The sequence below is a fragment of the Eupeodes corollae genome, chromosome 3 (genome assembly GCF_945859685.1).
Source record: "Eupeodes corollae chromosome 3, idEupCoro1.1, whole genome shotgun sequence".
NCBI classification, from domain to species: domain Eukaryota; kingdom Metazoa; phylum Arthropoda; class Insecta; order Diptera; family Syrphidae; genus Eupeodes; species Eupeodes corollae.
In genome coordinates this window covers 136,714,754-136,858,932 of record NC_079149.1, presented here as the reverse complement: position 1 = coordinate 136,858,932, position 144,179 = coordinate 136,714,754, and the positions used below count along the sequence as shown (strand labels likewise).

The window sequence follows — 144,179 nt, the reverse complement described above, 5'->3', positions numbered from 1 at the left end:
TTAATAAAAGTTCCTGAACATTGATTTGCGACTCAAATACCTTTTAAAAATTAAACGTACATTGGCTTCAATCTATTTTTTTCTTATAGGAAATATTGTCTTCAATATTCGATAAAATTTTGAGAATAATCGGATTGACGGTTTTTTTTTACAAAACAAAAATAAAAACCTAAGAAAAAAATTCTGAAACTTGATAAACATTTACTTTTGACTCAAATATCTTTTCAAAATTAAAAATATTGGCTTTAAACTTATTTTATCTCACATAAAATATTGTTTCCGGTATTCAATATTTTTTTAACAAGAATAGGTACAACAGTACGTTTTTTATAAAAAATAAAATCTACAAAAAATAGCACTCAAATTTGGTAAAAATTGACGTTCGGTTTTCGATATCTCGTCAACAATAATAAAAGTTATTGACTTCAAATAATTTTATATTTTTTTGTACAAAAAATAAAAACTTTTAAGAAATGCTACTAAAATTGGTAAAAATTGGTTTTCGACTAAAAATCTCGTTAACAAAACTAGATTTTGAAATAAAACGATTTCATTATATGCAAAATATTGTTGGTATAGGACAATTTATTAACACAACACGAAACACAAACTTTTAAGTAAGACAAATCGACAGACGGGATGGGAAGCCATCAGTGTGGGTCGCATCCTTTCCTATTTTTTCAATTAGATTTGTACGAGGGTATGTTTTTGAACTTTGGACTAAACAGTTTTAAATATACAATGTTGCATACAATTAAACCAATTTAATACAAATTTTCTTCCATTTTAGCCATTTTTGACTCAAACAAACTTAAATGTAACAAATACAATACAAAACACTCTTAAAACGGATCTTCAAATTTCAGTCTGGGAATTTTAAAGTCATTGTCGTCGTGCAAAAATGAATAATTAATGGTTTAATCAGGTTTCATTGTTGAAGATTTGCTGTTATTTTTAAAAATACTAACACTTAATTTATTTAAACAGTTTCATTGTTTGTAAAAATTAAAAATACGTGTCAAATCTTATCGAACTAAATTAAGTTTTGACTTAAAATTTTTTGCTACCCTTTTATAGATTTAATTCTTATATTATTTTGACTGTACCTTCTGTTAGATTAAAACTATTTAATCAAAAAATGCAACTACTTTCACTTTAAAAATGTTATTAATTTGTATTTTTAGTAATTCTAAAATTTCTAACAGACTAACACTAATTTTATAAGAATTATAGAATTTGTTTTAAACCAAAAAGTACCAAATTGATAATTTTACGTTTGTGTCTCTTGTAAATAAATTATCGTTTTGATAAACAGTAACATTTTAAAAATATTTAATCAAGTAATATCCACATAAATGTCTTCATTTGCCTTCGAACTTTAATCGGCGCACGTCATCTATGAATTATAACCTCAGAATCCCAACATCTTCTATGGCTATGGGTAATTGTTATAATTCGTCATTTGAATTTTTATATAATAATTTCCACCATCAGAGGACGCCCCATGTCGCAAGTTGTTTGTTGACACTATCCGACTTCAAATCTGACTATACCGAATGTTGCGTGTATGCATCATCATCTCGTTCCGCCGCGGCGCTCCGCCTCGCAGCCTGACACTCTGACTCTATCTCTCCCTAGACTCAAGCCTTTCCCCAGAGACCTAGCTTTAGCTCCATCAGCCCTATCCCAAGCTGTATAACAATACAATAATTGAAGTGTGTGAGGCGATTATTAATGTTGCTGGGGCTTGGGACTTGTGTTAAGCGCGAACATGCGCTTTGCCAGATAATGCGACTAATTTGTTAACACGACGCGTTGCGGCGGCGCGGCATTGCGATTTGACGCTCGCACTATTTTTGCATATTATACTCGATTAGCGGTGACGTCGCCTATGCTATGTCGCCAAATGAGCTCACGCAGTGGGTGACACCGACGACATGCCGAAACTCTTGGGGGGATCGTTTCTGTCGTCAGTTTGATTAGCTTTGTTGGCAGATATCTGTGTTGTCTTCTTCTTATTCCGCGTAGTCGTCGTAGCCGTAGTTCATTCCATATCTAGACGAAGATGCACAAACAGCCGCATGCATCTGACATGCACTGTTCACGTTAGTAATGCGCAGCGCAACCGTGGCTGGAGTTGTAAGCATCAGAGTTGTTGTAGAGCTGTAGAGCTGCAGAGCAGATCCGTGGGAAATGACGTGTGCCCGCGAGCGTGTGCCGACCAATTTGACTCTTTGCCAACAAGAAGTAAACGAAGGTAATAATTCAAAAATCGTTGATGCTCTAGCAGGCGGCTCCTTATGGGAATCTGTTCGGGATCCATTCGGCCGGCCCGGCCGGTCTGGTGAAATATTTTATTTTACTGCCCCTTATAAATAACTCTGTTCCTTTGAACTGTCTGGATGCTGGGCCAGCTTCAGCTTTGATTCTGGTGAGCCCAAGCGGGCGATGGTGGTGGTGATGAGCGGGGTATAGTTCGGAACCCGATGCGCCTCTGCGCATTCGTGTCTCCGTTTCGCATTCGGTTTCAGTCGTCTTCCTCATTTTGACCTCTCTTCGATCTTCGCTGCTGCTGCTGGTGCTGCTGAGGCTGCTAAAGCTGCTAAGGTTGCTGAAGCTGCCGGCGCGGTATGGAAGGTTGGCCATTCATTTGGTTGGCTGCTGCCTAGTGGACCCGCGCATAGACAGCGACTTCGTTGCGAGCGTAACCAGTAATAAACTTACTTCAAGTAACCATATTGCACTCGCCAATCTGATGTTGCAGCTCCGCGCTGCTCAGCACAGGCACAGGCAGAGGCACAGGCGCAGCACACCATCCACGGCCGGCCGGTCGACTCGAGATGGTCGGTAGAAATCGCCTGAGGGTGAAATCGTCGCACGTAGAAGAATTTCAAGTTTTCAGCCAGTGTTGGAGTTTTATTTGGTGTTCTTCGCCGGCCGGATTGTTGCAACATGATGATGACGACGACGACGGAATCTAGGTGGTGGTGGCTTAGTTGTGCGTCGTCCTCGTTGTTTGGCATTGTTGTTGTTTCTGTAATGTTGAATCACTTCAACTTCACAACAAACCTCGAGATGGGGTATGCAGTAAATGTGCGATGTGAACGGAAAATTATATTTAAAGTACCGTGAGAGTTTTTTAGGAATAAATTACGTGACTTTATTCGCAGTCCGCGTCCGCCATCGTCGCGTCCGTCGCGTCGCTCGTTGGTTGTTGCAGTCAGATACAGAAATTGCAATCTTTTTCTTGTTTTGACTCTGTTATTGTGGCATCAGGAATAAGTTGTGATTAGGTTCTTCTCCTCAACTTCAATGCGCTTGAATCCCCATCCAACGACGACTAATATACAATTCAACGTAATGTATAATGTTTTTGTTTTATAATGATTTTACCTTTAATAGAACGACTAACGTATTTCCACCTGAAGTAGTACGGTGAAATTCATGTAATTATTCTTTCTTTTTGATTCTCTCTGTGAAATGTCCTTAGGTGTTAAGTTTATGTTGGGATAAAAGCTAGAGCTTTATAATATGTTGTGGATGAAAGTCCTTTTACTGATGTGCTAATTCAATTAACACTTTGCCAGAAATCTATCCACCTCTAATAATATCAATCTAACATTAAAGGGGAGATTACACTATTAACATTATTCAATTAAAGTGATTGATGTCGAAGTCAATTACAGAGATGAAACACACAAGGGAATGCGGGTTGGTTAAGGGTAAATCACAACGGATATTGTTGAAGGCATATCAATTTAAACTGTCATAAGTGGTGTGCACTTAATGAGTTTTTGAATTTGAGTCTTTTCAAATTCAGAAGACAAAATTTAAATAATTTTGTAAACTGCTGATTAAGGCACTTTACTTCCATATTTTACAAAAGTGAAAATCACAAAATGGATATTTTTACTTTTTGTCATGCATATTAGTTATGAGCTTTTGAAATTTCATGGTATTAATGTGTCCGTTCCCTAGGGTTAGGTTTGTTAGCTTTGCTTTTTTTACGAATTGTCACGTGAAAAAATGCCTTAACGTAATTAGATAATGTTAAGATTTTTAATTAAAATAATTAGTACTTTTCTATTAACAACAGATTAAATTTTTGAAATATCTAATAAATATTTAGAAAAATGAAAAGAGTAAAATGTTAATAACTCTTTAGTAAATTATTTAAATCGTTGATTTGATTTTTGGGATACACATTATTAACATTTGTTTTCTTTAATATGAAAATGACTCGATAATATTCTTTGACGTTGGAATATGATCGAGTAGATTTTAATGAGCTTTCAGAAAGTCCACACATAATAAAAAAAATGTCATAAGAAGTTCCCAAAAGGCTTGTTTCTGATAATTTACGTGCTTCTTAAAAATTTTATAAAAAGTACAGCTTTTAGAGAATTTGACATTTCTGAAAACGGCCATATACTTTTTTCCATTTTATATAGATTTTGTTCTAGAATCGTATATTTTCACAGTAAGATTGTTTGCCGATTCAATTTTCAATCCGTAAAAAATATGTATTGTAATTGTTGTTTTTATAGAAGCATATAACTTTTAATTGGCAACACTATTTTAACATGCCGCCATTTTGTCAGCTGTGAAGTGATTTTTATTTGGGTTGATTTGACATTTCTAAATAAATAAATTCACGCTTAAACAACGTTTCAAAATTCTTCAAATTTATTTGTAAGACATGGTTTTATTCAAAATATGTATCTGAGAAATCAATAAAAAAGTGGAGTGTTCGGAGTTACATATGATAATCCTCAAGTTAATGTTGATACGTTTCATCCACAAAAACAGGACTGTTTGGAATGTTTTATGGCTGAAACACAAACACTTTTTAACTTCGTCTGCATTACGATGGTCCTGCGTCGAGGTTGTTTTGAATGACATTTCTTTAATAACCAATGGGAATCCCTCCAAAAGCAAATGTATTTTTTGTTGACTTTTTTTTACAGCTGGGGAGCTGTCAGACAAATAGCAAATATTCGGCAAATTTGAACTAGAGCTTCCGTTTGGAGTCACATTACGTTCTTTTCCTAACGATTGTCAAACGAAACGTGAAGTCAAAGCTTAATTGTGATAGCATGCATTGAATTCCTAACTCTGAACTAGTAAACGTCAGGCGAAGCTGAAGCTGAAGCGTATTTGTGATTTAGCCATTATGAGTTGCTGGGGTAATTGATTCGTAATTTTTTAAAGACGATGCTGGCCAAAACGTTAGCCAATGGTGCCAGCCTTAGGGCAATGATTACCAACCATGATGTGCATGAGCTATGGTTTTAACTAGACGGTGCAGCATGTCACAGCTCGTGCCACAATTTATTTACTAAAGAAAACGTTTAATAACAGTATAGTTTCGTGTTACGGGCGGCCTTCAAGATCGTGCGATGTAACACCGCTTGCATTTTTTTCTGTGGGGATATCGAAAAATTGAAATGCCAGAAGATTATGTTTCAAAGTTCTATATCTCTAGCGAAAACACCATTTAAATAACAATGAATTAATTTCCAGCAACTGTCAGATTTATTAAACAAAGACAATTGACAATTTTAATTATTTTTTGACAAATCGCAGACAATGATTGTAAGTTCCTGCGATTATAATGCATTTGGGATATTCTTTTTTTTACAGATGTTACAATATTGTAAAATCTGACAACGGGTCTGTTGACCACTGCTCGTCACTTCAAATATGATCCGAAATCAAGGTACTCCATAAAAATTGTTTTACTTTTGGGTGTGATTATTCTTTTTACCAAAATCAATATCTTGCTAACCTGTTGTAACTCATGTTGAATGAATTCCATCTTGTTTATAACCGTACCACTTCATTAAACATAAAAGAAAAACTTTTACAACTTCATGGTACCATTTGCGTGGGTATGTAATCTTAATTTGAATGCGCACTTCTCGAAATTAGATAGTAAGCAATCAACATGCTGCACGCAGGAACACACAGTCAAATGTTGGACTTTGAGAACTTTTTCTAACCCCGAACCCAAATCCTATGGCTTATCAGTTCTTCTCTTTTTTTTAAAAATAAATAAAATAACATGTTACTGCGTAGCTGCATACAAATACCCAGCAAAACAAAAACAGGAAAAACCGTCATTAATCACACCCTTTTATCGTTTTCGAATAAATTACAAACGGAACTATGAAAAATCTCCCTCGTATCTCTCCAAACAAAAATTACCCATAGGTTGATGATGCAAGCGAATCGAGCTCCTCATAGTCTTATAGCCTACTATACCCGGCTCACAACAAGCACCCAACACCATTTCCTCACACCTCATTCCTCAAATATAACCATGGACATATAGAGATAGAGAGATGAGCGCGCTCGTTGCCAAAGGATTACCTGCATCCGTAATGCTAACCACCAACCTTTAGATTCCTCCTGATATCGAAATGGTAATTGACTTCTACATAAGTAAGAAATAAAACGAAACGGAGGAACTGCAAGGTGGTGAGATGCATATATGCAGATGCGTAGTTATGGGAGTGCGTCCAATGCCATAAGACACCAGCGATGAGCGACCAGCATCATCGAAGGAGTCCACGACAATTAAGTTTTTAATGTGATTGAAAAGTCGGACCTCCACGGCAGTTGGTGATACTGATTCATCGTTTAGATAAAACAGGTGACACTTTCCACAACACCATCACCATCACCTCGACCACTGTCTGTTGCAGTGTTTCTACTGCATCCACATTGACGACGACGCGACGCACGCAGGCAGCATCCCGCTCCCAATCCCATATTCAAAAGTGTGTGGCAGCACCAAATGTCAACTATTAATTCTCACGTCTCGGTCGAAGTCGAACGGCCATCCGTGTGGGCTAATTAGGAATACGGCCTACGAAAGTGTTTAGTCGTAAGTTATGGCCAAATAGTTGCCTCAATTTGGAATTGTTTCCCTTTTATTCGGTCGGGCTTGTGGCCTGATGGTGGTCGTGGTGGTCATCTCATCTCAATAAAGTCGTTTCCAGCGCCTCAAGCCTCTCCATCCAGTACATCTGTCTGTTTGTCTTTCTGTCCATCCGTCGGTTGGTCGGTCGGTTGAAGCAGCAATGTATGTCGTCGTCATTGGGCAATGGGCAGGTCAAATTTGCTGTCATCCTTTGAGTGTTGTCAACCATGAAGGGAAGACGAAGACGAAAACGGCCGAGACATGAGACTATACAACCACGGAAGACCGACGACCGAACTGACCGACGCGACCCATCGTCATCGATGCATAAGAATTGTGTTGATCTGTATCAGGAGACAAATTTAGTTGTTTGGCCATCAGGGGACTTAATCGACAAATCAATTTGGGGACGTGATAATGAAATTAATTGAGGGATGCTCTTACTCGTAGGCAGTTTGTGTCTGTTTTATCTCTCAACTTGTGTCGTCGTCATCGTTGTTGTTGATGTTGTTTTCATCGTCTTCATGGTTTTGGGTTTATCAACAGAGAGTGCATTGCAGTTGGATGGATGTCCCAAAACACATCATCATCATCATCATTGCGACAACCGACCAAACGACCAATCGACCGAATATGGTCGGTGGGACAAACGACTACGACGCGACGACGCAATAACGACGAACGGAACGATGAGACCACCACCTTTGAGCGGTTTAATTCGTTTTGGTTTTGTCGAAAACGAGATACTCACATAAAAAACGAAAACATATTGAAGCTTCTTCGCGCCTTCACTTTGACAATGGGGTTTTATTTTCCGTGGGTGAGTGCAACGGATCAAATTTCAGTTTCTATACACGAGTACAGCCATTATACAAAAAAGAGTGAAGTGTCTTCAGGTTCACACATGCATCTTTGATGCGCTTGAATTACAGGAATAATATTTTCCAAGCATCACAATGTCACTTTAATATAACTTGAAACTGTCAAAGTGACGTTTAAGATGTCACTTTTCCTTTAGAAATATTCAATTTACCAAAAGCTTCACATCTAAAAACGATACAAATTTTGTATAGAAAAAGTAACAATGAGCATTCCCTGAGTACCGCTATTTGTTCTTGAAACCTAAACAGTATTAAGGCTGGATCTTTTAGGTTTTTTTTCGAAAGTTCTAAACAATTAACTCTTTACCTTGAAATATAAGACAGTGACTCAACATTTTACATGATATAAATAAATATTATATTTATTTCGTTTAGTTACTAAATAAAAACGAAGCTTTAAATAATTTTAAACGAATTATTCATCTTACAATCTTTTGACATTTCTCTTGAGACAAAATCGAAAAATAACTACTTTATATTTTATTTTCAGAATTTTATTAATTCTGAGTTTTTCATGTTGATTACGGAATTCTAAAAATTTCACTACCGGCAAGTCAATTCGTATCGCTGACCTTTCGCGTTAGTTGTAAATCTCAATTATGCAATTCGCGGGATGAACTACTTTATCGATACCTAGGACTACCTTATCATTTTTGAACTTGAATATAGACGCTGTCAGTTTCTGACATCTTAACGTAATATAATTCAATAAATGAAGAAAATTAAAACAAAACACTGCGAAAAAGTAAAATAATTTGAACTAATTGAAAGATGGATTCATTGCCAGATATTAGAAATTTTTTGGAGTGTGAAAATGTTGCGAAGTGTCGGTGGTGCAGGGAATGTTTCGACATTCGTTCAACTTTCTTTCGACGGATTTGATAATTGCAAAATTTGATAAAATTATTTCTAAACGTCACTTTATCTCATTCACCAAATTCTGTAAGAGGGATATCTTAAGACATTTTAAATTAATAGACCCGTTCCGTTAATGTAAGTTTGTTTGATTTGTTTTTTTTTTTTTCAGGAACTGTCACTATTAAGACGTGTCCAGGTGCTCTTTTCTTATTTTGAAATACATAGAAATAAATGAAAATAAAATACTTGCACACTTTAAGCGTAGGAAATAAAACAGTGGAGTTAAAGCTAGCGGAGAAATGGAGACTAGAATTTTCAACTTATTCAAAGTTATGATGTCTTTTTCTCAAAATTTGTTTCTTAGTTCTCAATATTTCAATCTTTAGTATATATTGATATTTCATCATATATACCTAACTTTTTTTACACGCCTCGAGTTATTACCTCTTTTCTTAAAGTTCACATAGTAATTCCGTCAAATAGAATACCAGAGATGTTGGTTTTTACAAATGGCTGTCATTAACCATCGTTTTCCTATCAAACTAGAGACAGTTATGCCTACTTGTAGGAGGTTTGCCAAATACAGCTCTTTGGTAATGATTCATGTTGCAAGACATCAGGTTCACTTATATGTATCCATCAAAAAAGTTAAACACCTCTTCGGAAGCTTGACGCACATGCATATAGGTAGGTAAGGTAGGTAGGTAGGTTGTTTGTATCCTTTCTACTTAAGAAAACGCAAATGGGCTTTTAATGCCCTCAACTTAAAGGAAATAAGTAGATATATGGGAAACATCCTATGCAACGTCCCCGTGCTTCGTCGTCGTTGAGTCGTCATCATTATGAGAATCCTTGAATATATCTGTCAGATCTTTTGGTTAAGAAAATATACAAACAAAAGACCCAGCGATGCGAAAGGGTCAGGTTTTTGTTTTATTTTTTAGAATATTGTGTTGTTATTGTTTAACCCAGAAAAGACTCTATAAGGAAAGTGAAGCATATACATATATAAATGCTCGAACCTCAGCATAGCATTCCAGACCCACAACACACCTATAATTAAGGCAGTTGCAAACTTTTCAGCGTGGGCTGAGCCTATTTTGAACATTTTGTAAGAACTTTATGATCCAGCGATTACATTTTGTGCCTTCGCATCATCATTTTGGTGAAATTATAGCCCTTGGCTATTTGGGTTTAAAACAGTCGCGCACCAGCACAGGTATATAGCCCTCGCTCTACTGATGTTTATACAAGTATACGTCCTCTTCATATCTACTAACCGACGACGCATGGACGATTGACGCGACGGGGTAGGGTAAGCCAAAAGGCCTTTAAACGAATACCTGAATACCGAATCGCCCCCGACAAGCTCCGCGAGCGCATTAAGAGGCGCGTCCGTCCCCGCTTCTATACTGCTCATTTAGACAATTTAAATCTTTTATTTTTGTTGCTTTTGTTTTTGTTTTAGTGCTTAATGCAGGCTTTCTGGTTGAGCAGCGTTTGGCTTTTCGCGTTTGCATTCGCGTTCTTCGAAATCGCCCCCAATTTCGACTGAGGCCATATAACGCATTTAAAAGGTCATTTGCTCTCGACTTGTATCGCCAGTGGCATTTTTCGGAATCGACAGTGAACAATTTTGTTGCCGTGCGGCTGCGGCTGTGGCTGTGGCGGCGGTGGTGGCAGCGGTTTGGTGCTCCTACACCCATATTGTCTCTGAAGTAGCGTTGAATATTGCTGAAGGCTCCACGCCGCCGTAACCGCCGCCGTAGCAGCACACAACAGCAACGTGTAATTAAAACGAAACAATCTTGTTCTTTATGGGAAATCGCGCAACGCAGAATTAGGCAATTCAGCAATTCGGGGTGGATTCCACTTTCAGAGTGTTTATTTCTTTCTCACATAGTAACATGCAACATTGTGAATAAACTTAGGTAATATACCAATGCCAGATGCACGTTTTATGACAAATGCCATTCAATCGTGTTTGGCAGGTGAAGAGGACAAAGATGTCAGAGCGGCGGCGGCGTCAATAGCTGCGCTGGGCCACCATCAAATGTTGATGTGGTAAATGGAATCGCAGAAATTTGCGTTCACGCTATACAATGTGGTGGTAGGTAAATTGTTTTGGGCCAACCAACATGCAATCCCCATACAGTCGTGTATCGGCATCGCCATTCTCCGCCGTCACTTAGCGACTCCCCAGCCCAGCGCCGACAAACAGAAACAGCACCGGCATAATTACCCAGAATCACTCTGGCTCCCATCAGCCATCAACCATCAACCATCACCATCAACAGACCCGCGAGTAGGCAATCAAAGGCAATCTCTCTCTCTTTTTGTATGGACATAAAAGTGTGGGAACCTTTGGTCGGCGGTGGTAGTGTCCGTTCCGTTGCCACTACCGCTCCAAACCGACCAGAACCGAACCGAAGGAGTCAGGAAATTAACTTAACGTTTTACTCCAATAATGCACCACCATTCACCATTATCCACCACCAACCATCACTGCTCTGTCGCTGTTGCTGTCGCTTTGCTGTGCTGTGCTGTGGCTGTGTCGATTGGGGGAAGGCGCTCAATTACAGAAAATCAATCCCGGACTTTGATTGTGCACACACAAATTGTTGGATTCCCGGAGGGCTTAAAGCTATACATAAATGCATGGGCGGAATGCGCCTCTGGAATGCTATGCTTTGCTGGAGATGGGGCTGGAGCAGGGGCACACTAGACACATCTGGAGCTGAAGAGCTGTAGCTGTAGCTGGAGCTTAAACAGAGCTGCAGTTATGGGGCCAATCATCACCGACCGTTTTGTGCTGCACGAAATCAGTTGGTTGTTGAATTTGGGTGCATTTTTGTGGAATCATTATCGCATGTAATGAATGCATGCTTGCCGTTGCATAAATAACATTGCAACTTTCAATTCAGTTATTATATTACATCGGTCGTGAATAAGTTTGCGAGTATGGGTTTAATAATAACGTCCATGTCCAGGGGCTTGTAAAAGAGCCAATGGGATTCTGCTGCAAATAAGATGCAGTCTTTTCTGACACAAAATGCACTCACGATGGATGATATACCGCGCCTTCTGTTTCCATTTTGAGAATTCATATACGAAAAATAAAATAATAAAATTGCACTAGAGTTTTTAATCTGCCCTAATCACCAATCTTCCCAAACTGAAAGCGTAAAGAAGATTTACCGGAAATGAGGTTTAAAAATGTCCACAGAATTCTTCAGAAAGCAATTGCTGAGATTCAATACTTGATTTTGTTTCTTAATTTTAAAAGGAAAACCTGGCAACATCAACTAATTTTCTTTTCAAAATATGTTTAAATCCTTGTTTAAAAACATGTAGATATTTTCTTTTCGAACCCGGCGTAAAAAAAAACAGAAATAATTACAAAATCTACTTTTATCATCTATCAGATTATGCAAACGTCAAATTTAAATTTAGAATCAATGCCCCAACATCCAATAATACCTCCAAAATTCTAATCATTTGCTGATTAGTTTATTATGAATCCCCTTTTATTATGACTAGAGCATCTGAACACGTCTAAAATGTGACAATTCTTAAAAAAAAGCCGACACAAAAGGTACGAGTAAATCACTGAAAGTTAAATTAGCCTATTTTCTACATTTGGTACATTAAGTCAATGACATTATTAATTCTTGAGATATGCCAGTCGAAGATCATTTTTAATAATTTTTTAAAAGAATTTGTTAAGGTTGTCAAATTTTTAAAGCTATCATTTTGATTCTTCTGAAAAGTATACCAGATGTCAAAAGGTTATTCTTTGATGACAAATATTTTTATTTTCATTTTTGTGGACCGATTTCAATAACTGTAAACTGGAAGTTAATAAAACCCTAATTACATTGAATTAATGTAGTTTCAAATTTATTAAAATCTTTGTTTGAAACTATAATTTTTTAAGGAGCCAGGACTATTAAAAGATAAGTGAGTGCAAATTTCAATTTAACACACGTTCACACCATTGGAACGTCAAACTTGAAAAAAGACTTACATTTTAAAGTTAAAGCTCATTCAAAATTTTAATTCTTATTCTATTTTATTATAATCGGCGCATTGAACAAATCCAAAAAGTGACAGTTCGTAAATCATGGGAACAAAATTATAAATTTGAAATGTCAAAAACTTACAAGTCATAGGGATACAGGAAATCACTTAAAGTGAAAGCAGCAATTTTGTAACTTTGTCTTAAGTAACATTTAAAAAGAAAAGTAAATTATAAAAATAACTGTTTTAAGCTTTGTAATTTACTAATAAAGCTCGAATTGATTAAGTTTAAAAGATGAATCTCTTTAACACTTACTATGTGGCATTTTTACCAAGTCGTAATAAGGTTTACACGATCATACTTAAAATTCCATGGAAAACGAAATAAAGCCCCGTAGACACACCCTTAAAACACTCAAAGTGAAATAGAGAACAATATAAAAACCTTCTCGCGCTAAGGGATCTTAAAAAAATGCATTGAATACCGAAAAACTGTCTTCACTTTCATCTACGGCAAGGGGAGTCATAGATCAGCAATTTATAGCCACTTACGGTTTCCACACCTGTGCAATTAATTTCCCATTTGACCACGAACAAAGGACCTACTATATGTATACCCATGAAGCGCATGGGAGTAGCCAGGTTTTGTTCACCTAAACGTTGTGACCATTCCGCTATTGTTTTTCCTTTTATCCAGAAAACTGAACATATCCTATTCCCAGTCCCATTCCTCAGTGCTCCAAAGCAAAAACACCGAAATCCACCAGACTTAAAGGTGTCTTTGCACAGAACCCATTTATTTCGATTTCTTGACGCAGTGATATAATTTATTTCCAACAATATATCAATCTGCACACGTTTAAGGTGTAACTATTGTTATATTGTCTTTGATGCGTGTACCTGCATCATGCAACTTTTTACGAGTATTACCATCAGCTGAATGCGCGCCTTCCTCCTAAGACAGTAGATTCGGCTTGAAAAGGAAAAGGCCAATTCGTTCCAAACAATTTTCGTCGTCCGTCGTCGTTGTAGTTGTCGTATGGGCCAACAAAATAAAGACATTCACATCAATAGGGAACAAGTGCGACAAAGGTACCTGCCACGCTGCTGCTCAATATGAGAATCAGTATCTTTCAACATCTATACCATACGAGCATTTGTCGCTATTTTGTGGGATTGAAAAGTGTAAATTTTTTGGCCATGTCACTTCTTTGTCAGGTTTCAGGTCAGCTCTTTCTTTCTCTTTGTTTGCTCCTTTTGCCGCCCATCAAACAAAACGCATTCCCAATTCTCAATTCCCAGCTCTAATAGGCTGGGAAATCGGAAAATTATGAGAGGGAAGCAGCAGCAGCAGCATCAGCAGCGCTGTGGTGCATAACGAAACGGCTTTCTTCAAAGAATCTATAGAGACTATATCAAGAGTGCAAGAGGTGAGCTGTCACAAACCTACAATGGTGTCACAATGGCTATTTGTGATGTGCATGAGGTTTGATTTCACGCACCATTCTTAAGCGTTATTGCTTATTTTCCAGAGTCGGTCATCATTTGGTGTATCAATCGAACTCTGATGTGATGTGATATGAAAAAGATCTTTCCGGAAATTGGCCTAATTCCAAATCTATACGAGCATCATCGTTAGTTAGGTAAATCATAGCTTTCTCCACACTTACCTTTTTACTTCCCACCAGTTTTGGGAAGACACCCACGCTTAGTGCGCATACATTTTGTTTATAGCTCCCGATCAGGCAGCCAGTTTGGTGAAGCTGCTGGTAACCAGCATAATGACTTGTAGAATTGACATAAATTCCGTTTTTGGAAAATGCCCATAGCCCAAAGAATCGTAAAAAAAGGCCATACCACCTCCATAGAGTTCGGAAACTGGTTTGCCCGCGGCTTGGCGCGGCGGTGGCTGCTTGTGCTGCTGTCCCACTAATTGGCAGATTGCTATTTCCATCACTGCGCCCGCGCCACACTGCTGCTGCTGATGCTGCTGCTGATCAAAATCATCAGAGTTTATGACGTTTATCCATAATTATCTTCCAATTAATCAGTTAGCCAAGTTACGACCAAGACTTAGACCATAAGACCAAGAGGTTCTGTCTTGGTCCGATATACGAATACCGCCATCAAACCGCAATCGTATCGTAATGTCGAATCAAGAAAACAACACAACAACCATAACTGCCGCGACAACAGCTGCTCCTGCTGTCAAGGCAATTAAGCAAAATCGAAACAGTGGGACAAATGTGAACTTAATAGAAAAATTATTTATTGATTCTCTACTTTAAATGGACACCAGTAACAGTTGCTTATGGTATGGTGAATTGGTGCCATAATTCAACATAGGCGTCGTGATTGGGTTTTGGTTTTGGTTATTATTGTTTTTGTTGTTGTTTTTTATTTTTGTGGTTTACACCACGCATTTTAAATTGGGATTATGCTGAAATATTTTTATCTTTAAGCAGACATCAGACATTGGTCTCTGTGTTTTTATATATTTTTAACAACGCCAACACACTTCACGAGGCTTTTATCGCTGATCCACCATAAGAATTTTTGACAACTTCCTGCATGTAAATGCATAGGTTTTTATCACAAAATGTCACTTTGATGGTTTTTTGATGAGTATTAGACAAAAATGGAATTTGGTTAGACTTGCTTTTTGATTGCTTTGACATAGATAATAATTTATGGATACCTAATGCTTGTTAACTTTAAAAATATATAAATGTACACATGTGGAAAAAGGTTAACACTTGCTGAAGATCTTAGTCATATTGCAACTGGTTACTTCAAGATTTTTAAATATTTCATTACTGAATTTACTGCAAACCTTGAATTTGAAAATAATAAGTTGTTTTAATTAATAGTTACACAACATTCAACTTAAAACAAATGGGAAGAAGCGTTCGAACCTTTTTTGATGAATTGTTCATATCTTCTGTTGCAATTTTCTTAGACGCATATTTCTTTATTTTTAATTTAAGTAATTGATTATTTTTTAGTTCACAAACGGAATAAAACGTTGACAAATTTTAGAACTTATTGTAGATTATTTTGTTACTCGATCTTATCTATCAATTGATTAATAATTTTACATTATGCCTTCCAGTTGATAATTTTTACCCCATTGCGAATACTTACGTAAATGAAACTTTGAATAAGTTCTTCTTTTAAGTTGGACATAAAACTTTCTATTTATTTTGAATGAGGCTTTTTGTTTCTTGTCTGTGAAAGAAAGGAACATTTAAGTGGTTTTTCATAAAACAACACAAAACACACATTTTATAACAATAAAACGCAAATTAAGCGAAGAAGTTGAAGATGAATTTTCAAAAAGTCAAACATTGGAAATTAATTAAAAAAAAGTATAACTACTTTGGATATCCTATCGTGAAAAAAATAATTAGGTCTTTTTTGAAATTATAATGATTGCTGAACTGTGTAAACTTTACTTCTTAGGTTGAAATACGATAAAAACAGTACAGTGCAGCCCATCCTAACACTGTTGGCACATATTGGAATACCAATCGCTACTTGTAAACTGTTGGTAATGCAAGACGCTGTGAGGGGGGCAGGCACCAGGTGGAAAAACATCACCACGTGTCAGGTCAAAAAAAAACATCTGGCCAACACTATATTTAAAAAGTTCAAGGTGCTTGCTATCTCTAAGCAGATCGCATATAAGCTCGATAATAGGTGTCATAACCGGACACTGTTTAATAGGAAAACACGCCACGCGACTAGGCGTATTCTCAAATGACTTTTTCAGAAGCTGTATGGACGAGGAAGAGGGGCAAACTACTCTTCATCTTCTATGTAAATGCCCTGCTCTGGCTCGAAAATGCAAGAATTACCTAGGAGAATTCTTCTTTCTTTAATAATCAGCCTCTCACGTTTAGTAAGGGACTCAAACTGGTTTCATTTATCTTAAGAGAAAGCCTCAAGTGGTATCACAATAGGTCATTAAACTGGCCTAAGTGCGTCCGTTTCCATCTTGGACAGCCACTTTAATCTAACGTAACCTAACCCAACCTAACCTAGGTTGAAATAATAAATACTTAAAAACAAAAGTACGTATACGCCCGAGTGTTCATTAGTTTATATTTTTAAATTCAATAAGATCATTACTCTCGTTTGTCAATTTACCGTGTTTTTATTAAGTGATTTGAAAAATATCTTTAAGTTTTCCTTCTAGTGAAATTTAAATCAGTCAAAAATTCAATTGTTAATACAAAATTCAACATTTTTCATATGTATTCAAAATATCATATATCTGAGTAGGCTGGGTTAATATTGTAATGCTTTCATATACATATGTATGTATTTGATTAAAAATATGTTAATTTCAATTTAAAGTGTTTTCCATTAAACACTATTAATATTTGTACTTTTTTTTATTCTTATTTCACAAAAACTAGGATTTTTCTGACTAGAAAATGTTTATAAAAGAAGTTTTCATAACGATTTTTAGGTGTCTTTTAATTTAAAACTGATTGTTACTCTTTCAAATAAATGTAATTGAATAAATCTTACCAAAACTTAAGTGTAAGATTTCAAATTCCAATTCAGATATGTATAAGAAAGGAAGAAACGTAATAATATAAAAATAAATGCAATAATGATTTTTTATTAAAAAAAAAAAGGATTGCTAAATAAATTAAATTTAATATTTTTTCTTCCTTTTCTATTTTTAACGACATGAATTAAAAATACAAAACCAAACAACAATTTTGAATCAAAACTTACTGTAAGTTTTTAATGATAGCAATAATTGAAAAATTAAAATGGAATCTATTGAATACGGTAACAAGTCAATAATATTATTTCAGCTATGGGATTTTAAAACAAATAATATTTTTCACAGATTTTTGCCTAAAATGATATGAAAGTTTTTTAAATTTGTAAACATCGAGTTTCATATTTTAATAAAACTAAAACGTACAAAGAGCGAAAGTTCTTGATTTTTTAATTTTTCAAAGAGTTTCCGATGTTTGAGTTTCCTTAAGCTGGTGTTGCATTCAATTGCTTAACTTTTTTGGAGAGTATTAAAAACTAAGCATTTAAAATTATTGGTGCCAGTAACAACATTAATTTATTTACGTCAAATAGACAATTGCCTTCCTTCAGTCTAAAAATCCCACCGTAAGACTCAGGCCTTCAAATATGCACATCTGTATACCCTTGAGTAAACCTAAACAAGTAACAGAAATTTGTTCTTAAGTCGAACTTTGCGAATGTGGAATGCTCTACCTCATTCAATGTCCTCTGTCAAAACCAAAATGTACTGCTACCTTCATTCAAAACCGATTTTGCTTTTCAAAAGCTTGCATTCTGTTTTTAATGAATAATTTTAATGTAGTCTTGAGTTTTTACGTAGCTTAAAGCAAAATGATTGATTTTTCGCTCATCAGGAAAATAAAATAAAAAAAATTTCCTCCTGGCTAAAAGAGCCTATCTCCTAAAAATGATCAAACTTAACACTTTAGATTTTCTCGTACTTTATCAAATTTGATAAACATTTCAAATCCATACAAAAGGCTTACCATATTAAAAGAAAAACACTAAAAATAAAAAGCATTGTAATTAATGCTTAAAATAGCATCGCTGGATACCTAAGACAAAAAGCAGAAATTAAAAAAAAAATATAAAAATAGGAACATTTACGGCAAATTACTTGACAAAGTTCTATTCTCTAAAACTCAGTTTATTTAAAAATTAGAACTCAATTGAGCTCTTATTCATTTCTTTATCAAGTTTCCAAGCGTAAGGACTCTGATTCAATCTCGATAAAAGATAAAACTTCGGTCTATTATACCTTCAATTATGGGGTCTAGAATATTTGAACTCGGTTGAGCTAAGTATTTAGTTCCTCCAAATACCTAATTTTTAGAATTGTTCCAGTTTTAGACCACAAGGACATTTTATGTGTTATAATAAAACATTTTTAGAAAAAACATAAACATGGACGGTTTGGCAAAAAGTCACAAATAGGAGCTTCACAATGTATAACGTAGTTGACGCTGAGAGTTTCATAAAGTGTAAAATTAACACAAGCATTTGTTAATTTTGACAATTTTTGAGATTGCACGTCTCGATACCAATTTTGTTTGATCTTTACTCGAGTAAAGATGTTCAGAGCAACATGAATATGTGTACATTTACCAAAAACACATTTTTTATTTCGAAAAAAGTGAAAATATCTAAACAAAATTCTAAAATAAATGTCCGCTTCAACGAAAACTGAAAGATTTTTTTAAATTCTATTCGTAAATGTCAGAATTGCGAGTCAGAACTATATATGGGGTGCAATAAAAATAACAAAAACAAGTTAGAATTTAGTTTCATTCAAATTAGAGTAAAATTTGTAGAACTCATAAATGAATTTAAACAGTGTACTACAAACATAGATGTGAAGACTGAAGAAATACTCGAGTTCTAAATATTTTTAAAATGGTTTTCAATGGATAAACCGAGAATTACTAGATCAAGCTTTTATTTTAATTTAGAACTTCTTCAATAAATTGGCCGTTAAAGATCCAAACATAATTTATATTTGTATTTCTTTAATTTATTTCCTAAGATTTGGTTCTAAAATCCAACTGGTCTTTACCTTTATTTTATTATCTTTTGGCAACGTGAACGGAAACGAGTTATCAGATTTGATTCCATTCATGAATAAAGAATTATCAATCCAATAAATCAATCGCAGTTACCAATGGAATGCTACAAATTCCTAATAATTAAAATTCGAGATAAAGTATCTGTCTATTTTTTTTCTTCTATACATCTCTTTCTAAATTATGGTCTTTCGAAAATATGTGTGTTTCTCAAGTTCAATTATTGGACGAGTTCCAAAAAATTTTTTATATAAAAATACGACCAAAGGTAAACAGAAGGTAAGGCATTTTATCGTAGAATTCAATAGTCCCCAAAAGCAATTCAATATTTATACGATATTCTTTCCTGCCGATGAATACTATTATAAAAATGATAACAAAACAAAAACATTATAAAACTTGTGTGAAAACCCCAAATATCAAAGTGAAATGTATTGAAACTAATGAACCTTAGAATTTGAATCGTTGGTGTTTTAGTATACTAAATATAGAATTAACTAAATTCATATAAAGAACTTAAAAGCAACTACAATGCACCTTAAGGTTCTACTAATAATCTTAAATATAGTTACTTATGCCATTTAACTCTTGTTTTATTAGAAAATAAAAATATATAATAATAAAAAACAAAAACTATAAACATATACTTGTTAAAAAAGAATAAAACAAAAATTTATATTATACAGCCATTCCCATATCAGCATTATAAAAGACACCCCAGATAAAAAAGTGGCTGAGGAAATTGCAATAAAATTTACTCAATCGAACTACTGTTAACTCAATAAGCACTTGAGGCTTCAATATAATTATGAATTCCGCCGAAGTCGCTTTGATCATCCCCGTCATCAAAATTATACATGTGGTTAATCAAAACCCAGATAAGAACCATATATACCTTCATTTATAGACGACTCCGACGAACAGACGTACGGACCGAACGGTGGGACGATTAGAACGACGACCACGAACACTGCCTCAGCAAGTTTTTATGATCATTCCTATAAATAAGCGAGTAAATACTAGAAAAACAGACTATCTTCCATAGGGTAACCCAACAAATGACAGTCTTTTGGAAGAGCAAGCTGTTGTCGTAGCCATCCATCTCAATATCACCTTTCCCATAGGTACGAGTATATACTCGTGATAATTAAAACGTCTGTCAAACTCGTACGCATGCCATCACTGCCACAATGTGAGGACATTTGTTGTTTGCCCTCATTAGTTGCGAACGTGTCTATTCTTTTAGAAATCAGCAAGACATCTTGATGAATGCATTGCAAAGAACAAAAAAAGGAAGAAACTAAGGAGTCTATACAGGACAGCAACCCTGCCCTGCCGAGACGAATTACCACCCTCGTTGCGGAGAGAATCCTTTCAATGCAACACCAGCATATTTGGTAAAGGAACAAAGGCTCATCCTGGTCTTGTTGTCATTTGTTTGTATACATAAAAACATTAGAAATCTGCATGCATTTTAGTTTTTAGTTTCTAGTTTTTGGCATCAGCTACCAAGGGCACACTTTGTCTCACTTACCTGTCCTGCCTAATGCTGGCTAGAGAACATGGGCTATAGAGGTATTTTTAGGGTATGTTTATGTTGATATGTATCCTGATAAGGATATAGACTCTTAATTGTTTGGTAAAACACAAATTGCACTCACCTCCTGCTGTGAAATGGCATTTGACCCATGGGTGGTATATAATGGTTGTGATGCTGGCTGGTCCACCATCAAAATCATGACATCACGTCCGGACAGATAGATCCCATTAGAATTTTCAAAAAAAGGGACAATACTCGCTCCTGGAAAACCTACAGCACGCATTGTTCGTCTTTCCGCCTTCAAACTATTCGAGATTCAAATTGGTAAGCCACACTGTGGGTGCAGCAGTTTCTTCCTCTTTTCTTTTTTGTTGATATTTGTATGTATACAAGAAATATTTAGGAGTGACACTACTGCTGTGAAAATCATTGAAGAATCCTCCTGGATTTGCATAAAAATGCAAACAAAAATCAAACTTACCAATGCATAGCGCACTTAAGAACAATGGGTGTGTCTGCAGCATATATCTACGAAGCTGAAGCAGGCAACCCTTTTAAACCTTTAAAAATAAAACAGTCAAATTGATAACAAAAGATAACTAAGATTTGTTTTTGGGTTTAGGATTTAATACCTTCATATTTTGGTAGACCAAATTTATAGACATCTATATCAATTTGTAAAAACAAAATCAGTGTTGTGTTTAAGTAAAATCTAATTTTAAAAAGTAGTTAATCAAAAGGGAGACAGATAACTGTACTACAAAATTTGTTTGATGTCAAAATTCTGGACGATTCATATCTATGTGTTCTTTTATATTTTGAAACACAAAACAAAGTTTTTCGTAAAAAGTCCATATTATAAAAATTATGTGAATAAATCTAACAAGAAAAAGGGGCAGGGCAACCACCCACACTGATAATTTCCCATCACGTCTGTCAATTTTTTTAACTTAAAACTTTAACAAAATATTCAAAATAATATTTTGTGTAAGATAAATATTTTGATGTCAAATATTTCTTTGTTCTACTAATACTTGAGTAGAAACGCTTTTCCAATAATTTGCTATTTTTGTAAGTTCTGGGTTTTCTTAAAAAATTAGTCAGTTGAATTTTTCTAAAAAATCATATAAAAATATTTTAAATGTGATGAACTAGTTTAAATTCGAGATCTATTTTTGTTAACGAGGTTTTAAGTCGATCAATTGTTACCAATTAAATAACATTTCTTGAAAGTTTGTATTTCTTATATAAGGACATGTATTGATTTGATTTCTCTAAGACTGTTGGATTTTTATAAAACTGAACTGAATGTTGAAAACTTTATTTTCTATATGATGAAATTAGTTTAAAGCCGATATTTTAAATTTTTAAGAAATGTTAGAGTTGAAAATCAATTTGTAACAACTTTTAGTCATGTTTTGTTTTAGGTTTTTTATTCTTGAAAGAAAATTGTCAATTTGATTTTTCAAAACATTATCAGATGTCAAAAACTTTATTCTTGGTTGCATAAAATTATTTTGGAGGTGAAATTATTTTTGGTAGTAAAATATTCCAGGTGACAATTATTTTTCAGTTTTTTTGATTTATAAAAAAACATACGCACGCACAGACATCTCTCTAAAAATATTTTATTTAGATTATAGGGACCTTGAGACGTCGAAAAATTTCAAAATTTCGTTTTTTTAAGTATACCCATTTAAAAATGTTATTTTTTTTTAGGTTAAAGTTAAACACTACATAGTAACATAGTTCTTAAGAAAATTGTTTGATTATTGTTTTTTTAATTATATAATTTTCTTAGATGTAATTTTAATCACTTTAGTATATCACTTGCTTTTCGGAAACTCTCATTAGTTATGAGATTTATGAGTCTTCATTTGACTATAGGTACATAAAGTTTTGAAAAAAAAATGTATTTTTTGGTTTCATAGTTTAATAGTTATTTTTTTAGGATGATTCAGAATCTGAGTTATGATATTTGCTATATTCTCAATTTTAAAAACACCTATTGTCAACATTGTTTTTATATTTTTTTTAATCTATCTTTTAAAAATTTATGATGTGATAACCTTGTTAAGATGAATTCATCTGTAGTACACAGGAATACTAACAACTAATGAGGATATTTTAGTATATGATACTGAAAATATCTAAACATAATACTGAAGACAGCGATTATGGGTTTAGAAAATCATCATTTATTTATTTGAAAAACAAACCTACTTCATGTATTTGCACAGTCTAAAAATTTTTTTATCGAATTTCTAAAAGTTATATCTAGTCTATTTTGAAGTCGGATTCGAATAAGGTCCTCAAAACCATAGGAAAAATTTAATTTGTTGACCAGTGTTATTATATTAATTCAAAACACTTCCTATAAAACTAGGTAAGTATTTCTTAGAACCAAACAAAACGAAATATTTGTATGTTATTTTCAAAAACAAATCAGAGTAGAAAATTAAAGACCTATCCTATCTACATTACCTTTATGTACCGTAATTTTGTATTTATGTATATTTCTTTATTACCTACGTTTGACCTTGTAGAGTTATTATTCCTTTATCTAATTTATGTGCTTTGTCATCGACTAAGCAATTTTGTGGAGGGACCAAATAAAGCGAAACGAAATCGTTACTATACACAAGAGTACATAATATACAGACAAAAGAGTAAGTAATTATTTGACGAAATATATAAACATTATGTTTTTAGCATTAAGAAGAATATATAAAAAATAATCATTGAAAAATGTAAGCTAATTTGTTCATATCAGCAATTTAAAAAATCAAAATTCAGCCAGAATATTTGGGTTTTTCATTTATTATCGATTCTGAATCCTTTATTACGATTCGGTATTTTAGTCGTTAAAAATTATATTAATATGTCCTATAATGTATAAGTTTCATGTTTTATTAATATTAATTAGAACTGCTTTTGGGACAAAAAATCAGGTTTGTTAAATAAGAACTATGTTTTTCGTTATTTAAAAAAGCAAACTTAATAAACACTTAGCTGCATGGCTTTTGGTTTTGAATTACAGTTTCGGCAAACAAAATTGCAGCCTCAAGATTTTTCTCAATACAAATATTTATTTTCAAAATCCTAGAAGTTGAAATTTTGTGAGAAAACGGCACTACACATTGTTAAGTTTTAATTTTGTTTTTGTTGTAAACTAAACAGTGTCAAGATTCAATACTATAGACCATTTTAAAGGATTTCCACAAACAGTCAAGAAAAATAAGATATATGAAAAAATTCTGAAAGAACTTCACTTAAATAATGTTTACACTTCCGAAAAAATACCTTAAGTAAGGTGTGGAGATAAGAAATAATTGTACGGTTTAATTGTAGATTTAAACCCAAAACTAATACCAAAACTTACAGGTCTATTACCTATAGACCTATTGTCTATGGAAAAACTGTCGAAAACATTTTGTTGTAATATTTGGGTGGAGAAATTTGTAATTTGGATTTTTCTTGTAAAAACTAAGTTTATTTATTTATTTATTGAATTTGTTAAACAAACTAACGTTAGAACTTAAGATTGATATTACATTTATTCTTAGATTGATATATTTATAATGCTTTAAGCAATTTGCAAAAAAAAAGGCTAGACTGAAGTGTTGACAAAATTTACTTTAAATGTTTTACTTTTAAAATCATCGCTTACGGAATAAACCGAAAAGTAATACTTGGTGCAAACTGAAATCAAATGGTTGAGGGGATTGTTTTTGCCATAATACATCTACTTGATATAGGATGTAAGGAAACTTGGGTTCTAATACTTGAACGGCTATAAATAAATTTTAATTGTTCCAATTGATTAATTTTAAAATAAAGCACAGCTGAATGTGCCCTCTGTGTTTAGAAAGCGGTGGGAGATTTATGAGCGTGAGCCTATGATTGTAGGGTCGATGTTCGAGCCTATTGGACCATGGGAAGAAACGGAGGCAGAAGCCCATGAATATTCTTTGTACTCCTTCTGTTTATATGGACTGAATAAAAGGAAGCCCATATTATGCAGCTACTCGTATATTCCAATATTGGTCTTAAAAATGATATATAAAGAAGTTTAAGAATAGAAGGGTCGCGAAAACTATGTGAAAACCGTATTTTAAATCCGAGTGTCTTTTTTGCTTTTTTAATAATATAGTCATATAGTTCTAGGTCAGAAAAAGTAGAGAGTTTAGTCAAATAAGAAGATTCTAATTGATATAATAATTGAAAGTCAAAACATTTTGTTTGTGTGTATAACACATTGATTTACATTCGTCTATGTTTAGTAAAAGCTTACTTATAAAGCACCATTCGCGAAAACTATTTAGATCATCTTGTAGGAGTAAACAGTCGTCAAGTAAAACAATACGTTTGAAAATTTGAATGTCACCAGTGTAAAATGAAACAGATAAGTGTTTTATAATAGAAGGTAAGTCATTAACGTACAAAATAACCAGTAAATGTCCTAAGTGGCTACCTTGTGGTACGCCAGAGTTGGTATAAAAATATGATGACCGCTCATTCCTAAACCTAGGCTGTATGATCTATTATATAAGTACGACGAAATCCAACTAACAAATTTATCGTCGAAGCCTTGGGATTTAAGTTTGGAAGTTAATGTTTTATGGCACAATTTATCAAATGCCTTACTGAAGTCTGTAAAGACTCAGTCAATTGTTTCCGTTTTTCAAACGAATCTAAACAAAAAGAAATGAAATGAAAGAGGTTAGTAACTGTTGACTTATTTTGAACAAAACCATGTTGATTGTCACAAATTATAGACTTTCAATTAAACAATATGACTTAACAAATAATGGAGTCCAATAACTTAGGGATGATGGACAGTTTTGCAATGGGACGAACATTTTGTATTTCATTTTTACTATCCTTTTTATGTATCGGTGTTATAAACGAAATGTTCCAAATTTCACGAAGATTTGAGCCATTCGTTTAAAAGAATATGAAGAGAATAGGATAAATAGGATGCGCATTTTTTCAAAATATAAGAGGGTTCACGATCTGGACCAGGGCTATAACAAATGTCTTTGTAAAAACTTAGTCTTAAAATGTTAGCTTAAAGAAAAAGCTGCCAATATGACCAAAGGTTTATTTATTTATTGAAGTAACTTACAAACTAAATTTATAAATTCCTTAACTAAGGCATCAGGGTAACCATACCATGTGATGCCGTTTTTAATTTACTAAGGCTTAAGGAAAAAATTATTTACATTTTTACATTGTTTATCATTGAAAAGATAACAATTATAGCAACTTAACTAATTAAATTTCATCAAACTTCTGGTGAGCAGATATGGCAGCTTTAATTCGACAGATAGTTTTGACATTTGATGGATCTAAGATTTTTGCCAGAGAGATCTGAAACAAAAAACGTATTTATCATTTTTAGAGGAGTTCCATGTTTAAAAAAGAAATGCTTTAAAAATAACTTTTTAATTTCTCAATTTTCTTCTAGTTAACCTAACTATATTTTAGAATGAACCACATATCATGGATATCGTTGAGAGTGTGGATTAGTTCTAAATACTTACTGGAGCCTCGGAAAAATTTTGTGAATGAAGAGACCCCAAACTTGGTGATGATACTTTGTTAGGTATTGAAACATTTGATTTATGTGAAATATGCACCGTGATCGGAAGTAAAAACAAAAATAATATGATCCACAATGTGATGAATATTTATATAATATTTAATATTTTCTAAGTCTTAGTTAAGTTAAATTTTTAACAATTTTGTTTAATTCCTAGGGTCGCGTTCGATGAGAAAAAACTAAACAGTGGTGATGACCTTTAGCTACACATCTTTTTTGTTTAATTTATCAAAGAAACATTTCTTTCAAAATAAAATTAAATACTACGTGTATTTAGAGATCCAACTTATGTCAAGCTTAAATTTCTCCAGTTAAAACAAAATCAGTTTAAGAGGTTTCTTATACTGAAAATTTAGTTTCGAGATTAAAGAAAGATAAAAAGTTTTAGAATTTGTTTAACTATAAAAAATTTCTTTGTTTAGCTACTTAATTTTTGTCTTAGTTAAATTTTATTATTTAAATAATGAAATTACTTTCAATAAACAGCTGATTATTGATTTAAACAAAATCGTTTTACAGTGACATTATTTTAAATGATCGTTATAATCCTCATGTCTAAAAAATCCAATGATTGTTTTCAATGATAAGTTAAAGATTATGAAGTGGACAGAAAAGCTGAATGAGTCAAAATAATGTTTTAGCTTGTATACTGCCAAAAAAGGGCGCAGATTCATTTTTATCGCAATCGCACTTGCGTACTTTACTTTTCCGAGTCAACTCGAACAAAATTTAAAATGTTATTCAATAAAATTGACGACTGTCAAGTTAGTACTGCATTTTTCGAAATTTAAAAAAACTGAGTATGCAGTTAATTATAGCTTTTTTGTTGTAAATTAGTCGTGGAAAAAAGTGACGATTTAAAAAAAAAAGTGGTATGTAGTGCTAGGTTGATATCAAGATAGCACTACCAAGTACGCAATTAGTTGACAATTACTCGTATTTGTTGTAAATTAGTTGTGGAAAGAAAAAATTCCAAAAACTTCCACAACTCATTTTAAACAAAAAAGATACAATTAATTGCATCGTTACATTTTCAAATACCCTTGTTTTATGCCAGGACTCAGGAAGTTAAGTTAACACTACATGCCCCCTTTAAAAAAAATCTACGTAAAAATAAAAAATTGGAAAAGCTACAGTTAATTGCATACTCAATTTTTTAAATTCCGAAAAAAATTAGTGCTAACTTGACAGTAGTATAAAATTGTGAAGTTATATTTATTTAACATCTGAAAGCAAAGAGATGTTTATGAATTTAAGAAATTTAATTTTTCTTAAACGAAATGTAAGAGATATGTTGGTTTAAATATATATAAATTAAATGAATTTAGTTTTATTGTGAAATACAAATGTGCCCCCAAATAGTGACTGATGGCCCAAAAGAAATACGAAAAGTCCTGCATTGCATTTTAGTTCGCAGTAACGTTTGTAATGAAAAATGTACACAATGTAATAGTAGGTATACCAGCAAACAAAGATTAATTAACTAATTATTAATTTAAAATAGATTTTGTTAACCATGGTTATTATTATTTATTATTATTATTTAAAAAACCGCAAATTCCCGAAAATATCAAAACTCAAACTTTTTCCACTGTCTCAATTTCTTATTCAACGGTCAGAAAAAAGTTTAAAAAATGTAGTTTCTTCCACTTATTTTTGTAACTGAAAACTATTAATTTTTGTTCATATATTATTCATTTTCTAACTTCATGTATTGTGTCTTTATTTGTGGTTAAAAATATTAGTATTTTAATAAGAACAATCGTAAAAGAAATTCAGTATTTTTCGACGCCTTGGTAACAAATCACTGAACATCTTTAAACTCTGGTGATAACCGGGAACTTTTGTCAGCTGGTCAAAGACATTGTTTTAAGTTTCTGCTTTTATTATTATGAAATGTTTCTGAACTTTTTTTGATATATTTTAGGTGTTTTACATCGAAGCCAAATTTTTAACTTAAACTTATAACTTCAAAAATTAATTCAAATAATGTCTACTTCTATGAAATGTATATTTTAACGTCTTATTAAGTCTCTTTAGTTATAACAATGCATTTCTAAGTACTCTATTGTTTTGCTGACTTTATCAGCTAGGTTATTGGATTCCCAACTCGCCTAATACTAAAACAGTCCGCAAAAATATCTTCATATCATTTAACCGAAGTGCTCGATTATAGAGAAGTAGAGTTTTATAGATACTTTTTCTCTTGGGTATGTACGAGTATATCTTCAAACTCAACGAAAAATAAAAATCATAAAACTCAAGAATCAAATAACATTGTGTTATCAGAGAATATATTTGTTTTATATGATTACACACCTTCACCGCGCGGGCGGGCGGATTGCCTTTACTGTCTCAGACTCTCAGGTCTGACGATCAAAAAACATAGCTTCCGCTGCCGTCCGTCCATGCGTTTTCGTCGTCGTCAGCGTAGTCATATCTCGTACGCTAGTATCTACAACCTTAAAAGTTTAAACAAATTAAACAAAGAACTACATAGGTATTTTCCGTTATTTTTGCATTTGATTTGCTTTTTTTATTATATTTTCTGACATTCATCTGATGTTTTTGTACCTGCAAATGTTTCGTTGCCGTTTCAAACGGTAAAGGTAAACATTAATACACAAGACAAGAGACAAGAGGTACTTCAATTAAACGGGATGGGAGCCATAATTATTATAATGATAATATAATAATAATAATAATTTACTACAATTTTCTTTCTTTTTCTCTTTAGTATATTTACTTACGAGCTAAATATTGGGCTTAATAATTTGTTACTACTTAAAAATCTAAAGGTTTTCTAGTTCTAGCTAAATCAGTCTTGGCGAGCTGTGTGTGTGTGGAGGGGGGGAGTGATCCGCCCGCCGTTAGTTAAGGTACTAATTAATATAATAATTATAATTTATAATAAACAAGTTGCTATAAATCTAAAACAGCTATAATCGCATATAATACTCGTTATAAAAACTTTGGCATAGTTGGGTGTCGAATTATTTTTGTTGTTGTCGCTACAATTCAGGTGGAAGAGCTCGGGGGCGTCTCTTAACGTTCCATAGCGCCTGGCTGAGTCTGAGGTTGCAGTTGATGCAGAGGCTAACGGCGAACTCGTTGGCATTGGCATATTGATGAACCAAACAACAGGAACAATGAGGTCACTGGAAGCTTTGGTTTCGAATTTGAAGCCGTCACTGTCTTCCGTGTTTAATGGGAAGACCACCGCGTCGGGGGTTTATCTCTTCATGATTTCATCGATTGTGAAGCCCAGCGCCCTCTTTGGCGGGCTAATGGTGGTCTTCTGGGAGAGGTCAAGCACCGGCGAGGGAACTTTGGTGTCCACTTGGATTTGGGTTTCTTGCTCGGGCATGCTGTGGCTTTGCATGTGAGTCTTAAGGTTGGCTCTTTGGTTGAAGGTGCGGTTGCAAATGGGGCACTTGTGGGGTGCCTCTTCGAGGTGGGTGACTTTGTGGACGGCGAGGGTGCGAGATTGGCAGAATCCCTTGCCGCAGTCGGTGCACTTGAAGGGTTTCTCTTTGGAATGGATGTACCGGTGATCGCGAAGATGGTCTTGGCGGCGGAATGCCTTGCCACAGATGTCGCACGAGTAGGGCCTCTCGTCGGTGTGAGTGCGCTCATGGATGAGCAGGTTGTAGGACTTGGTGAAGTGACGGTTGCAGTATTTGCAAATGAACTGCTTCTTTGGTCTGGTTCCGTTGGGCCCGGCGATTTTCATTGGGGGCATGCCTCCCATCACTCGGGCGGCTGGGTGCATTCGCTGCATGTCCGGGTAGGGTCTGATGTGTAGGTGCTGGTGCTGGTACAGAGCAGCGCTGCGAATCCATTGGTTCATGAGCAAAGCCTGGTGTTGGGCAGCTTCCATGCTGACCCCACTCGAAGCCTGATGGTTGTACACCATGGAAGGGTAATTCTGGTGTTGGTGTGGTTGCTGCTGATGCTGGTGTTGTTGGTGTTGGTGTTGGGCTTGCTGCATTTGAGCTTGCAACCACAAACGGTGCTGCTGCTCCTGCTGATGGGCCTCGATGTTCTGCTGATGCAGCGGCACTGGAACGCTATGATAGTGCATGGGGTGCTGTGCCGACTGCATCTGCGGTTGTGAATGTTGCTGGTGTTGGAGCTGCTGCTGATGATGATGATGATGGTGGTGTCGCATTTGTTCCATCTCGTATAGCGGACTGTGTTGGATCTTTCGAATGCGATCTTCCGTCGGCGTATGGGGTGGCGTTAAAATCGGTGAAATACTCGAGGAGCGTTCTTCTTTGATTGTGATATACTCCGGGGAGAAATCTATAGAACAAAGGGGGGAGAACTTTTGTTAGTCACTTGTCACTTGTTAAAACTGTTTCTTTTAGAACTTACCTTGATCTCGAATGTGGATTTCGTCGACTGTGATGTTGCTAATTGGTGAGGCAGATGCAGATGACATAATTAATTTTTTGATGCGTGTTTGACGGGATTGATTTTTGTTTTTTCGAATTCACGTAAAACACTGATTTTCTTGTTTCTTCACTTTTCACTTCAAAATGTTTGTGCGTATTTATTTTTTAAATTTATTTTTCTTTCTCTTGTAACAAACGTTCCCAACGAACTCAGATGCACAACTGAAAATGTATTCCAAAAATGATGGCAGAACAACCCTCGAACGAAAACAGAGCGGAGCGTATACAAACGACGTACGACGCTACGACAAAAAAGTATCTATCTGTGGTTTTGGTTTGGTTAAACGTTAAAGTATCTCTGAAGTAGAATTCTCCTCGCACTCTTCGTCGTTGTCGGATACCGTGACTTGTGAATATGGACTAAATGAAAACGTGTCTTGCCGCTGTCGTATCTTGCTCAGTAATAACTACTTATCGGCAGTTGCGGACCCGTTTAAAGGCACTCAGCTCACGGTGGTGGGGGTTGTTGGTGTGCCTTGGCGAGAGTGTGTGCGAGGGCTAGCGAACGGCTTTCAGTAAAGATGGTGACTGGGATCCGCCTACCTGAGTGCAAACAATGAGACGATTCGAGCTGGGATTGGCCAGCGCTGCCTGCTGGATGGTAAGTCAGTGGAAACTGTTGGGCTCCTGGATCGACAACTGAACCGGGTGGCTGAGGCTGATGGTGGCAACGCATATAATACCTACTCGTATCGTCTCTCGTACACACGCTTGGGTTACATCAGCTCAGCATCAGCGTCGTGTGATGACGATGAGAGGCCAGAACCAGACAGACAAAATGTGTGTGTGGTGAGTTTTATAGGGGTTGACTTGATGGTTGACGTTTGCTGACGATGATAACAACGACGACGAAGAAGATGCGCGTTTTGTTTTTACCCTGGATGTGCCTATCCTGGGACCTGGAAGTTTTAGCTGCTGCTTTTGCTTCTTCAACCCTCTTTTTTTTTAAATACATACCTTACCTATGTATGTATGAGGTACAGGCTTTGCGGTTAGATGCGAGGATACCTATAGCGATGATTGTTTTTTGTTTGTTTTATGTTATCCTTGTTAATTCCACGTGTCGCTTCTTAGGAAGACTTCAAAATTGCTGCTGACGTCTTGTTGTTTTATGTGTGTTGCTCACTTTTCCATTTTCTAAAGGGGATGAATTGAATAGCTATAGGTTAGGTTAGCTAGGTTACCTTGATAGGTAGTCGTATCTATAGTTAGGTCCTTTTTGCATTTCTTTTTTCAATTGGGTGTTTTCTATTTTATAAAGCAAACATCTGGTTATAGAGGGTTTGATAATATAAATGTCTGATTTATCCTCTCTTTACTAGGAAAGCAGGTGGTAATGGTATAGTTAATTATAAGGATAGTACCTATACTAATTGTTCAATGTCTATATATACCCTTATGTATGACACAATAAAATAGAAATATTGTGATTCTTTTTATCCTTTGATTGGTAATGTGTTCATTTTTAATTAAGGTCTGTCGCCAGAATATTTAATAATCAAAAAGGTAGTTAAGGCAGGACACGCCGGGAGCTTAACAAAATTATAACTTTCTAAGGACTGAAAATAAATTATTAATCAATCGATCGACATTTCCAAAAAATGCTTATAACGAAATTATTTTGTTTAATAATGCTAAATGCATTAACCTTAACATTTTATTTTTGTCCAGTATCGAAAATTTATATGAGGCTATACAGTAATCAAATTTTATTTGGGGCGTTTACCGATAGATAAATTAGGTACCTATACTATCTAAAACTGTTAAATTTGGTGGCAAGTTCAATTCTTATATTTTGATCATATCTACTTTTAAAATTTGAAGAATATTTGATAATATTTCCAAATTTAATAGAAAATACGAAACATTCATTACATTCAACAATTTATTAGTACAATTACTTAGAGCATGTTGCTATTTTCAGGAATGAATTTGAATTTTTTGTCAGAATAAATTTAAAGAAATGTCCATTCTCAATTTCGCTAAAAACTCAGCTAAAAGGAAATAACTATAGAAACTAATTAAGCTTCTGCAAACATATTTCTCAATTCTTTTAGATTATTCAAAATGTTGGATCTTAGTAAAAACAGATTTTTGGATATCATGTTTAGAGGACATTTTTGCGTTGCTCTGATATTTTTGTTTTGAAATCTTTTGAGACAAAAATTCCACTCAATATTTGGAAGTAGCGTGAAAATAAAGCTTAACATATTTTGTTGATATTTCTCTCAACTAAAAATATTATCCCTATGACGGCTTAACCTGGAACCAATACCTCGCTTTTTTAGCTTCAATAATTTTGAAAAACATTAACAATTCTGAAAATTTAAGAAAACAGCAATATTCATTCTTCAAGTTATTCAAAACAAAAAATGTGCAGATAAGTGGTTTTCAAAACTCCTTAACTTATTTAATTGTTCTCCTGAATCTTGAAGGCAAATTTTATACAATACCAAAAAATGTGAGAAATTGAGAAATTTTACTAATGTGCATATATGTATATTTCCGTAAATATCTGATTTTTTATTAACTTTAATATAATTACTCACAGACTTGGAAAAAATGATTAAAAAAGATAAACTACAATTACTTGTAATTTAAATCTCTATGAACTTTTTCAATTATTTTAAAATATAAATGAATAATTTTAATTACTAATTACATGTTATTCAAAAGCATAAATTAGTTGCAAATTTAATAACATAAATGTAGGTAATTGTCAGCAAAAGTAATGAAGTAAAAAGTAGCAACGATAACATCTATCCAGTATAATCATTACACAAAAATGTAATTGAATATTATTTTTGTTGTGATTTTACAAAATAATTTATGTTCTTTTATGTTTGTTGCTTTAAAATAATAAATAAATAAGGATATCAATTGACTTGACTTTAATTCAAAAGTGCTCTCCCTTAAGAACTTAAATTAACTCACTACGATTTTCAATTACACGTTATAATAACAAGTGCATTTTTTAATTACAATTACTAGTAATCGAAGTTTATATTTTTCATTTACAATAATTACAACTAATTAAAATAAACCGATTTCTTGTAATCGAAATGAATGAATAATCATTATTTTTGAACTCTACTTGCTCAAAGAAAAAAAAAAGACGGAGAAAAACTTTGAAAAATATTAAAAGACTTGTCAATGAAAGTCAAAAGTCGGATGTCAATATACGAATTTCAACTTTTGAAGTTTAAAAGGTTGTATAACAAATAACCTAAATACCAAATGGTATTTTATTACTAACTTTCATAAAGTTAGTAATAAGAACTCATTACTAACTTTATGAAAGTCTATGAACAATAAATTATCAATTATTTTTTACTATTTGATAAACTTAAAAATAGTTAAAGTAAATTCGCGGTTGTGTGCATATTCAAACGAATTTTTGAATACCCAAGCATTTTGAGCAGATTTTGTTTCAATTTTCAGTTCAATGATTTTTTAAGAAATAATGTTAAATTCATTGAAATGGTTTTTGTGACATTTTTAAATTGTAGCAATAAAGCAGTTCAAAAATATTGCCCTTTGCAGGTAACAAGCGAATAGCCCAAAAAAAACTACAGTAATAAAAATTTAGAAACATTTTATATACTTACCTACCGAATTAGGACATTTTTTAACGACACAAGTTCCCAATACTTGACACCATAAAGAACCAACCAAAAAATTCTGAAAAAAAACTGCTAGGTATTTGAAATATTTATTTCGCTTTGTCTTTATATTTAAAATAGTCCACATTTTTATTATGGACGACTACGAAGGCGGCGGTACATGCCCTAGAGTAATAAACCTCGAAACTTCTTAAGTGTAACATTTTCTTTATTTTTTAAATTTTCAGCGAAAAAATTGGTGGATGTGCCTTAAAAAAATTTGAATCTCATTTTTTCATATGCGCTGTTTTATATTTGATTTTATTGCAGTCACAACCTTGGCTAATTGTTCGTTCCAATTTTTATGGTAAATGGTTCAGTTTTTATGGTTTCTTTTTAATTTGACAGCTAAAAATTGAAAGACTCATTGGAAGGCATATAATAAAGCTATTTTTTTGCCTTGGTTTATTGTACTTATATTTATATATTTAAACGTTTCATTCCATTGGAATCAGTCGCATAAACTTGCTTATAGAAGATTTGTATCTAAATATTTAACAATTGAATAGCTTTACTAAAAATACAAAATGTCTTCTTTTCAGAAATGGTTTATGAACAGACATCTGAACATGTCTAAAAAAGTGGCAGGTGGATATACGGAAAAAAACAAAACAAACAAACCTAAATCTAAAAAATAGAACTTTTATTTCGATATGTCAGAAGCTACGAATGTATCTAGTAAATAACTAAAAGTTAAGGAAACTAATAAATAGTGCGCCATTCTTTTTAAATCAAAATATTTAGTAATTTTAATAATTTGACAAGTCAAACGGATAACCCATTCTTTCTAGTAATTTTGATTGTTGTTGATTGAATCCTAGTGAAAGTAAATCAAAGAATTTATTTTTATGAAATTTTAGAGACAATTTAAAAAAAATATATACAAGAACAGAATAGAATATTTATTTAGTCCTTTGTAGCTGTTGACAAAAAAAAAAAAACACAGATAAAAAGAGTGCAACAACGTCTGCTGGGTCAGCTACTATTGAATAAAACCCCAAAGTACGTCATCGATGGTAAATTTTTTACGGTAATACATTTTATCAATTAAACTGCCTTTTAAATTAATAACATAAAAATATTCCATAAAACTCACCTCAAATTTTTATAATGTTCTTTTTTTACAAAGTTGCTATTTTGCAGTTAAAATGCGCATTGCAAATTCTGATTAAACTGCGTAATGCTTTTTTTAATTTAATATTTTTTATTAATAAAGAAGGTGAGGCAGGTTTCGAATATAAAATATTGTGTGTTAACTTTAATTTGCCGCCTTTTATGACGGCTGATCAAGCTTTAAAGATAATATCATTGGCAAGCACACCCCTTTCACATTCCCATACATATAATATCTAGAGATTGCCGCAGTCTAATAAAAGTAAACAAAAATAAAAACAAGCAAAACAAGACTGATTGCAGATCCAATTTTGATAGTCTTATTGTGTGTTACTGATCAAAGTGTTAATAAGATACAAGCCGCCATAATTAGGGAGGCCCAGCCTGCAGATGGGTTGGTTGGTTTGGGTTGGATTGGAGGCTTCTTATCAGCAGTGTGTCAAACAAGTAACCGTAAAAAGTAGTTTTACCCGCGTAAATGGAAGTACTAATTAATGTCATCATGACATCTTCAAAAGCGCCGCCGCCATCTTTGCGTATCGGAATGTCAAAGATATTCGGAACTTTTTCCGAGCGCGATAAAATCTTTTGAAGTTGTTTTTTTTTCGCAACTTTGGTTCGATGTCAATATATGGAAAATCTTCACTTCACTCTTTTCTGCCAACGCGTGGAAATAAACACCAGAAGGAGATTATGGAAGGAAAGTACCTACATTCCTTGCGGGATTTCGGGAATATTTCCTTCAGGTAATCCCTTGCAGATGCGCAAACGCACGCCACACGGGATTTTTCATATACTCATGTGATGTGATTCCAGCATCATTGAAAATGAAAATCTAAATAAATTCTTGAAAAACCAATCACATTTTGATGGTGTTGAAATAACAAATTTTTAATAATAAACATCTTACGCCATTTGGTTGCGCAGGTTTTCTATATAGGTACACTTGTGCCATCATCACCTCAAGATCTCACATGTGGTGAAAAGTTGACTCGGGAATTCAATTCTTATCTTTTATCCATTATATCCATACATACGAGTAGTATGCAGAATTCAAGTGGAAACGGGTGTGGGAAATGTGTTAAGTGTTTTCTTTGCGGGTGTTTTTTGTTATTTCTTCATTCGTTAAGTAGCAAATAGAGGCGGCAATTTTCACCTGATTGAATAACAACCTTAAAAACAAATCTCATGATGGTTTTTGGGAAAATCTGGTGTCTCATGCACCAGGGTTTGTTTGTTTCACACCATGGACGGCTTTAATCTCGAACAGATTTAGACTTTGTGTGGTTAGGAAAATTAGGATGTTTTTCGAACTGATTTATTTGAGCAACTTTAGTGATTCGTTTAGAAAAATACAGTTTTTTTCATATAATTTTGAAGAGAACGTTATCAATCAGGTCTGATTACAAATTTACATTTTTCAAACATTTACTTTCGAAATAGTTTAATAAAGCAAGATTTTATTTTTCAGTTTATTTTTCAACACTAAAATCTCAAACCCACTGCAATAATGATAAACAGTAATTTAAAACGCATTGAGAACTATAATTTCAAGGTCGTATTTTTAGTCGATTTTCAAGGCTAGAAGTGCGAGTACCATTGAAGTAACTGGTGTGAATATAATTCCAGTGTTTTGAATCTGGTGAAAGGTTTCAAAATTATTTTCAACTAGCAATTGAAATAATTCAGGCTCGTGATGTGTTACTAGATCGCTAAAAACTATTTTATAGCATCTTACGACCTCTTGAATTTTTTTTTTAAGTTGAACTAACCAAATGGCTACTTTAACATTAAGTAATTTTCTGAATCCAAAAAACTTTTAAGTTTGTGACATTTCAAATAGGAATTTGACAAGTTTAGGTTTGTTTCCTTTGTTATTTTTCGCGAACTGTCATTACTTTTAGAAGTGTTCGAATGCAAAGGTGGTTAGAAAAAAGAAATGTAATTTAATAGTCATTAAAGAATTCATATTTTGGGATAGCTGTAGAAGATTTTAAAATATTCAGAAAATTGTTAACAATACAAAAAATACATCTATCTAACATTTAATGACTTTTTTGAGGAGGAATTCCTATTTGATCAACATTTTAAATTCGGTGTATTTATTAATCGTTGATAACTTAGTTTTTAATGCCACACTGATTTTTGTTCATTTTCATTATTAAAATATTGTTATTCAAAAATAGTTTACTTGAATTTGATGTGATTTAATTTTGTGTTGTATTGTTAATATTAATAATGGCTTCAAGTTCTTTTAAGGACACAAGTGAAAAGAAGAAAGTGGCAATCATTAAAGCAACTAATTAATTTTACAATATTAAATAAATTATTTATCGATTTTATATCCAACAAATTATAATTAACAGATGGTAACCCATGAACCGAAATTTTTGACAGAAGAGAGCTTTCAAATGGTTACTTATTGAAATCCATAATACTCGAACTAAGAGTGAAAGATAAATATTCTGTGTTTCCAGTACGACAAAGAAAAGTTCTAAGCCATACGCAATAGTTTGTTAATAATGTTGGACCAATACCTAATTGTACAGCTGCCCAGAAGTTGGCAGGGTTAAATTCAACATTTCCGGAATAAAATCGATTTTTATCATTTAAAAGGACACTTTTGCCTACATTTGCAAGTTAATTCCTAGTTTAAAGTTATAAAACTGGCTAAATCATATAAAGGTGGAGGGCTGTTGAGAAGTGTACAATTTTCGCTTCTGTTTGATTTTTTCAAGTAGCAAAGATAAATATTTCAGAAAATGTTTCAAAACCAGTAATTTTAAAGTCAACTTAATTTCCTATTTTTAAATAATAATTAATTATTTTACATCAGAAAGCCCATAATAACAACAGATACAAGCTTCAACCTTCAAGACATTCCTAATCACACTAAATCAAATGTATCTATAATAACCAAAATAAAATTATTCTACCATATCAACTGATATGGGAAATCTAAATAATTGTTCCCTATCCCGCCACGAAGAGAGGTTTTGAGAGTCTCGTCATTAAGAGAGTTTGAGGCAAAAGAAAACAAAAATAAACAAAATTAAATCGGTGGGCGTCACCTTACTAATGATATCAGATTAGGCAAGGCACCCATTAACTTTTTTTATACTGCGCATACAGCAAGCCGTTTATTATCTTCATTTTTTTATAATATTAATCCATAAAAATGGCAATTTCCCAGAAATGATTGTCACCGCCATGATGACAATAAATAACCACCAGTTCCTCATACACACATAGCAAAGGTGTTTCTCAGACCAAACACCCTAAAAATTTGGAGTAAGATTAATAAAATAAAAAAACATCAAAGGTCGACGACGGCAACGACAACGACGACAACTCGAGAACGGTCATGAAGACGGTATACAAGCACCAATAGAAATTCATCCCTTTTCGAATTTAAATTCAAACATCAAAACCGTAACCCTTTTATGGTAAACCTAATATGGGCTTGATGGGCATATCTTCTTCAACTTCAACTGTATTAATCCTTTTGTCAGGTAAAATGTGTGTTTTGTAAACAAATCAGAACAAATTCACCACAAACGAGTGAGCCCTCCAATTTTTTGAGTGTATCCATAGATGAAAGGATTAATATAATGATTTCCCAAAATGGTTAACCCTTCTTCAAAATATCCTCAATACAAGCATTCAAAAGATGGAAGATACTATCGGTATCGCTCACAAAATTTCCATCGCTAACCCAGAAATTCTCTTATGCTGACTCAAAAAGGGTGTGCGTATCAAATCAAGCAGGAATTTGCAAGGATAATAAAAATGACCATAAATAGGTACGTCAATATTTGCAAAAGTTGTTTCGACAACAAAATAAAATAATAAAAATCAAAAAAAAAAAGATTAACCATCTTGCTGTTGCTTTGCTCTTCAAGGTTATTGCAGTTCCAGAGAATTCGATAAAATCTTCTCACATCAAATTCAGATGAGGACGAAATTTGAATAATGCCAAAATATGACGAAAGGATGCAAATTTTAGAGGATAAACCTGCAAATTTTATTTCAGGCAGCAATTGCACCCATTGTTTTGATACTACTGGCCTAAAGGGGTGTGCCGTTGACAATGGTAATTGGCAAAATATTTCCTCAAAATTTGATTGTCCTTAAATATTTGTTTTTATTGTACCAGCTACCTGGTTATATACAAAGGTGGTGGGTACCTGATTGAAAATTTCTCTCTGATGCAAATTTCTTCATAAGACCTTTTTTGTTTTTAAGAATATATCCTGCAAAAATCTTGAAATACCTGAATTTAGCGATGTTTACTTGTAAAATTATTGAAATAGTCGCTATTACACCCTTTGATTTGAAAGTATCTAGTGTTTGGCGTAGAGTATTTGCAATCCAAACACCCCTTTTATATGGTCGCAATAAAATTAATAAAATAAATGTACATATACATAAGTTGCCGTTGTTTTTGGGCGAGGCCGTTTCTGCCTTTTTGACAAATATTTACTAGTTCGACTACGTGAATTTCTTTGTGAAAGGTTTTTGTATAGTTTGTAATTTTGCAAAATATCTGCGCATTTCCTTAAATGAAACGTGACATTTATGTGACCTTCATGTACATTAAAGTGTAAGTGTTATTTGGTATATTTTACGTGATAATGACTTAACTCTTTCAAGGACTTTAAAGGGTTCATTTTAAGACTTTCTTCCTTGAAAATGGAAAATAAAGGAGAAAATACATAAAACATTTTAAAAATCTTCTTTTCTATAACTTTGAATGTACCTTCCAAAAAGTTATTGAAAAAGAAATGTTGGAAGCAGAATTACAGTCTCATTGATATTTGAAAAAAATCAAAATTCTGATATTTAAACAACTATTACTATTAAAATATTCATCTAAAACTAATTTTTTTCAACGAGGACCTAAATTGTAGAAACAAAAATGTATCAATTTGACTTATGATCTTTGTCTAAAAAGTAAAATAAAAAATAATTTAGCGTCTTAGTCTGGATCAAAAGCTTATTTCCACTGTTAATCTTGAAGCATTTTCGAATCTAACCTAAAGAAGATTAAGTCTTGGAGCAAACACAAGCTTCGTCTGCAAAATAATTAAATAATGTTCGCCTAGTTAAGTATCTGTCAAAATCTTTTGTGTTTGAGTTTTTGGAATTGCTTTTGCAGAAATTTTACTAAACGTAATGAATTTCGAATGCACCCAAATTGCATTATGGTTCATGAAGAAGGTTATTGTGCATTCACTTGATCAGTTTCGAGTGCATTTAAATGAGTTTGCTTAATCGTATTGTATTAGGGCCTTAAAAGCCAATGAACAGTAATTTGTATGACTCTTTAAAGTGCTGTACGTGTCGTGTCATTTTGGTTATTGAACTGATCCAAAATTCAGCTCCTGAATATTCCTGAAATATTTAATCAATAATTAAATTTAATCATTCTTTTTCTTTCTTTTAACTATTTGAATATTATTAATGGATTATTTTAAGCTTTAATCTTTAAAATCTACTACATTTTTATTTCAATATTTATTTTCTCATTTTTAAAACACAACTCCTTTAAATATCCTTTAATGATACTTTATAAATTTGTTGAAGACAACAAGCAACAAAGAGAATTTCTTAATTACTAAATTGTTCTTAAAGCCTAGTACACAGCTGAAGTGAAACGAATTTTTTCGGCGGTCTCCAAGTCCAGAGCAAAATGAAAACGAAACCCACACCGGAAAAATATATGTGGAGAGTTCTGTCAGCTGTCTAAAACAATTGACAAGTTCTGACAGTCAGCTGCTGGTAAACAAAAGTGGAAAAGAATTCTATTTATTAACACTTTGTTGAGCAGTTAGTACGAGTACATAGCCTATGCTCCAACTTCCAAATAGCTTCCACTGGCTTCGACCAATTAAGCCAATTTTGTTTTTTCCTCCGAAGAGAAATCAATTTTTTTTCAGTTTATTTTTTGGAAATTGAAGTTCCCTGCTAGTCTTTATCACTTCTTGCACATCACCAATAACATCTTCAACATCCTGAGTTTTCGATTCAGAAATGTATTGTTGGAACACATTAGACAAATCCATTTCATTTTAAAATTTAAATCAAATATAAATCAAATTCAAAATTGAGAATTGTACTAAGAAATCTAGTACCTACAGCTATCCACTAAAATGACACATTTCGTCGTTCAGCAGCGTACTGAAAAACAAAAAGTACAACGAAATTTTTCGTTTATGATTTCGTCATGTCATTTTTGTTTCGCATCAGCAGCGTACTAGGCTTAAAACTGGGAACAAATATGTACATATGTATATGTTTGTAATTTTTTCATCATGTTCTTATCGAGAATTAAGTTCCTAAGAAGTTTACCAAAAAATTTCGAAAACCATTATCTGCAAATTTTGAAAGAACACATTTAATATATTTTTTTCCACATTTTGCATTAATGCTAGCGATTCTTAAATTGGTAATTTCACGTCATTTGAAGTTGATATTAATATTATTATTCATAGTATTGGTTCATTCTTTTCCAAGCCAACAATTTGAATCACTACTTCAATTCATCGAGCTATCGTGAGTACACACAAAATTCAAAAACTTTCCACAAAAACTATGAAAGTTTAGGTTCATTTGTTTTCATTGCATTTAGTTTTTGCTAAGCAAATGAATTTCCAGAACATAAAACAAAAGTTGGTTATGATTACAGAGCCTAAAGGGTTAAGAAGGAAGGCTTTACATGTGTATTGAAATGTTGGACTTAGGGAATAGAACATTTTTTGAAAACAATTCAGAAGTTTGATAATCAACATTGTTTTGAGCTTTTTTTCCAGGTTTTTGAAGTTTGATAATATGTCATGCTCCCATTTCTAGGGAATCATGCCTTTCATTTTAATATATAAAATAACAAGAAAAATCATAAGAAATTCAAAATTTCGTTCAAAAATACAAATTTCGAAGAAAATTTTGTTCCCAAAAACCCCCATTATTTCTATACAGCAATATATTCTTGAATCTATGAATGAATGATACGAAAATGTTTGTTTAATTTTTTTATTCTCAACTTCAAAAATAAATAAGGTTGGGGTCGAAATACTGAATGGATCATAAAACTGTATTTAAAATACTTTATGTCAAATTTTATCAGCTTTTTATTTAATTCTGGTACAAAATTTGTTTAATTTTTCAAAAACAATAATAAATTAAATAAGGTGTGCTTTTTATTTTGCAAGAACTTAAAGAACAGAACTATCAGAAACACAATTTCTAAGGATACAGTATTTTGTGATTAGAAATTTGGGGATATTATATTATAATTTACAAAATTTTGGTAAACAGTACCTATTATTAGTTTTCAGTGTTTTGAAATGCAGAATTCTAAAGATACAGAATTATAACGAAACAGCGTTACAGAGTATCATACAGAATTCGACATGCGCTCAAATACAATTAATAAATTTTACAGAAAACGACATTGACAAATTGGTGCTCAAAATTCTCTCCAAAGCCTAATATGCAAATCAAAAAAGAAAACAAATAAAAAAACCTAATCTCCACAATTTTAATCTTTTCAAAAACTTCTGAAATCTGAGGAATAGTTTTTGAGTTGAAAAGATAAATTAATTCGTTTTTTAAAGCTTGTGAATTTTTTCCAATGCAAATAGTGCTATTAAACGCATTTCTTCGGCAAAATAGAATGTCTATTTTTTATTTTCAACATTAAAGTTAAATGTCCCAATTTCGTGCGTTAGCTGCGTGTTGCCTGGGGTGGAATTGGCTAAGCTAATTGTTAATACACGACAATTAAAATGATCGAAATTTATCTAAATAAGGTGATAGTCAAATTGATACCTAAGAAGCTGTCACAAAAATATGTGATAGTCGTTTTCAAACAAATATGTTTATTGCGAAATGCTTACACAAACGAATTGAAAATTTTCTTAGCTCACTTTGTTTCTTTAAAAAAAAACACATTCCTGTGACTGATAAAGTTTACAACATTCGAAAAACGCAAGAAAAGTAAGAATTTTATTCAAAATCAGTCAATTTGAAATTTTTATTTAGATATTTGATAAGAATTTATTTTAAATTGCACCAAGACAACAACTAATTTTGACAATTTGCATCTAAAATTATTCAATCGAATTTAATTGAGTTCAATCGTCTTACCAAGCTGGAATGAAATAAAATCACCTTAGCGGATCCACCCCTTAATACAAAATTAATTAGGTAAACTACTTTTATTACACATATTTTTCAAGTCATAATAATTCCATTTAGAAGAAATTTCCTAGGTAGTCCTTTTTAAAATTATAATATCAAAATAATTGTTTTTATTGACTTCGAAAACAAAATTAATACACAAGTATTTTTAATTGAAAGAAAAGAGAAATATATTTACTTTTACATTCTGTTCTATTTACGTTTTTATTTTTATTGAATTTCATAAAATTTCAATTAATAATGTTTACAATTTAAATTAATAATTTTGAATTTAATATATTTCTTATCAAATCAAGATGAAAAATTCAGTCATTTTATTTATAATTCTCTAACTTCTCAAACACTCGCAGTTCTCCGTGAAGATTTACTAATTTCCAGAAATTTTTCGAGACCTAATTTCTAATAATAATGAAAATCACCAGCAAGTCTTTGGGTGGGAAATATTTTTATAGCACACACAAAATTTCAAACATAAGTGGTTTATTTTTTTAAATGTTTTACATTTTTTATTTTTCTGAGGTCTTCAATTACACATCAGATTAGGAAGCCATTTGAAGTCCCCTCCTTGTTTTCATTTAGTGCATCGTTTATCTGTCAGCAATGATTCTATTTTCATATACATATACGAGTATGTGGCGTTATGATGGTAAGATTCAATAAACAGCGTCCTTATCCTTAAAGATACTGGTACTTATTTTTCCCAGAACATTATTGGTGTGTTTGGTTTCACGTCCCGTCCAGAATCAGAATCAGATCCAGAACCAGATCCAGAGGCATCGTACATAGGTCCTTGAAGAAAAATGTGCTGTGCGTGTGATGCAGACGCAGGCTTCGTAGGCTTGCCTTGACCGTCAACACTTGTTGCCATTATGTAAATTTATTCGAGTGCGCCAATTTGTCTCTCACATTACTCCGCTCCGTCTTTAAGTACAGAGAGCTATAGAAACCGATCTCGTTTGGGCCGCTCTGTCTCCTGTGAATGTAGTGTAAACAAATTTCAAGGGCTTAGTCGGAACGGAACGCCTCGACACGGCGAGGTGCGGTGGTGGTGTATACGTACAGATTTATGAGATTACGAGGTCGGATATTTTTACAAAATATCCAAACCACTCCTATTACGTTATTTATGGGCAGCTAAATGTTTGGTATTTCGCTAGCCATATAGCCAAGGACCAGGGCCATCATCTATACGAGTTGTAGATTCAAATTTGTGACCACTTCTTGTTTGAGTGTCCAATTTCATTTGTGTCACCCTCAATCGTGTTTCGTAGGCGTCTTCCGAAAATGCAATTTAAGAATAGTTTTTTTTAATTTTCTGATGTTACGAGTGGACATATTATTATGGAGACACTTGAACTATCACACTTGCTTAAGTGGCGCTGAGGGACTCTACTCTAGGCTATATAGGCAGGCTTACGCTTAAGCGTTCTTTGGATCGGGTGCGTTTCGTTTTTGTTTCGTGTGTTTTGTTTTATTTGAATTTATTTTATATTTTCTTATTTGTTTGGTTATGTTTGGCCATATGTTGATTTGTGTTCTACATAATATCCAAAATAGTGGGATGCAAGTGTTTAAGGTATTAAATCATTGAATTTATGGGTGTGCGCCGTCATGTCTGTTGGGCAGTTTTTCACACTTTGCGCCATATATTCCCATCATAAGTTAACCGGACACCACTTGGTATCGGTTTAGAAGAATAATTGTTTACTTCGAAGTCTAAAATTGGATGTAAGTTCGTAGAAATTTTATTATGTCAGATCGAAGGAATTTTAGGAAAAAATACCTAATTCATTGAAAATTTAAGTTGAATTATTAAGACTGGTTAAAGATCGTCAAACATTTGTACGATTTTGAATTTCATAAACGAGAGTACTGGAGGTAGAAAAAAGGAAACCATTATTTAGGTTGCTTGCAAAACATTAAACTATTGAAAATCGATTCGATGAAACAATGCGAAAATTAAAATGATTTGAAAATAATCCAATATTTAGACAGCTGTCACTTTTAAAACCAACTGTCTTCTGACATTCGACAATTTAAAATTACGTCACTACATAAAATAGAAGAATACAATGAACTGAAATTGTTAAAATTTACAACAGAAATCATTGAATAGTTCGCAGCTTAGCCAGAAATGTTTACTGACCGCGTTGTTTCTGGAAGAAGGGATAACAATTGGCAATCAAGATCTTGTTCTTAAAAAACTTCTAACATTCTGTAGTCGATTCAATACCGAGGTTAATCTACCAAGAATTTTTGAAAAGTCGTTTTTTTGATTTTTGTAAACGACGACCGACCAAAAATTGATTTAAAATTATGTTATTAAAAGTATTGAAAAATTACATATTCATGATTTTCTGGTATTCAAAACATTAAATGAGTTTATTTCAATTCTGCAATTATAAGCTGGCCGGACTCATAACTCAGTCAGTTTTTAACAGATTTATTTTTGTCATATTGCATAACTAATTTGTTGCTAATAATTACCTGAATATTGTAAAGAAAAAATATATTGGATTTGCCTGACACAATGTAAGTGTGTGAAAATTATGAAGAATTGTTCAGATAAATAAAGTAAATTCTTGATTACCTCTTTTAGATTAAGCAAAGATGCTTTTTATATGTTCTAATATAAATAGAACCTTTTATTAAACCTTCATCGATTCCTTCAAAGCAAAAACTTGCTGCAACCCCCCGATTCCTAGCAGAAGCAAGCTATAAAAGATCAATTCACAGAAATAAAAAATGTGATTTGAATTCGTTCAAAAAATGGAACAAACCGAAATACAGAACATCCATTTGCATCTTCGAAAATCCAATTCACGATAAAGAACTGTGGGACACGCAGATATGGTCATTTATTGTAAAATCGATACACACCCGCGATTCTTAAATAAGTCACTTCGTTTAATTATGGGAAACAGTCACTGATGTGTTAAATAAAATGTGTCTTCTGTAATATGAACAAGAATCATATTTTTTGTAGTTAAGGGTTGTATGTATATTCGTGAAGTTATCGAAGACACACATCCGGAACTTTGCAATTTGGTAGTGTAAAATTTCATAAAAAGGGTTTTTCTCACTGGTCCTGCCTCTTGCGAGGAAATGTCTAATTCTTTAAGATTAACTCTTTTTATATACAGTGCTTCCAAATTAAACTTTCGGATTTGGCGTAAAATGTTGGTCCCTTTCATTCCTGACTCTACTCGCACTCAGGTAGAAGGTTTGAGAGTTGTAAGGCACTAGGCCCTGTGTACCTATCAGCTGTCTTACCTCCTTATTTATTTTGTATAACATAAAATTGTTTTTAATCCGTTTGGTTGAATTTCAGAAGACTTAAAAAATGATACCCTGAGAACATAAATTTCGGCAATTCTTTAAAACAAAAGCGTTTGGCAGAAAATTTTAAACAACCCATCTTTTTTTGGGCTTAGAATTTTACTAAATATTTATTATTGAAAATTTTATTATTTAATAGATTTTGGAATGGGTACAAAATTCCTTTTTATTACAAGGGGTGCATCTGAACACGTCTAAACAGTGACACTTCGTGCTAAAACAAAGAATAAAGCAAACAAACCTTGAAATGTCAGGAATTCAAAATTCTTAAAGATTTACTAAATTCTTGTAAGTAAAAGTTAATATTTTGTGATCTCAGCTTTCATAGAATATATGGAGATAGTAAGATGATAATATCATTTAAAATATTGCTCTAAAGTTCCTATTTGCGTGGCCTTTTACGCATAGAGTGTGATGCAGATCGAAAAATAGTCTCACTAATTTGTAACTATACTTTCGCTTATATTACTCTCTATAAGACTTAAAACTAAATGAAACCCAGTTTATTACTTTTCTTCCGTAATAAGGTCCTTGACAGTTTAGTCAATTTAAATTTATATGAAGGTTTTGTTGCCAATATAAGACAATATACCATATCCTTCTAAAGCTACCGCCCATGGAAATATTTATAGATTTTATTTTTATGGTAGTTGGCTGCTGTTGCGTACGACAGTTTTTATTTTTTTATGATCACCGCGCTAAATAACTCGTGTACAGGACGCGAAAAACATTAGCTGAACATAGGTATACGAAGAAAGAATTGCTATATTACCTTTTCAAAACTTCTATATAGACTTTGACTTCGAACTATGTTTCTAAAGGTTTACGATCTTCTTTGTTGAGCTGGATATCTTCAGCTTATGTTTATAAGAACTTCATTATATATATTTAAAACAGAGAATAAACACACGCGACCTTTAGCGTCTTTAAAATATTCTTAACAAACATCAGAAAAAAAAGAAGAATATATTCCGAAATTATAGGTAAATGTTTATGACAAGGAATTCCGTTGAAGGCGAATCCATCATACCTCATCATGGAATTGCTTTATGAGCTAATTGTAAGAAGTGTCAGAAAGAATGTAGCGCACGTTCTATAGGGTACCATCATCAGTACCACGACAGCTCAGATGCTCAGAATGTTGGTGTATTTTTGCTGGTTCAAATAATTTTCAAGGACATCAAAATATTTGGAAATAATTCTCTTATCTTTCAGTTTTGACTTCTACTTTTTGTAATAAGAAAAAACAATATAATATTGGATCCGAAATTGACGGCGGAGTGCTCTTATAATACACAGATTAGTATACGCAGTTAAATTTTCAATCGATTTGTAATTAAATCTCAAGTGTTTATTCTACCCTTTATTCCAGGAGTGAATCTTTTATTTTTCACATCTTTGAGATTGTTTGAAACTACGGATATGGATTTTAAATCAAAAAATGAACTGATTTGTGAATCAAAGTAGAAACAAATCTTTAACCCTTGTTGTTGCGTCCAAATTCGTTTGGATTTTGTAGCTCAGAAAAGAGGTCTGAAAAGAGTTTGAGCATATCGAGCTTGCTTTGAACAAATCGTGTTCTAACTTCTCCTGAACATTTAGCTGTCACTATTTGACATCTGTCAATTTACTTATCATTTCCTTCTATAGAAACAAGAAATAAGAAAAACTAATTATAATAAAAGAAGCATTACATTTATTTTTCAATTTCAACTGTCAAATACTTGTGTTCAGCATTCATCTCGGTCTGTTCAGTTATTTTACTCTGAACTCATAATACTCTGAACACATTCAGAACACATTCAGCACACAAATAAAAACACAAATTTGAAGCTCCGAACGTTCAGAGGTAAAAAAGAAACAAAATTTTATATTTGACAGTTCAAGCTCTGGACTGAACTAAAAAAGAAAATATCCTAATCTATTTTGTAATGATCATTTTTAATTGAATTTTGATATATTGTCACTTCCAATGACCTAAAGTTAAACTGTAAAATCTTTTTGAATTTTTACATCTGAGGCAGAAAGATCAGAGCATGTACCATGGAATTAAGTGCTCTGCAGACTCGGAAGACATCACTTCATATATGAATCTCCCAGCATCTCCTATACGCCCTAAATCACCCCCTTAAGTTGTTAAATTTAAAACATAATCTGGGCCTGTGAAATTGCCTCAATTTGTAAAGTGAGTTACTCTGCTATCAGTGTTAATTAAAAGGGGCAGTCATCATCACGCTGATAGATTGTGTGTATTTTGTGTTTGCGGTGGGCGTTTTTTTTTTCGTTAACAGAAAAATTCTCATGGGACTTGAATTCTCAGTGATTCTAATTAAGAGACTTTGATATTGCTCCCAAGAGCCCTTCACATTTGCACCCGATAAGAAGCAATCCAAACTAAGTACGTTTCTCCATAATTCTACATTCCCCCCAATATCTACGCTGCCGTTACCGAGTTATATAAATTTTTAAGATAAAAATAAATGAGTGCACGTTCTGTATATCCGCTAATTTTTAATAATTTCTTATTCAACTATGGAAATTGAATACAATGCCTGATGGCTTTTGGAAGATTTGGTTCACACTCAAGACGCAACACTCAGAGAAAGACAACCATCATGTAGCAACATCGAGCTATCTCAAAAAACAGAATCATATCATCACACCGAATAATTGATGGCGGCTTTTGTCAGTCCATCACCTATCTTTAGGTATACGTCGCGTCTTGCCTCGTCTCGAGGCTTGGAGCTGAGGCTGAGGCTCAGACTCGAAGTCAGAGTGATAAATGACGGACTTTGTGTCATTAACTGGTGAATTATAAATGTGTAGATACAACACGGTTAAATCGATACGCTCATTGTGCGTGATCACTTTTTGTGTTTAGATATAAGTTTTGTATCTTTTTGTATGGTTATGTTTTCAGTGTGTGTTGTGTATAGTGTAGGTCGCTTTTGTTCTTCGCGACCCTACATGTTGACAAGGTGTTGGTGGTGGATGCGCAGCTTAGCCTAGCTCTGGAGGAACAATATCGGTACGTGTCTTGAATATTCTAGAGGAGAGATCTATTGAAATCGAAACATCAAACATCCGAGAGTATAACTGATTGATGAATTGTTGTTGAATTTCTGTTTTTATTTTCGAGGAGCAAAAGATATAGATCGCCTTCGACAGGTCTAGTAATTTTCGTTTAAACTCTTCAAGCGAAACATGCTATAGTAATATGTTTTTTTTTTAGTATTGTTTGCGCTTAGTAGCAACCTTAGGACATGCATTCCTACCGTAATTGGAAAAAAATAAATATCTAGAACTTATAGCTACATGATGATTGAGCGGAATCTGAAAAAAGGATGTTTTTGTTCTTTGTATACCTTTGACCACAACTTCGAAGTGTTTTGTTTCTTTTTTCTGAGCAAACATTTTAGTTCATCGCAATGAAGAGAATTTTGTTTTGTTCATTAATCTTATTTTGAACAAGAATAATAATATAACAACTTGTAATACAAATTAGTTTCTGTTGAAATATCATTATCAAGTGGCTTCGAAACTTCACGGCTAAACACTGAGAGAAATAAATTATTTTACTATAAATCATGTTCAGCTTAAGAAACCATCATAGGTACTTAACTCATATTGTTTTTGAGATTAAAAGACCATCGATTTAAGAGGTTAAGTATATTGTAGTCAATGCATAGAAACGTTTCACACCAATTGATAAAATATACTATCATTATCACTTATTTGTTACCAATTATTAGTTAATAAGTATTTTATTTTATAACCTTCGTATTTCCATTACAAAATTCCTTGCAAATTATTCAATGTTTTAAAATATCACATAACAAAGTTTGAAATAAAATATAATGGGGCATATTAATAGATGTTTGCTAAACTCTTGCTAAGTTGTTACTAAGCAAGTCCAGAGTTAAGGCTATTTATAAATAAATTTAAACCTAAGTTAAGGGCTAAGCCTGTGATTTAACTATAAACATAGAAAATGCTGTGTTTAAGTGGCTATTATCACAGCCGTCCAGAAAAATGTCTGTCCAGAAAAATGTTTTCCTGCCGTTCGCGTTTTATATTTACCTTGTTGTTTATGTAAAATATGATAGAACGTTGTTAGTTGTTTTTTTGATTTTTTATTAAATAATTTTGTTGGACTTACTTTTTTGGTCATCTTATTTGAGAAATGACAGCATATAATACAAAAAAATTGAAAATGTAACAGTATTTTTTTCTTTGACCTGTCATTTGATGTATAATTGTAGTAGAATACAACCTTAGCCTGGGGTTTTACTAAACACAGTAGAAAAATTGACTATATATAAGAACTGTGTTTGTTTAAAAAACAAGCCTTAAATTAAAGATGAAGAAATCACTACTTTAGTAATTCTCTATGAATTCGAATTCGAAAAATAGGTAGCTTCTTACTTATTTACTATAGATTAAAGAAACGATGAAACATACCTACATATATCACAAAATAAAAAAAATGCCAATATGTTTTAAAGATAATTTATATTACTAGTAAAAAAATAAAAATCTTATGTCCCTTTAAGTTTTTGAAATACATATAGTAATGTTACAAAGATCTAGTTAATAAAGAAATTCTTATTCGAAACCAATACCAAAAATTATCTATACAAATTATTTTTCACGACTTTGAAATAGGTTTCAAGGTTTTCAAAACTTTATATGGATCAAAAGAATACTATAGAAAATAATGGAGTGAAAAAGAACTATCAAAAATAACGAAAAGATTTAAACCATAGAAGATAAGATGTGTAGTTCCCAAAATCGTCATACTCGTATACTTTATATTTTATCTTGTGTTTAAAATTAGCCTTGTAGTCTTTTTTGTCTTAATTTTAAGGGTGATTCATAAAGCCAGTTACGAAATCTGAAAAATAAAATTATGTACAAAAATATTGTTTGTCGATTACAAAATAAAACCTAATTTTTGTATCATTCAATTTCGTCGAAATATTCAAATTTGTTCGCAAATGTTTGATATAAAATTTAATTTAAATTATTTCAACAAATAAAACTGTTCATAACTATTCATCACAATCTTAGTTTTTTACAGTTAGACATTTGAAAATGCATTATGCTGAAAATTGAATTGTGAAACATTTTGGTTTGCAGTATTTCGCTTTACTCTTTCAGCGTCACTTGTAGAAAGTAGATACTAAAATGCATTGGAACTATTAGACAGTTCTAGATTAATTTGAAAATACATACAAAGTTCCAATCATGAAAATTGATTTGCATGTTTTTAAAACCCAGAAAAACTATTTTTTTGTGTTTCTAAATATGGATCTCAAATACCCAAGTTAAAAAAGTTTCCCTTCAAAAATAGATTAAAGCTAAAACGTATAGTTTTTAATTTTCTAAATATCTTAGAGAAAATAAAGTATTTAATTTCGAAAGATTTAAAAAAACCTATTTTTGTTATACAACTAAAAAAATCTAGGTGTCAGAGTACCTTGAAAGTTGAAACTTACAAACAATAACGAAAAATTTTTGATTTTAAACAGTGGTTACACATATCCATAAGAAATGTATACAATATTATTCTTTTATAGGTTTTATAATTTTTTATTTTAATACCCGAAAAAAATAAAAAAAAAAATATTTAAAAACTCTAAACTATGAGGAATAATAAACCCAAAAGAACTTTTTTACAAAACGAAATCTATTAATGTAGTTTCAAAAAACCGTAATGTGTTATTAACTTCCCATAGGAGATTATTGTAATGGGTCCCATTTGTCAAATTGAAATGTTGACGTTTCTCGACGTTTCAAGGCCCCTAGAGTCGAAAAAAAATTTTTTAGAAAGATGTCTGTGCGTGCGTGTATACGTTCGCAACGGTTTTTCGATGTCAATAGCTCAAGAACCAGAAGAGATATCGACTTCAAATAAATTTATACAGATACTAAGCAAGAAAGATCCAGAAAGGGTTCTCAAGAAAATTGCGTGGGCGGTTTTTTTTACCATAGCAGTTTAAAAGAAAGGTGATCATCTTGGTTAACCTATAAATATCTTACGAACCAAAAAACGAATTAAATTGTATATTATAAATTGTAACGTGATACAAGTATATTTTTTGAACAAAATCCAGATAACGTTTTTTTTTCTAAATCAAAAAGCTGAAAAAAAATGTGTAAAATGTTATCTCCAAAGCAATTGTATGCAAGGAAAAATTAAGTTTTTAACTTCTGGTAAAATTTTGGGAAAAATCGAATTGACAGTTTTTTTTATAAAAAATAGAAACCTAAAAAATCATTACTCAAAGTTTGTAAAAATTTTCTTACGACTCAATAAGCTTTTGAAATTTAAAAATATTGTCTACCAACTCTTTTTATTTTACAGAAAATATTGTCTTCGATATTCAGTAGTGTTTCTTATAAAAATCCAACAATCCGTTTTTTTATAACAAAAAATAAAATCTACAAAAAATAGTACGCAAATTTGGTAAAAATTGATGTTCAGTTCTTAATATCTCTCAAATTAATTTCATTTATATAATTTGTAAAAATTTAAGAAATCCTAATAATGTGGTAAAAAAATTTGTACAGTAAAAATGTATTTAACAAAACCAGATTTTCAAACTTAACTGTTTCCTTATATGAAAAATATTGTTGGTAATTTTAAAATTTGTAAGAATGATTCAACTAACAACTTTTTAAACCCAACACGAAAAAATAAAACTTTTAAGCAAGACAAATAGACATACGGGATGGGAAGTTATCAGTGTGGTTCGCATCCATCCTGTTTTTTTAAATTGTTTTAAAAAATATATCGTTACTAATGAATTTAGGCTACGAATTTAAACTTGCTTGTGAGAAGTAGGATTTTGAAAAAATAAATTCAATATTTTTTAAAATCCATCAAAAAATAAAAGGTAAGATTGCTTTAAATCCGGTGGTTCAGAGTTTTTGGTTACTTGTTTATGATGTTGAGCTAATTAATAGTCCAAGTTTCCAACTTCGAGCGACGAACACAACATGGCTAAGAAACAGAATTTGTTTGAATACAATTACGTTCTACGGTGTTAAGTCATATGTCATACACCTATGTCTGTAGATCCGACGGTTTTTAGAATGCAGTTGATCCAAAAGTTAGCTTAAATACGTTTTTAAAAGTAATCAACGAGCTATACTAAAACAAAAAAATAGTGCATTTGTTATAAAATATACCATAACGCTGGAGTGCGAAGATTTGGCAAAAAAAGGAAGAAACTGATATTAAATAACGGCTTATACATTCACAGATTGAAAAACATAGACAACACTTACATTATTGAAATATAAATTTTCTGAGACCCAGAATTTCATTAAATAACTCTATTTTTCAATTAAATCAAAAACAGCAGAAAAGTTATTTAAAACGAAACATTTTATTCCAAATTGTCAACACTATTTTTTTTCAGTTGTAAATGTCCTTGTCAATTATTGATCAAATTTAAAAAGCCAAATCTAAAAATATATTTCATTTTTGAGATAATTGGAGACAAATAAATCAACTTGAAATTTTGTTTGTTCTTGTCTTCGGGCAAACAAGTCCGTTTCCTTATATCCGGTAGATTAATTTTTTTAAGGTGTTTAAAATGTTGGTCTTATAAAAACACAGGTTTTTAACTTCAAGGTCTGAAAGCAACATGTCAAAAAGTCGATAATTCTACGAAAATCGTTAGTTTTTCTTTAGGTATTACCGATTTTTATCCTGGTTAGCTACTTTCTTCACCATAAATGCAGTCTACGATTATAAGCTAACTGAACTTTCTACATTTTTAAACCAATCTCATCTATGTACCTATAATTTCTGAAATATATAATAACGAAAATATGAATAATAAATTAAAATACAAAGAATTAAAAAAAGAAGACTATTTGGAATGCTTTGTAATTGGTATAAATGTTTCACAACTATTTATGCTAAATTTTGAATACAATGTTGAGCCTTAAGAAAAGACAATTGAAAATCATCGTTTAAAGTTACTTCATGAAAGCTAAACTCTGATGGCTTAAATCCAAACTAAAACTCAATTAAAGGCAACATTTTTCTTTAAGTACAACTTTCAAAGTTAAAAATCATTTAAGATTACAAATATTTACATACACGAATTCAAAACTATAACTTATTCAATGTACCAACATTCTTCATTATTTGTTAATGCTTTCACTTAGTTACCCTCATTTTGTTTTTCTATATTTATTTCTCTCAAAATATAATTTAATAAAAGAAAAAACAAACAAAACATATTCCATACATTTCCTGAACAGATTAAAGTGGAAAATATAACAAAACGAACGAAAACGATTTGCATCAGAAAATCCTTTAAGTTTATCACAAAAGTCAAATCAAAATGTTAAAACACAGCCCGTGGTGTTGAAAGAAAGAACCCTTTGAAAACGGGTAACCTTGTTAAATGGTATTCCTGCTGAGGGTACTATAGTGCTGGCTTGCGTTCACAGTTGTTCACAGTGGTGGCATAGTGCACAGCACACAGTAAGGACATCGGTGGTAGGTATCCTTATCCTTCCTCCATCTCCATTTCCCATCTCCATCATCAGGACCTGCAGAAGAGAATATAAATGAAAAGTTGATGGGATTTTTTGCTCATCTTCGCCATCCCCATCATTTCAAAAGTTCTTTATTTTGAGTTTTTATAGGTGGGTGGAAAAGCGTAGATCCTTTTCGGATGTTATGGATGTTCCTGGTTTCCCATTTGCATACTAATTTCAAATTGTTTCCTCCTCCTTGTGTTTGAGTTGAGTTGTTTTTTCATATACTTGCAAACTCGTACTTTCCTCTCGTTTTGTTGTTATGTTTTCTTTGAAGTCTTGAAAATTCAATTTCCCAGATATTTTACTTGCAGCTATGGAACGCATAGTAAATTCTCGTTTTGTATAGATTAACAGATTGAAATATAATTTAGTTACACCGACCGATTGTCGATTTGTCACATCAACGACCGATTTCATGGACCATCACTCCGATGATGATGTGATGACAATATTTTGTTTCACCATGTATAATTGGACAAATCGTTTCCACATCGTTATGGGTATGTTCTGGTGTGCCATCATCATAGAGGACAACTATTAACCTCGAAAACCATCATCCATAGCATGTCCTGTCCGTCATCCTTATCCTCATCCTCATTATTTGCCTTGACGAATTTGCGCTTTGGTAAACTCGTATATTAATAGTTTGGCGAGAATCCCCCAAAAAGAAGTGCAATAATTTGTGACCTTTATGCCTTTGGTGCACCTCCTGCTGAGACCTTTAATGGCTTCCATTGGACAACAATGTGCTACCTGCAGAGCATTCCGAAAACTCATAATTCCCGCATGTACTCGTATACTCGCAGGAAGTTAGTCGCGCTTCGATGTTTACATGCTGCGAAAGGAACTTAATGACATCGAAAATAGCGCAGTCGGCTTGAAAGTGTATGTACATAGGTCCTTGACTGTCCTGTCATATAAGAGCTAGAGGAATAGGTATAGGAGTATATACATATATTGCTTTCTGTGTCATTAATGACGGAAATTTAGAAATACAGAAGGTACAATAATTGAAGGACCATAATGCTATAAAGTCATTCCTTTTGAAGTTTTGTTTTAGCTAAATAGCCGAATATGCGTGCATTGAGGATTTTTCATTTTTCCAGTGTTTTTCATTTTAAAATGTCCTTTTTTAAGAAAACGAAGACTGCTGTTTTTATTGCTTAACGTTTATAGATATTATATTCTATACTCCTTCGCCCTCCCGTTTTCATACACTTACGAATTTCTGTTTCTCTTGGTATTTAATAAATTTTATGATAATTAGGGGCAATAATTTCTAGAGGGACAACAATATCTTTTTAATTTCATGCAGCAATATATTTTTGTAGCCGTGTCGTAGTCGTCAGCGAAATCCAACACAGGTTTTTAAAGGAAAAATAAAGTCGTTTTATGATTATCCACGGTCGCGTGGAAGAAGCCGTTTCAGAGTTTCAAAGAAGGGCGTGTGCAGTGCACCCAGTAATAGTGCATAGTAAGTTCGTAGACAAGTTCGTCAAACTATCTACCGGCAGCGGGATATGTTTACTTTTCGAATGAGGCCACCGCGTTTTAATTCTCAGAAAGTGTTGCAACAATTGCAATTTGTTTATTTTTTCTCTGTCACTCTGTGTTTATAGACTTCTCAAGGTTAAAAACAAATTCCAATCATTCCTCGTTGGTATTGCAAGAGTGAGTACCTAACCCATAATCATTTATACTTTTGAAATAGATATTTTTCAAAACATTTTCCATATCAGCTTGAAGACAAAGTGTTGTGTGAAGCTTGTTGAAAATCAATCAATTGGTGGTGTTCATAAGTCTACACATAGTTGGATACAATTGTCATTGCTAATCAGTGTCAGGTTTCGAGTGGGCTTTGTAGGTTGTCGGATAGAAGTGGCCACTTTGCTACTTCATGTCTATGAATGTCTTATCTGCTCATGACTTCTGTGGTTTACAAATCACTATATAGGCAAGGCACTCGAGATTTGCAAAACGAAAACATGAAAACATATGAAAACATGACCATCTCGAGGGCTTGTTTAATTAAATTGTCAAGTGCTCGAGTTCTAATTAGAGCTTAAGTTTGATTAAGGAATGTGCTTCCCTATATTATAGCAGTATAGAATTTTCTTTGTCACAAAAACGTATCGTCAATAAAATGATGTAACTCGTAAATCGTAATCCCTGAAACAGATGGAAGCAGAGCAACAGAGGAGCAGATAAGTCGTTATAGCGAGCACCGATTTATTTTACTTTCCACACATATGACATAGGACCTTTGTTTGGTATATTGACTTTGCTGTGAATCAGCAATGTGTCCTTCTGGCGCAGCTCGGCCCCAGGAAGTCGCCACTACACTACCTCTGCAGAATCTACTCCAATCTGTTGTAGGAAATCGATTGTCCTTTTGATGGACAGAGCAAACAAAAACAAGCTAAGTTCGTCCTTCGTTGGCATCGTCATCGTTATCGTTGACATTAAACGTCAACATATAAACAGCTGTAGGATAAATTAACTCAGATTAAATGCAAACATCGTAACATCGTTTATTATGCAATAATCCGGAATGTTGCTGTGATCATACGAAATTCGCATTCGTTCGGTGTCCATTGTGTGTGAGCGCGCCCTTAAAATATATAAAACAGAATCATTGGGCAAATATAGCACTTCAAAAATCAATACCAATTCCTGGTTTTTATTCGAGCGTTCTTCGTCGTCGTTGTTGGTCGTGGCCTTAATCAATGGCACGAGCATCATATGTGATATATTATGAAGGATTTTTAAGAGGGGCGGTTAGGTGTTGATTTTTCACACTATTTATTCTTAATTACCAGAGGTTATAACATAAGGTTGTGCAGCAGAAAAATACTTATAGGGTATTAAAATCTTAATATGGTCTTGACTCCCCCACTTACCTATACCTAACCTATATTAATTGGGACGAAGATATAGTTTGTTGCACAATTTGAAGCAACAATGAGATGTGATTTTATTTTTTATTTACCAGAACATATGTAGCAGGTATTAAAACTTTTATTTTATTACTTTTATGAGACTTAAAGGGGGATTTTTGCTAACGCATTTGTAGTTTATCACGTACATAAGTATTTGTTATTACGAATTGAGTCAATTTGTAAAAGAAAATAATTACTGTACAATATTTATTGAAGTTTATGTCAAAAATAAATAATTTTAAATGTTTACAAAAGTCTTTTGTGAAATGATTAATCAATTTCCGGTTTCGTGTTTTTTGTATCATAAATTTAATATTTTTAAATGCTTTTTTATCATAAATTGTCGCGAACGTGTTCTTGAATTATTAAATAAAAATTATTCTTTAAGCTTCAAAAGAAACTTAGTGAAAGCTCAACTGTTGGATAATTAAGACTCAAGTTTAACTTCTTCTCGAAAGAAAGAAAAACACAAATTCTTATCGTTTTCAATGCGACAAAAACTTGTACAAAGTGCTTGAAAAATCATTTTCTAATTTTGTACAGATTTAAAAATAAATATTTGTGTTTTTTTGTAATCCAATCTCAATTAAACTAGCATTAGGTCAGTTTATATTTCTCATAAGTTCTGATGTTCTTATAGTCGTTTTCTTGACAGACTTTAAAATTATATTCTTTAGATTGTTGTTCTTAGCTCTACGCTTAATCGGTATAAAACTTGATAAATCGTGTCTTAATCTTGGCATGAATTGAGTTTTAAGAACAATTTTGTGAAGAAATTGGGCGTTAAAAATTGGTAAATTGATTGGTAAATTCAGTCGTAGACCATTTCTGTTAAACAAACAAAATACAGGGGATTTTTCAAGAGATTAATTGAAATTGTTTTTAAAAGTCGCCTCTTTAAAAATGCTAAGCCAACTAAATTAAATAAATTGTATGATGATTTTGCAAAAATCGTTATTTTAAAAACTATTTAAAAATGTTTCACATTTTACTTCGTTTCTGGAAATTGCCATTTGTAATAAGTCTTCAATTTACTATAAAAGAAGGTTTGAGAAACCTTGATTCGTTACAAAAACAAAAACTACTTTGAAACCATTTAGACTTTTTCTGTTGGAAACAGTATTAGCATACGTGGTTCAGTGTTTCATTAGGCCTATGTAAAACAGGTGAAATTTAAAAATGTATGATAGTCTGGGAAAGATAAGGTCAAAGGTCCAAATAATTAATTCATGAAATTTTATCATTCTAACTTAAGCAACAGGTTATTTTTTTGTAAAATGGCATTTTTAGGGGAGGTGCATTTAAAACACACAGAAATATTTGCGTACCCAAAACATATAGATTGTAGTGCTCAGCCTAATAAAACTTAAACCAGAGAAATAAAGTATCCTTGAAATAGTTAGAACCCTTTTTAAAAATTATTGTTATGAATACTACCTTTTCGAAAATTTTATGATTTAAAATTTATCAAAATTCAAATATTCATTTATTGCAAGCAAACATTATAAATTTTTCAAAAGCTTTTATGAATTTTTAAGCGTTGGCTTAGCCGTTACCTCGACTGGTGACTTTAAAATATTTAAGTATACAATTGAACAATTGGTATAAAATTAAAAAAAGGGAAAAAAGGTATGATTTGATTGTATAAATATGTGCATGTGATGTATGTATATTCCGTTATTATAAGCATTCTGTAGTGGTAGCTAGGTCTGACAAATTTGACAAGGTTCGCCCAATCTGATCTATTTAAAATTTCAATCTTTTCCTGTACTGAAACGGATGGTTTACCAAAGTATACTTTTCTTTGCTGGTTAAAAATTGTACACACATTGTTGAAATGAAAGCAATCTTCTTTAGCTCCCAAGTTACGTAAATAAATTGCAAAATTGGTCAAAGTTTCCGTTGAATGGTTTTCCATATAAATATAGAAGTTCGTACATTGATTTAAAAATTAGGGAAATATCTTTTTGGGAAAAAGAATCTTGGAAGTAGTTCTTGTCACACAAGTTATAATTAAGCTGGCTATAGAGTAATCAACTCTCCGATTGACGGGCATTTTCAACTTTTTCAATCATATGATTTCGATTAAATTCTTTAGTTCCACATAAGTTACTAAGTTCTGCTTAATGGTTTGCACAGAACCCAAAGTTTGACATAAATTAACTTAAGTGAAACTTATTTTATGGGGAAGATATAGTAGGGCATAAAACCTTAAGTTTCACTTGGGAGATAATGTTGTGTGATGACATTATTCAGTAAATTGTTGTGCCAAAAAAAGTAGTTCTTTGTTCAAACTAAAACAAAATAATAACAATGAATTTGGAATTGGCCTATTGCTGGAAGATGATGTGGAGGTTCTTGAATTGATTGACGTCAGGTTTACGATAGGAATGAGTACATTTTTAGTTTCGATGAATTGGCCTTCTACAAAAGATTTTGTTTGACTAAAAAGATGACTATCCATGTATTAGAACAAATCGAGAAGGATCTAGAACGGCCTTAACCGTCTTCTAGAAATAATTCAATTCCACCCATAGACCAGCTATTGGTAGCATTTTGGAGGGATGTTTCAACTGTTTTAAGAGTTGCCAGATGAATTGCAAAGCTCTATAGGAAATATATATTAAAATTACATCTACATCATCAGAAGTTTCACAGGTTAAAAGGGATTTTTTTGATATAGCATCTTTTCCTTCTTTAATTAGTGCTGTTGACTGAACATATTGTAAAATTCAGTCTCCAGGTATGATAAAATATGGTTTGAGAATTTATTATTAAAATTTGTATTATTTAGGATTAAGGTTTTCCAAATCCTTAAGGATACTACACGTCTCACACTTTCTGAACAAATCACTTTTGATTTTTTTAAGAAATTCCGTCTTTATTTCTTAACTTCCTGCTCATCAGATATGTTTTCATGAATTCTCGTTAATTTTGGATGTATCGGATTTCTCAATTAACTGGGTTTGTATTTTTCCCAATCCATAATTGCTTCATTACCCTGTATAATAAAGTTAATAAAAAGCAACAAAATATTCTTCTTACAAAGTTTGTACTGGTTCCGGGTTCATTTTCGAACAACTCATCTGCACCATCACCATCAAAAATGTTTTCAGTCAGTTATTGTTTTTGGATTTAAAATCGATATGGCAAGTTAAAAGTTTTCATCCACTACATTTATTTACTAGTGGTTAAAGTAAACATTATAATACAATTAAATTATTAATTTGCTTAATCTGAGTTTCTGATATTTAAAATTAGTGATCCTTGCCCCAGACTATAAGGTTTGTTTCATTCGCTTTAATGTTTTTATACGAATTCTCATTGCTTAGACGTGTTCAGATAAAACAATTTTATTAAGTGGAAAATAATGATTTGCTATTTAGATCAGGATCTTAATGTTGTAAATTGCTAAATTTAAATTTTTTTTTAAATATGTAATCAACAATTGTTATTACGAGCTGTTAAAAAAATAAAAGCTTAAAATTATCATTTGATATTTTTAAATCTGTTTGCTTTTCATATAAATTTAAGAGCTATTTCCTTAAATATTTTGAAACTTCCATTATTTAAACTTAAACGAACAAATTCAAAGTAATTCCAAGAAAAAATGGGAGGAAAATGTGGCTTTAATAACCCGTTTCCGTTTAGATTCTGCATACAATTTTTGACATTTCAGAGATCAATTTTTCAGAATAATAAACTATAGGTACAGCCAACCTTAATTCATTAAAAATTATTACGCTACCAAATTTAATAAAGAAATGTTATCTTTATTTAAGTTTTCCATTGATATAATTCAGTACTGTAACTTCCATTGGATTCGTTGGTATCATTGAAAAACATATCAAATACAATTCGAAAAAAGTCTCCGAGAATTTATTTTGTGTCCCTTTGTTTTGACATATCCACGGATAACTAATCAGAACTTAACTCAAACAGACTTTTAACTAATGTAGACTAAAAATAAACAAAATTAGCAAGAACATTTTTAATTCAAATAAATTGTATCCATTTGCGTGGTTTAGTTTTTATTATATCCACCAAAAAATGCTGAGGGTACTTAAAATAAAAAACAAATAAATCTGATATAATGCCCATTTAAAGGGACAAATAAAGTTGATAAAGATACATAAATAGACTATATACAACTTAGGTGTAGTGTAGGTATATGCTGTAGGTATGTAAATTATAGTTAAGAGGTTATATGAGGCTAAAAAGTTTTTTTTTGAATATATTTCCCAATTCTAAACTCGTAAATGGACCAACAAATCAGGTATACGACGACACATGTGCGTGTCCGATAATAATGTTTGGTTATGGAATAGATGGTGGTATGAAGATAGGAAGTTAAATCAATTAGATTCAACTTTCTGGGTAATAAATTAATTTAAGAATACTATCACTCAAGTGTTAAGAGATAATTTAAAGAGATCTCACTTAAATGTTCCCGATCGTTGTCATCATTGAAACCAATCACTGGAATATTGTGACAACTCTTGTATAGCGATCATTGAAAATTTCTATCATTGAAAAAATTATTTCCGATTGAAATAAAGCAATTTGGCAAACCAATTTTGACATAACTTATTTAACTTTTTTCTCGAAACAAAATGTTCATTAATGAAAACCAATAATAGCTATATAACTTGCAGTTCAAAATAAAGTCTATAGTTTTCGTGAAATTTGTTTCATTTAAATTTGTTTTCAAATCTTAAATTTAAGTTAGTTCCAAAAGTATTATTGGACTATTTGGAGTAGTGAGTCTATTCTTACCAAACGTTTCATCAATTCATAGCTTAATAATTTGTATTCAATTACTTTCTGAACTTTACATAAAATTGTTCCTTCAAAGTGGTGAAAATGTAAAAAGTATTAATTTTACAAAAAATGTGTATTGTTTAGCTCCAACTTTTTCTCAGGCTACACTTAAGAAATGTTTTAAAATGTGTAACCAAAAGCCATAATTCTTGGTTAAGTCTATATCACCGACAAATTACAGTTATTCTCTTTACCTTTTTAAGGTCAAAACCTCTCTTGATGTCCCTGAAATTTCTTATCTTTATATGTGATATTGGTAAGCCATTAAACTAAATTTCCGGGGTCATTATAGACGAAAAGACCATCTTAAAGTCTTCTTCAATCTTCCATTTCAAAATAAAAATGTCATGCTGCATAATCGTTATGCCCAAACCTCATTTCATTCTATATACAGCATAACATGCAGGGTGCCTTAAATTGGCCCTTCGCACCAAAGAATTGATTTGTTTACAGAATCTTTTCATTCATTTATCTCAAAAAGATACAAAACGCAAACAAAAAACCAAAAGAAAAGACTCCTCTCTATATCCATATCCTTGGCACATAATATAGGAGTACAATATCCTTTTTTGTTAAATGTAGTCCTGATAATAGCTGTTACAAGGCAATCAGCCATCAACAAGGATCGATGTGATGTGATGTTCATGTTCAGTTCAGTTCACCTATTTTTCACTATCACTTCTTATGTTCTTAGTGGTGTTGTAGGTATTCTCTACGCCTCATTAAATCCTAGAATTCTTATTGTTAACAAATACAAGACCATACGAGATGGATGCTCTTTAGAAGGACCACACGCATGCTCAGGCTCACAATTACCTTCTTCTTCTCCTTCATCGACGTCGTCTCATTTTCGAAAGATATAGCTCTCCATTACATGGCCATTGGATGGTGTTTTGTCCTAATTGTCCTGAAATTGCCCAAAACATTGAGGACAAGATTTTGATTTTTTATATGTTTTGGGATTGTTGTTGGGAACATTGTTTAGGTATATGAAGACCACAACAAGGCAGGGTTTGAATTTTCTCAGGAGATTAGATTCATGTTGAGTGCATTTATATCTTTTGCACTTACTGAGTATTTTGTAAATATCCAAGAAATGAAGACAAAAAAATGAAACTTTTCAAGGAATTATTCGAAGATCTAATGTCGCCCATTGAGGTTTATTTTTTTTGTCCAGAGGTCGTGGACAATCACAGGATGACATCTACACAGTAGGTCGCATTTTGAAAGGTGCGAAATGACAGAGTTGACTTTGCTTTGGCATTGTGTGGCCGGATTTCTTGTGAATATTGTAGATACAATTTATACGCAATTGGAGACGAATTTATTTTCATTTTTGTTAACTTGTGTTTTGAAAACAAAAATTGTAAAAACACAGAAAATGTCGTGTGCTGACGGATGAATGTGGTTATTATCCGAATTGAAGTGATTCTTTTGATACTTATGTCGTATTTAAAAAATAAAATCTTGCCATTTGGACAATGGCATCAGGACCTTTGATAGTTGTTTATTATTGTTAAGGATCTTTAATCCAGTCAAGTCTTATGTGAACATGGACAATCGGGTGTTAAGGGAAATTTCAATAGAGGATGGTGCAATATGTGGCACTTGGGCGGCAATTATTTAAGTGGCTCACAAGAAGTATGTTTGCAATAAATCAGAGAGAAAAAGTGTAAAAAATGACAGCAGCTGTTAATAAACGTTGGAACTACCGTTCACTACCGTAACTTTTTTTGTTATAATAAGCGACAGCAGAGACACACTGCGAGCAGTAGAAAAGGGTGAGAGGATTTGAAAGGAGATGTCGGTGAACATAGGTTTTAAATTTTTGAATACATATTACAATAACTGGAAAAGACACGCTAGGCATTCCACATTCGCTTAGTACGGCTAAAGAACAAATCACTGTATTTCACAGTATGGCTGAAGTTGAGCTCGAGAGTATACTGATGAGCATTTCTAGAAGCTCGAGTATATCGGTTGAACTGTTTAAGGAGAGAAATGCAGCAGGCTATTTTACAAGACCAAAAAACGTTAAACAAGTGTGAGGCATGAAACTTTACGACGCAACGACGTTGAAGCGATAATGGCTGAAACACAAACACGCTTCAGCTTCGAGTTTGCATGACGTTTACGAGTTCAGCCATAGGAATTGAATGCATGATATCACAATGAAGATTCGACCTCACGTTTCATTTGATAAACGTAAGGAAATAACGTAATGTTACGTAGTGTGACTCGAAACAGAAGCTCTAGTTCAAATTTGCTGAACATTTGCTTTGTGTGACAGCTCAACAGCTGTTAAAAAGTCAACAAACAAAATTCATTTGCTTTTCGAGGGATTTTCATTGGCAATTATAGACTTAGATATATACTTTCTTCCGATATTAATTTAATTTTTTCGATTTCAAAACTTATATTTTTTTATTAAGAGAAAAAATAACAGCTGCTAATGACAGAAGTGCCATCTTAGAAATGTCATATTGGAAGCACGCTTTCCAACCTAAAAAAAAAAATTGGTGTCCAAATTTGAGATAAAAATGACCACTTGAAGGTAAAAATTACGAACATAATTAATTAAAGTCCGAAAAATTTGTAAACACAGATTGATGAATTCTTCATATTTTCCTTGACATATTTAACGAAACATAAAAAAAAGCGTTTTGAGATGAGATCAAAGTTTATAAGCTTAAAGAATGTAAATGCAAAAACATAATTTAAGAAAATTTATTACTCTCCAGACTCTAAGACTTTTTTCAATCTCTTTGCCCAGCACGTTTTTAAAATTAAGTCTTTTCCTTTATTTTTTTTTAATTAAAGTATTCCAAAAAAAAACTGACTTTTCCCAAAAATTCGCATTATATCAATTTTATCAATTTTATCGTTTCTTGTGTTTCTTTTTTGAAAATAAAGGCATAGTCCATTTCATTACTTCATCTTTGGGATCACTCTGAACCAAGTTAGAAAAAATAATCAATTAAAGATGATATTGAAATTTCGAAATCCGACAAAAAACTTTTTTGGATTTATTTTGGATACCTACATTTCTTAAATTATTATTACTAAAGTTTAATTTAAATAACTAGTAGAAGTTGTTTTAAAAGTTCTATTTACATAAATAAAAATATAAAGAGTTTGTTTTTACAATAATTGTAACAAAAGTAGTAAGGTATTTTGAAATTTCTTACGTCTTATGTAATGAGTAGATAATTTTCTCTGTTCCCTAAGCCCAATTCAGATAAAGAGTTTATATTTTAATAAAGATTTTATGTACACAAAGTTGCCTAAATGAGTTTAACCGTTCTTTCTGTTTAGCCAAGAACGTTTTCGTTACTCAAATTGTCGAACATCTTTTTTTGTTTCCGAAAAATATGACCAAGTGAAAAAAAAATTACCAAATTTGGTCACAGATGACCAATGCGGCAACCGTGTTCGGGAGTGTCATTTAAAGTAACCTCGAAGCAGGCCTAACTTATCGCAGACCAAGCCGAAGCTGAAGCGTGTTTGTGTTTCAGCCATAACAGCCAGATCAGAAGGGGAGCAAAAATTCTTGCATCGCCCTAAAAAACCCAAACACCTTCTACAAGAGAAGGTAGTTTCACACACATAAATCGAGAATATTGAGGTGTTCAGTCTCATTGATGAAAGTGCCATTTATGGGCAATGGCAACGATACAAGACAGCATTGGGGTTTCAAAGCATTAAATTCCTCACGGTTTTTCTATCCCCCATTGAACAGTGCTTTTAAAGTCGGAATTTAATGAGCGTATCATATTTAGTCGTTGGAGTTCCAGATCTGAAGAAGAGGGATGTGAGTCTGAAAACGAATTTAAAAAGCTGCGTTGTGGGTTAACTTTAATATTGAACACACCCCTCTTTCGCTGAATGGCGCATTGCAATCTGACAGCTGTCAAAAAATTTTCAAAATATTATTTTAAAGATAATATTAAGCAGTGGCAAAAATGTGTTTCTTTTGTATACTGAAATGTTAGACGATATTTAATATTTGTATTATTATAGTCCCGGAAAGCAATGTGACTTGACTTAACTTGATTTTATTAATTTATAGTTAATATTTGTTTGGGACATTGTAAGTTAAAACTATATGTTTTTATTTAATTACATGACTTTTTAGTTTGTCACGCGCAAAAATTTGAAAAAAAAAACATTTCAACCAATTGTCCCGATAAAAATAATATTTAATAGATATAACTTGAATTTGTTTATAATAATTTAATAAAGATAATTAAAATAACTTATTTGTTATATTTTTCGTTGCTAAAAATACATACGTTAATAACTTTTCAGCTCCTTGATTGATTTTGAAATTGTTAACAACACAGTTCTGAAAGATGTTTATTTATAGAAATGTACTTATCTAGTTTGTTAGGAACTAATTATATTATTTAAATAAATAACGTTTCATTATTTAATACCTCATCTTTATTTTTAGTTTGAATAAACTTTTTACAAAGATTTAGATTGGTATGTCATTTGCATAGCTACACATTTTTTCAAAATTTACTTTGAAATATCAATAATTATTTCTTTTAACCATTTATTAATATGCTTCCATAAATTAATATTAAAAATACCTAAGTGACAAAACTAATTGGAAAAAACATCGCATTTAATTTGAATATTTATCTCTCTATTGCCTTGCACGCTGCCATTCTATAGTTTTGTTTTTTTTGTATCTTTAATTTTTCGATACACTAACCTATGGTTGCTCTATTAACTTGTGCAAGTTTTTCATTCATTCCTATAGATGGCACTGTGTAGCTAGTCTTGACTCAAACCTATGTGTCAATTTTTATATTGAAACATAAAGGTTTAGGAATTAGGTAACTAATTTTTACAGAGTTTCGATTTCGAATTTGTACGAATAAAAGACTGCGTTCAGACGATAAAGGGTGAAAAATAATATAAATCCATTTCTTAAGTATGCAACGTTTTTTACACTTAAGCCAACAAATCAGAATGGTATAACGACAGAGTAACCCATTATAATAAAGACAAAGTACTGTTTTATTGGGAATTTGAATTGAAGATAAGATAATCATACTATGCTACAAAACAAAAGTTTGTTGTTATAATATTTTTGAAACCTAGTAGAGGATGATGCTATACAAATTCAGATCATTTTATCTTATTTAAAAACTTTTGCGGAACTCGAAAACAGTTTATTTTTAATATTACATATAACTCTTTTTTATATTTGTTTATTTTCGTCTTCAATTCAGAAAAAAATGTAGTATCCATCTTTTTTTTTAAAATACTATTAAAATTTACTTATGATTTATATTTTTTACATTTTTCTTAAGATCCTTTGACATGACTTCATTCTTTAAAGAATAAAAACAACTCTTACATAAAACAGCACCCTTTTAGCTTCAGTATTTGTATAAATTCTTTTAGTTCTTATGAATGATAAAACGTATTTAAAAACATGCATTAAATAAAATGTTTTGAAAAGTGTTTCTGAAAAAAGTGAAGCAGCTCTTTTACTCTCTTAAATAAAACACCCTATATCATCACATATGCTTAAAAACTCTTTTAATTCTCATTTTATAAAACAAACTCAACATATTTCCAACTTTCTTTAATTTAACATTATTTTAAAGAGGTTTTTGATACACTCAAAATTGACATCATTACTTGAATTAATTATTTGGACCTTAAACGCTATCTTTCCATGTCTACTGAGATTTTCTGGGCTTACGAAAATTGTAAGATACCATAAATAATCTCTACAGTCAAATTTTATAGCTACAACATCTGCTGCAAGGCTTTAAAAACAAATTTTCACTTTAAGCACAGTGATACTGAAACAAAACAAAATATTAGAATTTTTTAACATTATATTGCACTATAGAAAATAGCACTGATTGAAACCGAGAAAAAAATCTTTAAAAACAAATGTAGTAAATAGTTATACGTTCTCAATTATGAGTACACGCCTCTTGGTAATAATATTAATAGTATCTTATTTTGACTTAAGTGTTATGAAGCGATTTATTGTATGTATATTATGGATCCTAAAAATATTACTCTTGTATCTATGTACACACATAAATTCGGCTCCCTTAAAAGAGTAATCAAAACAAGAAGCCTACGAGTACTTTTAAAAACTTATACTAGGCACACCTATTTAACATGATTTGTGTAAATACAATTTAATGGCAAATAATCACGATACTTCACTCGTACATTATTTAACACAAAACGACAATAAAAAGGAATATAACATCAAAATATGGGTATCTTCAGTCATATTACGAATTTAGACAAAAAGAATATTCCAGCAAACCTAAACGGTGTTTATCATTACTATAATGTAAGTACATCATTAAATACATAATTAATTTATTTGTTCTGTTCTTTTCTGCTCTGTTCTAATCCAATCTTATAAGATTCTTTCATGAGCTTCTTTATTAACTGCTCACTGAGATGGAACAAAATTAAGCCTATTATTTTTCTCTCCAGCCAGCACCCACCAGCACAAGTACTTGGAGTACTACAACAATAATAATAATTAACTTTAAATTCATAAATTCACACAGGAGTAACATTGAAACGTGTTGTTTATAAAATCAAATCACGTAAAATGAGTGGCGCAGTGTGACTCCATCATCTTATATAGTTTTATTTCCTCGAACTGGGCATGGCTCGGTTTTGGATTTGGGTTTGGGTTTGGGTTTTGAGTTTTGGATTTTGCGGTTAACTCTTATAAAATCATCCTCAAAATGGGTTAAGCCTCAAGGAAGCCATCATACACACGTCTCTGAGACGTGAAACGCCAGAGAGCTAAATTTCACAAAATAATAAGAAACATACTTTCCGCTTTTGATTTTGATTTTGTCATCCATCGGTAAGTTACAAGAATTAAAAAACAGTCATGCAATTTAAAATGGGAGTAAACGAAAAACTATGAATGCGTTTTTATATTGCAACATGGACTGAAATAAAATTAAACTTAAAAATTCACTAAACGAACTGATTTTTATTTTCTTTAACTATAAACCTTCTTCCAAAAAAAGCTAAGATAATTTATCAAGTTAGAATAGGATAATGTTTGTTTCATAAATACTTAACGATTCAGAAAAAATGTTTCTCCATTTCATCTCTTTCGATGTGAAATTGAAAAATATTAACACATTCACCTCTAGGCTTTTGAATTATCGTGTTTTAAGACACTGATTAGATCTCCCATTTGTAATCAGTGGATTTGTTCTAGAACTAAGTAACAAAAAACGTACAGAATTTGAATTTTCTAAAAATGAAAATTGTTTAATACAAGTTGTAGCTTTAAAATGTTATTAAGCTATAGTTTTAAGATATACTCGTTTATTTAAATGAAAGAGTTGATGCTGAAACGTGAATTTTTAGTCTACATTATATCGAGAAACTAAGAGCCATTCGGAACATTAGTTTTAGAAATGTTATTCGACGGATTTATAACAAAAGTAAAAGTCAAAGATAAATTTCTTTATGGGATTTTATACGATAAAAATGTCCAAAATATTTATCGGTTGATAGCAAAAATACCACTTTCGTAAAATACATGGAAACATTTTACCATGTATGAGCTATGAAAAAAGATATGATAAATAAATATATACCTTTTAATCGAAATGTACTACATATTTCTTATAATAGCTATGAGTGAAAAATTGTAGAAAATGTATTTTGTAGAGAATTTAATTTACTTTAATTGTGTGGTGCATTTAAAACTAAAGTGTGTCTAATAAGTTGCGATCCAAACACATATTCCCCACAGTGATAAGAAACAACAGAAATATAAAGAAATTTCTTACTTACTTACTTAAGGTGGTGCTACAGTCTGGGGTGGACCTGGGCCTCAACCAACATGCGTCTTCAGCCAGCTAGGTCCCTAGCTAGCTGTCTCCAGTTTCGCACCCACCTGAGTGCGCCATCTGAGTCGCGGTCTTCTCTACTACTCCATCCCTCTGGATTGGATTCGAACACCTTCCGGGCTAGAGCGTTGATCTCCATTCGCTCTACATGACCCAGCCATCTAAGCTGTTGGACTTTTATTCTGCTTACTAGGTCAGTGTAGCTGTACAGCCCGTACAGTCGTTATATCTTCTCCTCCATTCTCCATCTTTGCGTACGGGACCAAAAATCATCAATTTTTTTCTTGAAGCATCTTAAGGCACTCTCATCTTTCTCAGCGTCATAAATGAGAACCGAGATGATGAGTGTCTTATAGATGGTGATTTTAGATGCTCGAGAGAGGACTTTACTTCTCAATTGCCTTCTAAGTCCAAAGAAGCAGCGATTTGCAAAAACTATTCTTCGTTTGATTTCAGCACTGGTGTCGTTGTCTGTGTTTATAGCGGTGCCTAGGTAGATAAAGTCCTTAACTACCTCGAAGTTATAGCTGTCCAAGGTAACGTTTGGTCCAAGACGTCGTTGTTCAATGTAATTTTTTAATGATAGTAAATACTTGGTCTTGCCCTCATTGACTACTAAACCCATCTTCTTCGCTTCCGTCGCAATGCTCAAAAACGCTTCACTGACATCACGCTCTGATCTTCCGATTATGTCAATATCATCTGCGTGTGCGAGTAATTGGATGGACCTTTGGAAAATTGTGCCTATAGTGTTGACGGTTGAGTTTTGCACAATTCTTTCTAGAGCAGTGTTGAAAAAGTCGCATGACAGTGCATCGCCTTGTCTAAAACCTTTTTTGACATCAAATGAATCGGTGAGATCATTCTCCATCGTCATTCTGCAAAAACGGATAAGTTTGACAGGGATGCCAAAATTAGACATTGCTCTGTAAAGCTCTTTCCTATGGATGCTGTCATACGCGGCTTTAAAATCGATAAAGAGATGGTGAGTATCGATTTGAAGCTCCTGTTTTTTTCCGAGATCTACCGTAGTGTGAACATTTTGTCGATAGTGGACTTTCCTGGCCTGAAGCCACACTGATAATGACCTATCAGGTTGTTGACAAAGGCCTTCAGACGTTCACATAATACGGAAGAAAGGATCTTATATGCAATGTTAAGTAGACTGTTGGCTCAATTTAGAGTGTCTCCTTTTTTATGTGTTGGGCAAATTATGCTGAGATTCCACTCATCGGTCATGCTTTCTTCCGACCATATTTTGCAGATGAGTTGGTGCATACTCCCTACCAAGCCATCGCCTGCTGCTTTTAATAGTTCGGCAGCGAAGCCGTTAACTCCAGCAGCTTTGTTTGACTTCATTTTAGATATAGCTATCTTCACTTCGTCTAGGTCGGGAAGGCGGAATTGTTGATCTGCGTCGCCAAGGTTGTCGTTCTATCTCCCTTACAGCGAAATTCGGTTCGTGATTTCCGTTATATAATTTGGAAAAGTGGAGAAAGAAATTGCAAAGCTTAATAAATGTTTTGTTTATAAATTTTATTTTTACGTTAGTATAGGAAAGGCAAGGATTTTCTCTGAACATATTGACCCCTTCCGCAATTTTGTAGTTTGCAAAATTTTCAATAAAAAATAAATATTAATTATTAAAATTTCTTCATAATATATATATGAAGTCATTAAACGTTTTGTTTTGGCTTAAGTGCTTAAGGTAATAGTTTAGTAATGACTTTAGCCATAATTTGCCTCATGGACCAGCAGTAAACTGTTCGCTATAAACAAGGGTAACCGTTTTGAGTAAAAAAATTAATTTGAAAACTAAAAAAAAATGTACATAATTAAAGGAAAACAAATAAGTTAAAATAAAATCTTTCTCTTTTTTCAATTGGAAAAGAAGCTTTTGTGCATATAATTCTAATTTTTTTTTAAATTTTAAAAGGGAAATTCATCATAAATACAAAAAATTTTAATTCCCAGAAAATTAAGATAAGTTTACTTAAACATAAACAAACATTAGTTGAATTGCTTTAAAAATAACGCTCTCCAAAATGCAACTTTTTGAATATAAATGAATAAAGCCATTTTCTGAAAACAGTGGTTGAATTGGCTAAGATGATTTTTGATAATTAGGCGAAAGTTATAGCTATCATTGGTTTTCATCAGTGAAAAAAAAAACATTTTAATTTTTTGGTAGGTCGTTTAAAGTTATCCTTAAAAATGTCTGTCATTGAAAAAAATTTCCTCATTGAAATCCACTGAAAAATTTTCATTGACAGTAATCTGTCATTGGAATTGTGTAAAATCGGAACCCTTATCAGTGAAACGATTCGTTTCACTTTTGAACATAAAAGTATTAGCTGTTTAGGAAAATAAATTTCCGTCCAGAAAATAGAAAAATAAATTTGTAGAGACAAATAAATGCGCAATCACACTTTTTGTCTGAAAACAAAATTCTTTGTGTGATCTCCGATCGATCAGTATATAATTTTCATTTCTAATCGAAGGGATATAACTGGCGCCTTAGTCAAAATAAAACAACTTGATTTATGTATGCTTATCAATACTTATAGCAACCTCTCTGTCGCAATAAAGTATAGAGCACCAGGAAGTGCTTACAAAAGACCTGCAACATTTTCTCACTTACCTTTTGACTTTCGAATCATTTGTAAGACAGCCAATATTACACTATAATTTATTATTACTTTATTTTCGAAATTCTTTTTAGAAATTGTGTAATTGAAATAATATAAATTGTCCATCTTTAACAGACTGAAAGCTCGTGATAGCCAAATTCGGCTATCAAAAACATGGCAATCACTTAACATCATAACTGATTAGACACCAAATTTTGAAATGGGATAGAAACAAACTGATAAGTTAGAAACAAAGTTTATTCCCAGTTTGTTTGAATATTTAAACAAAAATCAGCTAGGTTCACAAAATCAAGTAAAATTAAATCAAAATTTAATTTGAAAACCGAGTGGTATTGCTTTCTGGTTCTATCGTTCAATCAGTTTCATAGCTTCAAATATTTTTCGAAATCACTTTAAATTATATTACATCATTCAATAAATTATTCCGTTAATTTTCATAATTATTAGTATAATTTCTTACGTTTTTATTTTCTCTTTGCTTTTTAATAAAATAAATATAAAATATTAGTGTTTTTTATTTATATTGTGCACATTATAGCTAGATGTAGTTTTGCTGTTAATTGTGATAGGAAATTTTCAAATATTGGTTGGTAATGAATCTGGTGTCGAAGCATAGTTTTTGAATGAATCTTGAATCTCGAATAAAGAAAATTGTTTTTCTCTAAATGTTATGTAGAACACAAGTGGCTTGCTAAGAATCATTTTAAATGCTTTTCCCGTTCTCTTTAATAAGTAAAAGTCAAATTTAAATCACTTGAAAATAGCAACAATCGGAATGTAGAATTATTTTTAAGTTCGAAAAAAAGCAATCCATAACGATAAAATTGAATTTCATAACTTTAATCTATATTTTAAATCTATTTCATTCTCTATTTCATTCCAAATAAAAGTGAAATGCAGATCTATTATTAAATCAATTTGAATCGTTCTGCACACAGCAAATCGCCCATGTTCGATCGATTTCGAAAACTTTGAAATTGCTTCGAACTTTTAGAACTAAGGGAACATCCATTTTTATTTTGTTTCTTAAGTAAAATTTTGGCTGTTAGATCGATGCAATATTACTGGCAATTTTAAGTGAAAAAAGGAAGCAGAATTCAAGAGAAAAAATAAGACGATAAATTTTGCGAGACAAATCCTGATACAATATACGTTTGTAAAAATTATATAGAATTGTTCTTATAAATAAATTAAATTCTTGATTTCCTCTTTTAAGCTTTCATTGTAATTTTAGATTAAGCAAAAACGCTTTTTTATATGTTCTTAGATAAATAGAACCTTTTATTAAACCTTCATCGATTCCTTCAATTCAAAAACTTGCTGCAACCCTCCGATTTCTAGCAGAAGGAAGCTATCAAAGATCAATTCACAGAAATAAAAATTGTGATTTGAATGCGTTCAAAAAATGAAGAAAATCCATTTACATGTTCGAAAATCCAATTCACGATAACGAATTGTGGAACACCCAAATTAACTTTCGCAAAGTGTATTCACAATAAGTGTAATGCAGAACATGGGCAAGTGTCTTAATTTATTTCAAAGAAGTACCAAGGTAAGCAAATTTCTATCATTTTAACTACGAAATTTCTAGGGATGCCTAATATGTCAATTCACATACTATATTCTTGCCAAAAACTCGGTCTTATTCCTCATTACCTTTCTTCTTTCTTATACAAATATCGCTTTAAAAACAACTTCTTTAAAAAATAAATAAAACTTTTCTAAAAAAACAACGACCTTTTCCAAAAACTGAAGCAATAAAATGTTACATTATTGTGTTTTTTTTTGTTTATGTATAATTGTAGACTTTATTGTATAATTTGATGGGAAGGGGTAAATAAACGAAACTTTAAAAGTTTACATAGGCAAAATAAAATACTTTCGAGAGACTCTTTATCTAAGCCTTTTTTTGTATCTAAAGATTATACAAAATAATAATATTTATAAAAATAATAATAAATTGCTTCATACTTAAAGTTAAAAAAAAACCTACTCATACATTGCGCGTTTACAACATTTTCACCAAAATAAAGTTTATTTTATTTAAACTTATTCGTACTGTATACATATATAATAATTAAATCTATAGCTTAAACTTTGACAAAGAGTTAATTATTATTAGCCCCTCGCTAAATATGTATATAGGAAGATAATACAAAAATGTAAAGTATATAAACACTTAGTGTTTGGCAAGCCTTATTATTTATAACAGCAAGAATAAAAATGCACTTAAACATTAAAACTTAACTTAGAAACTATTAAGGGGCGTTTATTTTTATAAAATTTAATTCTAGATGCAAAGTACAAGAACATACAACGAGCTTGGCTTAGGGGTAGATCGTAAATTGTAAATAATTGTAAATCGTTTAAATCTAAATATAGATGAATTTTGAATCACATATCTAATAGGTTTTGATCTTAATTTTAAAAAGTTATAGCTAGCCGCCAGTGTTATATGGTCGCTAGTTTCGTAAAGCAGTTGGCGACATAGCATTTCAGCGCCGCATGATGTCTTCTATGCTAAAGCCTGTTCGTCTGGGTGGAGGCGGTGGTGGCTGAATGGGAGCCCTTGGGGCTTGTTGCGGAGGTGGTCCTGGTCCGGGTGGCGGTGGTGGAAGAGGTGGTAGTGATGGAGATCCGGAATGGTGCTGACCACTTGGCGCAGGACTGACGTGCACTGACAACTCAGAAGGAGGGCCCGGTTCAATTAGGATCTGTGAAGTCACCGTAGCTGGATGAAGAATCGGTGGCTGATGGGGTTTCGTTGTTAGAGGTGGTGGGACCATATCGTGCAATAATATGTCTTCTTTCGGCTTCAAGAGCGAGTTTTGCTGGCGAGTCATATTGATGGCCATATGACTGTGGCTAGTGAATTGTGGGGGCCTTAGATGTGGCTCTCCATCCGGCCCGATCGGTCTCTTACGAATCGGAATGGAGCCAAGGAAACTCGGCATGGAGTCCAGAGCCGAGTGACTGCTTAAGGTATCAGTGCTCACTGGAGGGGTCGAAGAGTTCTTGTGATGGTGCAAATCCCTACGGACATGCAACATTGGTATATACGGTTCCGGTGGCTTATGCGATGAAGGCGAATGGATGGACTGGGCCAGACCAGATATCAAGGGAGGTCTCGCGGGAAGGTGTGTATGAGGATTCATCGAAGGACCATAGAGATGTGGAAACTGGGTGCTGCACAGAAAATCGTTATATTCTCGATCTTTGTCTGAGAAGTTCGGACGCATAGTGTATGTTTCCCCACCCTCATGGTGACAGTGTGTTACTGCTTCTTCACGCTCTCGCCGTTTCTCTGCATTGAGTTGCTGCAGGAAGCGTTCTTCCTCTTCATCGATTTCTTCTTCGTTCTCCTCTGGCTCATCATCTTCTTGATCATCGATCTCCCCATCAATATGGTTGCCATTTTCATTAGGCTGTTTTAAGCCAGAACTCTTCTCCTCAGCAGCTTTGAAATTGGTCTCCTCCACTTCTGGGACATTATTTTCCGGAGAAGGAGATCTATGCCTCTGAACAGGAGACTGTCTGGGAGAGTCCACTTCCAGTAGTGAATCTTCTTCGTCATCGCTTCCATTCTGGCCATCTTCCTCTCCAACATCCAAAACTTCTGTCGGGACATCTCCCACCGCGTGCGTCAAGGCATGTCTCCGCAGATCGCAGTTCCGCCGAAACACCTTGCCACATGACGAGCACTCGTAGGGCTTGTGATCGGTGTGGGTCAGAAGATGCGTCTTGAGATTTGAACGTTGATTGAAACTTCTGCTGCACACTGGACACTTGTGTGGTGACTCTTCCATATGCAAAATCTTGTGAACAGCCAGTGTTCGTGATTGACAGAACCCTTTGCCGCATTCTGTGCATTTAAATGGTTTTTCCTTTGAGTGAATGTATCTGAAACACAAAACAAACAAACAAATATATTAAAACATTTTATTCATCCATAGAATATGCGGCGGTGTGATGCGATGTTGCTACCAACTTAACATAAACCAAGTCCACACTTCATACATGACTTGAGCAACGAATAGCAAAAATAAAAACAACAACAAAAATTGGACAAACATCAAAGTTAAACAAACAAAAAACCTCATAATTGAATATTTTCTTTATATGGGAAATGTTTACTCATCATTTGGATTTTTTCAACCGAAATGCTAATGACATTCGGTGACAAGTCGGCTAAGGCTTTGATATGCTTCAAGTACATCTATCATTCGGCGGATTCATTAGAAAGTTTAAGTGGGTATGTACATTAAGACGACGACGTGTGAATGCCAAATTTTTTTAAAACCTTTTTTGAATCGCATGTACAATCATTTTGCGGCTGAAAAAAACCCTAAATAAGTTGGTGTGGTACTCATTTCTTCAAATCACTGCTTTTATATCGAGATTAGAGAATTGATGAATTATTTGTATGCTAAAACCGTTTTTGTTTTTCTTGCAGAGAGGGAGTGTTTTTCTTAAAAGAAATAGTTGACTCAAGCTCAAGAAGGTGCTTTTTAAATCGTTTTCAGAAATCAAGATGTTTATATCGATGTTATCTTGGGGAGTTCTTGAAAAGGTACATGTAAACTAAAGCTATTTCAACTAAGATCTTAGCACTCATTGTTTTAAAAAGGAACATAAAACGTCTTATTCCAGGCTACAAAGTTTATAAATGCATGAACATTAACTTCAAATTTCAGAAAATCATTTTCTTTCAAATTCGACTTCTTTTGACGTTAGAATAGAATTTCATTTTGTTTAGAAAATAAAAGTGGGTTAAAGCCTTCAAAATTCTTAATGTGCTGCTGAAAAAATTTAACTCCGAAGTTGAGCACTAAATTTAGCTAATGGCCATTTATAGAAGAAGTTTATTTGTGGTTGCACTTAATATGCAAATTATTAAATAATTTAGAAAGAAAACAAGGCCAAAGGATACAAAGGAGTTTATCACTAGATATTTAAATCAATTTTTCAATATCTTAACAATTACAAAACTAAATGTGTAAAAACAAGTTCTCAATTTTTTACAACTGTTGTATTCGAATACATTTCTTACTAAAACCACAACTTATTCTTAAGGCCTAAGTATTTTACAAGTCAGCAATTTTTGTTGAGTATGTGGAGCATCTGAACACGTCTAAAAAGTGTCAGTTTATTAAAATAAAACAAACAAACTTTAATCTTGAGAACGAACCTGTTGAAATGTCACAAACTCAGAAGTCATGTGTATTGAACAAATTACTAAAACTAAAACTAGAAATTTGTTAATTTTTAATTAATGTTAAGAAATAATTTTATGCTAAATAATCATTTAAAATTAGCAAATTCATTTTCTGAACTAGACCTAATTTAAAACTGTTGTCAGATTTTAAATGATTTTCAGACAAACTATGAGCAATTTTTAAAAGTTCAACTTACTTCTTTTTAAAGGATTAAGCTTTCCTGAAATCGAATTTCGTCTTCAATTTTTCGATTAAAAATGCTAAAGACAACCAAAAACGGGTTTGTTAACACTGAGTTAAAAATCAACATACATATGTGTTAACAATAAATTGTGTGATGATTTTGAAAAAAAGGTTTTCGAGTTATTTTTTACTGCTGGTTTTAAATCCTAACTTCGGTTTAAAAATCTGCCAACATTTTAAAAACACATTTTGTATGTTTTTTCAATATACATACCTACCTAAAAAAAATGATGTGACAGCTATAGATGATTAATAACTTATGAAGATTTTTTGAACATTTCTTGAGATGATATAAAACTTCAACTGAATATTGAAGAAAGGGATTAAATAGTTTTAAAAATCTATCACAAATACTTAAGTACTTTGTTCTTTTGAAAGTTAAAAAGTCATATCTCAAAAACCTGACGTGACGAAATAATTTTGGAGTCAGGTTTGAATGAAGGTCATCAAAACCCATCGGAAAAATGCAGTTTTATTACCATGAACCAAACCTTATGAATTGATTTTACTGTCCATGTCTTACTTTTTTATAAAATGTTTGTGTCGCCTTTAATTATGTATGTACTTCGGAGTGACAAAGAATAAATTGTAAAATTTTAACAAAACAAATACAAATGCCTTCTGACAATATGGCTGACAGTGATAGTTCTGCTAAATTAATTGGCCAGTTTAAGTTTCTAAGATTTCTGTTTTAGAAAAATTCTTGAGAAATTGTATCATACAAATTTTATTTCAGATTTCTGATAGAAAAAGTGAGATTTATTTTTTATATTTCTATGCAGAAAACTCTGATACCTAAAAGAAATCTATTTTTTCCAAATATGCAAATGAATACTCTGACAGCAGTTTTCATATTTTATAAGATCAATTTTATATGTCTTCCGACAGTGACATTTTATTTGACAGATCTTAAAACATTGCAAGTTCTGACAACATCGTTTTTCTTAGTTTACCTTTAGTAACTTACCGATGTCTAAATGTCTTCAACGTTTCACTTAATCGTTGAAAACTTTGCACCAATCCTTTCGTTATTTATGTTATCAAAATATTACAAGATTATAATTTTTTCAAGGAGGACAAAGGAATAAAATTGTACCCATTAAGCCTAACACTAGTTTTGTTTTTTGTGTTGAAAATTCCTAAGATTTTTGCATTTTCAAACTGATTTACTAACTAAACTTACAGTTTGGTCGTCTGTTGTTTTATTTTCCCATAGAATTTAAATAAATTGCCAATTACTTGTAAAATAGCAAAACAGTCTACATACGAGACGAGTATGTAAAATATTCAAAGATAACTCTAGTTAAGTCAGTGAGTTATTACCTCGAATAAAATCAGCCCAATAAATAGTTTTAAATCTTATTTAAGGAGAGAGAACGCACAGTCGCTGTCGTACACACCTCAAAAGTCAAAACCTGGAATAAATAATTAACCACTTAACTTGTGCGTTATTAGTTTGTTTTATTTTAATTTTGGTTTGTGCGTTTTTGTTTTATTTGTTTGAGCCGGATGATGGTAAAAGATCAGGTAACTATAGTTCACATCACATCAAAAGCAGAAAACATGAACATAGAGCCTGAGCACCTAGCACTACTTTTTCTGTAAACATTCAATCACCATTAGTTACCATAATCTTGACTGACTGAAGTTTAAGATGAATTGAAACAGGTTTATTGAATTTTGATGTTGTATAGTTTTGTTAAGCTTGTTAAAAACGCGCTTTGCGTTCTCATGGATCTCGCATGCGCATATGCGTATCTATTAAGACTTAAGAGTGTTTAGAAATAGATCTCGCATTTTATTTAGCCATAAACTTTTTTGTCTTTCAACCCACGCACGAGTTGGCAGTTAGCGCGGAGGATGAGGAATAATTTCAAGGCGTATCGTATTCGTATGGAAGTTGGAATGAAAGACCATCAATCTTTAGTTGGTAGCTGAGTCATAAATAAACTTAGACTTAGAGGAAGATGAAAACAAAATATATGAATGGACATTGATGCTTACCTATGATCCCTCAAATGATCCTGGCGACGGAATGCTTTTCCGCAAATATCACAGGAGTACGGTCGCTCGTCGGTGTGCGTGCGCTCGTGGATGAGCAGATTGTATGACTTTGTGAATTGACGATTACAGAACTTGCATATGAACTGCTTCTTGGGTCGCGACGCACGTCCAGGTGCCCGCAGAAGTCTACGATCCAGACCGGCATGCATGCTGGGTGGGACTCCTGGCGGGAAGAGCCCACTGGCACCGGCCGACGGTGGAAAGGGGAATGAGCCTGCCGATGTCGGCGATGGCCCAGGTCCGCCGAGATACGCCGGTGAGTACATCACTGTGGGGGGCCCACCGGGGCCCTGACCAGGACGGGGTAGAAGCATCGCCGCAGCTGCAGCCTCTCTTAACGCCAATTCCTTTCGTTTGTCAGCCATCATAGCAATTATTTCGTAGCTGGAGCCACGCTTCGCCTGGCCAATCACATCCTTGTCTGGTCCATCCATGATTCCTGAATAGAGAGCACCGGGACCGCGGAGGTTTCTTGACGGAAGGACTGGCACAAACGCCGATATTTCCCTGTGGTGGCTCGATTGGGGGCCCGATGAATTCATCATCCCCGCCGCTGCCGCCAAATGGTGTTGGTAGGCGAGTTGTGATTCATAGGAGGAACCAGGCGCTAGCGACGCTGATGATCCACCACGACCCCCAGACGATGTCCGTTGTACATCCGAACTGGAATTTGAGCCAGTTGGTGATTGCAGGAACTGTTCCATTCGTGAGGAACGCACCAACGGCACACTGCCATGTTCAATTATTGATTTCTCGGTTGGCATGATCGCTTCACATTTCACGCGTGGGACGATCGGGGAATGTCTCTCTTTCTTCCACTATAACTAGAACCAGAAGCCTCTATCTGCAAAACACAAGAGAAAAAAACAGAACATTGAACCAATTAGAAAAATATCTAAGTTTTTATTTTTATCTTATCATTTCTAAGATACTTTCGAAATGCTTAAACGTACAACCGTAAAAACTCTATTATTATACTTTGACGTGTCTCTTTTTTTCTGGAGCTATGTCTTATGGCTGATGGCCTTTTCTATTGTAGAGCTCGTATTGTTGGTGGCCGATAAGACGATTATTATTTAACTATGATGGAAGCAAAGACTGGAGGTTTCTCTCGGTATACATATATTGAGGTACACATATTTTAGAGGATAAGAGTAGGTGTAGGCAACAAACGTAAGTAAGCAAACCTACTTCTTCTTTGGATATCTATACCTTACCTGCGGTATCTTTATTGGGTTATGATAATCGAATGGCTAGATAAGAAAAAACACGCCAGCCAGCAGCGGCAGCAGTGGCTTCTATATCCAAACACATAGACTAAAAACAATTTAAGTTAGATGGGATTTTCCACGCGATTCCATGGAATCGAGATAGCAGAGGCAATGTTGGTGGGATGTTTGTCAATAGATGGAAAAATGGAAGCTATAATAAATGTCACACTGATGTTTTTTGATGGAATATTATACAAGGTTGTCTCTTGACTTGAATATAATCGTAGAATTAATTGGTATACCTAAATAATATTTAAGATCATTTTTAAGCTGCATCTTCTATTATACACAAATTAAAAATAGATTTGTATACAAAATAATTTGAGACATTCAATTTTACTTATGCTGTCAAATTAATTTTTAATACTTTTTTCAATTAATTGTTCAGTTTTTAATCAATAAATACTATTAGTCTAGTAAAATAACACTTTCACTTCAAAATTAGAGGTAGCAAGCTGGAAAGTCGTTTGTACCTTCCTTTTCGAGTTATAAACATTGTGTAAGAAGTCTCATAAAATATCTTTATCGGTGTCCTAAATTATATCCCGCGAGTTTTACCGTAAAAATTAGCAAAACAATTTTTGGCTCACGTATTTTCTTATAAGCTTAACAGTGACAGCGATTAAGGATTCAAAGTATTGGTAGCTTCTGCAACTAAAAGATAATCAAGAAAATTTCAAAGCTTGAAATGAATCATATCTGAAAAATTAACTAGCTGCCTAGGTCTTATTTAGCGTTCAAAAAACGCAGTTGATTGCAAATGAAGACCAATATGATGTCTTAACCTTCTCAATAATAGACTGTTGTCACACAGCTCAAGACATTGATATATTGAAGGAAATGCTAAAAGCTTTTTTCACGTTAAGAACCCTTGATTTAACGACAATGTACTGTTTTCTGTGGAAGTACGTGAAGTCGTTTATTTTCAACTATAAGCCCGAAAAGTTTAACCACTTGGCTAACAACATTCATTGCGTTATTTTGTTTGCAAAAGGCGACAGAAATTCGAACCTCCAGATTCTCATATCAATTTAAAAAGAAAAGCATTATTTTATTCCATTTCAAACATCTATACCTCTAAAAAAAAATATGCATTGATTAGGACCGGAATTAATTTTCGGAAACAGGAAAACCTTTTCTGATTGGATCACACTCAAGTTTTACTTACTTTATTGAGTCAAGATCAAATTATAATATTATTTTAAGGTTCTTCACACTGTGTATAGTGCAACAAATATATTATAAAAGAAGCAGAGGGTTTTGGAACTGGCAATTGCATGATGCGATCATTACATTTTTGAAGTAGTTGCTTCAACATTTGGTATTTTTATAAATTGAGTATTCAATTTGCGTACGTTTTTCAAGAATACATAAATTACTACTTTTAAATAACTGATATAAGTAAAATAATAAATGTTCATTCTTCACTTAGGTAAACATGTCAGAAAACAACACATCACATTAGTTTCAGTTGACCTGTTTACACCTTAAAATTAAGAGCAACAAAATGCTCCCTGTTTTAAATGAGGGTCTTTCAGATATCGTACAAAATTCCTTCTTGTAAAAGGGAAAAATGAACATTTTTGAAACACAATTAGGGACCGCGACCATAGAAATTTTAATGCGAACAAAAATATTAAATCGTCACTCATGCACAATGAACATATTTTATTAAAATTTTCAAAAATAAGTCATTTGGTTTTAGTCGCGAATTCAATGGTGGTAGCCTTTGCAGACGAAACAGTTTGACCATCAGGCTGAAATTCAATATGGCCACGGCTATATTTTGATATCTTATGTCTAATTCGCGTCGCGAAAAATATCAACCACAAATACAATAAAGACCGCACAAGGTAAAAAGGATCATATCATGAACATATGGTGTTATTGTGATTTTGAAATTCCAGACATGTTATAAGGGGTCAAGGGTGGGTCTTTTTATTAAACGCAAGAAGGAATTTCAATATAAACGACACGTGTTTTCAAAGAAAAATGTGTAGATACAAAGAAAAAATACATAAGTAACCTTTTAAAGATGATTTTGTTTTAATAGAGTTGATTATTATTGCTGAAAAGTGAAAACGCATGGGTCCATCGATTAAAAACTTATAATTTTTATTATTACCGACCTGTCAGTTGTCATTTTATCTTTATTGATATAAACTGGTTAGATTTTATTAACATTTAAATCATTCACATATTTTGAAAAAAACCTTAATTCATTGCTTTATGGAAACCTTTTGATTTATACGATCACGAGTGCTAACTTTTTTGTAAACAACTTTAGTAAACAAAATGCAGAAGTTTTTATTGCTTATACTTTCTAACTTATAACTAATAACAACTTGTTTATGTGATTTTTTAATTAATTAAGCTTGAAATCTTCAAAAAAGTAATAAATATTTAAGACTTCTTTTTTAAAAAGTGGGACGAATAAGTAGAGTTGGAAAAAATTTACTTTTAACACACTTAAATCGAAAACATTAGTTTTTAATATTTATCCTCGTATTAAATAAAAAAAATTATTTCAACAACAACGAGAGAGCTATGAATTTCAAAATGTGTTTATGATGGTGGAAGATGTACTTTTTTGAACAAGACCTTTTTTATAGGACAAAAGAAATGGACTAGGAAAGGAAATTGTATGCAGTCTTCAAATTATAAATAATATTAATAGAGTTTGGGATTTAGGCTTCAAATCATTCATGTAGAAATATTGAAAAGTATTGTATTGATACTACAAAATTGAAGAGCATAAAGTTATGTCAATACAAGCTTTGACGAAAAATTCCTTTTTATGATATTCTATGTTGTATTAAGTACACACTTTGGGATATTTAAATAAAACAAAGAAAGTCCAGGAAAAATTAGTACAAAATATTTCTATTTTGAAAACCAAATCCCATTTTGAACTTGTGTATAGAGATTGATTTGTTAATCCTTAAAGACCTTTCAAAAGTACTCTAAAATTTGAGTGAAGTAAAGAAGTTCTTAAATCTATGATTAGCGGCAGATAAGTTTAGTGAAAGTGGGAATGATTAAAATTAAGGGATACTTGGTCTGATGTTCAGAGAACAGAGCTCATTTTTAAGGTAATTAAGAGAAATATACATTATCTTTGGACTGCTATAACTTTTGCTTTTGTGAAAAAACAAACTTCTCGAAAGTTAGAAAGTTTTAAACAAATCTTTGTTCAGGATAGTTAACTTCCACTCAAAAAGTCTTCATGAGCTACAATGTTTATTCAAAACTCTTTAATTTTTTGAAAAATGGAGAAAACTACCTTCCCTCTTACCCCGCTAACAATTTCTTGGTCAACAAGCGTATAGGGTATTAAAACGAAAGAGTTAACACTTAAGTTTTAAGGATTTTTCAATGAAGCTCTCTGCCATACTTCAGCTTTGCCGTAAATAAAGTCTAATATTCCTGGAATAAGAAGCCTTTATGATAAAAATTAATGAAATAATGCTTCAAAATCGTTCAAAAGCGGCATTGATCAGAAATAAGATTCACAAAAATGTGTGAGAGAATGAAGTATCATTCTTAAAAAAAAAACTTAAGTTTATTTCGATTTTCTGTTTCCAATGTTTGATACTAGTATAAAGATCCGTTCACAGTAATGTTTACTTTTTTAGTTTAATTGTCTTAAAAAATATAAATTAATTACATAAGGTACATTGTTTTGATAAGACTTACAAAAAGCCAGATGTAAATATTGGGTATTTACTAATTGACAATTTATACAAATCAACAAAGTTGACAGAGATATTGTGGAAGTTTTTCAGTTTCTGGGAATCTGTCCAATAATCAAAGATTTTCATAAACGTTTCTTTGCCCTTAGTTTGTAAGAAATGACCAATATTTTGAATGAAGAACGTCAACAGGATCTTCTAGTTGGGTATATTATATAATAATAATAAAGTATCAGTAATATTTCTGTTGAAAATAAATTTAAATGCAATTCTGGTAGACGGCCAAACCAACAGAAATATTACTTATACTTTATTATTATGATTTTAAAACAAAGCTTTGAAAATTTTCTTGGACAATTTGATTTCTGTAACGAAAAGCTTTCGAAATATACCCAACTAGAAGATCCTGTTCACGCTCTTTATTCAAAATATTGATCATTTCTTACAAACTAAGGGCAAAGAAACGTCTATGAAAATCTTTCATTATTGGACAGATTACCAGAAGTTAAAAAACCTCGACAACTCTACAAAACTCCACAACAATCAACTTTGTTGATTTACTGTCAATAAGTAAATGCCAAATTTTTAAATTAATCTTTCTGTTCGTGTTCTTTTCCTGCTGTTTAATGTTTTTGATATACTAATCATTCAAACCCTACTTAAGGTTTCTAAGGTGTTTTTTACAATGTAGTTTATTGAGGTCATTCCTTGTGAATGGTTGAAACGAGATTGATTTTTTAATGAGCATGTGCGAGGTAAAATGACAAAATGTCTAGTTGAGCCACCTGAAAAGAGTCAAATGTGAAAGAAATCCAAAAATGTCCTCTATTATTTCTCATACCGAAGACAACTGATATTCGCAATTTCTTTCCACAAACAATTCGACTCACTGAATTAGGAAGTAAATGAGCAAGCGAATCCCAGAAATACATATCAATTTCAATTATTGACAGCAAAACAAAACATTACCTAATGAATGTTTACATCCCAATACGATCTTATTTATAGCTGAATTGTCATGCTTGATCGTTTCGTTAAAAATACACTAAAAAGCGACTTATTTTGCAAACTAAGCATTTTAAAAAAAATCCCAGACAACATTTAATAAAACAAACAAATATTTCGCATCACCATGATCCAAGACAAATCAATATAAGAGAACAAAAACAAATTTGATCAATAAACCATATCGACAACAACGATGCGACGAGCGACGCAATGACGCGACGGACGATGAGAGAAACCACAGAATTTGATCCAAATGGAGAAAATAAAATATATCAATAATAATATTTTTAAAAAAATTGATGATAGAGCAACCGAACCGCATAAGTTAGTTATTCGTATCTGAAGTATAAGCTACAGTTTTAAAACCACATCGCATCATCAAAATAATATACGAGTATCTACTGCAACAGCAGCATCAATATCCCAGCCTCTGATCTCTGACGGTGCTGGGATCTAAATATGCTGATGCTGGAAGAGCTCTGGACCCAGATTCAATAAATAAGAAAAAAGATTAAATGAGAAGAAAATGAAGTGGCAAAGAAGAAGGAATAAACGTAAACACAGATGGATGCTCGATGTAGAAGGTTCATCGTCGTCGTCGTTACTGTCGTCGTCCGTTCCTATGTCGCAATCGTCGTAGTATAGAAGTCGTCTCTTCTTTAAGATGGAAAAAGGCTTAAATGTTTTTCCATACCGACGACGACGTAAGATGGCTGCCGCGGATGCGACCGCCTCTGTTATGTTAGGTGCTTTTCTGGTAGGTGAATATAATCGTAATCAGAAACCCATTAGGGAGCAGGGAGAGCCACCAAGAACAAAAACAAGAACTAGTCTTCCTGCAGGCAACCTGTAAGCTGTAACCAGTGTGTCGCCTTAATGCAAGTACTCGTACCTATAAACGTGATCATGTCTACTTTGCAGCCTCCTTAAATGACGTGGCCATGTACCAAGCAAAGCAAGCTACGACGATCTTAATAAAGACCAAGTACCTAACCTACCTACAAGTGCGTCAAAAATGTACTGATTTTTAATTTAAGCCATATTCAATTTTCAGCTTTAACTCTTTCGCTTCTTCTAAAGTTGAACAAAGCCATTCGAGCAAGGTTTTCTCGAGAGCCTCTTCTTCGCATCTGCAAATAACCCCCAGCCTCGAGATACTTGAGTCTTGACGATGATGATGATGGTCAAACAATTCGGTGTATCTATGAGTCCGAGTTGAGGTATATTTGGGTTCTTTTCTTTATTTGTACAACTAAGTGATATTTCTAGCTATTTGGCTTGACAGATCAAATATATACCAAAAAAAAGGTCTATCGATAACTTACCTCTTCTTTAAGAAGATCTGCTTACTCAAGCTCAATAGAATTCTAATGTGTTCCTGAAGTTTAAAATCCAAAATCGGTCCAGGGATATTCCGTAACAATTCATACAAAAAAAGGTAGATATTCCAGAAATAATGAAAAACTCAGCACCGTCGCGTTGTGGTCTACTAAAGTAGCATTTTGGGATCAAAAGCCCAACATGGCATCACACTGTGATCGGTGGCAATGGCAGTGGCAACACACACACTCCCTTATACTCTTCTAACACACACATAAAAAACACATTTGAACATAATTTTTATTTTAGAAAAGTTTTCTTCTTCTTCAGCTCAGCTTCAATTCAATTAAACTCAGGGTACAATCTTAGGACCAGCACTTTTTTTAAATTTCAAAAATTCCTTCATAGATTTTAATTGAAAAACAGAAACAATTGTTTTTTTAAAAACAAACGAATTTTTATAAACAAGAACACAAATTTTGGTCTGCACAGACTTTCAACACACGTGTTGCACTCGAAAATGCATTTTTCTATTTTGAATCTTTATCCAAGTTTTGGAAGGTTTCTTTATTTATTTGAATTTAAAAAGAAAAACACTAAAATTTTATTGTAACAATCTCATAAAAGTAAAACATCGCACACCTTATTCGAAATTCAAAAAATATGTATTTTTATTAATCTGTTCCACGCATACAGAAGTATTTTAATCCAGGTGTTATGTGGTAGTGTGGATCAGGTTTTGGAATTTCATTCGGTAGGTTAGGTACGGTAGGTAGGTAGACGGCAGAGGTTTAGTATATCTGAGATTTGTGGGCTTCGCTTCGCGTATGAATTCAATGGGAGCTGACGCTAGCGCTACCAATTTGCTCCTCAAGTAGTCCCAATCTCTTCCCACACGCCACTCTGCCAATGGGGTGTGAGCGGGAGGCAAATTTTTTAAGTCGTCGCGTCGAAGTGAGACAGAGGTTTCTTAAACTAGATACTGACTGGCCTGGCACACAGTACTCAGGAAACACAGCTTACAGCTCAGAGCGCATACAAATACAATATAAGCGACGACGTTTGCTAATAATATACCTGCACACAATATCGGATGCGTTTTCTTAAGACGACACACATACACGGAGAACACGAGGGTAGGTTTACGGGACGCGACGCGGGACGAAGGCGACGACAAAAACGACGACGATCGCTCGAACAGTTAAATTACAGGTGCGCAAGGTACGATCAACTCTTTAAGACTGATCGAAGAGCAAACTGGAAACTCCGTTGGGGGCATACGGCTACGGCTACAGCTCTACGGCTATACGGCAACCGGGCGACGAGAGATTAGGACGGACGGAATAGCTACTTGAGGTTGACGTTGAGACTGCTGAGACTCAGACTGAGACTTGAGAGAATTTAATGTGCGGCAGTGGCAGCAGAGTGAACTGGATGGATAGTGTGAAAGTCCAGTTGGAAGAGTGGGACAGTTTGAGCTACCTAACATTTTGGAGAATAAGAATATTTGAAAAGTGAATGTGTGGTACCGTGCCGCTCCTGCTGCTGTTAATGTTGCTGCTGCTGCTGCTGGTCGGCGGGTATACGAAATACGGGTTCATTGCTGCTGCTGAGAGTTTTGAATTTGGATTCGAATTCAGATTCGGATTCGGACTCAGACACGAACCTGAGCTCAAAGTTTGCTTTTTGTTTAGATACGAAATGTGCCTTTGTCGTTTTGTGTTTATCTTTTTGTTGTTGGTATATTTTGTTTGTTTGTATCTATTCTTCGATTCATTTGGAAGATACTCTGCGCTGCTTCGAAAGTATATACAGGTATGAAGGTAGTTATATAGATAGGTCTATACAGATTGGGTTTTTATAACCTGTCTGTGGTAGCCTATAGCGCTATTCCGAAGCTGAGCTCTCTTTTTTCTTTATGCCGTATTTCGTTGGACGTTACGTACCTTCCTATACGAGTATGAACAAAAACAAAAATTCTTAAGCTTGAGTTTTTGAAGCTACAACGAAAAGATTGACTTTGTTATAGAGTTTGGTGTATTTTAATAGAAATTGTAGACATTGAACAAAACTTAAGAATCTGTATTATACATTTGTTTATTTATTTTTATTTACTCAAACCCTTGACTTAGTCAAGTTGGCGCTTTCTTCAGTCCCGAAAAATGGAGAAGTTGGCGTGAAAACTTGAGAATTTAAACACAGATATTTGTTTTGTACATACTTTTCTTTCAAAAGATTGTTTCTTTAATAGAATTCCGATCCTTAACTTCTGTTTTTTTTAAGTTTAAAAAATTTAAAAGTTATTGACTCTGGAATTTTTTTGATTTAGAATACAAAAAGTTAAGGCATTCAACTTTAAGTGGATAAAATCGCTTCCTTAAGCTGACTAGAAACCATTTTCATTTAGCGTGTATCTCGAAAATGCTAAATCGAAAAAAAAAATCTTGTTTTGAAGTCAACATTTTCCTAACAATTGTAATATCATTGATAGCATTTTGGGAGTTTTAAAAATTGTCTAACATGAATACACTTTTTATGATCAGGGGATCAATTTCTAGGACGGGTACAACATATTTTTAGTTCTGTCATTAAATTTGCCACAGTTTAATAATCATGTCCTTATTTTCGGTTAACTTTGGTCAACCCAAAATTTGATTTTTGCTCTTGGTCTATAAGAGTATCTTAAATAAGGTCAGATATGTCTTGGCGAACTACTTTGAAAAAGTAAGAATTCATTGTAGTGGTATGATGGTTACTGCATTGGACTGTCATGCCAGATGTCTTGAGTTCGATCAGTGCCTATGCTGTTTGAATTGCATTATAGCATCTAGAGTTTTGCCTCTTGCGAGGAATTGACAAATTCTCCAAGAGTAATTCTTGTCATGATTTGGCTTAAAACTGTAGGTCAGCTCCATCCCTGACAACTGTACTAGCACATAGGCTTTAAACGGACTGTTGTGCCACGCAATTTATTTATTAACAAAAATTTACTGCACAACATATAAAACAAAAGCGCTTTCATTAACTTTTTTAGAACTGTTTGTGTTTTGATATTTCTGAGCAACTGAACTTAAAAACAAGACAAAATTCAAGGAAAAAATGGAGCACTGAACATTACACTTCTAAATCGTTCAATGGTACTTTCTTTCCCTATACACAATTAAATTTGCAAATATCTAAAGATATAAGCAGAAGATGTCTGTGACACAATCTTCCTTAAATGATGAATTGAAACCAGAAGAAGTTAAGCTTTGTTCTTTATTTATTCGAGTAGTATTTTTTAAAATACTTTCTCGTGATTTAAAAGAAAACACGTAATAAAATTTCTGATATACATGTATTAAAATAACCCAAGTAACTAAAAAAATAAACCAAAAATTTAAAGAACAAACCTGAAAACCCATTCACAAAAACAAGCTGGAAGGTAAGGAAATTCCTAAAAATATTAGTGTTTGCTTTTAACAGTATAACCTACTTCAATTTTTATAGTAAAACTTAGACAAAAGAGTGACGAATAAAAAACTTCTGAGAATCAGGTTAAAACAAGGTTGTTCAAAAAATCAAAATAATGATACAAACCAGAAAACCAATTATAGACAAATTATATTGCATTTTTTGACGAAACTTTTAACTTTAATTAAGTAACTTAAACATATATAAATTATTTTTCAGGGAAAATATCTAAATCCTGGAGATCCTAGTGCTTTAAAAGAATCACGTTTAATGCAATTCACACAACAAAAAGCTACTTTTGAACTCAACTAGAAGAAAATGTAAAAATGTGTCATGTCTCTGGTGTCTTCCCTCAACAGAGTAGTTGGTAACTTTGTGGTCTCTGAATAGCTTCGACTTGTTAAGTTGAGAAGTGAATCCATGGAAAAATTATAAATTTAATTCCTTGAGGCAGAGGTAAGGTATCATCATCATCATCAACATCATCAACATCGTCATCTTCAACGTTCTGTAATTTCTTCTTGTTTCTTTATTTATATCTTTTATTTGGTTTATAAAAGTGTTGGTGTTGTTTGTGATGTGTGCATATTTGAGTTCTTTATAAGTTGCTTACTTTAATCTTGGAAAACCAGAAACTCCACTAAAAATAATAATACAAAAAATAAAGGTAGAAAGAGAAAAGGTAAGGTAAAGGTAGATAGATGATGATGATGATGGTTGCCTTTCTTCCCGATATATGTACCAATACTTGCCTACCTATGCAAACCTACCTTTATAGATAGGTTTGTAACTCAGGTAAGTCTATAAGGTATTACTCCTGTGGATGGAAATGGAAAAGAAGTCCATGATTCTGGAGCCGGTTTGGACCGCCAAAGATTCTTCTTTTTGTCTACCTTTTTGTTTTTCATCATTTTTACCTTTATTGTTTTTTTTTTGGTTTTGTTTTACGGATTAGTTATTTTTGTATTCTTCTACCTTCTTTCATTTTCGTGCACTGGCACATCATCACACAGAAACAGAAGATAGCTGCTGCGGCAGCAGCAGAGGCTTTACCACCAGCAGTTTGCCTCTGCCGAGCAGGAGCAAAATGTTATAGTTTTGACTTCTGTACCAGTAACTGAATAAAAGGTAGTGGCAGTGAATAAAAATTTATGCACGGTGTCAATGAGCTCAGCCTATTAAGAGTTTGATAATGCACTTGTCTGCCTGATGCCAATATGATTATGTACGAAACGCTTACACGCTTCTTCTACTTCTTCTTATATATTTAACTTCTTATTTTATTTCTTTAATTTTAATTTTGCTTCAACCAGCGATGCATGTCAACCGTGGTGAGTTTGTAGTTTTGGAGATTAAGGTTGCTCCGTGCTGCTTCTGGTGCTGCTGGTTTTCTTGGGAATTTAGATTAAGAAAATCCGATCCAATGGTATTTTTCTTCGTATTTTATCTCTTGACAAAAAAAAAACGAAATCCCACCAAAAAAAAGCAACTCGATTAGTTTGATGAATTTATTGCGGAATTCTTACTTTGGCATTTGGCTTTTTATTTACCATCAAAATGAATCCAATGGAAAAACTTTTAAAACACATAAATTTGAAAATAAATTAGTAACGTTAGCTACTTAAAAATGTTTCTCATTAGAATAAGATAAGTGTTAATAGTTTCTTACTTCAATCTTTTGAAGTCTTTATAAATCTTCTTGAATTGAATTGAAGAAATAAGAACTGTCTCATCTTTCAATGGCCATAAAAAGTATAAAGTCTTCATAAGACTTCCTTAAGGAAATTCGCAGTGGTACTTTTAAGTCTACTTATTGAAAATAATGAACTTGAGTTATCTGTTCACACCGGTTGGCTGATTTTATCCAATTTTTTTTGCTTCGCAGCAGAAGATTGTTAGCAGGCTTATCAGACGATTTCTGACAGTGGTTTGAACCAATATATTTATCAATGTTTTGCATTATTCATACAAATTCTTATGGATGCGTAGAACCATCGACTAGAAATAAATATTGTTTTGCAGATAATATCTTCAAAATAGGGAGAAAAGACAAAACCTTACCAACTTAAAAAAAAAAAATTAAAAATAATATAATAATAATAATTAATAATATTTCATTACACACTTTGACGTCATAACGAATTTTCAAGAAATTCAGAAAAAAACGGTTGAAAATTGACGACTTTTTTCTATTTTCCTATTAAGAAGATGAGAATATAAAATAGTATTTTAGTAGTAAAAACAACATGTCGTTCAAAAAAGTGAAACAATAAAATAGCAAATTTGTGGATGCGTCCCATCCTTTTCAACGATTTTTTGTATAACTTATTTTTCATTATTTTGCAAAAAACTGACTTATGTATCTCTTTTGATTTTCGTAGTTTTCAAATTCTTTTAGAATCATTTATGGCTGAATCACAAACACGCTTCAGCTTCGGCTTCGCCTGAAGTTTACGAGTTCAGCCATAGGAATTCAATGCATGCTATCACAATGAAGCTTCGACCTCACGTTTCGTTTGACAATCGTAAGGAAAAGAACGTAATGTAACGTAATGTGACTCCAAACGGAAGCTCTAAAGGGTGATTTTTTTGAGGTTAGGATTTTCATGCATTAGTATTTGACAGATCACGCGGGATTTCAGACATGGTGTCAAAGAGAAAGATGCTCAGTATGCTTTGACATTTCATCATGAATAGACTTACTAACGAGCAACGCTTGCAAATCATTGAATTTTATTACCAAAATCAATGTTTGGTTCGAAATGTGTTTCGCGCTTTACGTCCGATTTATGGTCTACATAATCGACCAAGTGAGCAAACAATTAATGCGATTGTGACCAAGTTTCGCACTCAGTTTACTTTATTGGACATTAAACCAACCACACGAATGCGTACAGTGCGTACAGAAGAGAATATTGCGTCTGTTTCTGAGAGTGTTGCTAAAGACCGAGAAATGTCGATTCGTCGCCGTTCGCAGCAATTGGGTTTGTGTTATTCGACCACATGGAAGATTTTACGCAAAGATCTTGGTGTAAAACCGTATAAAATACAGCTCGTGCAAGAACTGAAGCCGAACGATCTGCCACAACGTCGAATTTTCAGTGAATGGGCCCTAGAAAAGTTGGCAGAAAATCCGCTTTTTTATCGACAAATTTTGTTCAGCGATGAGGCTCATTTCTGGTTGAATGGCTACGTAAATAAGCAAAATTGCCGCATTTGGAGTGAAGAGCAACCAGAAGCCGTTCAAGAACTGCCCATGCATCCCGAAAAATGCACTGTTTGGTGTGGTTTGTACGCTGGTGGAATCATTGGACCGTATTTTTTGAAAGATGCTGTTGGACGCAACGTTACGGTGAATGGCGATCGCTATCGTTCAATGCTAACAAACTTTTTGTTGCCAAAAATGGAAGAACTGAACTTGGTTGACATGTGGTTTCAACAAGATGGCGCTACATGCCACACAGCTCGCGATTCTATGGCCATTTTGAGGGAAAACTTCGGAGAACAATTCATCTCAAGGAATGGACCGGTAAGTTGGCCACCAAGATCATGCGATTTGACGCCTTTAGACTATTTTTTGTGGGGCTACGTCAAGTCTAAATTCAACACAAATAAGCCAGCAACTATTCCAGCTTTGGAAGACAACATTTCCGAAGAAATTCGGGATATTCCGGCCGAAATGCTCGAAAAAGTTACCCAAAATTGGACTTTCCGAATGGACCACCTAAGACGCAGCCGCGGTCAACATTTAAATGAAATTATCTTCAAAAAGTAAATGTCATGGACCAATCTAACGTTTCAAATAAAGAATCGATGAGATTTTGCAAATTTTATGCGTTTTTTTTTAGAAAAGTTCTCAAGCTCTTAAAAAATCACCGTTTAGTTAAATTATTTTGTTTTGTCTGACAGCTCAAAAGCTGTAAAAAAATGGGAACAAACAAAATATTTGCTCTTTAGAGGGATGAAATAATAGAAATGTCATTCAAAGCTACCTCGAAGCAGGCCCACCTCGACGCAGACAAAGCCGAAGCTGAAGAGTGTTTGTGATTCAGCCAGTAGGCTCAAAAACGTTCTGCCAGTTAAAAATTGGATGATGATATATAATAAGTGAAAATTATTTAAAAATACAAAAAAATGGGTGTTTAGACAAGTACAAACGATTGCAAGAAGTCAGAGAGTTTTTGATTCAGATGGGAACATATTAATATATTACGATATAGAAACCAAACAAAGATGTTAATTTAAATGTTTTATTATTCTGTACAAAATATCGTTGTGAACTTTTTAATTATTCGAATATCTTGGCAAACAAACAGCTAAAACTTCAATCATTGCTTCACTGGTCGAAAAAATTTAAATTTTTTTTTCAACACAAACAAAACAATACTTTTTTAAATGATAAGGTTTTCCTGAAGTCGAATCTTGTCTAAACAGAATTTGTAAAGCTTAGTTAAGACACAACATAATCTTTTACAATAAACTGTATGACGATTTTCGAATTGCAAATCTTCGACTTCTACACACAATTAAAATCATTAAGTATTTTTCATAGTTTATGGAAATTCTCATTAATTATGATGAGTCTTCAGTTGACTTAATATGAAACTTTGAGATATCTTGAATTTAGGATTTTGATGTTTTCAAAAATACGTTAATTCTCTTGCTGATTTCAAATTAAAATTTCAATGTTAACTTAATATGTACATTTACATTTTGAAAATATTTGGTTTCAACACTATTTTTATATTTATGCAGTATATCTAAAAAAAACCTGATAAATAAGCTTTAAATTACATTCAAACCGCTTTCCGTTTTCCTTTTAAGACTGTTAAGTGTTTCAGCGTTTCTTTAAGACTTATGTGAGACAAGTGAAATCTTAGAACTTTATTGGAAAAGAATTAACTTCACTAATTCAGATAATTTCAAAAATCATTATATCTACATAAATTGTGTTTTTTTCGAATTTTAAAAAATAATGTCTCAAAAACCTGTCACGATAGAATATGTTTGGACTGGTTTTTTAGTGCAATTTTATTGCCGAATAAAACGTTTTCTTAAATATTTGACGACGTTCTTACAATGATATTTTGCCTATTTGCTACAAAATAATAATTTTAAAGGGCACCAATGGTAACTTAATAGTGTGTATCCCATCACAAGGGCGTAATAGTCAATATTATTAAAACAACTAAAAGAATACAATTTAAAGAATTTTTTGAACAGTTTTTATTTCGTTTCTTTTTCTCTATATAACTTAGTTAAACATTTATACTAATATAATAATAATAATAACACACCGAGGCATTAAAAAATACATTGTACAATTTCTAACTAACTAAATGTATACATAAACTTTTGCATAAGACATTTTGTTTACCAGGACGAAGGACGGACCCTCCTGGATTATTTTTATTGACCATAATTGGTCCTTTGTTTAGAACTTTTTTTTTATTTTGTTAAATTTTTATTTAATTTGTTTCTAATATATTCGATTTAACGTGTTTTTTATTTAGTAAAAATATTTGTTTTTTAACTTTAGGCATTTTATATATTCATATGTGATTTTGTTTCTTTAAGAAAAATTATTTGTGTTTAACGCTTTGTACAATGCTTGTTCATTATTTTATGTTCACAATATTAAAATACACACATCTATTATATAAATAAAAAATAATAATACAAATTAAAAACAAAAATGAGAACAATAAAATGGATAGCTTGATTTCGTCGTAGCTAGTGTAACATGTGACACAACATGTAAAAACTTCATCATTTTGCGACTGTTGTGTCTCTGTGTCTATGGCTAGTGGCTTCTGACTTGTGGCTTAGGTTACTATCAGTAAATCGACTTACTGATACTGCGACGTTTCTTTTTGTGTGCATTAGACTTGACCGCTAGTTACCCGGTCTTTATCCATCGATCTATCGAATATTCCAAAGCTGATATCCAACTAGAATATTTAAAAACAAAAAAATATTATTTTGAGATAATTTCTAAAGGATTTTTGTTTCAACAACCGTTTCTTATCCATTTCTGACTCAGTACTGAAATAATAGTGTCGAAGTTTTGACTCTGGTGGGATAATTTCAAATGAATTCTTGCGACCGGCTGAATTAGTTGACATTGAGGCAACCTTAAAACCTTGAAGGCATGCCATTCCTATACAAAACAATTTAAATACGTTAGCCAAAAGAACAGACAGAATTATAAGTTGTAATCTTACCAAAAGCAACTTTACTATTAGCATCTTGGTAGAAATACAAGCATGCATCCTTGAGAACACAATATCTCTTGGACCAACCGCACCAACGTGAACCGAGTTTCATGAGGTAACCAAAACAATCAGGACGATCAATTCCACCAGGCGGTAGTTTTAAATTCCTTGAGCTATAAATAGATACCAAATTTTACATTGAATTAAGGTATTTCAATGATTTAGGGTTTTCTATTATGTTTACCTCATATCTAACCAGGGATCTGCTTGCGTGGCTGAATGCCTCATAGTCGTTATCCAACGCGTCAAAATGTCTTCTGTATCAGCTGCAAGATACATTGGAATACCTTCGCCGGCTTCTATCTTAAAAGCAAAAGGCTTTCCAGCACTTGTGTCACAACGTTCAATAGTATGTTTTGCCAAAATAATAGCTCCCACAGGTTGAGTATCCTGAAAGAATTATAAGTTTAAAGAAGTCTCAAAAACAATTTAACTCGTATTTTTTAAAACCAAAAATTTACGAAAAAAAATTCAAAAACTTTTTACCAATTTTTCAATATACTGCCCTAATATTTACTCACATCTTCAGTCTTGTAATAATATAAACAGTGATCCGGTCTCAAGCAAAACCATCTTCTCACCCACTTCTTTGGATTTGGTATTCCCTTCGCGTGTCCACTCTGTCGCCATAGGTAACCTTTTTGAATAATAGGACGTGGCGAATCTTGTTTCTCATTCATCAGGACTCCAATCGTTCGAGCCACTTCCAATTCCAGAGTCTCACATCCTGCATGGGCAATTTTAACGACTTCTGTATGATGTTTGTCCAACACCGATACTCCATTCACTGAAATAATAATATCACCAACTTCTAGACCTGAACTTTCTGCAGGCGTGTCTGGTTCAATAGCCGCAACAACAACCGGTTTCGATCCATGTATTCGGAAACCAAATTCTCCAGAATCACTTTTAACAATAATAGTTTTATCAATTTCTGAAAAACAAAGTAAACACATTAGATTTTCAAAAATTGTGTCCAAAAATGAAAGTATTGAAATATTTGAGAGGAAGAACTATCAAACCATTTGTCTTGCAGCCTAATCTAGATAACACATGAGCTTCTCGCGCCCATACTACCAACATCAATTTAAAAACTTCTTCCAGTTTCCTTCGAAACGGTTCCGGAGGAGAAGTTTTTGAAATAAGATCTAAAAGATTTAATTCAATAATTTCAATTCAAAAATAAAACGTGGAGTAGTTTTAGCAAACCTAACATTCTGCCCCGACTGTCAACTCAAAAGTGCATCACTTGGAAAATAATTTTTAAGATATGAGGTGAAAAGTGCACACACGTGGTATATTATTAGACAATGAACGTCACGCTACGTCAGCCAATACGCACCAACCGATTTTGATTATTTTTAGAAAGTGAAATCAAAACACACGCTTGTTCTCTTAATTGTTTATCAAAAACGGCGATCTTCACCCAACGAACTTTCCAAATAAACTGCACCCAAAAATACAGATATTTTTTGGGGAAAACAAACGAACGAGAAAATTGTTGTATTTTTCAAAGAGGAAATATTATGCGTGAGAGGAAATTCTTCAAAAACTATGTATTTAGAAACAGGGCCATTCTGGTGAATGTTTCTAATATCTATGAAACACAGTAGACGCAGCGTTGCCAATCAATCCGTTGTGTAATATATTTTTAACTTTACGCAGCTCTTTCAGAATTGGCTTAAGCTTTTAAAAATTTATCTCTTTTGACACTTGCAACGTGTTTCAACTCCAAGAAAACTTACCGCCGTCAAAGATTTGAGGGAGTCACTTTTAGAGGTTTTCAAAAATTGTATATTCTATAACAATAAATATAAAGCGTTAAAAATTAAGCCTAATTTTATACGAAATGAGTTCGAAGTCTTTTTCTTAAATGTCAATATGTCCTAAAAATTTTTGAAAAGGCACTAATTCCTTCTTCGCGGCAACGCTGGAACTCTGTACGCACTCACGGTCCTTCATTATGTGTGCCTCTGATCTTAGAAAAGAAAAAAAGTATCTAAGTTATTTAAAGTATCATTTAGGGCTAGTGACTTGTTGGCCTAGCACAATATGTGACGTGCCCGGGTTACCATTTCCTGAATAAAAGTTTTTATTTTTCCTGTCATATACTCTTGGGTACCGTTTGTTTGCAATTAAATTTAAATTGTTGGCAAACCAAATAGATGGTGCGAAAAAATAGAGAAATACAAATGATACTCATTACGAGGCTTGTCAAGGTGACATTTTTAACTTCAGACTTACACCAGAAACAAATCATCTATTAAGGCAACAATTCCGACCAAACGCAGAAATCCACGGAACCAATATTGATACACTTTGGTAGATCAGTATTTTACTCATTACTTTCATTATAAACCAGACATCTGAACACGTCTAAAAAGTGATACTTAGTGCACGAACAAAAATCAAATAAACAAACCTTGAAATGTCAAAAACTCTGATTTGAAAGTGAGAGATTGAAAATTACCAAAAAAGATAAAATAGACATGTTTTTATTTAACTTTAGTGAAATATAAGGAGATAATTAAATGATCAAATAGTTTAAAATAGTCGATATTGTAAGTTTCTAAAATGGCTTAAACATTTTACTAAATAGTTCAAAATTGTCAACCTTGTCAATTGACTCTTTCTCTAACTCAGAATCAATCTGAAACACCTTCAGATGAAATTTTTTGTGTAGTTCCTTAGTCAAATTTCAAATATTACAGCTATTCTATTTTAACGTTTTTGCCACGGTTAAAATGTCAAAAATAACGAATTCTTAAACAATTCCATCATCGAATTTTTTAATCGTTATTAATATCAACTGTATTTTCATATTCAGCTGTCATGTCAATATCAGAGGTCACTTGAGAAGCCATTCTTAATTTCTGACAGTTCTAAATTTGACAACCTGTGCATTATATTACTTTTGATTTTTGAATTGTTTTCTTAATAGGTCTGTTTCAAACCTTGAGCAAAACTGCCATTGTCGAAAATTGTCAACAATTATTGCCCAAATGCTGTTCCAAACTTCACAAATTTGGTAGTTTTGGGCAGAATAGAGAACTCACGAGAGATTAAAATAATGTCCAATCCTGACAAAGTGTGCCCAACTAATTTGTTTGGCCAAAAATTGTTGGACTGTGATATTGTGGTACGTAATATTATTTTTACAAGCGTCAACCACTTGGTTTGCTTCAAATTGATATAATTTTTGCCAAGAAACCGTTTCATACTTTTTTGACCGTTTTCCCCTCTCTGAGAGAATTTCATCTTCATTTTTCGAAATTTGACAAACCCACAATTTCTACCCAAAAATCTTAGGAAGAAACCTAATTTTTATTGTTCGAAATGGTTATCCCATCGCTTATAGTTTTCGATGAAACTGTGGAAGAAGTCCAATGTTAAGTTTGACATTTTCATCATATTAAAAATGTCAAACACTATCTTCGAATACAATCGTCGGATTGTGTAATCGACAATATAATATAAACTTCTAAAAGCATTATATCTAGAACTTACTAAATGAGTTAGTTTTCTGCCTATGGTACATTTCCAGAGTGCATCTTCTTTGCACCAATCTATGAAGAATAACTTGATACTTTGAATGAAAGTTCTTCTCTGATTCGGTTGATCCTCGGCGATCCCGTTGACGGTCTAGAAAAAAGAGTTAACTTACGTCAATATTTAAAAAGTCACAATTGCAACAAATTGCGTATACCAAAAGTTTGATGATCCAACTGAATCCACACATCAATGTCAGTTAATCGTGTATAACGACTATTATCATAACTGCCACGATAAATGCATTGATCTCTATCCACAGAGACTGTTTCATTTGGCAAAACGCAAGGACTAGAACCAGCTGGTCGTAAAACAGGAGGACTTTGTGAGGTATTGTCCTTACCGCGTTCTTCACTCTAAAACAATCATAAAAAGTGCTTAAACTAATGAATCCATTTTTTCGAAAACCTACCTTAGCTCTAATATTCTCCTGACGGCTCTTGTAGTGTCTTCCACGATCACCATGTCTCTCTTCAGAACGGAACCGTTTGTCCATTTTCTTATACAAACGTTGTGAGGTTTTCGTTGTAACTGGTGAATCGGCAAAATCAGCTGGCGGCTTTACAATGTCCAGTTCATCATCGTCCTGCTCTATAGCTGGTATGGATTCCTGTGACCCAGATGCATTAACAATCTCAACTTCTTTACCACAGTGTAAACAATGTACTTGCTGATCAATTAATCCTCCTCCATCAGCTTCGCTGTAAAAAACTGAATCAGAGCCCGGTGAAACGGACCGCAGCGATTCAATGGATTTAGCTTTTAGCTGATTGCTAGAGCTCTGACATTTCAGAGGACTGCTGGCTGTTGCTGCTTCCTGCGGCGGCTTGTAGTCCGAACAACGTCCTGGTACACTGATGGCCTTCTGTTTGCGTGGGGTGCATTCGTCCCTCGATGATCGGCGGAATTGTCTTCGTATTTTAGGACGGAACCTTTTCATTTTACTGGGACTTGCACCATCGATGGCGGTGGCGTTTGAGTTCGTTGCTATCTGGCCTTCTGGCGAAATCTGAGATACAGATTTTGGCGAAAGAACGGTCTTTTTGATGGGACTGGTTAGAGCTCGAAGGTTCTCACGTTCGATGTCCAGCTTCATCGATGTCTTCCTTCTACGGCGATCTTCTTCGACTCGATGACGTCGGTGTTTTGAAAGCTTAGGATCTTCATCGTGTGGGGGGCTTTCGTAGTAGCCAGACGATGAGTACCGTTTTTCACTGCGTTCATCATCCGAAACGGATTCGGCCTTCTTTTTAGCTGACATTTGAGCACCCTGCTTGCCCGACGATGCTGAAACTGCCTTTGCAGAGTGTGGCCCAACTTGTCTAGGGGCAATAGTTACAGTTTTTGGAGGTGAGACTGTTATAGGGATGGGTGAACTTTCTTCCTTAACCGGCGTGATTGTTGTCGATAGTCCACCGGCAATGTTGTAGCTTCCCGAAGAAGTACTGCAAATGGAATGAGATGGGGACTGCTTCACCATCTCAGATTTGGGAGACATTGGAGATTGACCCATTGCTCCTGGAAGTTGTTCATCAATTGTTGGGGCGTCTTCAGAGAGACCATCTCCACGTGTGGAATAAAGCGAAGAAGCACTCTCAAAAGACGAACCTTCATGAGTCCTTTCGGTCTGTGAGCTTTGAGCTGAAACTGGAAGACACATTAATTAACATTAACATTTGGGAAACAGTTCGAAAGCACATGTGACTACACTGCAAGCAGTTCACCAAGCAACAACAAATACCTCTAGATTGTCTAGAGTCTAGAAAGTCTAGGTAGGTAGACAATCACAATATACAAGACTCAACAGAGAAACACATCACACAAACATCAAATCTAGTATTTTGGAAAAAGTTTGCAAACCTGGTACTTGTGTGGTTGATGACGAGCTTGTTGTAGTTGGTGGAGTCTTTATACCTGGGGTGCGTCTTGAAGTGTCTGTGCACGTGATGTACTCATCGGTGTTGGTGCTACACTCAGAAAGGTCGGTGTTGTTGGTCTTCACCGAGGAATCACGGCGGCTATAAAGGTGGTACTCTGGTGGCATCTGACTTGTTACCGTAATAGATGTGTCTAGGAATCTGAAAGATCCAAAATATTTATTAAATGAACATAAGCCTTAGCCAGAACTTATTTTACCTATTTGACACGTAAATTGGATCTGGAGCCGGAGAAAGTGTTCTTGAAAGTCGCCTGATATTTACTGGAGATGGAAGCTTATGCTCAGCCCGAACGGGCTTAGTTGGAGTTACGGCAATCGTCGGTGACGGTTGTTTCAAGAACGGCACAGTCAAACTGTTGCTAGTTGGATCTTTCACACCTTTCGACGTGGATTGCATCGGTATAGATTTTGGAGGAACTAAGAACGTTGGACTGTGGTCAGACATCTGATCATCAAAATCAATGAAGTCAGTGTCTATGGAACTTCGTTGTTGGTGCTGGAGTAGCAAGTTTTTCCTTTTTGATGACGGTGTCAAAAGATGTGAAGTTGAACCTTTCTCACTACTCTCCTCACGGGGCTCTACAGTGACAACAGTAACTTGTGAGTCATTCCAAAGCCCATCAGAATGATCCCTTGTAAGATCGTTGGCAAGAGAATCCGATGATGGATAAGTTGAGGTATTAGCTAGAAGCTCCTCTAGGCAGGGCGAAGGTGGAGCTGACTTGGCCAGTCTCGCATCGTTGGTAGTGTTTGGGTCCTCCAAACTGATTGATCTCTTGCGAAACATGTCCCTTTTGCTTGTTTCTTTTGTACTTTGTGGTGGAGACAGGACAGTTGGAACTGATTTTCTTTCAGCCACGATTTCTTTTTTTATCGGAAGATTCTGGTACAAGTGATCACTGCTTTCATCATCTTCTGCTGTGCTCGATGATACATGATTGGTTGATGCCGGAGGATGATGGCTTTCTCTTTGGGCTTCTTGATTTCGCCTTCGTTCAAGGAGGATCTCCCCATCCGATGAAGTTTTAGTGAGTTTCTTTTTATTTATTTTCGGGCTTGGCTTTGGCGAGGCATGGGGCTTGAAGTCTATAAAGATTTCCTTTTCTTCTTCAAGTTCCAGCTTGGGTTCTTCCTTTTTACTAACTACAACCGGTGTTGGCCTTGGCTCGGAAGACTTTGTCCTAACAATTGACGTTGGAGCACCAGGAAACGGTATTATGAACGGCTGTAACGGCATTGACTTGCGTCGCAATGAGTCTCTCGAAAATGCTCCATCTGCCCGTTGGCCAGTCATTGATGACCTTCGTTGTTCGCTCCATGACTGACGATGGATCTCGAGTTTTTCCAAAAGATCATCTCCCCTGTATTCTCGAACTCCTTCACTGAGAAGTTCTGGACATTCTGTAATATGGCGGCAACTTTCGTGATTTTGCATTGTATCCCGGCGCGGCAAGCTATGAGTATAGGACTCAACATCTAATCTATGTTGGCCACAAGCTCGGCGTGGTAAACTGTTTCGTTCAAAATCAAAATTTGGTCCTTCGTAGTCAGTTACACTGCCGGCATTTGAAGAACCCTCATAGCCGGGACCGTAAATCGATTGCGATGCATGAATGCTCTGCGAAGACGATCTAGATCTAGAGACATGTTGGGATTGATGAGCTTGGTTTTCTGGTACCCGATGATGTCTGCTACTACTCATGGACAATGCTGATTCGTTGTCTGTAGCTCTGAAAGAGTAAACGCTTTCTTGAGACTGCTTCCTTGGCAAATCTCTCATGTATAGGTCATTAGCGTTAACTGTTTTCAAATGGGACGATATGTTTATTGGCGGTGGTGGTTCGTAGTACTTAATGGTAGTTTGGTCTTCACCAATGTTATTTTGCAGTGTCATCGATGGCGATCGAGGAGGCTCTTCAGATTGAGTCCGATGTAATTGCTCGTGATCAATTTGTCTGAAATTATAGAGAAGGTGTTTTTTAGGAACTCGGGGAATAAACTTAAAGTTTGTTCTTACATTTTGTTTTTGTCAGCTGATAGATAGTCATTGGATTGAGCACTTGCTGTTCGACCATTATTCAATTCGGAATAGCTCTTTGTTAGTTTTCTTCCGTTTAAAATGCCATTCGTTTGTGCTCCTTGGGACACAACCTTAACCTGGAAGAAATATTGGAGATAGATCATTTTAAATTTGAAAAAATCTTTAAATTAGAAAGAATTATCATTTCATCTTTTGTTTTGGAAAGTAAGAACTTACCCTGTGTACAGTTCGAGGACTTAGGGCCAAATTGTAGGGGACTCCTTCCTTCTTGGCTGCGGCATAACCCTCGGTTTGTGTGGCCTGAGTCTTCATTGCATTCCGCTTGATTTTCTCCACAAGAATAACTTCTGCAGCCGATGGAGACTTTTGTGGAACTATTCCACTCATGTTTGCAGCAGCACCCATATCTGCAACAGCCCCTCGATTTACCTGCATCATTGATATTAGTTCCTCATTGGTTGGGTGCTGAGCTACCAGTTCATGCTGATGCATTGGAACCAGTATGTTCGGGTGGTGAATATGATAAGCCGGCTGTTGAATTATTTGGGTGTGCTGATGCTGATGGGGAATGATGTGATGATGGGAAGTTCTGGTTACAAATGCAGTTTGATGCTGAGCTGGCTCATAAATCGGTCCCGTGTTTATGATGGGCTTCTTTCCACCGATGAGACGTTCTTGACTTCTGGCTCCCTTCATCCTTCCAGACGAACGAAGAGATGCCTCATCGAACGATGTCAAAGTGTGTGATCTGGCAAAACTCACGTGCTTTGTCCTATAAAAGTAAGAAACTCGATTTAGTATTCAAAAGCTCAGAGGTTTGGCTAGATTTTACCTTGGAGTTGGTGGACCACTAGGGGCATTAGTTGGTGGGGGAGGAGGTGGTGGAAGACCAACATGCGCTGGACATCGATAAACACTGTCAAAATGTATAATGATGAATTTGCAATGAATGAAAAACACATTCTAAAACTATGATGATTTTCTAAAGACAATATTTTGTTCTCTACTTATGCTTTAAAAAATATTTTTTGAAGATTTTTTAAAGATAATGATAAATGCAATATGTAATTAAGTCCGTCATAATGCGTGTTTTTGAGGTATTAGGTACATGAAAATACCAGAGAATGGTATATAAAAGTAGAAGTAGTTAGGCAAAAAGCAAAACGTTGTATCTAACAGATTTGATTTTGTGTTTTATATACAAAGTACATACCAGGTAACATGTTCTGAGTTGTGGCTCAAATACTGCGGTTGTTTGTAGCCTCTCACTATAAAGGTTTCTTGCTGGAAGCTGGATTCCGGCAATGACCCGAGATTCATAATGTATAAGTATATATATATAACAACAAAACACACATAAATGTCTGTTCTCTAGAAAGTGGGTTGGGGTAATGTATAATTTTGCAAGGAACTTTTTAAACAAAATAGCTACAAGCAAATTATGGCTCATGGCTCTTTTTAAAAAAAACCGGCCACAACAGCCTCTGGCGGGTTTGATAATATCTATATAGCCAAGTTCTTACACAAAAAGCAAGCTGAGACACTTAAAGGAGCACATACATAAGGCGTTTCTTATGACTTTTTTCCCGCTGAATTCTAACGTATTCGGGGCAAAGATAAGCAAACTATGTAATTGGGAATTAATGCGTTAGAAAAGGTGAAAAAACTATCTAAAAACTACTACATCAATATAAAGTTCTTTTTTGAAATAGACTTCGCACAAACCCTAGATCTTTGGGGCGTAGATTGGAATCATCAATGATTGATGTTGGTTCTATCCACGAGTACCGATCTTGGGCAGGTTCGGCAGCACCACATTTAGCTGTAATTAGTATGGAAGCAGGTTGTCTTCGAAAATAGGAACTGTCATGGTCATCTTCAGGTGGTTTCTGCTCTGGCGAACAATGATGATGGTAGCTGTAAAAAATAATAAGCAAAATTGTTCTTAAACTTCTTAACTACTTTCATAAAAGTTCCATCTTAATAGGAAAGTTTTACGAATCCCGAAATTCTTGAAGTGGAAAATTTCATACAATTCTGCATTACGAACTAGTTTTTTCGGGATTCGTAATTGTTTCCGATTTTGTGACGGGCCTGAATAATGAATCAAAAAAGTTCCTCTGCAACAAATTAAGATTAAATTAAATATAAACTGACCGAGGATATTTATAGAACGGAGCATAGTCTGCAATATTCTCGTCAGAGGGCGCCCTCCTTCCAACACAAACTCCCAAAAATGACTGCGGAGCACCTCTGCTTGAAAAACAACCAAAAAACCTTTCCCTCCTTGGCCTTTCAATGGTATTAAGCTGTCTGTCCGTAAGGCAATACTGCAAAATGAATGAAAATATGTTACTCGAATTAGATCACTGCCTGCCTAATTCAATTGATTAAGCTATGTAATAGGTTAGGTATGTACCTGCTCTCTTATATCTCCTTTGGAATAAACCGATGTCTTATGGTACAAATCCGATGGAGATTGTGTTCGTGCCCTTCGTCTGCCCATATTTTCATCCTCAGAATCGTAGCATCTTTCAACTTGATACGAATTCGACTGAAAAAAGTGAGAGACAGAAAATTATATGTATTGCATTGCACATAGAAACTAAGACCAAAAAATCAAAAAGTGTACCTTTGCTGATGTTTCGATATTCCCTAAGGAGATTGCATGATGCAGTCCTGAAATATATACACAAACAAAATTTATAGATATTTTTTCTTTCTTTTCGAAATAGAATTTTCATAAATTCAATTTTTTAAAAACAATCGATAGAATTCAAATGAATCTTAATTGAGGTTAATGGAGCACAAGATAGGTACTCTACTCTATGGCTTACACGTTGCGAATGACGTCATTGCAATTCCTTGCACTACGGAAATTTACGAGCGCAAGAAATTCCAACGAAACACACTTCAAAAAACAACGATAAAACGAAAAAAGTAGACGGAAAAAAGCTCAATGTGAAACATGTTTGGTTTGAAAACTAATGTTTACTTTCGGATTCATCTCAAAACATCACCATCACTGAAAACAAAAAACAAAGGAAAACTCATCTGGAATGAAATGAGAAAACCACCATCGTCGCCGTAGTCGTTGTCGCCGCCACTATATTAGCCCACCACCAACCCAAACCATCATCGTCTCACCTGCAAAGTCCAATTGTTTATAAATTCCCAAATCAAATGAGAAAGGCATTAAATGTTTGTTTGACACAAAACTGTTACACTTTTTTGTGTGTCAAAAGGATGCAGGACACGGAGGCGAAGAAGGATACGAATGCGGAGAGACAAACAGCTTCTGCATATACAGCCGATCCGAGTGGAAGTCCTAGTACGCGTGTGCGTTCCAAGCGGGGATGCTGTAAAGTACTCTTAAGCAGTCAAGCATCCCCTCTCATGCTCAGATACAGCTGATTTATTTCTATACCCTTAGAATTATTGAATTCCAAAGAAAAAATGTTTTTTAGAAGAAAGAAAAAAAAGCACCATAGAAATAAAAAACACACAAAATTTTTCACACAAAAATCAGAAGTGGGATTACACTTTTATTCGAAAAAATATATCATCACTCATCTTCAACACCATCAGTATCATTCATCAACTCACCATTTGTACGTATGGTTGTCGAAGTCATCTTCTTGTTTTGGGGTATAGCGAAAATTCACATCAATTTTTAATATGCCAATGAATTTAATTATTAGAACTTTTTAACTTCCAACAAATTTATTGCAAATCATGAAAATTCGAAGATATCCCGAAGCTCATTGATAAAGAAAAACTCCTTCCTTGATAAAGTTGCACTTTTTCACTCCGATCTGTTAATCCTTTACGTAATGTAAAACCTTTTTTCTCGCTGCTGATACTGATGCTGATACTGATACTGAATGTTCAATGATGCCCGAGAAGACGAAACCAAATGAAAAACTTCTCAAAAGCATAACCCGTGAATTTTTGTTTTTTTGGGAAGAATTATATGGTTGAAACTTTTATGAAAATTTTAGAAAACTTATTTCTCGGAGGGAGTTCGCACAAAAAGATAGAAGAAGACGAAAAAGTTATAGGACTAGACTCAAAAGATTAGAGGAAAAAAGTTAAGACTTGGAATTTGTATCCTTTTTTCTTTTTGTTCTTCTTCTTCGTATAGCGATAGTCCGCAGCTTGGCCCTTTACACCCTCAACGCAAAATCCTCGACACTGAATGAAGTGCCATTAAAGTCCTTGTTTGATCTCAAGTGCAGCGAAAAGCAGTTAAAATATTTTCTTTGATTAAAATTTTTGGGAGAGCGCAAACGCTGCTGCTCCAAAGTTTATTTCTCCTCAATGGTGGATGCCGAATTTTTTCTTCTTCTTCTTTTTTGTTTTTTTAAGATAGAACTCCCACTGTAGCCTTAGACCCCCGCCGCGTCGTCGTCCCTTTCACTGGTGGTATTATGATGCTCTCCATCAGAACTCTTAATATAGTAGGTCCTGTCAAGTGCTGCAGGATGCAAACAGAAGGCATAGTTCGTTGAGTGGAAAATTGTTATTCGTTGTGTAACCATGACAATAAAACGCGTCTTCCGCTCGGAATAACTCTCGGGCATGTAGTAGGCAGTAGGTATACATTGAGGCATGGAGCAGAGCATAGGTTTTTCGTCATATCACAATATGTTGAATGGTGGATTGGACGGAGAGCTAGAGAAAGATATGTAGGTGAGTGAATGACGGCTGTGGTGGAGAACGGCGGTGGCGGCGGCGGGTGAATAACACGTATGATCAAAAGTAAGCCTTCAATTTACCAAAAGGCTTATGAGTGTTGTGCCCTTGGATAAATTTCGTTGTTTTATTTTTAACACGGTAAGTAGAATTTAAGCTAAAAATATGTGTTACATCCGAGTATCTGGCTAAAAATACTTACACACATATAGATGAACCTAACCTACATAATATTATTTGGATATATTGAGATTCTATAGCGAACTTTATATTGGAATTTAGACAAAGAAATCCGTGAGTATGCAGCTTACATAAATACCTACATATTTTGGTAATCTTGGATTTTCTCAAAGTTTTTTACTTAGTTGAGTTTAGGGTAATGGTATTGATGTTTTATGGAGACCATTGGATATTTTCAATGTTGACGTTTTTCTGGAATGATATTTCTTCAGAAATAGAATGGATATTGGCAAAATCGTATAGTACGAAGATATTCAAACGTGTTTACTTAATTTCGTTTTGTTCAATAACAATAAACCGTATGAAAGCGTATTTGCATGACACTATTACAGCTGAGTTTTTAATATTGTGAATATCAGAGTTTACCTAAAATATACTTAAAGAATTTACGATCTGAAACTACAAAAAACCTGGACCTTAAGAAAAATTCGGGAACTGCCTTTAAACGAAATAAAACATTACCGACGTTAAACACTTAAGATATACACTGTAAACATGTTGTTAAAAAACTAATTATTATTTTTCAATAGTAAGATTAAATTTGATATCATATCTTTCATAGTTTTGCAATAATTTAAAAATACTGTAAACTTTCTCTTTTTCAATAAAAAAATAAAAAATCTTACTTGAAGATGGAAGTGCTAGAGAAGTGAAGTAACGAACTAATTGTACGTTGAATTTTCCGTTTTTTAAATAAAACTTAATTTTTAATATTATAATATATAATCACTTTTTTGTTCTATTAATAATGTTACAAGTGGACTATAATGCCACCCACTTAGGATCGCCTGGATAACCCTTAATATCATAAACTTGATATTTTTTTAATAAACTCCATTTAAAGCTATAAGACAAAATGTCACTTAAGTAACTTTGAAAAGTATGCAATTAAAAACAATTGGTTCAATCGGGTTTTAGTCGATATATTTCAGAAGTAAAACCAATTTAGAAGTGTTTATGAAGTGTTTATGATATTAAAAAAATGTCAGTTTAAATTTATTTTACAAAAAATTTATCAATCGATAACAAGAATTATTTGTATAAAGTAAATTGAGTTCAGGTTCAAAATTTTTAATATTTCTAAGAATATTCTTATTAAATCAATTTTTACCTATTTAGTAGTGTTTTTTTTTTTAAGTTTTTAAGGTCAAGCAAGTTTTTTTAAAAATTTCAAAAGTATTTTCTGAAATTAGAATAAAATTGTAAGTTTGGTGCAAAAGTACTTTCTTTTCACTACTTTTACTTTTTTATGATACAAATTGTTAAAATCATTGTTGACATTAATTTTGTGAACAACAATTGAGTGGCTGTAAATATAACCAAAAAAAGAATAGTTTACAAATTTTAAAGCGTATTTAAAAAACCATAATGCCGTAGCAATATATCAGCTTGAAAATTCTTGCTTCGAGGTAAATCGCGTTTCAGTGTATTTTTGTTAAATTTTCAACAGCTAAATGTTATTGTTTTTCCGAATACAAATTAAAAAATGTAAAAAAGTGTTAGAATTAGGGAGTTTCTTACAAAAAAACTGTTTTTTAAACTGTTTTCTGTTGACATATATCTGAAAAGTTTTTTGAGGGTCTTCAATGTTTGTAAAAATATGCCAATCGAATTTTTCCCAAAAAATTAAATAAATGTCAACTAAAATATTTTGCCCAGAATCAAACAATTTTGAAGTCAATTCTTTTATTTATTCCCGAGATATTCGAGTCGAAAATATTTTTTACTTACTATTGTAATTGGTTCGATTTGTCAAATTGAACATTTCGACATTTCTCGACGTTTCAAGGTCACTAGAGTCGAAATACGGATGTACGTCCGTACGTTCGCGACGTATTTTTCGTCATCCATAGCTCAAAAACCAGAACAGATATCTACCTCAAATAAATTTTATTATAAAGACAATAAGGCATACAGATGCAAAAAAGGCTCTCAAGAAAATTGCGTGTGTGGTTTTTTTACTATAGCAGTTTAAAAAAGGTGAACATTTTGGATAACCCTAAATATCTCGTGCACCAAAAATGCTAGAGTCTTGAAATAAATTGTATATTATATATTGTACCGTGATACCAAATAGGTATATTTTTGGAAAAAAATTCAATCAACGGTTTTTTTTATAAATCGAAAAAACTCAAAAAAATTGTCACCTCAAAAATTTTAGGAATACAAAATATTTTTTATCATCAAAACAATTTTGTACTAACAAATATAACGTTTTTAATATCTGGTAAAATGTTGAGAAAAATTCAATTGACAGTCTTTTACACAAAATAAAAACTTTAAGAAAATTAACAAAAGTTGGTAAAAATTGATTTTCGACTAAAATGTCTTTTAAAAAATTTGAGTTTATAGCTTTCAACTAATTTTAACTTATAAGAAATATTGTCTTAAACATTCTGAAACATTTTGAGGAAAATCTAATAGACAGTTTTTTTTTTGCAAAAAATAAAACCCTAGCAAAAAAACAATACTAAGACTTGGTAAAAATTATACTTACGACTTAAATAGCTTTTTAAAGTTAAAAATATTAAGTAAGTATAAGTTAAGTAAGTTAGTTTAACAAAACTAGATTTTCAAACTAAACTGTTTCTCTTTATGAAAAATTTTGTTGGTAATTTTAAAATTTGTAAGAATAATTTAACCAACAACTTTTTTAACCCAACATGAAAACTTGCAAAACTTTTAAGCAAGACAAATTGACAGACGGGATGGAAAGTTATCAGTGTGGGTCGCATCCCATCCTCTTTTTTTAATCTTTTTACGTTTCAGTGTATTTTTGTTAAATTTTCAACAGCTAAATGTTATTGTTTTTCCGAATAAAAAAATATGATGTTTCTTAAAACAAACTACGCTTAAACTGTTTTCTGTTGACATATAGGTGTATTCAAAAAGTTTTTTGAAGGTTTTCAGTTTTTCTAATTGAATTTTCCCCAAAAAATCATATAACTGTCAACAAAAATATCAGAATTAAATAATTTTGAAGACGATTCTTTTATTTTTTCTCGAGGTATTCGAGTCGTAAATATTTGTTTACAAAATTTCAGTAGTATTTTTGTAGGTTTTTATTTGTGTCAAGAAAATAAGAAGCAAGTATTTTGAAGCCAATCATTTTGTTCCAATTTTTAATAGTATGTTTTTAAAGTTTTATAGTTTAAAAAAACTGTTAATTTGATTTTTCTAAAAACTTTATCAGATGTTAAACACTTTATTTTCCGTTACATACAATTATTTTGGACGTAATACCTTGTTCGAAAAATATTCGAGGTAACAGTTTTCAGTTTTTATATATAAAAGAACTAGTATCACATCACATAATATATTATAAAATTTAATGGAAGTCACTAACGTTGGTGGGATACTTCGCTTTTCTAAAATGGCTTTAAAAAGGAAACTTTATTTGAAGTTGATATCTCTAATGGTTCTTGAGATATGCACGAAGCAAAATGGAAGATATACCGAACGTAAGGTTGTACGGACGTACAATAAATAGATTGCCGATTTTCATAAAACAATTTAAACATCTACTGTTCAGATCATTCTAATCACAATAATTTTATAATATTTAAAATCCAATTTTATCGAACAAATTTACTCCTTAATTCACCATTAATAAAAATACCGAAATTGCTCAACATACTATCATCCGATTTTAATGTCCTATGTTCAGAATAATCCATTTCCATTTTTTGTGTCTGTAACAACGTTTGATGTTGGCTTTTAATTTGCTTCTATTTTTAATGTTTTTCTCATTTGTTTTTAATTCTTTTTTTTTTTACACGATTTTCTTTTCCTTTATATTCAATGTAAATTTTCTTTCCTAAATTTGTCATAGTTAAATAATAATAATAGCTTAAAGCTTGTAAAATATTTGTTTAAAAATTCTTTGCGATCCCAAATATTTAAAATAAAACTTGCAAAATTTTTGACGGTAGGGAAACCTTTTCGTTCACACCGAAGCATTTTTTATTCTTCTGAAATTTCTCAAAAATACATACGACTTTGGTTTTTTTAGAACCTTCACAGATGTCAGGTTTTAAATTAAATTTCTTTTATAACATTTCTAAACAAAAATAAAAGAAAAAACAAAACAATCCCACTTTGTTCCTATTTCTTGACTTGACAAAATTTTTGAATAAGTTGTTTTTTTCCTCGATTTCTGTCAAATCAGTTATCATTAAAAATATCCATTCTATTTAAATTCCCGCAAAATAGCACAGATATGAAGATGGCAGAGACGTTTCCTCTATTAGTCTGAAAAAATTCTATTCTTTGTAAAATATAAGAATTTGTGTGTATTTTTGAAGCTTAACATCAATTGATGCCAACTTCCATTTTTAAGTAATCTCAGCCTTTATCAAATATCACATGCCATTTTGTTTTATGACAACTTTTTAAATTTAGCGAAAAGTAATCGGTAAAACAGTACACTTTTGAAATTTGATTGTCAGCCTTCGTTAAGTCTTTTAAAAATGACCATTGTCAGCTTTCGGTCTATTATCTTTGATTTAAACTCAAACCGTTTATAAAATTTTGAAATAATGAAATTTGATGAATAATTCAGAAAAAAACATTTTCAAAATTAATTCTTAAATTGTTGGTATTTCAGTTTTATTTTTGCTTCAGCGAACAAATCCTCGTATAAAAAAAGCGAAGTGTTGGTTTTGATTAAAAGCTAAAACATTTTTTAAAAAGCCTTGATTAAGGGAATTCCATCCTACATCTTTACATGGTTGCTAAAGCTTCTAAATATTTAATGAATCCTTGACAACATAATGTTTACATAAGCAGCAGAGCCAATACCAATGTAATTTGATTTGAAACCTTAATTAGTTGAAAATGGAAGGATGTTTGTTTGTGTTTTGTCTTCCTGATTAAACATCCTTAAATTTACAAACCCATGCTCTTAAGCTCTTCCTTATTCTTTTTTCTGCCATGTGTAATATTTGTATGGATGGGCTTTCAAAAAACATTTCGACAATAAAATTTGATTTATTTGTATTTAAAAAACAAAACAAAAACAAGAAAAAAGAAATTGATTAGATAAACATTGATTTTATAGCTCCTATTATACATTATATTATATAAAAATCCTATATCGAGCTTTATATATTATATACATAGAATACATTCTAATACTTGAACTTTTCGATATGCCTGATATTGGTGAACACAATTTGTGTATATCGTTCGTTATATCTTCTATTTATTTATTTATTAATTAATTTATTTATTTATTTATTTCATTTAGTAATAAATAATACGATTGATCTATACTCTAAAGAAATCCTTGAATCTTTGGATGGCGTTTTTAGGGTGGGGTCGGGTTTTTAGGGTTTTAAAAAGGTTTAAGAGGTTCTACATAAATTTTCTAATATTGATCCTATTTGTATTTAATTGTGGGTCAGACAGAAGTTGTTATTTGCTCGACAAAGTGAACTGGCTTCGATAGAGATTGTGACCTTTGACGTTGATAGTTATAAGTTTGGCAATGCATTGCTGGGCAACGGCAATACTGAGAGAATGTGGATAGGCCTTCTGGAACACTGCGACTTTTCGACGAATGGCACAACGAACCAGCTCCGCCATAGTTTCGAGAAAATGAACCTGGATGTAAAGCTTGTTTTGGTCTGAAATGAGAATTTTTAAAAATTTAAGTGACATCGTAAAAGTTTGAAAACTATTTGTATACCTTTTAGGAGTACATGGTAAACAATATTGCTCTGGATAGGTGCAAACACAAGTGGCAGTACATGGATTGCTAACAAATGAAAAACTCTTCTGTAGCTTTCTGCCCATATTGGCCCCTATGCTGCCCGATCCAAACGTGTATTTCCGGCAACGAGCTTGGTTTTCCCGTAGAGCGTTGTACTTCTGAGGACACATCATACCTTCGTTAAAACAGTACGAATTTGTATAGGGATTAAAATGACTAGTTCCAGCAGCATGACATCTGGGTTGGATATTAGGTACTTGGTGACAGTTATAACAGCTCCTCTGAAGGAGACTCATACACGCTTGGCAGCCGCATTGTCCCATATACTTGCAACTACCGCCGACTCCACCACCACCACCGCCAGCAGCAGCAGCCGGTAAATTTAGATAGCTTCGATTGAGAAGGTCCGGTGTGAAGTTGCTATTGGCAGTGGAATATTGGGATCTTAGAGTGCCATTATTGCAACTTTTCATTGAAATGCCTTGTCTAGTGCTCGAATAGCCAACGAAGAATATTAGAACAACGCCAATAGCGGCTGCTGCTGAACAAATAAAATATCCAGCTCGGCCATATTTCAATGAGTAATCATTCAAAAACATCGTCAACGGTACACTTATAATCACCGGCAGTGATTCTGCTCCTCTTATAAGGCCTAATTTGCGAAAAGAAAAAAATTGGATAAGTTTCAAATATTTTAAAGTTCAAATTAATATTTACCCCATGCTTTTGTAAAGTATTTAGCTTTAACTCGCTGCAGAGCCAACATTTTCAACGAGTATCGAAAACCTCCAAATCCAATTCCGTATATCCAACAGAGCACACAAAGTGGTCGAAATCCGAGCACAAAAGAAAGAAACAATATAGAAACCGCTACTGCGAGCAATGAAGCCTGAAATAAGTTTAACAAAATACAGTTTTAGAAAGTTATCTTAAATATCAAAATGTCTTAATTTTACAAAAATCGTTTAAATAGTCTTTTGGATATATTTTGAAGAAAAAAAAACTTTACCTGAGAAACAATTTGCACTGAAATCAAAGTATTGTTGATTCTGCAAGATCTTTTTATAACTGAACCAGCTATAACTACTCCTAAAGTTGTTGATAACCCAAGGAATGTTTGAAGGAGCACCAAGTCTTGGATGTCACAACCTTCTTTGGCAGCATGTAGTGACTGTTAATGAAAAATAGTGGATTTTTAAAAATATGCACATGAGTGAAACAAATAGTTTTCTACGTTACCATTGAAAATATTGGAGCATAAATTCCCAGCGCCGATACAGCTGAAGTTATTATAAGCACTCTAACTGTAGTTGATCTAGCTGGAACGAGATCTATGAAACTTTTCTTTGGGCTTTGAACTATTGTCTTTTTTTCTTTGACCTGAAACGAAATGGTTTAAACCAAATTATTTTGAATATTTGTGTCTTAGAAGAAAAGTATTGAACGCTTTTAAAATATTTAAATCACACATATTCTTAATTTCTACAGACATTTTCTTTTGAAATGTTTAATTTATATGTGGCTTAGCCCTTTTTTAACTACTTAAGAATCAAAAGCACACATTCCTTAGCAAATTTCAAACTTTATACTATGTTTAAGCAAACTGACTTTATATATTTGGCCAATGAACTGTACGTGAATTTTCTTGAAAGGGTGTTTTTAAGAGATATATGTATGACTTGAAATTTGATTAAAACAAAGATGATTTTTGTAAATTGATATTAAATGTATTGTATTCGAAAGCATCATATTTCTGATAGCCAAAGATGACTTGAACATAGTTTAATCTAACTTTAGATTATTTTGTCATCATTTTTGGCCTTCTTCTAATGTTGCCCTCTAAGTGGTCAAACATTTAAGGTTTATCGACATGAACTTGCAATACCACAGATACTGGACCAATTCACGGGACTGTAACGTGAAAATAAGTGGTTACCAAACGGTTTCTTCAAAAATCCAACTGCTAGCGAGCTGTTCTGGCAGTTTTGTTTTTAGGAAGTATGCATTTAACCAAAAGTGGATTTACCGTAATATGGATGTAAGTACGTATTTCAAACAGAACCATTGTTTTGAAAATTAAATTGCACAATATGGAAGCTTCAAACCATACCAAAAAGAGTCACTTGACAGCTGTCAAAATGGCTGCCAGTTAAATAGTATTGGCAACTTTGAGTTTTAACTAATTAAGTTGAAGTATTGGCCCTTAGTACAGTTTTAGATTTCAATTTCTTTAAAAAATGTTAATCCGTTTCGAAATTTGAAGAAAAAATGTATTGTAATTTATTAGACATTTTTTATCATCAAATATTATTTGAACTACTAAAGCTTGTTCAAAAAATCTGTAATTGATCCTGAGAAAATTTAAAAACAAAATAACGGTTTTATGTCGTTAAAAGATGTCAAGTTCGTTTTTGAGAACATTTTTATTTTCGATTTTTGATAATCAAAATTTTACTATTTTTTGGCCGTTAAGAACTGGAAAAAAAAGCTGTTAAGGCTAGAAATTGTATTTATCTTTTGACAAAATTAAGTTGTTTTAAAAACTTGTTTAAAAATTCAAATGACATTTTTGTGGTGAAAATGAGATGAAAGAATAAATAAAAGAGAAATGAAAGCGTTCAGCTAAATTTCTATGAAATCTCATCCAAATTTGTTTTACTTAATAGTAAATGTTTAATGAACAAAATTTATTTAAAAATATATTTCAGGCTTTTCGGGTTTCGTTACTTAAATTAGTTTCAATGAAGTGGAGTGTTTTTGAGTTAATTGGCTGATTAATACTCGGAGATACAGGACTTCTCCTAACCTGGTTTTACTGTATTATAATTTGTGTAGTGTATATAGGTGAACATCGGGAAAAGTCAAACGAAATAAACTTTGAACATTATTTAATTTATATCTAGAAATATATATCAGAAATGAAGAAGCAAGAATTGGATATCTCGGCATCAGAACTTAATAAATACAAACAATTAAAAACTACTTACTTTTTTTCTTTGATTTTTCAAATGTTGAATAGCTCTACGTTGTGGATGATAGAGGGAAGCCGGTCTATACAATAGACCCATGAAGAAGCTGACAGACACCATTGCTGCGATGACTTGCAAACCAAGTCTCCAACCCATTTTGCTGAATCACATCATAGAAAAAATCGAAAAAAAAGTAAAATAATGAGTAATTGAAATTCACTGAAAACAAATTCCATTCCACACTCACCCAACGCCCTCCTTAAGGATTACCGAGAACAATGCCAATCCAACTCCTTCTCCAGACATGGCCACCATTTCGACAAATTGTCGACGTTTTTTGAAGTAATTTCCAATCATTATGATCGACGATTCTCGAACCATTGAGACTCCAAGTCCTATTAAGACACCTGGAAAAATAAATTAAATACCCATTTGGAATCAAAAGGCTCCACCTTCACGACCCTCCTATATCGAATGACACTCAACTCACCATAACTAAAAGACATCTGACCCAGTTGGGTGGCAAACGATGTGAAAAGGACACCCAACGGTAGCACCAAACCTCCAATGACAGCTAAAAGCCGAGTCGATTTCTTTCTGCAAAATGCTATTACAACTGGAATAGCTATTGTGGATACCGACCAGCTTAATGCTCCTAACCAATCTGCAATTCGAATTGTTCAAGTTGAAAATGCGAAAATGGCAAAATAGGGAATGGCTATATGGTGCCATGCTCCCGGTATGGTGCGGTGTGGTTCAGTGATAAAGATATACACACAAAAAACAAGAACAACATATCTCACCTATTTCGCTTTTGTTGCCAAAATGTTGAGTGGCATAGAAGAGCAGCAATCCATAGGAGAGCTGCAATCCTGAGGTCAGGACGTGTGCTAGGAACGATAGCCCACAAATGATCCATCCCCAACCACCGTCCGGGTAAAAATGCTGTCTTATTGTGGTGATATCAACACCAGACCTACGCAGGGCAGGTATATTCCGGTGCAACATATGGAACTCCCGGTCCAGGAGTCCTGCAGGAAAGGTTGAGTCCTCATCATCGGTCAGTCTATTCCCTCGTTCGTATCCTAGAAAAAGAGGACAATGTGTAGTAAGTATTATGGATTGTGTTGTGTCATTGTGTCATGGTGAATTGTGCATTGTGCATGTTAATTAAAAAATTAATGATACAAACCTGAATAGCAGCTGGGCGGTGGTGGTAGCTCCCTGGGCTTTGGTTCCTCGAACCACTGATCCGATCGGACTTTTGGGGTCCCTAAGTTTCCATGACATTGACACGTAAAGCTATTCCCATAATAATTATCGAAAACATTGCATAAGGCCGTGATTGATTGGGAGTGCTGATTCGATAGGTTGCCATTGCCAAAGCTTGGCCTCGACACTGCAGCTGCCTGTCTTCGCAGATGCGATGTTGGAGGAAGGGGAACAGTAGCTGGCAACACAGGATCATCTGCATGCAAATGATGCTGCTGGTTATAAGCGTTATAAGAATTATAAAAATTATTCATGGCGGTGGGTTTTTCTTTGTATAGCTGACGCAGGTCCGAATGGGATGCACTTGGCTTGGTGTCTAATTTCGTTGACGATGCAATGGAAGACAGCCGAGGACACGACACCCACCAGATGATAGGTCTGTTATTAAAACTACAATGACAACAAATGTATCTTTTGGTGGTGAGCGCATTAGGAGGAACTGCAGATGATGGGTTAGGAGGAGCACCTTCCGAGGTGGCAAGCAACTGCAATTGCAACCGGTTTGTCTCCGACTCGGGTTCACGAAGGTCGATACTACTGGAGCACTGGTTTTGTCACACTGTGCTCGATGGCCAATGGTGAGGTGGCTGGATGCTACAGTTTTTGTTGAAATGTCGAAGACTATCGCTCCCACTGGCGCACATGCATTGTCGTCCAATGTTCTCTTGATGATGATGATGATGATAATGATGAAGGTAGTTTTGGTGCTGGTGCTGGTTCTGTTGCTGGTACTGATGCTGATGCTGGTCCTGGTGATCGGGCCGATTGTTGCAATTGCAATTCCAGTTGTTGTTAGTGTTTATGTTGTTGTTGTTGTTATTTCCAAGAATATTCGAATAAATTTGCGACGGCGACGACGACGACGACAGTTGCGGACAACTATGGGATATAGGATTTTCCGGTGTCGGAGTGTCTTGATGTCTTTGGACTAGGGAACAATCATTCATCCTCTGTTTGATTGAAAAGTCTATTTTCTCTCTACGGTTGCATGTGCACTTTTCAATCATTTTAATTGACTTTTATTCAAGACTTCCAACTCATTATCTCTTAGAAGAGAATTGTGTATCCTGTTGAAAGTGTCAGAAAAGTTTGTTTTTACTTTTTTATTAAAAATACAACCTACAACAGGATGTTCCATGTACATATACATATATAAATATACAATATAAAATGACATTTTAATACTGATGATGATGATGATGAATATGACTTAGGTCTGGATCTGAATATGAATCTGAATCTGGATGGGTTGTGGGTATAGGAGTTGTATAGGTTATATATGAAGAGGAGAAGAGTGTTCGAACTGGAAAAAGTTTTTTGTTTTTGTTCAGACCAACTCATGTATAGATTTAAACTCAAAGGTGAGATAAAATGCTATTTTAATAAATGTATTATTCATACTAAGCGAGTCAAGTTTTAAGTACTTTTTGAATTCATATATAATGGCCCTTAAAGTTATTAAAAAATAAACAAAAAACAAAAAAAAACTTTGAAATATTCAAGAGGTGACGATGTTTTTAGGCTCTTGAAGGGCCAATGAACTTTTCTAACAAAACAGTTAATATTTTTGCTAAAAGGGAGTATTGGAATGCATCAAAACACAATTACGAGTATACTAATAAAACGGTTTTGAAAACGTAAATCTACATTTAATTTGGGATTAAATAAATAATAGGAGGTTAAACTTATTATAAAGGGTGATTCTTTAGCTGTACAAGAAGTTACTTAGAAGTTCGTTCTAGGCACATCGGACCACAGTGTCATATCTGCTAATTTCTCGTGTCAAACAAATCCAGTTAAAGAAAGAGCTCCACAGTCTGGCAGTACGAGAAAGCCAACTGGGACGGTCTCAATAAAAGAAAATTTTTAAACCGGAAAAAGTTTAAGCAAGCCAGGAATGCCTGCAACGCCTATATTCGATGGACCAAATTCTTACATGACCAAAAATTACGGCGAAAAATACTGCAATGTCCCAAAGGCAGTAAGAATTTTTTGGTCATTTGTAAAAAAACATGAGGAATTCTCCCTCTTCCTCGGTTCGTACGCTTGTTGTCAATGACACTTCTTTAGTTACCTCTATTGATAAGGCCAACTTATTTGCAAGGCAGTTCACCAAAAATTCCACCTTACCGGGTAGTGTCATGACTCCCCCAGTTCTTGACCCTGTAAATGATTCTTTGGGACCAATCTTTTTTCGTACTTGAACTGTGGCGAGAGTTCTTAAACATCTCAACATTCATAAATCCGCTGGCCCAGATGGTATCTCCGCTATTATTCTGAAGAGGTGTTCTTCCACGCTAGCAAAACCACTGCATAAGCTTTTCCATCTATCCTATTCTTCTGGGCTCGTTCCGAGTAGTTGTTCAGCCAATCCCAAAAAAAAGCGAATCTTCTTCTCCCACAAATTACCGACCGATAGCACTAACGTCTCTCCTTTCTAAGGTCATGGAAACGATGATTGATTATCAGCTTAAGAAATATCTTGAGGAACGGAAGCTTTTAAATGACCGGCAATACGGCTTTCGTAGAAATAGGTCCACTGGTCATCTCATGGTTCATCTCACCGAACAGTGGAACAAATCTTTACATCGTTTTAGAGAAAGTAAGATTATTGCACTTGATATTTCGAAAGCATTTGATAAAGTTTGGCATCTTGCTGTCTTATCGAAAATGCGCTCTTTCGGTATCGACGAATCTCTTCTTCGTTGGATTGGAAATTTTCTTACGAACCGTTCAATAAAAGTTGTTTGGGTCAGATTCAATTCTGAAACTCATAAAATAAATAATGGTGTGCCCCAGGGCTCCCTTTTGTCTCCGACCCTCTTCCTCATTTTTATAAATGATCTCCTCTCTGCTACTTCTAATCCAATACATTTTTTCGCTGACGATATCACTCTTAGCTTTTCATTTTCGTTTCCAGATCTACAACCCTCCTCTTCGGATGTGGAACTATAACGACATACACACAGCATTGTACAATGTGAAATAAAAAATCGTGTGGAATTTAATGCTTCGAAAACGCAATGCTGTCTTGCATCGTTAAAGCGAGATAAACCCTCTTTGCCACTATATCTATGAGTGGCACTTGCATCAACGAAACGGAATCAGCAACCACCTTTTGTGAAGCGATATTGCCAAAAATGCAGCAAGATGTGAAGGTTTTTTTGAGACGTTGCAAGAAATGTTTCTCTCCGTCTCTCTCTCTCTCTCTCTCTGGGCTGGTGCTCCAGTAACTTATTTAAGCCTCTTGGACAGTATTCAAAATAGAGCGTTTAAATTGATTGGTGGCATTAACATCATCAACTCGTTTACATCACTCAAACATCGACGCAAGGTTTCTTGCCTCACCCTTTTTTGCCGTTATTTTAACGGACTATGTCTAGTGAAATAGCCAGTTGAATTCCTCCCCTTAAACAATTTAATCGTAATACCCGTGCTTCTAAGAATACCCATCAGTTTACCCTTGAGCCTATCTTTGGCCGTACTATGAAGTACAGAGATTATTTTTTTAGCCGTACTACTGACATTAGTACTATCTTTCCCTCTCATTGCAATGTTCAGAAATTTAAAACCAATGTACGCCTCTTATCCAACCCTTCCTTCTTTTCCTTATGCTCACACTGTGTCTTTGGGATATAAAAGGTATACAAAACCCTTTTAGTGTTCGCTCGATAGTTCAAAGTTTGACAATTTATGAATCGTGTATCGACAGAGCAACACTGCCAAATGTAGAAATGTTCTCAACAGTTCGCGAAATTCATAAACTACTTCGTTCTATTTACAGTGTTTGGTGATGAAGCTCGTTTCTAGATAAATATCTTATAAGCAAAACTGCAGTACAATTACTTCTATTAAAATTGACTTTTTGTGCGTTTTACACGCTGGTGACATTCATAGGTAGAAGCAGCTGTCGTAATAGCTGAATAGTTTTCGGTTTCCAAAAATTAACTAGAAAAACATCGACGATAATATTTTGTATAAATAGGACGACGCAATTTGTAATACAGCTTCCTTTACCATCAATTTATTACAAAATTAATGTAATGAAGACTTTTGACCAGAAGTTGTCCAGTTAGCTGGCTACCTCAGGTGTGTGAGCTAACGCTTCTTGATTACTTTTTATGGGACTAAGTTTAACCATTGGAAGCATTGGAGGTTAACATTCAAGCATCATTTGATGGCTCTCGGCCACAGATGTATAAAAAAAGTAGTGAAGTAAAGTGGCGGAATAAACTATGTAACTCATAAGCACTGCGGATATTATTCCGAGAAATTATATTTATAAAATAAGTTTCACGACATTTAAAAACCATTCCAACAATATTTATTTCTTGTAGTATTATTTAAAGGTTTTAAGCTCTTAAAAAATACCCAATAAAAATGGTTTTCTACAATAAATAAACTTGTCGGTTCTACTTTAGAAAATCGTTGTTACTTTATAGTTATCACACCCTCTCGAAGCCGGTTAAAAACAAAGAAAACGTAGAACGGAGAATTAGCTCGTCACAATTAATGTACAAATTTAGAAGCATAAACCTTTCAACATATAAAGTGTTTACCTTTTTCGGTTCATAGACCTATAATTAAGTAAACGAATAGTCATTTCAATGTAAAATATTTTTGCAGAATTTCTAAATCATATATTCTAAAAAACATAGAAAACATTGCATGACATAATTAGAACTGTTTCATCTACGGCAACAAATTCGAATGCAACAAAAATTTGTTAGATAGAAAAGTATTTAACAAAAATCCCTGTAATTAGTTTTCTAAAATGTGCTTTTGCCACCAAGTGAGCATAGAAGAAAAAACATAGAAACATCGCATGATGAATTCAAAATTCAATACTTATTTAAAGCCGCACATAAGGCAGTCTTTGAAGTCGTTTTCTGAGGATTGCTCTACTAAGTTATACAAAAATAAAAAACATAGAACGACAAAAATAAATAATAAACACAAATTATTCTCCTTTTAACGTTTAGATCGATGAATGTTGTTTTGCTTAGTTGACACTAAAAATCTATGTTGTATTTAACTAAAATAAATTAAATGCGAACTCTGTAATTTCCTATTGGACAATCTTACAAATTCACTTAAAGATTCCATGAGCAAGAACTTTTCTCATTCATTTATTAGATTAGGAAAAAGTCAGGGACATTTTTGTCCTAAACATCATTTCTTTTTCTTCTTTGTGTAATTTAATTTTGCTGTCAAGGATGTTCGAAGATTTATCAATTATTCATCTTGACATGTGCGACTACCGCAATTTCACATAAGTACATCCTTTAAAATATGTCAATTGTTTTTTTTTCGGAAATAGAATGTATTTTCATATCCGTGGACCATATTCCCCCCTTCCGTCCATTTTACCCACTCAAAAAAAGCAAACAAATTGGTATTTTTGAGTTACCTTCCCCACAAAAACAGACCCAGAGTTATAGTTAGAGTTTGTATACATAATGTAGACGTACCCTTATGATGTGTAGTTATTTGTACAATGACAATAAAAAGCTACACAATTATTTATTCAAAATAACAAATGTCATTGTATCGATAAGAATTTATTCATGTTCATTACATATTAATGTTAATAAAATACAATTTGATAGCAAACAATAAAAAATAATCATTATCTCTCGCTCTTAAAAGTTTAAGAAAGGTTTTAAGAACGAGTATAGAAAATTTATTATGTGACTCGTCTGTTTTTATTTCATTGGATATGTCTGAGGCGCTTAAAATCCAACCAAAGTCCATATATCGTACTAGGTAGGTTTTTCTTAAGGGACCCTTTATTTTAAACTGACGTTTGGCATAAAATATCTTAGCTTTCTATCGTATTTTTCTATGACACATCTGGGAATACTTTCTCAGATCAAAAAAAAAACAAAAAAATCAATTCTTTCTTTGTACACAACATATAATATAATATATGTACATATGTAGGGTCCTGGTTTTTGTCGTCCTGATGATGGTCTTATGTCCCACTTCAGATGGCAAGGGTCTTCAACTGACAGGTATCTGTACTTGTATACACTATCTGATTTTTAGTATTGTGTATAGGTTGCATCCCTGAGGGCTCTGGTTGTAATTCTTTTATAAATGTTCCATATGAATCCACCCACATTTTATGCGCCTCTTTTCTTGATGGTTTCTATACACTTTTTGTATTGTGTAGCTTTTTGCTTAGGTTTGACTCTTTATCTGATCTCAAATCCTTTCTTTTATATGAATATATTCAAGAATATGTAGGTTATTGTAATTTCTTGTTAAGATTATAAATAATAAAGTATTTAAGTACAGAGTTTTGTATTCCATTTTCTGAATTTGATCCAAGATTATATCATAACACACACGAAATTAGTTTTTCATGAGAAAAATGTCTAAATTTAAAAATAAAGTCGTGAGGATGTTTTGATGTTTGGATTGAAGTTGACATTCTTCCATATTTTGACAGTTAGTTTGAAACGAACAGATCTAACGTCAACAGCAGACTACCAAATGGTGTAGTTTTTTATGGGTAGGTAGAATATAATTTAAAAATACTGCCATAACGCCAAGGGGTATTTTGGTCGTCGTCGTGTCGTGTCGTCTGTAGTCTACATAGTAACGAAATCATGTACACTATATTCGTATGCCTTGAGGCAAGTGAAAATATTATGCTTTTTATCGTTTTATATAGTTTTTTGAATAGATGTAGGAACATCCTTGTATGTGCAAGCACAAGAATGCCATTAACTTGGGAATATGTTAAATATTTATTTTATTAGAAAAACACGAAAACTATGTGGAAACAAAACAACATAATATTATTCGTGGAAATTATTAAACTCATCATGTACCTACTCTCTCTCTCATGTTTAGATATAATAATGCTAATAGTTCTGCATCTACTTCCTTGTCTAAGCCCCGGGTTATAAAACAAAAACTCAACATTGGCATAGTAGAGTAATGTACAATTTTAAAACGACCTTTATTTGTATGAAATTTTCACGCTTTAAGATTATTGCCCTTATGCATGCATACCAACCAAACACGTTCATGAAATTATCCTTGGAAGCAAAAAGAAGATGAAAATTCCAGAATCCTGAATGTGCACTCAGATTCAAAAGCACATAAAATATTCTTTTTTCTCTGTTTAAATTTAACCTGGTTATATTTTAAAATATATTTAAAAACAAAACCACTTCATGCTAGAAAACCATAGGACTCGCTGGAGAGTATTTTATCTTATAACACAAAAAAGTCCTTTCAATTATTTTAAACTAGAAGAATACTGAAAAACAACATTATTTCCTTAAAATTTAGGTTACTCTGCATGAGGATAACATAGAAAAAATGCTTTATCAATTACAGTTGACCTTCATGTCATCATTACAATGCTAATTACAGAAAAATTATTGTATGGCTGTCTTTACCATCCTTCCATACTCGTACACAACCATTTAAACGTTGAAAACAAGCAACCCCTTCTACATACCTACATTTGTACTTTAAGAGGCGCTCTTAAGCTTATACATATATGCAGTTTTTCAAATAGCCGTTTTCCACATTTGCCTTACCCTCTTTCAAATAGAACACACAGACACAGAGTATGTTCTCTACATATGTAGGTATATTTTATGTTTTGCAAAGGTCAATAAAAAAAACCAAGAGCGATTCTGTGACAAATGACATAGACAAGGGTACAGGCCAGACAAATCTTTGGGGCGTACTTTGTTGGTGTTCTAATTAACAACGAGTGTCGTGAAGTGAATTGCAACGATATTTCATTGTTAGACAGTTCTAGAATTTTCAATTTAGGGAAATGGTTTTATGAAAGTCAAATCGGTAAAAAATCAATTTTCTGTGAATTCTGTCAAAACTATTTGACAGATCTTTAAAAAAACGTATTTGACAGATCCACTATTTGTTGAATGATGCAAAATTGTGATATAACATCGTAAAACAAAAGAGTTGCTGTGGAAAAGAATCAAATTACGGACGTCATTGTGACTTAAAGAAGTAGGCGTGTTCAGAAATACATTTTCACATATGTGAACGTGTTCTATAACTATCAAATTGCTGTTGAATATAGAAACACGGAGCTGAAGGCCCTGGTAACTAATGCTCTGAAAAATATTTATTCAATTTTGTAAATATTGTTCAATAAAGTATAATAATAATAATAATAATATAGAAACATGTTAAAAATAATGATATAAATGGTTAAAACATGAACTTTGCTTAAAACAAGACTAACATTATGTGTCTAACACTATTTATTGTTCCGAGACATTCAGAACCGATTTCAAGGCAGTTAGAAAGAGGATCTGCGTTTAAAAATAGCAACAATATCCGACCACGTCTAAGCTGTCAAACCACTAATCTGTCAAAAAAAACCTACTGGCCCGTTGTTTTTCAAACTATTCTTTACTATTTTTGTTATGTCAAACTAATGTCAGTGTCATTCATACGAGTTGTTAAAATTCATTAGAATCATTTAATCCTTGAACTGTCAAATCACCAACGTAAAAAATATGTTTACAAATTTAAATCGCAAAATGAATAGCGAAAAATTCAAGCTGCTTTAACTTCCTTAAGAAATGTAATACAAATTAATGACTAAAATAATGTATGTATTCTTAAAAATACATTAAAAACTTAATATTAATTTTCAAACAAATAAATAAAAGAAACGAAATGAATCAACAAACATTGGTTTACTTTAAAAATAAAATTTTATGGTTCGATAAGGGATAACTCTAAAGTTCATTATTTTCTCCCAAGCCAAAAAATTAACAATTACGTGTTTGTAAACAAGTCATTTGCTCTGACAGTTCAGCACTTTTATCTCATTTCTTGAAGTGAGTTGTAGATTGTTACGAATCGTAACTATTTGACACTTCAACAATAAGTTTAGGAATGATGAGATGACATCATATGGGTAGAAATTGTGAAAATGTTAACGTTTGGGAACGAAAGTAGTTCACGATAGTAAAAAAAAAAGCAGTCCACAAAAGAAGATCTTTTACGAACAGCTGCCAAATTTTACAAAAAAAAAAAAACGGATGTCTTCTTGCACAATTGGTAAACTTGCCTTCGTCTTGTTGTTCCCTCTTTTAAGGGAATCTGTTTCAAGGCACATTTAAGTTATTTACTGTCATATAAATTAAATCGAAAGCTATTTATCACTGTGACAAAGCTATTATCCGTGGGGAGCCCCGCACAATAGCTTATACATATCCTTAATAAACCCATCCCTGGGGTATTATCTAAAAGCTAAAACCATACACTCCTTGCTCTTTTTTAAACCCGATTTATTTACAGAAACTGGAATGATTTAAAACTCGACGACATAACATCGATAAAATGATACAAAGTACCTATAATGTACATAGATACATATGTTTATAAGTACATTTAATCTAACAGACAAAACAGAGAGGAATACGACGAAGTACCTACATATTCAAATTATTTTCAAACTCTTCAAATACAGTAGATTTTATCTGATGATTGGAATAGCAATGTAAATATTTTGAATAAAATTTATCGTGTTTGTTTTTATTTTAAATTCGTTAAATATTTATAATCTGTGCTAAGATTTTTGTGTTTCTTGTTGATTTTTTGTCAATGATGTTTTTTCTCTAATATCTTCTGTCGAAATGTTTATTCATTTAAATTTAAACTGCAGAATAATGCATCTCAAATAGTTAAAACCTCAAAAGAAGGATTCTGTGGCCAGTAAACCAGTAAATTGAGAAATATTTTTCTAAATTGAATTGAAATATAACCGACAGCATTTCAAAGAATAAAGGTAAAAAGGACTCAGCAATATTCTGGAGAATCTAAAAAGATTTAGTGAAATACTAATCTCCTTTTACTTAAAACTCTGCATCTGAACACGTCAAAACATTGACAGTTCGTAAATGACGAAAAAAAAGAACAAATCAAACATGCCTAATTCGTCGGAACAGATATATTTATTTCAAATGTCAGAAAGAAAAGTCATATGAGCTAAGGAAAATGCTAGAATCCAAGTTATTATTTTGGGCTTTAAACTTTAGTAAAACGGTTACTATGCTCAAATCATTTAAAATATACTGAGCATAGTAATTTACTTAAATTAAATCGTTTAAAATTTTTGTTCATACATTTTTCTTTTCACAACTTTAAAAAACTGTTTATCGGGTGTTTTTTAAGAGCTATTGAACTTTGTGTTTGCAGCAATATTTTTACTAGAGTCCATTTTGTCATCTGCCATGGTTCTGTTTAAAGTACGTATCGTCCGAATTTTGTGTAGCAATGAACCTCACTTATAATTAAAAGGATACGTCAAAAAACATAACTGCTGTATTTGTGTCACACAGCTCTCGAGCAACAATAGATTTATAAAAGGTTTTAATTTACGGACCTGTGAATTGGGCTCCAAGATCGTTAGATGCTTGACTATTTTCCGTGGAGATATGTGAAGTCGCTAGTGTACGCCGCCGATCAGCCCAAAATGATTCAACAATTGGAGGACAACATTTTCCGTGTTATTGCCGATATACGGCCACATTATTTTTCCAATAAAAAAATGTCAATTTAAACAGAAAATTGTCACATACCATTTCAAAGTTCTATAATTCTAAAGAAAACATCCCTCAGCTTTATGTTGAGCTTCTTTCTCTTATTAAAACTTAACGAAAATTGGCAACAATAAATTTGTATACGTATTCAGAATTCTTAGTTCATTTTCAACTGTCAAAGTAAACTTACTGGAATGAGAAAACTAATTGTTTCAAAAGAAAATGGCTGTGAAAATAACTTTCACAAAATTATGATGTTTTTCATAATTATTTGGCTCCCATAATTTTTAAAGCCAGATGCTTTTGACTTCATCTTATGCGTTACTGCTAAAATTAAGGTTATCAGGGATGAAAAGTTCATAAATCCTTTAAATATACATTGGGTGAGAAGGGAAGGGGGAGGCATTTCTACCCAAAAATTAGGAAAAAGCAAATGAACCTATGTCAAAATCTATAACGACTTCCTGAACTATTACGATAAAAAGACGTTGCTTTCTTTTTCATCCTTCTCTCTATACCCAGGACATCAGAGTCCCTAAACCTTCAAATGGATAGTTTCAAAACAAAAAAACTTCCTTATAGCCACAGATAAGTATTTCCTATCTCAAAAATTACAAACAAAAAAATAACTTTCTCAAAGTTCTCTAAAAACAGATTGGCCAAATATTTGTGAACAAGTGCAAAAAGTATAGAAACACATAATTTAAATTCCAAGCCAAAAAACTGGAAGCAGCTTCCAAAGCCCCTTTCGAATTCGTATTCGTTTCGTTTAGATTTAACTAAATTAGTAATCCTCATAATATATGCAGAGCTTCCTCAAAATTGTTAATCGTTTTATCCTTCTATTTATAGAGCCCATAGGAGACATATAATGAAAACATTTGCCAACCCTTTTCATTCCTGCTTATCATCAAACTATTAATTTATGAAAAGAAAAAGAAGACACAAAAAGTGTTGGGTTGTTATACGCATTTAAACACTGTACAAGAGTGTGTAGTACAGTGTACACATAAAGCTATACAGCCACCCCCGTTAATCATAAAAACCACCCCAATAAAAATCAGAAAAACTTTCTACGCGCCTGTCTCTACATAAAGTCCTAAATAGGTACCCTTTATTATTCGTTCTTCTTTTTTTGTTTGCTATGGTTTGGTTTGCTTTTGCTTTGAGGAAAAGAAAAAGTTCTGATGAATAAATTTTATCATCCAACTTCTATATATATGTACAACGTATTTAAGTATATAACAACTTCACATAACACTTCGCATTGGGCATTCAGGTGACAAAAAACATCATTTGGTAAAATGTATTGTAGGTAGGTAGGTTTAAGGCATACCAAATACGAAATACGAGTATCTACCGCAATATTGCGTTTACAAAGGACATTTAGCATAATTTATTTTTTGCTTATGCGGCTCTGAGATTGTCAAAAAGTTCCGCTCATTAAAACCGAGAAACAGGCTGAACAGGTACTTCGTAAGGCTATATACACACTAAGCTCGACGATGACTACAACGACGAGCGACGTAACTTCCTGGAACGCAAATAATACACAAAGTAAACTTAAACTTTATCGTCCCGTTTCATCCATCCATCCATCCATCCTTAATACTTAGGTATATAAAATGAGAGTTCAGTTTCCATGCGAATTCCTTCATTATGCGCGCCTCTCCGTTACAAACTATGGAATTCGAATTTTTATCATTCTCTGACTTTGGCTCTGGCTCTGACTATGACTCTGTTTCATTTTAAGTTTCTGGCTATGGCTATAGCTCTGGTTCTGTTACTGGTACTGGTTCTGGTTCCGCAACCAAATGGCACACTAATGAACACTTCAAAAAACTAACTTTTTATTTTATTTTTCTTATTTCATATAAAATGACCTCGATGTTGCTAATTTTGTAATAAAAAGAAGAAATAAAGAGAAAATAACTTTTTACAATAAAATTCCAGAAAAAAAAAGTTAAAGCAACGGAGCGAGAGGAGGTTAGGTAATTAAATTTTATTGAAATCAAGGACCTACCTGGTTCACGTCAGTGTTTTGTAGATTGAGGACTGATAAAAGAATTGTTTGGGGCAATTTTGAAGCCGAACGAGGAAAAAGTGTGGAAACTACACTTAAGGATTTAAAATTTCAAAAATACGAAATTAGGATCCAAAACATTGTTTGAATTTCGGTTTGAAACTCATTTAAATAAATGACTTAAAACGTCTTTGAGATAACAAAAAGACATTGAATATGATACCGCAAGGAACTTTCCCATCTTTAAAAATTGGAAACGTTAATAATATCAAATTTAATTTACGAAATTTGTTTATAACAAAAATTCAGTTTCTGAGGACTAAGGCTCTTATTAGGCTTACGAAGATGGGTAGAAAATTATGGGCATTTCAGAATTCTGTCGGTGGGAAAGTTTCCAAGAGAAATTTGTCTACATACAGTTTTCAAAGCTATTTCCATAATTTTCCAAACGTAAGACTTGTCTTTTTCCGTAATACGGTCTATCTGGACTTCGATTTGGTAAACATGTCCAAGGAATATTGAATGTTTGAGATTAGATGTTATTTTTTAAGATCCATGGAAATTATTACAGACAGAACTTTTCTTTTAGTTAATTTTTCAATAAAGAAATCGTTTTCAATAAACAGCTTATTTTTGAGTTCACATTTCGGAACAAAATCGTTTCACTGAGAGTTACATTTTCTTTTGTATTCCCTTCTGTCAATTTATCTTTCAATGATCAACTCATTCCTTAAATGCTTGGTTCCAATCAGAAAACACAAAAGGATCTTTCAATGATAGATATATTCAATATGTCAAAAGAAGTCCAATGATTGGTTTCAATGATAAGAACCAATGACAGCTATATCTGGCCTTTATGTTAAAAACTAAAATGTTGAAAAAATAACTTTGGAAAGCTTTACCCATTCTAAAACTTTCATAGACTTGGTTCATAGATGGCATTAGTGCACGTATTGAGCTACCATAGACACCCCATATTGTTGTTTTTATAAGTTTGACGTCTGTCAGCAACCATCAGTACACATTATCAGCAATTTATGTCCAGTTCTATGCTAGAAAAGAGCATATGCTTGGCGTTCGGCTTTCCTGCTTTAATTCAAAGAAATCATCTATCCCTATCGAATCACATCAAATGTTTTGCAGGCTTATGATAGTGACAGTACTTTACCGGAAACGACGTCAATGGGTTTGGTATCGTAGGTTCAAAGACGGCAGTTTAGACCTGCGGCAAAGGAAGAGTGAAAATTGACCCAAAGGGGTTGACGACTTTGAAACCTTGCCACGACAAATATCTGATCAAATTACACCGAGCATGAACATCTGATTTCTATTCACGACAAGACTTATTCACTTATTTCAGGTCATCACGTAAAGTTTTCCACATTCTTGATGTGCGGCTGATAAAAGGAATCTCTATTCTTCTAAGTATATAAAAATTGCTTGAAACAACAGTTAAAAGGATAAATAAGACCAATTTAAGGTTACGTAAGTTGGATATATTTTAAAACAGTCTGGTAACACTTACATATACCCAGTTACCCCACGACTAATGCTATATTTGAATAAGCAAGTTCAAAAATATGTCTTACGAAGATCATTGCGAAATTTTAACAAGACGAAAAAATAAGTAAATTCATAAATCAACATTATAACCACAGAATGGGGCAACAACAACAACAAAAATAAGAAATACTTAACAAATGGCATTAGTCCGTAAGGCAGAAGGCATCAGAAGATGAGTAGCAAGCAAGAAAAAAAGTGAATGTTAAAGAGGCACTATAAAATGTGAAAGTACGCATTAGCATCCACTTTGATGGAACAAAGGCACACTTAGGTGGGTACAATTATTACAAAAAGAAGACATGAAGGTTATTCCAAGTCTATTTACATCGCTATTTGTATAACCTTGAAACACATATTTTACGTAGACCTATAACATAGGAAAGGAAGAAAAAACAACGAATAAAACATAAAATTCATTCATATATACGATGTCGTCGCAATAAGGAGTCTCAATTAAGTGTCCTTAATACTTTAATCCTCGCAAAAGAGCTCCTTTTTTATAAGTAATCGATTTTTGTGTGCTCTGTGCAAACCCATTACATTATTACAACTAGATAAGTTTATAACAGAGGTATGCTCTAGCTCTGGCTCTGATGGCCTTCTCGTCTTCATTATTTAATATTTTTTTTATTAATTTTTATTTTTCCTTCTTATAGTAAAGTATAGAAAAATGCAGTGCCAGCAAGAAAAAATAATCAGAGAAAAACCATTTTGACGCACAAGACCTAGATTTAAGAAACAAACCATCACCACAAACTACCACAGCAGTAGCACCACCACGAGCACGAGCACGAGCACGAGTACGAGGCTACGAGCAAGAGCCACCATTAAAAATGTGAATAATGGTGCGATCCAATTTTCTATGACATAAAGTAGAGAATTTTATGAGTTTTGGAGGCGAACGGACGGCCAATGCCACCGTACCGTCGCTCGTCGTCGTCGTCGTCGTTCGTTGTCTTCAACGTTGCCGCCATCGCTCGTTTGCTACAAAAATTGTAATTAGGCCAATTGCAACTGAATAAAGTGATATCTATATGGCTACATTATAATATCTATCGCTAAACTAAAGAACATCAGAATAGAAGAGAGCTCATTTTAGCATAAATGTTTCTTTTCGCTTTCAAATAAAATGCTATCAGCTATTACAAGGACATCCAGATTTAGGAAATTGTATCTATTGAACAGAAAAAAATCAAGCTAACGACCGCTTTCTAATACATATACATAGCTACATAGATATTTTGCTATTGTCCTTTCGTTCGAGAATTAGCTAATCTATTTACGGGAAAACCGACTCCGATATCGACATCAGCGACATCGATATCAACACATCGACATAGCCATCGTCAAATCGACGACATCCTTATTGAAAACGTCCTACATAACTGATACTGAATTACGTCGAATAACAACAAAATACCCAACGATGACAGTTCGCCTATTGATGTCAATTACGGTTTTGAGTGTTCCTATAAGAAATAAAAAAAAATGACACACACAATCGTGTGACCTCCTTGCTTTGTTATGCTAGCTGCTCATCACTAGCGATTAAGTGCGACAGGGATGTTGGCCCACCCACCCATCAGACTTATCTACAGTGGAACCTATGAATGGCATAAAATCAAGTTAAGAAAAAATGTTACTTAAAAGTAGTTGCATGAAGCAAAATACTAATATTGTTTTTAAAAACGATGTATCTGAACACGTCTTAGCAGTGACAGTTCGTGAGAAACGAAAAACAAATCAAACAAACCTGAGAAACAAACCTCTTAGTTTGATTTTATCTTAAGTTTAGAGAAAATATAATTTTAATTCTATCGAAATAATGTCTTGAAATTTTTACTAAATTGTTTGAAAAAGTCGAGACTGACTTTAAGAAAACGTCATACATCCTAAACGGAACCCATCGTTGTTCGTTTTTTTTTTTTCGAAACTGTACTTTTAAAGCTATATTTAATTACTTGCAGGATATTTAAAATAATGGCTTTTACATTTTACTGAATTTCTAAAATAATCGCCAATGTCCTAGACAAAACGTCAAACATACTAAACGGTACCCTACCGTTTTTCTGTGCTTAAATTAAAGCAGGTGGTTTTAATACTTTTTAATTTTTGTTTTATTATTTATAGAATTTTGCAAAACAAAATTTTGAAAATCTGAATTAAAAAAAACTGAATTTTATTAAAAAGAACTTTGAAATATGAGCAAAACAAATGATATGTCTTACAAAGAAAAACTTCAAAACAACCGACATTTTGAGGTTTTCCTTGTTCTTTTTTAATTTATAATTATTAAAGTCTAAACCCCTCAACAATTTTACGAATTCTAATTAAAATTATTGTTTTCACTTTTAAGCTGCAAACGTAACATCATTGGAAAGTTTTTTTCTTAAAAAAGACTTTAAAAAATGGTTCACTCAGGTACAAACATTTTGTCTTTTATTCACTTTGTAGACCAATTTTGCACAAATTGAACTTTTTCAATCGGCTTTGATGGCCTTATTTTAATACCAAATTCAAAATTACTCAATCATGTAAGGTTTTTAAGTTATTATTTTTTTAGAAATTTGAAAAGATTTAGGCCATCTTAATTAATAAAATAGTTCGTTTTTTCAATGGGTTTCAAAATCTTCAATATTCAGTTCAAATATTTAAAGCATTTCTCAAAACTTTTGAAAAACTTCATAAAGTGTTATTTTCGCATTTATCTGAAACTAAAACGCTTAACTTTTCATGCTCAATTGTTATTTTTGTTCTTGTCCGTAATCTTTAAAATATGTTAAAAATATAAAAATATTGTTAAGAACCGTTGTTTTTGAAATTTGAGGAGGTTGTTAAAATCAAAGTTCGGATTAGAAATTAGCATTTAAACATAAAATCCAAAACGTACAAAAGAATTAAATACAAGGTTTACTCAAGACTTCATAACAAACATTTATTGTTAAGGGATATATTGTGTCTTTACTTAGCCTTAAGAAAAACGTCTTTGGTTGTCTTTAACTGTTTTAAAGGAGCATATTTTAGAACCAGGACAGCTAATCCCATAAATAAAATTGTTTTGTTTTGCCGACCAGTGTTATCATTATATGACATTAAAACTTTAAACTTGTTCAAATATTGAAAACTCGTGCACACATTTTTCTTATACTTGAGCCTTATCCTTATTTCAATTGACTTAAGAATTAATTGATACTTGTAATCTTAGCAGACTTCAGTTTAGTTTGCAAAAATATGCTAAATCTCCCTAGATAAAAAATATAATGTGTTGCAAACGTAATTTTCTCAGAATTTCCTTGTTTCTCAAAACCGTTCCTTATATTTCAGACGCAGTAAATTGCATTTCCGCAAGACTCGAAAACTGTAAACAATACAAACAACAAGGATTAATCTATGAATGCAAGAACAAAAACAAACTGCAAAACCAAACTTTACCCAAAAAGATCCATACTGTCAACTATTCAAGTTTTCAGCTTGGAAGAAGATTTCTTCATTTTATCCCACTGTATGTTGGTACCTTCAACCCAGCAAAACAATGATGGAATATCTATTTAAGCGGCTATTATCAGAGATATGCGAAGCTCTCTAACGATCTTGACTAGGAATCCCCATTAATTCTATATATCTCTGTATACCGAGCCAAAGCTATAAAGACTCCTTTTGTCAGACTTGCTTTGCTTTTATGATGCCTATAGTATATATTTTATATACCTTTACGTATATTTTTTGTTTTTTTTTTCACTGAATTATTAACGCATTGTGCCCAATTTTGTGAATGCGGAGCGGAGCATCTCCCCACATCATATCAAACAACCGAAGAGGCAGAAAGAAGGGTATAGGCATCAGGCAGTCAGGCAGGCAGAGGCACAGTCGCTTGTCAACATATAGCCAAAGAATGTTCCACGAGTCCATTGGGGATTTCTAGAGCGTAAAGACTTCACAGTAACCGCTGTTGACGGTACAAAAAAAGGCGACCAAAGACCGAATACCGAAGCGAGTGATGTTTGGGGGGGTGGGAGGAGGGGTATAGGGAAAGACATCATCCCAGGCATCAGGATGTTTGTTCTGTGGTTTTACATGAACGATAAACAAACCGAAATTACGTGCCAACATACCATACCCATCAGACTTGGTATAAGAGAGTCGGGGTATGGGTACGGGTACGGGTCTAGAGTGAGAGATTGCGGTTTGCTGCAAAAATTAATTAAAATTTCATACGTACTGCATCCGAATAAGTACCTAGGCCAGGTACGTTAAAGTACGTATTTGTCGGATGATGTATGCTCCTCCAGTATCCATACACATCCAGTCACCATAGTACAAAATTAAATTACACACAAGGAATAAGTACCTACCACCAACAAAAAGTCAAACACGGAAAAATAAACTAAAGTGAAAAAAAAAACAATTCTTTAAGCAGGTGAATAAACACGTACCAAGCAAATACTAGTCTCCGAGTTAAATATGCATCCCCCGAAAGTAATTCTCCGCAGATACATCACCACTCCATCAGCAGTACCGCGCGCTCATTCACCCTATTATCTCCTTCAATGGAACAAGGACGCAAATACCATTTTTAAACTCTCGGGTCAATAAATTCTGTTCGCTATATCTTTATATCGCTATATAGCTATGCACACACACGCACACTTCTTACACACACTTCCAAAAACAAAATTACACTGAATTTTCGAGCGATATTTTGACAAGCTGTATGTTCGACACAAAAAAGCAGAAAAAGCAAAAAAGCAAAAAAACAAAAGAAACACTTCTCTAGATACAATTTATTTTTATTGTTATAACGATAACAATAACACTTTCTATTATTTATTCAATTGCCTGGGATTTTTTGTAAGGTCTTCGGGCTCGGGTTTGAGCTCTGGCTCTACAGTTTCTAACACATCTCACCAAGAACTCTCTAGAGGAATAACACACGAATGGATACTGGAACTATGATTTCAAAACGGCTCCGATATGACGGACGACGACGGACGATGGACTACGAACTACAAACGAGCGACTTACGACAAACGACAATCGACAAACGTGCGACCGACAACGACGCGGACGACGCACGATGATGCTGATACTGATGCTGATGCAGATGGGTTCTCTATCGGATCGAATCTGTATCGCTTCGTATACTCGTATCTAGGCAAAAAGTCATCTCGTATTGATTCGATTTGTGTTTGTGATTTTCTCTCTATCAAGCGCGGCGGCGATAAAGATGATGATGATGGCGATGATAATGATGATGATGATAGCACCGCTCACAGCAGTCGTTAGCTTCGACAAAGTGTCGACGGAATTCACCCCATCACTAGTGTCTTTTTAATTAAGGTCATGACGAGTATACCATTAGCTGTTAAAAGTCGTGAGATGTCTTTTTTTCTTATTATTTATTTTTCCCGTCCGGACTTTCTCAGACCCTGGGAAGCTGAGAAAACAGCTTGATTTTAGGAGATACCGATTCACACCGCTCGGCTCCACACCGAGCACTTTTTAAATAGATAAAATTCAAGAAGAAAAATATACCGGAAAAGTTGGAAAAACCTCACGCACTTTAAAAACACTACTCTACTCTCGTTATTGTGATATCTACGGAGAATTCAAAGGATAAGGATGTACCTGCTCACAGAGCCCAGGTATAATGGCAACAATATATGCTTTTAAGGAAAACCCTCGAAAAAGACCCCGAAAAGACACAACACCGAACAATGAGGACCGACAACGAATTGCGGAATGGCATACACAAAAAAATAAAACACAAAATCGCATGAAACTCACTATGGCTCCACAGTGAGAATAAAATATACAAAAACAAAAACTGAAACTGAAAAAACAACGTATGCTTGTAAAGTCTTGAAGTTGAAGTTCCGCGCCACACACTACACCCGCCACAGAGAGGAGCAAGACTCTCCGCCACCACACACACCGCAAAACTTGCAGAGACAAATTTAAGCATCGGAATATTGAAAAAGACGAAGATTTCTGGAGCAAAACATTGCAACGCTATATAACGTCCAAAGCTCCTTCAACCATAGGAATATACGAGTATGTACCTAGGTATCCATTCCACAAGTCCATTTGCTATATTACGACGATGAACGACGACGCGACGGGTAAGTACTCGTATATCCCCACTTTCACGTCGTCGTATCCATCTCCATCTCCATCACAGAGCACAACACAACATAACAACAGCAGCGCCGCAACAAAGCTGTGTGTGAAAGTTCTTTCTCTTTTCGGGCATGCGAACTACGGACTGATTTTGTAATTTCTCCATTTGAATCTCTTGCCTGCTAAAATGCTCCAATGCTCCATCAGCCATCATCATCACCTGCTGCACAGCTAGCTGGTTTGTTGATGACCAGGGCTGCCATTGGTTTTACAAATGTAGATCATTTTACCCATAAATTGAATTTTCCATTGGAAAGTCCGGAAAATAGGAATAGTTGCTTAAGTCAAAACCTCCCTGATAGCAATAAATTAACAGGATTACTTTCTGAGGTAAAATAGAATTGAAATTGAATATTCTTCAAAAACGTTTTGTTTATAAAACATGCATTTTTTGACACTTGCGATTTGTCAAGATATAAACTGGTTACTAGGGAGAGAAGAATGTATGCTCACCTTTAAGATCTAAAAATATTGTGAAATCTTACAAGAAAAGCTTTCATTGAGCTGAAAATTTTGGCACAAAATCACACAATAACATTCCCATGGTTGCAGTTTATTTAATGCAACTAAGCTGTAGTACAACTGAACGTTTTAAACGTCATCTGAAGATGACATTTCTCGCAATATTGTCAATAAAATACAATATTGTGACATTTGGTATTTGACACAATTTTTTTAATGCCAGATCTGGCAATCGTCTCACTTGAACTAAGCTTAATTTGATATTTTGTCAAAAAATAAATTGACGTATGTAAGAAAAAGCTTTTTTAATTATTGTCAATTTTACATTCTGTCTTTAGTTTATTCTCTTGCTTTGTAAAGCCTACTAAGAAAATACTTAGAAATCTTACGTGTCTTGGCGTTAGTTATGGCCGTTTTTCTTTTTAACCTCAGATCAGAGTAGCACTAAGCAGAGCCTGAGCACGGTCTGAGCAGAGCTTGATCAGAACAGCAAAGTACGCAGCTGTCAAAAGATTAAGAATTTGTCATTTATATCCTTCATACCACACGAATCAAAAAAAAGCGCTCAGCTTTTACTCCATTAGCTCTGTCATTTTATTCAGATCTCAAAGATCTGAAACACAACCCGAGCGCTTTGATATGTCTGAGGATAAAAGGAAATACAGATTTTTTTTGACAGCTCAGTTCTCTGTTCTGTGTTCTGTTCTTTATCGAACAGTTGTTAACTTTTGTTATCATTTAAAAAAAAATTTTCAGGTGTCAATTCAATTTCTTATAATTATTTAAAAATGTCAACTGTCAGAAATTGTTGATCTGTCAAACTGCCCATATCTTGATAAAATATGTTTGTATAGCTTCAAATGGATAAATAAATAATGAAAGAATAACCGAAAGCATCGAAATGACATATTTAATAAAAGGATATAAAACAATCAACGAAAAACATTGGTTTATTGTATATTGAAAATTTATGTTGCAATTAAGATAACGATTGGTTTTAAAATTCATTGTTTTCTGAAAATTAATTAACAAAAATCAATTTCTTCTTTTGACAGTGCAACACTTTCATTGTAACAAATTGTAACTATTTGGCACTTCAAAAAGGACTTTATCATCGATGTGATGACATCAAATTTTTACAAATCGTAACAATCTTAATGTTTAGGAATGAAAATAGTTAACGATTGTTAACAATAGTTATTGAAGGAGCACAGACTTCTCAGGAAAAAATAAAACTTGTACAACAATAAAAAGCGTTTTTCTTAAACTGTTTAACAACAACTTTTAAAAGAAAATGACAAGTAAATTAACAGCTGTCAGATAGTGACAGCTAAGTGTTCAGGAGTGTTTCAAAAATAATTCTGACCGCTTAGAACACGCTTTGTTCAGAGATATGATCAGACTCTGTTCAGAACTCTTTTCAGATCTTAAAAAAAAACGCCTATTGAGTTATTGAAGTGATTTAAGTTGAGGTGTCACTTGAGAAAGAGATACGAAAGTCACTCAGAAATGTGTACGTTTTTTTTCTTAATGAGTGGAAGAGAGCTTAAATGTCAAACCATCAAAAAGGCACCTTAATAGAATTTGTACTTTCATAAGACTTTAGTAATTCCGAGGAAACATACAATTTGTGGGATAGGTACACATTTTCGAAGATCTATTTTGAACTGTGAAAAAAATACTCCCTTAGCAAAGTAAAGTCCAAAAAATCACAAATTGAAATTAAAGTTCAATTAAATTTGGATTTTGTTCATCGTGTCATATCCAAAATTTGATTAAATTTCCCTCCCCTTTACCTGTCAATCTTTATTATAAATTGCTGACATTGGCAGCCCTGAATCAATGTGTCTCTTTGCGGGACAGCTTTCCTTTAGCCTAGCCGTCGTCGTCCCCGTCGTCGTCGTCGTCATCATCAGCCGTCTCACGTGGCGCTCAATAGAGCTCACAAATAGCATAGGTATCCTCTTGTGGTCCAAAAAGCTACTTCGTTATACAAATGCTTCAAGCGCCTCAAGTAAGTCCACATGAGGCAAGGGGGTTGGTTGACGGAGTGCGAAGTGTGGAGAGAATGGTTTTCAAACCATCATCCATATTAAAAAAGAGAGGGAAACAAACACACACAATACGATTGCGAGTATAAATTTCTATGATTTTAGCCTCTGGGCGAACGATGGAATTTTATTTTTCTGACGATGACGATGAATGGCGACTATCTATCTTGTTTTGTTCATCACAAACCTACATATTTAGTATGTATATATTTGTATATCATACAATTCAACGCCATAAGTCTAATGCAATTAGGTGCAAACTTCCACTTGAACACTTTTATTTTCCGTCTCATATATACATAAGTTTCAAAAATCTTC

The 144,179-nt window shown here is 33.3% G+C and overlaps 5 protein-coding genes across 5 annotated transcripts; all 5 read right to left on the bottom strand.

Annotated features, from left to right (window-relative positions):
- Positions 1–28,945: 28,945 nt before the first annotated feature.
- Positions 28,946–90,200, bottom strand: LOC129950835 (protein bowel-like). The gene is made up of 5 exons (XM_056062754.1): positions 88,895–90,200; positions 81,539–82,442; positions 76,578–77,975; positions 30,827–30,930; positions 28,946–30,754 (listed from the first exon to the last, which is right to left on the bottom strand). The coding sequence occupies exons 2-5, from the start codon at positions 82,360–82,362 to the stop codon at positions 29,682–29,684; spliced, it is 3,399 nt and encodes a 1,132-aa protein (XP_055918729.1). The 5' UTR covers positions 82,363–82,442; positions 88,895–90,200; the 3' UTR covers positions 28,946–29,681.
- Positions 90,201–97,544: 7,344 nt separating this feature from the next.
- LOC129950834 (uncharacterized) lies at positions 97,545–106,896 on the bottom strand. Its single transcript, XM_056062753.1, has 14 exons — positions 106,363–106,896; positions 106,123–106,262; positions 104,303–106,060; positions 104,027–104,244; positions 102,579–103,813; positions 102,324–102,522; positions 102,125–102,259; positions 99,827–99,850; positions 99,640–99,765; positions 99,139–99,551; positions 98,802–99,007; positions 98,567–98,730; positions 98,361–98,502; positions 97,545–98,293 (listed from the first exon to the last, which is right to left on the bottom strand). The coding sequence occupies exons 1-14, from the start codon at positions 106,840–106,842 to the stop codon at positions 98,242–98,244; spliced, it is 5,292 nt and encodes a 1,763-aa protein (XP_055918728.1). The 5' UTR covers positions 106,843–106,896; the 3' UTR covers positions 97,545–98,241.
- Positions 106,897–106,974: 78 nt separating this feature from the next.
- LOC129950833 (uncharacterized) lies at positions 106,975–109,780 on the bottom strand. Its single transcript, XM_056062752.1, has 6 exons — positions 109,753–109,780; positions 108,779–108,825; positions 108,566–108,700; positions 108,300–108,476; positions 107,872–108,038; positions 106,975–107,062 (listed from the first exon to the last, which is right to left on the bottom strand). The coding sequence occupies exons 1-6, from the start codon at positions 109,778–109,780 to the stop codon at positions 106,975–106,977; spliced, it is 642 nt and encodes a 213-aa protein (XP_055918727.1).
- A 6,323-nt stretch (positions 109,781–116,103) lies between these two features.
- Positions 116,104–121,577, bottom strand: LOC129952420 (monocarboxylate transporter 10). The gene is made up of 10 exons (XM_056064989.1): positions 120,956–121,577; positions 120,567–120,848; positions 120,254–120,427; positions 120,011–120,170; positions 119,782–119,923; positions 118,034–118,174; positions 117,804–117,965; positions 117,512–117,683; positions 116,771–117,446; positions 116,104–116,708 (listed from the first exon to the last, which is right to left on the bottom strand). The coding sequence occupies exons 1-10, from the start codon at positions 121,287–121,289 to the stop codon at positions 116,483–116,485; spliced, it is 2,469 nt and encodes an 822-aa protein (XP_055920964.1). The 5' UTR covers positions 121,290–121,577; the 3' UTR covers positions 116,104–116,482.
- Positions 121,577–141,252, bottom strand: LOC129952421 (LIM domain-containing protein A-like). The gene is made up of 2 exons (XM_056064990.1): positions 140,956–141,252; positions 121,577–122,102 (listed from the first exon to the last, which is right to left on the bottom strand). Exon 2 carries the CDS (start codon positions 122,040–122,042, stop codon positions 121,590–121,592), a length of 453 nt encoding a protein of 150 aa, XP_055920965.1. The 5' UTR covers positions 122,043–122,102; positions 140,956–141,252; the 3' UTR covers positions 121,577–121,589.
- Between the last annotated feature and the right edge of the window lie 2,927 nt (positions 141,253–144,179).

Coding starts and splice junctions, on each gene's coding strand:
- LOC129952420 (XM_056064989.1), bottom strand. CDS start 121,289: ATGAATAATTTTTATAATTCTTATAACGCTTATAACCAGCAGCATCAT. Junction 120,171..120,253: donor TCAGATGTCTTTTAGTTATG/GTGAGTTGAGTG, acceptor TTATTTTTCCAG/GTGTCTTAATAGGACTTGGA. Junction 117,966..118,033: donor ATGCTCCAATATTTTCAATG/GTAACGTAGAAA, acceptor TTTCATTAACAG/TCACTACATGCTGCCAAAGA.
- LOC129950835 (XM_056062754.1), bottom strand. CDS start 82,362: ATGCCAACCGAGAAATCAATAATTGAACATGGCAGTGTGCCGTTGGTG. Junction 77,976..81,538: donor GATCATTTGAGGGATCATAG/GTAAGCATCAAT, acceptor TTTGTGTTTCAG/ATACATTCACTCAAAGGAAA. Junction 30,931..76,577: donor AGCATAGAAGACATCATGCG/GCGCTGAAATGC, acceptor TCGAAAAAACAA/AAATCAATCCCGTCAAACAC.
- LOC129950834 (XM_056062753.1), bottom strand. CDS start 106,842: ATGAAGGGAGCCAGAAGTCAAGAACGTCTCATCGGTGGAAAGAAGCCC. Junction 102,260..102,323: donor GTTGGATCATCAAACTTTTG/GTATACGCAATT, acceptor TCTTTTTTCTAG/ACCGTCAACGGGATCGCCGA. Junction 98,294..98,360: donor TCAGAAATGGATAAGAAACG/GTTGTTGAAACA, acceptor TAAATATTCTAG/TTGGATATCAGCTTTGGAAT.
- LOC129950833 (XM_056062752.1), bottom strand. CDS start 109,780: ATGACTTCGACAACCATACGTACAAATG. Junction 108,701..108,778: donor ATATCGAAACATCAGCAAAG/GTACACTTTTTG, acceptor CACTTTTTTCAG/TCGAATTCGTATCAAGTTGA. Junction 108,477..108,565: donor AAGGAGATATAAGAGAGCAG/GTACATACCTAA, acceptor TTCATTTTGCAG/TATTGCCTTACGGACAGACA.
- LOC129952421 (XM_056064990.1), bottom strand. CDS start 122,042: ATGATTGAAAAGTGCACATGCAACCGTAGAGAGAAAATAGACTTTTCA.